The following is a 142,413-nucleotide window of genomic DNA, read 5'->3' as shown; positions in this document are numbered from 1 at the left end:
CGCCTGTTGTAACCACCATTAGGACACACCTACACCCGCTGGGAGCCTTCATTCCTTCATTTATTTGCTTGTTTGGAGACCTAGTCTCATTCCACAGCCCAAGCTGGCCTTGAGTTCACAGCCATCCTCCTGCCGCTGCTTCTTGACTTGTGGGAGGATTTCCCGGCAGCACCACGCCTGACTCCGTTTTTCTTTAAAACCTGCTGCGGACAGGCGTGGACAGTGCCCAGCAAGTGCAGTGGACACAGACTGCATGCATCTTCTGCCTCCATCCCACCATGACAGCCAGAGGTTAGGCCAGCTGTACCCTTTCAGGCCTGAGGTCACCAGACCCCAGCAGGGCCCTGAGTTCCCGTTTTGGACATAGTAGTTGTCCTAGTCTGCTTACAGCTCCTGTGGAACCTGGCTTCTGTTTGCCTTTAACTGGATCCAACGGACACCGTGGGGATGTGCCTGAGGACCATGGGACAGCCCCCCCGACATGGCACTCTCTGTGGAGAGTGAAGGAAGACCAGAACTCTGGCCTAGGGTCAATGCCATGCAGAGACCCCTCCCCCCAGCCTGTCGTCTCTGGTGGCCTTGGATTCGAGCATGACAAGTGAACAGAGACTGGGGAAGGTATAGCAAATCCAACATGTAGGACAGGAGAGGCGGCTCAGCATCTAAAGATACTTGCTGCCCAGCCTAATGACGACCCAAGTTCGATCCCAGAGTCCCGCATGGTAGAAGAGAGCCACTTCTCACAGATTGTCCTATGATTCCCATACGTTATGGAACGAGCCCCTCAGACACCAGACACGTACGATAAACAAGCAAACACAAAATGAAGGTTGAAGTTAACGTGAAGAAAGCTAGTTGCCAGAGAAAGACTGGAAACACTCCCCCCGCCCCCGCCAGGTTAATCTAACACAGCATGACTGAAAAAAGTCCTCTCTATATGTAATAATGAATAAAAATGGTGGACACACTATAAGGGTCCTACCAAGGATCACACATGCACCTGGGGACTCAGCATTTGGGGGGCTTTTTGCTCAGCACAGTAGCCTACTCTTGTTCTCAGAAGTTCTCTTCTCTCTCTCTCTCTCTCTCTCTCTCTCTCTCTCTCTCTCTGTTGTTGTTGTTTCTGTTTTTTGTTTTGCTTTTCCCTCTTCCCTTCTCCCTCTTGCTCTGGCCCCGCTCACTCTGGCCCAAAGTCCACTGCCTTCAGACACCCATATGAGGGCACCAGATCTCATTACGGATGGTTGTGAGGCACCATGTGGTTGCTGGGATTTGAACTCACGATCCCCTGAAAAGCAGTCTGTGCTCTTAACTGCTGAGCCATCTCACCAGCCCCTGGTTTTGTTTTGTTTTGTTTTGTTTTGTTTTGTTTTGTTTTGTTTTGTTTTGTTTTGAGACAGGATCTCACTATGTAGCGATGGCTGTTCTGGAACTCACTACACAGACCAGGCTAGCTTCAAACTCACAGAGATCTACCTGCCTCTGCCTCCTAAGTGCCGGGATTAAAAGTATGCACCACCACCACTTTTTTTCTTAATAAATTCTTTATTTTTATTTCTGACCATGTGTCCTTGGTGCAATTCATTGCCTTTAGTCACAAGAATCTGTATATCTCCTTTTGTCTTCTACTTATTTGTTTATTTAGTAGTGAGGTGGGACAGGATGCATGCATGGTGCCAGTATGGAGGTCAGAGGACATCTTGTAGGAGTGGTTCCCTGCCTCCATTCTGTGGGTGGCAGGGACATATCTCTCCGGCCATCAAGTTTGGCTGCAATCATCTTCACCTGCTGAGCCATCTCACCTGCCCAAAAACTGTATATTTCAGCAAATGGCCCTTGAACATTCGTCCCAGGACTCTTACCTGTGCCAATCACACCAGGTCTAGTCAATAAGTAGGGAACAAAACCACCTTTAAGCATCTAGAGCCTGAGAGGACAGAGTCTACCCAATGGGCACAGTCTACGATGTCGAGGGTGCACACTGAGGCAAAAGTGATTACCTAAGATCCAGTGTGGCCCCTAGGGCATTGACAACTTCTTCCATCTAATTTGCAGAATCTGAGCCGAGATGATGACCGACCAGACTTTACCTTGACCAAGGCTGCTTAGGCATGTATGCCTCTCACCCCCTGCCCCAAATGTTTCTCTATTCAAGTGCCTTCGTCAGTGCCTTGAGGATGGACCCAGAGTCACATGACCCTTTTATCTTCTCCTTTTCCCAACCCACCAATTTTACCATGTGTCTATTAGTTTGAGAAACTTGGGCAGAGGAAATGTGTGCTGAGAAATTGCCTCCATCGGATTGGCCTGTTTGGCATATCAATGGGGCGTTTTCTTCACTGAATGGCTAATGAGGGAGGGCTCAGCCCATTATGGGTGGTGCCAACCCTAGGAAGGTGATCCCGGGAGGCATGAAGAAAGGTAGTGAGAAGCAAGCTAGTCAGCAGCGTTTCTCCGTGGTCTCTGATTTAGTCCCTGCCTCCAGGCAGCTCCTATCCTGGCTTCCCTCAGTGACACACAGATGTGGTCAAGATATGTAAACCAAATGAACCCCTTCCTCCCCCAAGTTGCTTTTGATTGGTGTTTATTAGAGCAATGGACAGCACGCTAATACATAATTCTTCTCCAGTTACCTAATATGCATGAAGCACTGTGTTAGTCCCAGCAGAGCATAGTCCAGATGTCACCTCACCTGTAATCCCAGCACTTCCAAGGTAGAAGGAAGAGGGCCAGCAGTTAAAGGCCATCCTCAGCTACACAAGGAATCGAAGCCCAGTCTGGGTTACATAAGACCCTATTTACAAAACAAAACAAAACAAAACAAAACAAAACAAAACAAAACAAAACAGCTGGGCATGGTGGTGAAAGCCTTTAATCCCAACACTAGGGAGGCAGAGTGTGTGAATCTCTGAGTTCAAGCCCAGCCTGGTCTGCAGAGTGAGTTCCAGGAATACACAGAGAAACCTTGTCTCAAACAAAACAAATCAAAACAAAAACAAAGTAACATTTTAGGACTATGGATCACCATAGCCTATTAGGGCTTCTGGACCTGGGGCTGAAGGCTACAAGAGCAGAAGGTCTCTTCTGGGAAACTCAACACTGCGGTAAACTCCAAGCATAGCGTCTGTTGTGGGAGGGGTGTGATTCTGGACCAGTCCGCAGAACCTGTAGGGGTGTTCAGAAGTCCCACACATGGAGTGTCCTGCAGAAGGGACAAAGAAGCTGGCAAGCACAGCCTGAAATAACCTGGATACCCATGAAAGGGGGATCTAATAAATAGGCTACCTCTGTGTGGTGGGGCTCAGTGGTAGAGCACCTGCCTAGAATCCCCCAGTGAGGAGCTGGGGGTGTGGCTCAGTGGTAGAGCCCCTGCCTAGAATCTCCCAGTGAGGGGCTGGGGGCGTGGCTCAGTGGTAGAATCCCTGCCTAGAATCCTCCAGTGAGGGGCTGGGGTGTGGCTCAGTCATAGAGCTCCTGCCTAGAATCCCCCAGTGAGGGGCTGGGGTGTGGCTCAGTGGTAGAGTACCTGCCTAGAATCCTCCAGTGAGGGGTTGGGGTGTGGCTCAGTGGTAGAGCCCCTGCCTAGAATCCACTAACAAAGGGACATGGTACAGCCTGTAATCTGCATACAGTTCAAAATGACACTTGGCTACACACAGGGAGTCAAAGGCCAGCTCCAACTACTTAAAACGGTCCCCCCCCCCCCAAAAAAAAAAAGAGAAAATAAAATAGATACACTCATTAAGACAACAGCTGCCAGGGTTCCTGGAGGGAACACCAGTGGGTGACAAGGACCCTCCTCTGCAGCTCTGAGGCCGGAAGCAGTGCTCCTGACAGTTGCCAAAACCATTGAACTCCACAGTACAAAGAGGCACCTTCACTGTATGCAAATTTTTAAAAACATTAGCCAGGAAGCCAGGGGAGCGGGGAATGGAATGCGGCCTGCACAAGGGATACTAATTGAATTACAAACATGTGACATCATTCTTGAACAGGGATGGAGAAAGGGGCTGATCTAAGCAATTTGGGACACTATTCCGTCCAAAGACTGTAAGACTGGGGAGGGAACTAACCGTGTACACGCCGGGCTTGGGTGGGTGTGGGTTTTTTTCTCACAGGGGAATGTGGCTTAGAAGTTCTAAAACCCACAGCCAAGGATGGAACGAAGAGAAAATAGATTGGAGGTGGGGGTAGGGGCTGCTCCACTTCCCATGCCAGAGAAAGAAACAAGGCTCAGACAGATTAACAAGGAATGCTGGGACAACAGGAGAGCCGCAGGCAGAGGCTGGACTCCTGCCTTACTTTGTAGGCAGAAATTAATGCAAGCGCCGTCAGAACACTGAATAGGAGTGGCTAAAACTATTAAATTCTTGGGGGAAAAAATGTAGGGTAGAGGGCAAGCTTCCTGGGTTTGGATTAGACAATGACTTGATGAATAGAATCCCAAAAGGCCGGGCAACACAGGAAACAGGAGAAGGTGGACCTGGTCGAAGCTTAAATGGGTGGGTCAAGAATTCTAGCAGGAGCATGACAAGGGGAGTCCACATGATGGGGAAAATGTTAGGAAGTCAGATGCATAGGGGGTGTCAGGGTGACGGCACACGGCATTAGTGCTAGCTCTGCGGAGGCTGAGGCACGAGGATTTTTGTTGCTGTTTTGTTTTTTGATATAGAGTTTCTTTGTAATAATAGCCCTGGATGTCTTAGGACTGGCTCTGTAGACCAGGCTGGCCTCAAACTCACAGAGATTCCTCGGCCGATTCTGCCTCTCCAGTGCTGGGGTTAAAGTGTGTGCCATGCCCAGGTGAGGCAGGAGTTTTATGAGTTCCAGGCCAGTTTGGGCTAATGTATAGTGAGATCCTGTTTCACAAATAAAACAAAAGAGTGGAGAGAGAGAGAGAGAGAGAGAGAGAGAGAGAGAGAGAGAGAGAGACTCACTATCTTGGCTGCCCTAAAACTTGATCTGTAGAATAAGCTGTCTTGAATCACTCTGCATCCGAGTGCTGGGATTGAAGTCTTGTACCACTATGCCTGTCCTTTCTGCTCTTTCTTACCTCCACGGACATACTCAGCAGGGTTGGAGTGATAGCTCTGCACTTAAGAACACTTGCTGCTCTTGCAGAAGACCTGAGTTCAGTTCCCAAGCCCAACATCCAGAGGTTCACTACTGCCTGCAACTCCAACTCCAAGGGATCTGACACCTTCTTCTGGCTTCTGCAGGTCCCTGAACACACATGGCAGATGTGTGCACATGCATGCATATGTACACATACCCATAATTTTAAAAAAGAAGTTTTAAAAGCACACAGTCGATTGGGATGACGATTTTATACACTGGGATCTGAGGTTGAACGTTGAAATCCAGAGCTCACGGACATCGATGAATCTCTGGGGACACTGGAACAGTTTGTGACATTAAGAGAACAGAATTATTTTTTTAAATATTGTATTTAGCCGGGCGGTGGTAACATACCCCTTTAATCCCAGCACTGGGAAGACAGAGAGAGGTGGATCTCTGTGAGGTCAAGGCTAGCCTGGTCTGCAGAGTGAGTTCCAGGACAGCCAGGGCTACACAGAGAAACCCTGTCTTGAAAAATTTAAAAACAATTAATATTTATTTATTTTATGTATATGAATACACTGTTGCTGTTTTCAGACACACCAGAAGAGGGCATCGGATCCCATTACAGATGGTTGTCAGCCACCATGTGGTTGCTGAGAATTGAACTCAGAACCTCTGGAAGAGCAGTCAGTGCTCTTAACCACTGAGCCATTTCTCCAGCCTCCCAAGAAGAAACTTTATTTATTGCAGGTATTGCCACCTCCAACCCTGATTAGTTTGAACCCCAGAACCCACATGGTGGAAGGAACCCACATGGTGGGTTCTACAAGTTGCCCTCTGAGTTCTACACACGTCACAGCATGTGGATAAAACACATATCTTCATGATTATGTGTGCACACCTGCACACATATGTCCACCCGTACACACATGGAGAGGCAGAGATGCCGAGGTCCACATATGAGTATGCATTTTCTTGCTCGTGGATACAGATGGGTCCCCAGAAGCCAAGAAGCAAGCATCCCTATACAGGAGAGATAGGATAACCACCCCTGGTGTCTGTCCCTTCTGGGAAGTGGGGTGATAAGTATCTTTATAAGTCTGGAGTTTGTGGGGAGACCTGGGGCTGTGTAAGAGAGGACACTCCCTGTGGGACATGCTGCAGCATAGCCAGATGGGGTGCTGTCCCTGTGCGCCTGGATGCTGAACCCAGTTTCCTCTTCTGCTGAGTCTCATGGTCCCTCGTCCATCGGATCAGACCTGTCAAGTCCTAGAAACCATCCTCCAGGGGCAGACACCTGCTGGCCGGAGCTGTCTTTTCAGCACCAATGTGGCCTCCATTTTACCAGGGCATCCAAAGTATGACAGGACCTGAGTTCAACCTGGCCCATTTGGCTATCCATAGAGGTCCCCAGGACCCTGAAGGACAGGAGCCAGGATGCTGGGGGACCATGAGTGCTCATAGACAAGAGGGATCTGCCGGAAATAGGAAGCCGGGTGTGCCTGGAACAGAGAGATGCTGCAGCAGGGGCAAGAACACCATGAATTGGCGCCTAGGGGGTGACTCATGGCACCTAGGGGAACTATCCTTGTGTTGGTTATACTCAGAGGATGATGGTGGTCTTCCCAGGACCCTCTTTCCTTTGGTATTACCCTGCTTGGTGAGACTCTAAGCCTTCCGTCTTCTCCCTCACCTCCATGACTGATAGGCAGAGGTAAGGGGTGGGGGGCAGAAAGTCCAGCACCCCAGATCTCCACAGAAAGCGTTAGAACACCATAGCTACTTGTGATGGTTTGTATATGCTCGGCCCAGGTCTCTGGGTATGGCTGGTCCATGAAGGGATGGAAGCTCCTTTAGGGAGGTGACATCAATGTGGCCTCTCTGAGTCACTGTGGGAAGGGGATTGTGTTTGCAGGTAATGGGGGAGGGACTGCTCCAGCTGCCTACCTACTGTGTTTTAGTCCCAATATCCTTAGACTCTCATCTCTGGAAGACACCCAGGAACCATCAGCTTACTGGAAAAAGAATCTGTTTGGGCTTATGGTTCTCCAACTTCCATGCCATATTAAGCTGCTTCTGTGGGGGGGGGGGTCATGGTGGGGTGGGGAGCATCATGGTGGATGGACACAGTGAGGAGGGGCAGTTGGAAGAAGAAGGGGGAGAAAGAGTAAGAGTAGTAGGGGCCAGTGAGATGGCTCAGTAGGAAAAAGAGCTTGCCACCAATCCTGAACATCTGAGTTCGATCCCTGGGGGCCCACATAGTGGAAGGAGAGACCTGGCTTCCAAAAGTTATCCTTTCCGATTCAACCCACAACAAGCCCCATGCACGTGTGGACCTCCTCAGACAGGGAGGCTCACAGCTTGCTCGGCCCTGGCAGGGCCTGCTGGTTTGTCAGAACCATGACAGCCTGTTTGCAGTATGTTCTCAGGTATTTGAGTGTCTTTAATTGGAAAAATATGTATTTTAGAGAAATAGTTTTTCTTTTTAAAGTGTGTGTGTGTGCGTGTGTGTGGAGAGAGAGAGAGAGAGAGAGAGAGAGAGAGAGAGAGAGGAACAATTTTTTGCATATGAGCACAGGAACACAAGCATCATGGCACACGTGAAGGTCAGAAGACAACCTTGGGTGTCTGCACTGGCCCATCACCTTGCTTGTGACAGGATCTCAGCTTTTCTGCTCCACACACAGAGGAACAGGTGGCTTCTAAACATCTGAGGATTTTCCTGTCTCCATCTCTCGTGTCCCTCTGCCCCCACCCACTGGGAGTGTTGGCTTATACATGGTACCACAGCCAGTTTTTGGTGGGGGGGTGATACTGGGGATTTGAACTTGGTTCCTCATGCTTGTGCAGCCGGCAGTTTCTCACTGAGTCATCTCATTGGCCCCCCTTTCTTTCCTTTCTGAGACAGGACCTCATTTAGACTTTGCTGACATCAACAGTCGCAGGTAGACACGGACTGGCCTTGTATTTCTAACTCTTGTCTCTGCTGCCTGAGAGCTGAAATTACGGGCATGTGCCGCCGCACCTGGTTTATGTGGTGTTGGGCGTGGGCCTTCTACCAACTGAGCCACATCCCAAGCCCCTATTTTAAAAAACATTTATTCATTTTAATTTTATGTGTATGAGTGCTCTGTTTACACCTACGTCTGTGTATTCCTTGTGTGTCTGGTGCCCAAAGAGACCAGAGACCAGTGTCACATCCCCTGGAACTGGAGTTAGGCATGGTTGTGAGTCACCATGTGGATTCTGGGAGCTAAACTCCAGTCCCTGTAAGAGCTAAGAGAGGCTCTTAGCCACCGAGCCTCTCTTCAGCTCCCTCTTAACCTGTCCTCTTATAAATGTGTTATAAAGAAGGTTTACAAATATTTTGGGGGAGGACACTGAGACCCATCGCTGGTGACAGATGGGTTGCTCACTCTGGTCTTTAGCTGAGTTCCTGCCAGTCTTGGGGAAAGGCAGGGAGTGGGAAGTGGGCACAGACAGTGAGCGGATGGAGCAGCATCCAGACCTTGAGAGTCCAGAGGAGGCCGGAGGGGACCCATTGTGCTCTGGCCAAATGCCTAGAACATCCCGGAACTTGGAGATGGGGGCCACGTCCTCCTGAGAGCACACCAAGCTCTGTCTTTACAGAGGGACAGGACCAGAGGTGGGGGTGGGGAGTCAGGAGGCAGAACCACCAATGTGTCAAGAGGTGGAGGGTACCACCAACAGTCAGTGACCCTGTCTGATGCCCCTGTCTGTGCTTGTGCCTTGAGGACCCCAGAAACCGTCCAATTGATCTCCCTCTGCCTAGCATCTCTCCAGCCAAGATCTCTTTCCTTCGGCATGCACTCTACCATCCTGACAGCCAGCCATTCAGAGCCTGTCAGCACAGGCTCAGATCCAGCTTAGGAGACAAAGCTGTCCCCAGGGCCACAGCCTGGCTGACCCTGGATGGGTAGTTGGCACTGCTGCTTGGGCAGCCCCTCACCATGGATACTACCACCCACATTCAGCTCAGAGGTGGCCATTGTCTCCCTGCCAGTGTGTGGCAAGCACCCAAGAGCCCAGGCTGGCACTGCCACAGTGGTGTCTCAGGCCACGGGATGGAATAGAGTATTTTCCCACGCACTAGCATCCAGTGGTACTGCAACAGTGACCTGGTAGATGAGTGTCTTAGTCAGGGTCTGTATCTCTGCATGAAACGTCATGACCAAGAAGCAAGTTGGGGAGGAAAGGGTTTATTCAGCTTACACTTCCACATTGCTGTTCATCACCAAAGGAAGTCAGGACTGGAACTCAAGCAGGTCAGGAAGCAGGAGCTGATGCAGAGGCCATGGAGGGATGTTACTTACTGGCTTGCTTCCCCTGGCTTGCTCAGCCTGCTTTCTTATAGAACCCAAGACTACCAGTCCAGGGATGGAGCCACCCACAGGCCCCACCCCCTTCTTGATCACTAATTGAGAAAATGCCTTACAGCTGGATCTCATGGAGGCATTTCCTCAAGGGAGGCTCCTTTCTCTGTGATAACTCCACCTTGTGTCAAGTTGACACACAAAACCAGCCAGTACAAATGAGGAAACTGAGGCTTGGGGAAAAAGGGCATCTGCCCTCAGCGCCAGCAGAAACTGGACAGTGGCCACCATACATGAAAAGCCATATATCCTTTCTTTCAAGGCCCACATGTGGCTTCCCCATTCCTTATCACTTGACTGACACCCTTCCCAGTCCCTACCCATCCATCCAGAAAGGCCACTAATCCCATTGCTCTTGTCTCCCTCTAACTCACCCCAGTTTCTCTTGGGAGACCTTCCTGGGCCATGTGGTCTCATGCATAGAACACTATGGGGTCTGGCCTCCTGTGGCTCAGACTGAACGGTCCCTGAGGAATCCTCCAGGCCCTCTGTCTCCTTACTGGCTGAATCTCAGCCAGGCTGCTTGGCTGCATCGGTTGGGACCTGGGCCTCAGATAAAGGATGCTGGGGTAGTCCATGGCCTGTCTCTGCTGACTCACATAATTTAAACTGTACATAAACTGTAACTGAGTTAGAGGGAGACAAGAGCAATGGGATTCGTAGCCTTTCTGGATGGATGGGGAGGTAGATATCCAGCCCCCTTGAAGGCCTGAGAGAGATCAAGCCAGAGGATCTTTGGGGTCCTTAAGACGGGCCCTGCTTAGTGACCCCAATAGCAAGGGAGAGAAATGGTGGGGGCTTAGATCCATTCCTGCTAGGGCTTCTGGAGCCTCTCTTGATGAAGGAATACATTCAGACCAGTGGCAAAGGTCACCCTGGCCTCAGGTGCCAGGATGAAAGGATCCCAGTTTGGCTGCAGGAGAGTTATCTGTTGAGACAATGCTCTTGGCCTAGGAATCCAGCAGTGTGAGGTGCCACTTCCCGTGCCAGTGATGGCTTGTTTAGACCCCACACCTCACCAGACACTGCCTCATATAGCATGAGAGAGAGGGTGGTTTCAGAACTGCCTAGTCCTGGCTGATTTGCCCAGCTTCAGCGTGACAAGGCTTGTTTCTGAGTCGAGGCTACCCCCTACTGGACAGTATTGGCTATACAGTCCTGAATTGAAGGCTTCTCCCTGGTATGGATGGAGCCCAGTCAGCAGGGCCCCTTCCAGGAATCCACTAACCTGCATTTAAAAAGGTTGGATCTGTCCCACGAGGACCCGGTCCTGAGAGGGCTCAGTTACATTCTTCGAATATATCTGACAGCTGAGGCCACAGGCTCAGCAGGAAAGGGGTCTTAGTAGTGACATGTTCCTTTTCTGTGATAGGGAGGTTCTGGGGGGTGGTTCCCAGGGCATCAGGGAGAGACCACATATCCCTAAGGGCTCTTTCCCTGAAGCAGGCATTTAGCCATGGCTTCTGTGAGACCTTGGACAGTCCATAGCTTCTCTCTGAGACTCAGTTTTCCCATCTGTACTGGGTTAAGATAATTTCAGTATAGTGGTCACAAATATGCCATGGAGATAAAAATAGATTGGCTTTTGAGGGCCTAGTATTCTTCTCTAAAAATCAGAAAGGAAAGGAAAGAAGGAGAGGAGAAGAGAGGAGGGGGAGAGGAGGGAAGAGAAGGGAAGGGAAAGGCAGCAAAGGGAGGGGAGGAGAAGACAGGAGAGGAAAGGGGAGGGGAGGGACAGGGCAGGGTTGGGAGGAAACAGAAAGAGGAGAGGAAGGGGGTCAGTAGGTCAGTAGGTGAAGCCCACATGATGGGAGGAGGAAATGGACTCCATTGAGTTGTCATAGGATCTTCACAAGTGCACTAAAGCAAGTGTGCCTACCTCTGTGCACTAAATAAATGAGGGGGGAAGGGAGGAGAGAAGGAGGAAGAGGGGGAGAGGAGGGGGTATGGGGGAGAGGGAGAGAGAGAGGTGGTAAATGCTTTCATCCCAGCAATCAGCGGTTGTGGCAGGAGGATAGCCCTGAGTTCCAGGCTGAAGTGAGCTATAGAAAGAGACTATTTAATAAGGAGAAATTAAAAACATTTAAAATCCTAATATAAAAACTTTGGGTTTTGTTGTTGTTGTTGTTGTTGTTTTGCTTTGTTTTAGTTTGATTTTGGGTTTTTCAAGACAGGGTTTCTCTGTGTAGCCCTGGCTGGCTGTCCTGGGACTCACTCTGCAGACCAGAGTGAATTCAGAGATCCATCTGCCTCGGCCTCCTGAGTACTGGGATTAAAGGTGGACACCACCACTTGGCTCTTTTTATTTTTCAACATTTGCTTGTGGCTACCAGAACATTTTGGATTGACATGTAGCTCGGGCAGGCTTCATGATACAGGTCTGCCATCCTACTAACTCAGGAGAACCACAAATTCAAGGGCAGAAGGGACAAATGACTGAGACCCTCTTTCAAAAGAAAAAGTAAGAAGAGAGCTGGAAAGAGAGCTCAGGGGTAGAGCCCCTGCCTAGAATCCCCCAGTGAGGGGCTGGGGTGTGGCTCAGTGGTAGAGCCCCTGCCTAGAATCCCCCAGTGAGCGCTGTTTGGCATGGTGATAAAGGTCCTATCTAGCATGCAGAAGGCCCTGGGCTTTGACATCACACCACCAAACAAGAAGCAAAACAAAACAAACAGAAAATGCGTGACTCAAAGAGCTATTGGGAAGATTGGACAAAACTCCTTGTCTAGGCTGGAGAGACGGCTCAGTGGTTAAGAGCACTGACTGCTCTTCCAGAGGTCCTGAGTTCAATTCCCAGCAACCACATGGTGGCTCACAACCATCTGTAATGAGATCCAATGCTCTCTTCTGGTGTGTATGAAGACAGCTACCCCATACTCATAAAAATAAATAAATCTTTAAAAAACAAACAAACAAAAACAACTCCTTGTCCATCCATAAACCCTGACTGGGAAGTGCTGCTCCTGACTTTACTAACGCTAAGTGACGCTAAAGGAATTTCTTGAAACTGTGTTTTTTCAGAAGACTTCATATTCTGTATTGTGTCCACCTGTGCTGAGATGACCCCACCCCACCCTTAAATCAAGGTCATTGGTTGGGAAGATCTGTCACCTTTTAACCTGAGTATCAGTAGAGACAGGTAAGAATGTGCCTGGTGTCTGCCTTCCCCGAGCCACAGCAAGGTGGGAGAGCTCACTTAGTCTAAAAGATCCTTCACTGTCACCTCCAGGTCTGTGTGACAACAGAAAAGATGGAGCCATGTGTGGCTGCATTCCTCGGAGTGCAGAGGCAGGGCCGTCAATCCCGGAATCTTCTAGAGCAGTGGTTCTCAACCTTTCTAGGCTGCACTATTTTAGGGGCTCCCCAGGCACGAGGGGCTTTTGCTACCCCAATAAGGAAAGCAGACCAGCATGAACTTCTGCTTAGGGTCTAGAACTGTCCAGTGCTGGGTTGGGGGTGGGGAACATCAGAAGAACAGAAGAACAGACCTCTGAGTTGAATGACGTGTCTTTGGGGGTCTTGCACCTAGGGACTGTTACAAACAGGATGGGAGCCCAGTTCGGGGGATGTCATGACTTGGATGGATTCATGCAAGACACAGTATAATTTGGGCTGTTGCATGCAGCTGGAACACATTATGCTCTGCCCGTGCTTTAAAGAGAGGGGGTGGGGCAAGTGGGTGAGGGATGCTCACAGCCCTTCTAGGGCCCCTGACTCCACATTCCTGAAAGCCAGCACTCAGGAAGATCAGGAGTCCGGGGTTCTCCTCAGCTCTGTAGTGAGTGTGTGGCAAGCCTCGGCTATGTCAGACCTTATATAAACAAACAAACAAGCATATCGATACGTTTAAAACATTAGAAAAGCCAAGAAAACCACACCTGTGGCTCAGATCTCTTCAAGGGACCGCACTGAAGGCGCCCAGGCTCACACATGTTCAGCAATGAAGCCCGGCCAAGAGTATCGAGGGGACAGAGACTCAATCACACGCATCTGGATGCTTCCTCAGACAAGGCAAGGTGACATGGGATATTTGGAGTCACTCTTTCGACTGAGTGACCATCATGAATAATGAGACCCCTCTTGAGAAAAAAAAGGCAAGCCTGGCAACAAAGCCATGAGAGCAGAGAGTGTGAAGAGGGGAGAGAGAAGTGGGGATCTGAGGCCCACGTCTGCTGTGGACCTGACACTGTGAAGTGCATGTCTGAGGTCTCAGGTTCCTTGTGACAAGAGGTCCCAAGATCCATGTCCTGCTTAGGGGCAACAGTGGGAACTTGCTTCATGTCTTCCTCTTGGGGCAGGAACTCCAGATTATATGGGGCACCCCAAAGTGTCAGAGGGCCAAGTGGACGATCCCCACCCACACCCATGTGTCTGGGGGAGATGGCCCAGAGGATAAGAGCACTTGTTCTGTGTGCTGGCTAATCTCACGTCAACATTTTTTTTTTTTAGATTTATTTATTTATTTCATGTATGTGAGTACACTGTCTCTGTCTTCAGAAGAGGGCATCAGATCTCCATTACAGATGGTTGTGAGCCACCACGTGCTTGCTGGGAATTGAACTCAGGACCTTTGGAAGAGTAGTCAGTGCTCTTCACCACTGAGCCATCTCTCCAACCCCCAGGGAATTTTCTTAATTAGTGACTGATAGGAAGGGCTCAACCCATTGTGGACAGTGCCATCCCTGGGCTGGTGGTCCTGGGTTCTATAAGAAGGCAGGCTGAGCAAGCCATGGGGAGCAAGCCAGTAAGTAACATCCCTTCATGGCCTCTGCATCAGCTCCTGTCTCCAGGTTCCTGCCCCGCCTGAGCTCCTGACCTGACTTCCTTCAATGATGAACAGTGCAGTAGAGGTGTGAACCAAATAAACCCTTTTCTGTCCAACTTGCTTTTTGATCATGGTGTGTCATCACTGCAACAGAAACCCTGACTAAGACATTCTACAAGCACAAGGATGTACGTTTAAATCCCCAGCACCCATATAAGAAGCCAAGGTCTTGGTGGGGTTGAGGATGCACAGGAAGGCAAGGGTTCCAACTGAGGCTGCACAAAGAGATAGGTGAGAGCAGAGACTCTGTGACCAGAGGAAGGTGGGAGAGGTGCTTATGTCTCAACGCTTATATCCAGGGCCATCACAGCCCTTGAGACTGGACCCACATTAGGGTCCAATGTGGACTGGAAGACACTGGCAGGCACATCATCATCCCCATCATCTTTGGGAGGCACCAGGAGGCAGAAGCCCAGGACATTTCCTAGAAGAGATGGGGTCTACCAAGAAAGAGCTGGGCTAGAAATGGCAGTGATTATATCTATGCATGTGAACTAAGGTTTCCTTCCAGTCTTTAGGGGAAGCTTGGTGAGCCGCTGGTGCAGAAGCAACTGTGGCTCACTGCATATCTGGATCACACCACATCTGGAGCCCATGTGTCCATCTGGCTATATTTCTCATCCTGAAGGGCACCACATCCTGACCATAGCCCAGCAAAGGACTCATCCCTGCCTGCCTGGAAGTCATGACATCCAAGACAAATGCACCCCGTGGTCCATCAGAGGACATCCCTTTTCTCTAGACCTCCCTCCCCAGACAGGCACAGGAGTCCAGCTCAAGCCAAAGCTCAAGGGGTGCAGGCACAAAGCCCTAGGATCCAGCCCCATCACTACATAGACTGCATGGTGGTGCATGCTTACAATCAGGAGATCAAGTCCATCCTCTGCTACACAGTGAGTTTGAGGCCAACCTAGGCTACATGAGACTTTGTCTCCAAAACAGAGGGGGAAGGTGGCTCAGGTGATAGCTCAGTGGGTAAAAGTTCTTACTGTGCCAGCTTGAGGACCTGAGTTCAAGTCCCAGAACCCTCATAAAAAGCTAGGCATGGTGCAGCTGTAACTCCAGCTCCAGGGATCCGATGCTTCTGGCCTCTTCCAGCATTGGCGGCCACTGGTACATGCAGACATTCTCACACATAATTCAAAATAAAAAAGAAGAGTCTTGGATCAGTCATCATTCTGGAAAGTTCTGTCCCCCAAAGTGAGGGGCCTGGGCTGTTAAGGTGGCCAGCTTAGACAGCTGGGGGGGGGAGGGGCTGGTAGACAACAGGAGGGAGGGAGGGAGGCTGGCTGGCTCCAGGGACAGCAATTTGAAGCCTAGTGGGTGTGCACCCACCTTCACCTTCAGAGATCCACATCTACCTCCATGGGAAAGTCCATCCTCCTTCATGTCATACATGTCGCGCGCGCGCGTGTGTGTGTGTGTGTGTGTGTGTGTGTGTGTGTGTGCATATGTGTTTGTGTCCATGTGCCCATGAGCAGTTGCCTATGTGACTATGTCCCAGGTTGTCAGGCTTGGCAGCAAGCATTTTTACGCACTGAGCAATCTCACTGACAGGGTTTCACTGTGTAACCCTGGCTGGCCTGGAACTCACTATGGAGACCAGGCTGCCCTCAGACTCATAGAACTCCATCTGTCTCTGCCTCTCGAGTGCTGGGATTGAAGGCATGCAACACCATGCCTGGATCCTTGCCTCGTTTTTAATGCAGGGTCTCTTACTGAACCTGGAGCTTACTAGCTGACCAGCAAGTCTCAGGGATCTGCTGGGGTTACAGAAGCATGCGCTCCATGTCCGACCTTTACATGGGTGCTGGGGATCTGAACTCAGGTCCTCAAGCTTACATAGCAAGTACCTTACCCACTCCTAGGCATCTTCCCGCCTAGTTCATAGCTTTCTATCTTAACCTTTTCCCAGTACTAACACAGCCATTTCCTGATTCCCACAGCTGAGTTATTGTGAAGGGCGGCTCAGTCCTGCAGTACCTAAGTGTGACCAGCAGGGGGCGATGGAGACTCCAGCTCCAGAGCTGCTCTGTAGACTCCTGGGCTTCGGCCAACTTCTCATATCCATAAGGTGAGAAAATGAGCTATTATGTTCCCCACCACCTCACCGATCAACATTGTCCCAAGACTTTCTTTTGGTTGTGCCTTAGAGGTCTGTCCCTGGGAAGTGCATTAGAAACTTTGTCCTCAGGGGACAGCAGGACCCGAGGCATCTTAGCAGATGGGGGCTGGCAACCCAGATCTTTTTTACTGTTGCCTACACACCCTTGAAGTCCCCACTCCAGTGTGTGGGAGGTGTATCTTCCACACTTTCAAAAGCCCTGCTCGTTGCCCAGGGTGGGGCTGTGCCCTGTACTGGGCTGGGGTCAAAGCCAGAGACACTCCCTGGGCTGGGGATGTTTTTCCTAAGTGGCTAGTGTTTTCCTGTCTCCTCCCTCTGGCTCTCCACCAAGCTGGCCAACACCATGGGGCCCATTACTTCCTCCCAAGCACGAGGCCACTTTCAACTACTTGGCCTTTCTACCAGCTCCTGACTTTGCCATCAGCCACCCCGGTGGCCTGAGGCTGAGCCTGTGTGCAGCCTCTTTGCCCTGCCTGGTCCTATCCTGGCTCTTCTAAAGGTGGGGCTGGAACATGGAGCCCAGGGCCTGCTGGGAACAAGCTGGCCAGTACAGTCTAGTTGGATGCCTGGTGGTGAGTGGGGCTCCTGGTGCTATGTCTTCAGAACTTCTTGGTTCAGAGCAACAGTGGGGACTCTGTAGGTCATCCCAGCCAGAACTTGATTTCCCCACCTGGAACACAAGGCAGAAATCCACAGGATTCCTTCTGGCTTGTCCAGAATTTTCAAACAAACTTTAGTAGGCACAGGTATCTCCATCCAACACCTGTCGTCCGTTCTTGTGTCATCCTGCATAGGATCAGCTTCCTTTTGGGAGAACAATGTCCACTGATGAGGTCACATGAAAGAGGCATCCTTCTGCGGGATGGGGGACAGTGAGCACACAAATGTTTTATAGTCTCTCTCTCTCTCTCTCTCTCTCTCTCTCTCTCTCTCTCTCTCTCTCTCTTTCTGTGTGTGTGTCTGTAAGTCAGGGGACAATTTTCAGAAATGATTTTCTCTTTCTACTATGTTGGTTCCAGGGCCTGAACTCAGGTAATCTGCCTTAGCCACAAATGGCTTCGATTACTGAATCTCTTTGTGAACAGATGCTTGCCTGCCTGCCTGCCTGCCTTTCTGTCTTCCTTCCTTCTTTCCTTCCTTCCTTCCTTCCTTCCTTCCTTCCTTCCTTCCTTCCTTCCTTCCTTCCTTCCTCTTTCTTTCAAGACAGGGTTTCTCTGTGTAGCCCTGGCTGTCCTTGAACTCACTCTGTAGACCAGGCTAGGCTCAAACTCACAGAGCTCTGCCTGCCTCTGCTTCCCAAGTGCTGGACCATTGGAAGGGAATATGTTTCTAGAGATACACCAAGCAGGGCAAACGAAGCCTCTCGTCACTGAACACACCCTACGGAGCCACCTCAAGTCCACCTGCCAGCCTCTCTCCCTAAATCAGTGTTGGAGCTCTGGGCTCTGGAAGAAGTTTCTGGAACATGTTAGAAGCGAAACATAGTTTGGCCTCCAAACAAACCTTTTGAGGACACAGGTTGTTTTCAAAGGTGGCCTAGAGGAGAACCTGACACTTTAAAAGTCAAACTTTGCAATTTAAAAGTCAAACCTTGTAACTCCAAGTTTCAAACCCTTGATTTTTTTTCAGCCAATCAACTGCAGGCAAGGTGCCATGGAAGGAAAGCAACAGGAGATGCAAAGTGCTTTAATCATCAGGATGGTTTCTCAAGCTCCACCCCCACCCCCACCAGGCATTTGCCATTTGCACACCACTCTGAAAAGGGCGTGTTTTTTTTGTTTGTTTGTTTGTTTTTTGTTTTGTTTTGTTTGTTTTTTTTTCTCGAGACAGGGTTTCTCTTGAATAGCCCTGGCTGTCCTGGAACTCACTCTGTAGACCAGGCTGGCCTCAAACACAGAAATCCGCCTGCCTCTGCCTCCCAAGTGCTGGGATTAAAGGCGCGAGGCACCACCGCCTGGTGAAAACAGTGTGCTTTAATCCAAGCCAAGTCCCCATGGCTGAAACAGGCTTGACCAAGTTCTTGCATCATGGGGACACTCACAGTGCTATCAGAATCTGGAAACCCTGACACCCTGACATTCTTGCCACACATATGTCCCTTCAACCATCTCTCCCCAGGCCATGGAAAGCAGAAGAGTTCATTCTAAAACCAGACATGACAGAGCCGGAGAGATAGCCTGGGAATATGAGGACTCATATCTAATCCCCAAAACACTGTAAGAAAACTGGAGCTAACTGGCCAGCCAGCCTCATCAGAGAGTCAACTTCTAGGTCATTAAACAAGGTGGGGCTGCAGAGATGGCTCAGTAGATAAGTGTTCATCGCACAAGCAGAGGACTGGAATCTGGATTCTATGTAAATGCCTGTGATTCCAACCTTGCAAAGTGGAGGCTCAGAGAGAGCTGGCTAGTGAGATGGACTAACCAGAGCTGCCAGATTGGGGTTTAACTGAGAGACCCTGCGGCAATGAATACATGAAAGAGTGATGCAGGGTGATTCTCCACATCAACCTAGGACATCCAAATGCACACACACATTCACATGCACACATGTGCATGCACACACAAGTGTGCAAAAATTTGCACGCATACATACATGCCACAGCACATACACAAGTATGTGTGCAGGAGACTCCTCTTTTTCAATAGAGCCTTGTGTATTTCAGGGTAGCCTCAAGCCCAATAGAAGCTAAGGGTGACCTTGAACTCCTGATCCTCCTGCCCCCACCACTGGAGTTCTAGGATTACAGACATGCATTGCTATGTTGGTTTATGCAGTGCTGGGAGTGGAGCCTGGGCTTCGTGTTATGTCAATCAAGAGCTGTATTTACTGAGCCACGCCCGGTCCAGATGCTGCTTTGCAGTGGTGCCCTTTCATGTGAGAAACAAACACATGTTCCTCTTGGCCGGTACTTTCCTTCTCCAAGCAGAGGGATGCCCCGTGTTTCAGGAGAAGGCTGAGGTGCTCGGTGCCCTGACCCAGAACTGCCAATACCCACAATACCCACGATGAGACACCATGCAGAGGACTTTTCAGGGGTGGTATCTCTCCAACCAGGAACAAAAGTATCATTTCCTGTGGAGGAGACCCACAGCCAGTGACTAACAGAACAGGTGCCCTCTCTGGTGAGCCTTGCAGGTGAGAGCCAAGTCTTGGGTAAGGTGATGCACCCATTCACCCATCTCCCCACCACTCAGTGACACATGGTGTGAGGTCCAGGCCAGCAGGAGACATGAGAGCAGCCATTCAGCTGGGAAGCTGCGGACACACTTCATCTCAGGTGTCTGTGTTAATGAAGAGTCAACCGGTCAGAGCAGAGCCTTGAATATAGTGTTTGCTGTGACCTTAGATCGCCAGTGCCATGTAAACAAACAACAGGTTTGGCAGTGCACGCCTGTCACCCCAGCACTAGGGGGTAGAGACCCCAGAGAGCACCAGCTCCATGTTCCTATGAATTCCATGTCTACTTTGCTGCAATGGACTGATAAGTCTCAGCCATGAGTAAAATAAATCCTCCCCTCTGGGCTGACAAGATTGCTCAGCAGGTGAGGTGCTTGCTGCCAAGTCTAACATGAGTCCACTCCCATGGAAGAAGCAGAGAATCAACCCCTGTAAGTTGGCCTCTGAATCCACATATGGGTATGCATCCGTGTGCACATACACACACAAATAAGTAAATGTAATTTAAAGCTAAATCCTTCCTTCAGATGTTTGGCCACAACAACAGGTAACTGGTCATCTCCCTGGTGGTTTGAATTAGACTCTCCAGGAAAAAATCCTTGATCTCAATGACAGTGTTTTTGGCAGAGGAAGTGGTCATGAATATTCATTACTCTTCATGAATATTAATATTACTGTTAATATTTTATAATGTTGATAATATCCAGTGCCTGCCTACACAAACACCACCTCGGAGGGTCCTATGGCATCTCTTTTTCTTAATGGGACATCTTCAATTATAGTTTGTCAAATACCAACATATTCATTCAATAGCATAGTCAGGACCCTGTGTGTTACATTAAACACCACATATCCAATTTTTTCATGGAGGGACTTTATACAGGTGCTTTACCACTGAGCCACACCCCAGCCCCTCACTGGGGGATTCTAGGCAGGGGCTCTACCACTGAGCCACACCCCAGCCCCTCACTGGGGGATTCTAGATAGGGGCTCTACCACTGAGCCATACCCCAGCCCCTCACTGGGGGATTCTAGGCAGGGGCTCTACCACTGAGCCATGCCCCCAGCCCCTCACTGGGGGATTCTAGGTAGGGGCTCTACCACTGAGCCACACCCCAGCCCCTCACTGGGGGATTCTAGGTAGGGGCTCTACCACTGAGCCACACCCCAGCCCCTCACTGGGGGATTCTAGGCAGGGGCTCTACCACTGAGCCACACCCCAGGCCCTCACTGGGGGATTCTAGGCAGGTGCTCTACCACTGAGCCACACCCCAGCTCCTCACTGGGGGATTCTAGGCAGGGGCTCTACCACTGAGCCACACCCCAGCCCCTCACTGGGGGATTCTAGGCAGGGGCTCTACCACTGAGCCACACCCCAGCCCCTCACTGGGGGATTCTAGGCAGGGGCTCTACCACTGAACCACACCCCAGCCCCTCATTGGAGGGTAGTACTCTATCACTAAGCCCTTTTTCAAGTTTTGAGATAAGATTTCACTGAGTTGCCTTGAACTCACACTGCAGCCCAAGCAGGCCTTAAACTTTGATTCCAAGTAACAGGGATACCAGGCTTAAGTCACTAGGCTTGAACACCTGGCTTAAAGGAAGAGCTGGGGTGGAGACTTGGCTTTGCTCTGAGGTTCTGACCTGAAAACAATTTGTTTTCAATGCCATTTCAGTAGGGATCCCTGAAGATTTATCTCCGCTTCCCCTTTTCAAATGCATCACTTCGTAATAGGGCTCTGGGGCTGAAGAGATGGCTCAGTGGTTAGGAGTACCAGCTGTTCTTCCAGAGGATCTGGGTTCAATTCCTAGCACCCCCATCAGGCAGCTCACAAGAGTTTCAACACTCTCTTCTGGTCTCCTCAGACACCTATGCTGACATTAGGGTTTTCACACTCAAAGGGTGCACCTGCTTCTCCTAAGAATAAAGGCCAAGGAGCTGGAGTGACATCTCAGTGGTAAAGAACACTGCCTACTCTCCCAGAGGACAGGACACTCACAACCCTCTCAAACTGAATCCTTGGGGATCCAACACCCCCTTTTAGCCTCTATGGGTATTCCATACATGTGGTACACAGTCATACATAGAGGCAAAACACACCCGTACATATAAATAATTTAAAAAAAAATAATTATTTAAAAATAAGTAAATATTGAAAATAATTAGTTATTTAAAAATAATTCTTTAAAAGCCTGTGATGGCTGGGCTGGATAGTCCGGGTATGTCCCCTAGGGGGTCTAGGTGTTGGAACTTGTTCTCAGGGGATTAGGGGAGTCTGAAGCTGAAGGAGCCCAGGCTCTCAGGAGGTGAGACTCAGCCACACTGCTTCCTGTATGGTGAGATCACTCCTTGCACACATCCCAGCCTCCTGTCCGACGGTCTTACAGAAGCTGGTGCTAGTGCCAGGCCCTTAACAATTACTGAACCTCAGGGACTTTGTTACAGTCACCCCACCCCACCCCCATCTAAAACAGCCAGCTTCACATTTAGGCTCTTCTCCAGTGAAGAGGCTTTTGAGGTGGTCCACCTCCAGGGGAGGAGTGAGACTCGTCTATCCCATGAGCCCCCGGCCTAACCCAAAGAACCACAGGAAAGCCAGGGTGCGGGCGCTACACTTTACTCCAGCTTCCTCCCACTTTCGTATTAAATATATCTGAAATATATTAATCTTAGAAAACAGTATTAACACAGTGTTCCATGAATACGGGCCGTGGAGTAAACAAATCCAGATTGCAAAAGGGTGGGGGTGGGGATGGTGCAAAACTCTGGAGAGTGAGGTGCTTGGGTCTCGGTTGTACCATGGTCTCCAGAGGGGAAAGACGTGGCATCCTCTGCCTGTCACACCAGGAAGAAGGAAAGGAAGCCAGGAGAGAACCCAGGAGGCCACAAGGTCCCATCCTCAAAGGACCGCCTCATGGGACAGTCATTCAGTTTACTGGGGCAGCCTGAGGGATTATGGGAGCTCAATCCCTGAGCAGGTTTTCTGGCTTGGGGTAGCCAAAGAGAACAAAGTCGGCCTCGTAGAGTTTATAGAGCTGTTGCCTCCAAGCCAGGGGGATGTTGGCGAACCAGTCTTCCTCCCAGCTGCTGGCCGTCCTGTTCCGGTAACTGGGAGGGAAGTGGAGCTGGGAGTCTACCTTGAGGGACCTCAGGAGCTGGGCTGCATCCTCGTCTAGGGTCTCCAGCTTCCCCACGAAGTCATAGTCTATCTGGCACGGGTGGCAGAGGCGGTACACCTGTCGCCAGTGCTCGTTGAAAGGCGCCAGCTTCTCCGTGTGTGGGTCCAGGAGGTACTGGATGAAGTTGGCGAAGGAGACCTTGAGGCCGGCGCTGAAAGCCTCGCTCACCGAGGCGGGCAGGCTGGTGTGGTTGCCGTACAGCCGGAGCATGGGCACCGCGAACTTGCGGTAAAACTCCTCGTTCTCCAGCTCGAACTTGCTGCGGAAGGCCGAGATGAGGCGCACGAAGGGGTCGCGCACGAACAGGAACTTGGTGTACTTCTTCAGCTTGACCTTCATGAGGTGACGGGAGAACTTCCCGTAGCGGCGCCAGAACTTGTTGAAGGTGAGGTGCGTGCTGGTGTTGTGCACGTGCTCCCGGGGGATGTCCAGGGGGTCTCGGTAGGGGCTGCCCCGGTCCAGCAGGCTCTCGCTTAGCACGATCATCACACGCTTCCAGTTGGTGCAGGCCACCTTGGGCACGTAGCAGTAGATGATGCCGTGGCGGTCGTCCACGATCAGGTGGTTCAGTTCATAGTTGGGGATGTCGTCAAAAGAGCGGTCCTTGGTGGGGAATGCCAGGCTGGCGTTGGCACAGAAGTCTCTCAACAGGCTCCTCCTCTCGGCCTGCTGCCTGTCCCGGTCTGGGTTCTGCTGGGCATCATGGGTGGACCAGTCGTAGCCTCTCACGTTCTCCTCCATGTGGCTCAAGACTGGCTTGCTGGGGGTGAGCGCCTGGGGTTGCTCACTTTTTCTCCTAGAAAGGTCGTTGTGCTTCGTGTCAGAACTAAGGAGTGTATCCAAAAACTCGCCCACATCGGAAGTGAACAAGTCCTCCTCGACCAGCCCCTGGGTGGGAAGGGGTTCTAGGATGTGTGGCCTGGACAGGGACGTGTGCAGATAGAAGTGGGCAGTGCCTACGTTGTCCCAATATACAATGATCAAAAGGATCATGAGGACCGACCCTAGTACCAGCCACAGCCGGAAGAGCCGCGGCTTGGTCATGCTGCCCTGGGCAGGGCCCACACCTGGCCCTTTACTTCAGCCTTGTGTTCAGCTGGGACATGGTGCTGGGAGATGGACCTGCAGAGGCCAGAACACACGAGGTTAGAGGTTCAGAAGAACACGGACTGTTCTCCCACATGCAGGGCTTTCGGTGGTGGGATTTCTCCCCCCACCCCCAATCAACCAGCCCACTTGCATGTCCTGCCTCTAGCCTAACTGTGTAAATTCTGGTTGGGGCTTCAGTTACTCCATCTTGGGGTGTCACCAAAGTAAGTAGAGACCTTTTTGTCCCTGCGATGAAAAAGCTTAAAGGGATAGCCAGATGTCCCAGTGGATAGAGAGTTTATAGTGAAAACATGAGAGCCCAAGTTAGAGCCTCAGAATCCGATTCATCCAGGTGTGGCCAGGCACATTGGTGACACCCTTGATCCTAACACCAGGGAGGCAGAGGTAGGCAGATCTCTATGAGTTGGAGGCCAGCCTGGTCTACACAGTAAATTACAAGACAGCCAGGACTGTGTAGAGAGTCTCAGTCTCTCTAAGTCTCTCTCTCTCTCTCTCTCTCTCTCTCGCTCTCGCTCTCGCTCTCGCTCTCTGTTTTGTTTTTCGAGACAGGGTTTCTCTGTGTAGCCCTGGCTATCCTGGAACTCACTCTGTAGACCAGGCTGGCCTCAAACTCAGAAATCGGCCTGCCTCTGCCTCTCAAGTGCTGGGATTAAAGGTGTGCGCCACCACTGCCCAGCTTCTTTTTTGTTTTTGTTTGTTTGTTTGTTTGTTTTTGACCCTGTCTCAAAAAACAAAACAAAACAAAACAAAACAAAAAAAACAGAAAATAAATGTAGTGTGGTGGCACTTAGGAGGCAGAAGCAGGTGGGTCTCTGAATTTGAGGCCAGCCTGGTCCCTACAATGAGTTTTAGGACAGCCAGGGCTATACAGAGACACCCTATCTACAAACCACTCCCATCCCACCCCAACCCAATCAAACAAATGAAAGCCAGTGTGGAGGTGTGTGCTTGTAATCTCAGCCCTGGAGATGCAGAGACAGTCAGGAGGATTCCTGGGCTACGCTGGCTAGCCTGGCTAGCCTAGTGGGCAAGTCTCATGCCCCAGAGAGAGACATGTTTCAAAAGAGAAGGTACATAGCCCCAAGGGAATGATGCCTGCGGTTGACCTCTGACCTGCACACACATCCTACACACACGTGCACCTGCACAAATACACACTCACATACACCCACATACAAACCCAAGACGATGGTTCTGAGGATGATGCCTGCGGTTGATCTATGGCTGCCAGCCTTTGTATACCTCTGCCCGCACACAGCTTCTCTCACATATACACACAGACACATAAAATACATCTTATAATAAAATAATTAAAAAAAAAAAAAAAAAAAACAGAAAGGAAAGAAAAGGGTTTCCCAGAAACTAACCACTCAAGGAGATGCCAAGGAGGAAGGAAAGGAGGTTGCCATGAACTTCCATCACCAGGAGGCTAAAGCTGCCCAAACCACTCTTCTCCTAAAACCCTTCCACACTGCATTCTCAGACAGAGTAAGCACAGCTAAGCCAGGCCCTGTGCAGCATGCAGTGGGACATCAGTAAAGTGACTTGCCGCTAGCACAGACTGGCCACATGTGGGTAATCAGAGTGCCCAGATGAGCCTAAAGCCATACCAGGGGTGAGCAATCTGGTTCCTAGGTTCCAAAGCGTGATCAGTGGTCCCCAAGGAAGTGCATCTGTCCCATGAGAGACCACGGTCATGCTCACAGTAGCTTGGTGACAGGTCCAGTAACATCCATCCCACTTAAGCTCAGCACCAAAGGGAGAGCGCAGCAGGGTCTCCTGGGAGACCGCCCCTCACAGCGGCAAAGCAGATACTCCATTCCCACTCACATCCAAGTTCCAGGTGGCAACCATGGGGCCCAAGCAGGAAGTTGATCTCTAACATCTATCCACAGGGACAAGAGGTACTGCGACTGTCAGCATGCTGGCCTGGTACTGGGCTTTGACCCAACCTGGAGTCAACTGCTAGGAGGAGCTGGTTAGATGGTGTGAAGTGGGATTAGCCAAACTGACTCCATGCCTATCTCAAAGCAAGACCCAGAGGGGGCCTGAGTTCCACCTTTACTCTCACCTCCACGGCACCGAGTAGGCTGGACAGAGGAGATGAAGGCAGAGCTGGTTGTCACTCCACTTTCTTCATTCCTTTCCAATGGGACAGAAAATATTAGTCATACAAACACTAACCAAAAGCAAGCAGAAGCAGTTATATTACTAGCAGATGAAGAAGAAAACTTCAGAACTCAAGAAAAGGAAAGATGTTACATCATCACAGAAAATTCAACCCACAAAGGAGACATAATAACCGCGAACACGTATGTATCACACAGTATAGCTTCAAAATACATAAAGCAAAAATTCAGACTGGGGATGTAGTTCAGCTAGCAGATACTGAGACCTGGATTCTATTCCCAGAACTGCATAAAACTAGTTGTGGTGGCACATGCCTATGATCTGAGTACTCAGGAGGTGGAGGCAGGAGGATCAGAAATTTGGGGTCATCCTGGTCTACATAGTAAGTCTGAGGATAACCTGAGCTACATAAGACCCTCTCTTCCCACCCCTCTCCCCCAATATATATATATAGTTTGTTTGTTTGTTTTTCGAGACAGGGTTTCTCTGTGTAGCCCTGGCTGTCCTGGAACTCACTCTGTAGACCAGGCTAGCCTCGAACTCAGAAATCCGCCTGCCTCTGCCTCCCAAGTGCTGGGACTAAAGGCGTGCGCCACCACTGCCCGGCTTAAACTGTATTTTTAAGGTATGTTTGGGAGTGAGGATCCACAATTATACTTGGAGACTTGAACATCCCATTCTTGTCTTTACATTTGATTTTGTTTGATTACACGTATTTGTGTGTCTGTCTGTCTGTGTGGGTATCTGCATTCAAATGCAGATGTCTTCTGAGCCCCTAAAGCTGGAGTCACAGGTAGATATGAGAACTGATGTGGTTGCTGGGAACCAAACTAGGGTCCTCTGTGAGAGCAGCACACCCTGACTGCTGGGCCATCTCTCCAGTCCTCACTAGGGTCCTCTGTGAGAGGAGCACACCCTGACTGCTGGGCCATCTCTCCAGTCCTCACTAGGGTCTTCTGTGAGAGCAGCACACCCTGACTGCTGGGCCATCTCTCCAGTCCTCACTAGGGTCCTCTGTGAGAGCAGCACACCCTGACTGCTGGGCCATCTCTCCAGTCCTCACTAGGGTCCTCTGTGAGAGCAGCACACCCCGACTACTGGGCCATCTCTCCAGCCCTGACATTCCAGTCTTGATAACTAAGAGAATCACAGGCCAGGATGAAGCTGACAGATGAATGCTTCCTGATACAGTGGAATTCACTTTTTCCCTTCAGAGCAACAAAGCATTCGACACAGTAGGCCAAGCGTAGACACAGTTAAGAGAACTAAAGTCGTTCAGAATTCTTTGGTTATAATAGAGTAAAAACTAGATCTCAATATCAGAAAGGGAAATCTTCCAATACTTGGGAATCAAATGGCCCTCTTTTAAACCTCTGGGCTAGAGAATTTTTGTTATTGATTGTTCTTTGAGATAGTGCCTCACTACATGGGCTAGACTAGTTTCAATTTGCCAGCCATCTTGGCCTCAAAAGAATTTTTTCCTATGTTTTCTATCTCCAGGGTAGTCTCCATTTGTGATTTCTTTATTGTTTCTACTTCCATTTTTAGATCCTGGGTGGTTCTGTTCAATTCCTTCACCTGTTTGGTTGTGTTATCTTGTAATTCTTTAAGGGATTTTTGTGTTTCCTCTTTAAGGGCTTCTACCTGTTTACCTGTGTTCTCCTCAAATTCTTTGAGAGTGTTATTTATATCTTTCTTAAAGTCCTCTATCATCATCATTAGAAGGGATTTTAAATCTGAATCTTGCTTTCCTAGTGATACAGGGAATTCAGGACTTTCTTGTGTGGGAAAACTAGATTCTAATGATGCCAAGTACCCTGGGTTGCTGATGCTTATGTTCTTGTGCTTGCCTTTTGCCATCTGGATCTCCTTAGTGCTACCTGCCCTGTCTCTGACTGGATCCTGTCTTTCCTATTATCTTGGTTGTGTCAGAACTGTTTGGGGTGGGTATTGCTGCTGGGGTTAGAACTGAGGCTCAAGATCTGGTCAGTCCTCGGGCGCAGACTGGAATGAACCTGTGCTCCCGGCCAGGAGTGAATTCCTAGGTCCCAGTTACTCCCTGTTTGGGGCGGGTGTTGCTGTCTCCTTACCTAAAATACTGCCGGGATTAGAGCTCCTGGGAGCCCCGCTTCCTCTGGGTTCTGTGAGATTGAGTGCAGAGGTGTAGCCCGGGATCTGCTCAGTGCTTGGGGGAAGATGGGAAGCCTCGAAAGAATTTTTTAAGCCCATGCATGGTAGCATACATGGGGCGGGGGCATGCACCATCAGAACACACAGGTAGAAGTCAAAGGACAACTTCTCTGCAGTCGGTCTTCCCCTCCCTCCATCTCTTAGTCCAGCCGTTATGTTTATTACCAATGCTTCAGGCCAGCTCTTCCCTCTCTGCCTCCTGGTCTGCCTTAGGAATGCTGTATTAGATACACAGCGCGGCATCCGGCTTTCTATGTGGGTTCTGGGGAGTCAAACGCATCACACCTACACAGCTAACACTACCCACAGAGGAGCCACCTCAGCCTCTTAAAGGAAAGACTTAAAAGGACATCGGACTGAATGAAAAGTGAGAATACAACACACTGAAACCCACGGACCCTAAGCTAGCAGGGCTCGAGGCACTGGAAAGGGGAGACCACAGATCAATGGTCTAAACTCTGCCAGGTGTGGTGGCACATGCCTGCAATTCCAGCAGAGGTGAGAGGACCTCCATGAGTTCAAGTCCAGGCTGATGCACATCGTGAAACCCTGTCTAACAAGCAAGCGAACAAAAACAAGTAGTTATCTATTTATATAGATAAATTGATAATAACTTATAATATCTATTATCTACTTATATAATTTATATAAATAATAGATAATAATATTTATAAACAGTAAATATCTATTTATATAGATTAAAAGCTCCCAACTCTCACAACCTCTGCAGGGAAAGACAATAAGGGCTAGAACAGAAATCGGTAAACCAGGAGACAGGTAAAATAAAGAAATCAATGAGACAAAAACCTAGTTTTTAGGCAAGGATGGTGATGCCCCATGTACTGAGATAAAGGACTGTGAGCTCAGGCTAGACTGGACTCCATGTCACACCCTGTCCATAAATACTTCAAGTATTAAGCCTGCTACAGAGCCAAGTGGACTGTGGAAGCCACTCCTCACTCATGCACTAGGATGCATAACGATGTTCCAACGTCTCAGTGCTCACAGACCTGCTTATTTAAAACGTGGGACGGCGGGCTGGAGAGACGGTAGCGGTTAAGAGCATTAGCTGCTCTTGCACAGGACCAGAGTTTGTTTTCCAGCACCTACAGGACACAACTGCCTTGGAACTACAGTTCTAGGGGACCTGACACCATCTTCTGGCCTCCGTGGACACCAGGCACATATATGGTACCCAGACATACATGCATGCAAATTTCTCATCTGTAAAATAAGTAAGTCTTTCAAACAAACAAAATTTGGAATGAAGATATGCATGAAATTAGGTTTGGAGGACTAGAGAGATGGCTCAGCAGTTAAGAGCACTGGCTGCTCTTCCAGAGGTCCTGAGTTCAATTCCCAGCAACCACATGGTGGCTCACAACCATCTGTAATGGGATCTGATACTCTCTTCTGTTGTGTCTGAAGAGAGTGACAGTGTACTCATATAAATTAAATAAATAAATCTTAAAAAAAAAAAAAAAAAAGAAAAGAAAAGAAAATAGGTCTGTTAATAAGTCCCATCTGGATTCTTAGAGGAAGTAAGACATGGTACTAAATCTCAGAGTTACCCTCTAATGCCACACTGAGGCTGAAACTAGGGGTTTCGCATACAACAGGCAAGCATTCTCTAGCTGAGCCAAACCTCCAGTAGCACATTGGGGGATTCTAGGCAGGTGTTCTACCACTGAGCCACACCCCAGCCCCTCACTGGGGGATTCTAGGCAGGGGCTCTACCACTGATCCACACCCCAGCCCCTCACTGGGGGATTCTAGGCAGGGGCTCTACCACTGAGTCACACCCCAGCCCCTCACTGGGGGATTCTAGGCAGGGGCTCTACCACTGAGCCACACCCCAGCCCCTCACTGGGGGATTCTAGGCAGGGGCTCTACCACTGAGCCACACCCCAGCCCCTCACTGGGGGATTCTAGGCAGAGGCTCTACCACTGAGACACACCCCAGCCCCTCACTGGGGGATTCTAGGCAGAGGCTCTACCACTGATCCACGCCCCAGCCCCTCACTGGGGGATTCTAGGCAGGGGCTCTACCACTGATCCACACCCCAGCCCCTCACTGGGGGATTCTAGGCAAAGGCTCTACCACTGAGCCACACCCCAGCCTCTCACTGGGGGATTCTAGGCAGGGGCTCTACCACTGAGCTATATCCCTATCCAAAGATTCCCTTTGGATAGCCAAACCCCATTGTTCCCTCATCCAGCTTTGAAGTTGTCCTGGTAGAACAATGAGTCCACACACAGCCAGACCTGGGCCAGCTACAGTCCCTCTCAAAGGTGACAAACCTGTGGGCTCTGTCCACTAAGACACACTCACCTTCCAGTCCGAGAGGCCCGGGTTCATTTTCAACATCAAGGAGGCCTCTCTTAGCCTGTCTGACCTCAGACAAACCACTAAACAGCAGTTCCAGAACTGAGTCACTGCACACAGGAAAGCGTTCTGTGTCAGCAGCTCTTTGAAGGGGCCCGCACTGCCACTTTAAAGTCACAACTCCCAGGACTGCAGGAACAGCAGCAAAGGAGAGGAAAAGGCCTGCCAGGTCAGAACCACCACCAACCGGCTTTGTTTTGTTTCGTTTTCAAGTAGTTTGTGATCTAGGAATGTCTAGCCTTGTTTCCAGACACATGGGGGGGATGCTATGCTGCCTTCTGTGAGAGTTGGGGAGTCAGCGGAGAGTGGTGAGGCAGAGAACCACAGCCATGGTCCCTGCTGGCCTCAAAAACAGTCAGGGACCACAAATGACCTCAGAGAGTAATTTTCCATTTAAAAAATAAGGGTGTTATTTTCAAATCCAAAATCTCCAACTCTTTCAAAACAGCAGTCAACACAGGGCCCCGTATGCTCTGAAGCAGGGGGAGCAGGCCGCAGGGTGGGATGGGATGGCAAAAGGACCTGCCATCAGGTAGACTTGCAACAGCTGTGGGACCAGGGCTCAGCTGTCAGCAGGACACCTCAGACACTGGGTCTCACCCAGATGCTCAGCCTGGAGACTTTCACAGGTCTGGGTCCCATGTGCTCCTAAGTGTTCGGATAACCGGGTCAGGTTCAACACCAAACACAACAGTCAGGGAGGTGCAGTTGCCTGCAACATGGCTACCAGATACTTCTCTCACCCACCACATAAATAACACAATGGAACAGTCAAGCCAGCCAGCCAGCAGGCGGGCGCCATGTTGGTGCTCGACTGTTTCAAATCACACTTCACGCGAACATGAAGAGCCAGGTGGCCAGGGCACATTAGTCACCATAGCTGGGAGTGAGGGCGCAAGCACAGTCATACTCCCATAAAGGGTGGGCTCTGTTTTTCAGACTCAGGACCATCAGGCAAGAAAGTTAAATGACAGGGGAGGTTCCTTTTGTCTGTCAACAGGACCAGACCACTGGAAGCCCAGATATTTAGCCAAAGGCTATTCTGCGACTGTGGAGATGGCTCAGTGGGTGAAGTGTATCAACCAGAAAAACACAACTCTCATCTCACAGGGGACAAAATAGTTTATTCTGAGCCTAAAGGAGTGACCAGGCCCTGGCATGGATGTAGGTTACCCCAGATTCCATGTTCCAATGTGGTAACAGTTTGAAGTCATTAATAGTAAGAGAGCAAAGACAGTCACAGAGTAAGATGCCTTTCAAACACTGGCGGAAACATCATGTAGGCGGTCACAGCAAATTAAAGAGATCTCTGCCGCAGGCCTCAGATGCTGACGACACTGTCAGCTCTCTGGCTGGGGGAGCTAAGGTGTCTGTCTGTCCATGTGAAAGGTTTGCCTGCTAGTCAAGAGGCTTTCGGGTCAGACAGAGGTGGGCAACAAATGACTACTAAGGCAGTCAAAGACTGTTCAAGATAAACTGGAATTAGGCTCCGGACCTGCAACATCCCAACCTCCCCCATCACTAACAAACACTTAACACACATAGACACAGACACAACACACATGGTCATTCTGAGTGTGTGCATGAAGGTGGACGAGATGAACGTTCAAATGGGGAAACTAAGACTACAGCTGGGACTGGTGGACACACCTGTCATCCTAGCAGTGCCATGATGATGAGGCAGGAGGATTACAGGTTGGAGGTGTGGCTTGGGTGACATAGAGAGATCCTGTCTCAGAAAGAAAGAAAGAAAGAAAGAAAGAGAGAGAGAGAGAGAGAGAGAGAGAGAGAAGGAAGGAAGGAAGACAGACAGACAGACAGACAGAAAGAAAGAGAAGGAATGAAGGAAGGAAAAGAAAGGGAAGGGAAAATAAAAGAGCTGAGAATGTAGTCCAATGGCAGGGTGCTCACCTACCACACAAAATACCCTAGGTTCAATTTCATTACATGTGTTTGCATGTGCGCGTGCGCGTGTGTGTATACGTGTACAAGCACACATGTATAAGCACACTTATGTGTGCATACTAGATTGGCAGGACATGGCAGTGCACACCTTTAAACCCAGTACTCAAGAGGCAGGTGGATCTCAGTGAGTCCTGGGCTAGCCTGGTCTACATAGAGAAAACCTGTCCTTAAAAAAAAAAAAAAGCAGATTGCCCTGACCAATGCAGTGGACCTCCTCTATCCAGCTCATACCAGAATAGAACAATAATATCAACCAAAATCCCAACAGGCTTGTTATAAAAATTGACATATTTGTAAAACAAAGTTCATTATGAAATGCAAAGAACTTACAAAGGTCAAAGCAAGGTGACTTGTTCTCCATGTGGCTGTCTTTAACTGGGACTCTGCTATCTGAGCCTATACTTCTTGGCCTTATCACTGAGACAATCTCAATCTCCCTTACCCCAGCTCTCTCATTCTCTTTCCTTTTCTCTTTGTTCCAGCTTCTTTGTAGCGCTGGGGACAGAACCCAGAGATTCATGGATGCTAGAAATGTACCCTATCGTCCCAGCCCCTCACTGGGGGATTCTAGGCAGTTGCTCTACCACTGAGCCACACCCCAGCCCCTCACTGGGGGATTCTAGGCAGGGGCTCTACCACTGAGCCACACCCCAGCCCCTCACTGGGGGATTCTAGGCAGGGGCTCTACCACTGAGCCACACCCCAGCCCCTCACTGGAGGATTCTAGGTAGGGGCTCTACTACTGAACTTTTCTCTCTCTCTCTCTTTTTTTTTTTTCATTTTCATTTTTGATACAAAGTCTCCTAAATTGCCAATATTGGCTTTGGACTCCCAAAGTAGCCAGACAGTCCTGGAATGTGCCATCCCCTGGTCTCAGTCTCTCAAGTAGCTGAGATAATTGGCATGAGTTGCCTGCTGGGCTTACATTAGCCGAGTCCATACAGTCATCCTCCTTGTGCACGCACACTCCCTGCATTGGCTGTTTCTCTGCAGAAAGCTACCTAACTAGCAACATTCACTTTGCTACTTGGACTCGGGGTTTGTCCCTTTGTCTAATCATACAGTCAGAAACTTCACTGCAAGTCAGTGGGAAATGCATGGGAAAGTGAAGGGACAGACAGCAATGTGCTTTGGTGGGAGGGAGGGAGGGAGGGACAGAGGCCAAGCCAGGCACTGTCTGACACAGGTATGTCAGGGGACAGCCCCAGCTCCCAGCTCCCCTGGGGCTCCAGAAGCCCTGTGGGAAGGCATTCCTTCCCAACTGAGTCACTGGGACTCCTCTGAGCTTTCTTAACAGGCTTATTGAGAAATGATTGACATGCAATAAAACACGGTCTTCTTGTTTAATGTGTAGCTCAATGTGTAATTGAATGGGATTTGGCATATATATACTACAATTAATATTTCCAGCTGGGTATGGTGCTGCATGTCTGTCCTCCCAGCGCTAGGAGGCTCGGGGCAGCAGGGAGAGGAGCGTGCGTTACATGAGACCCTGCCTTAAAAATAGTAAGATGCTTCCAACACTCACCCTCTCATGCTCAACCCGGTGATCTGCCCTGTTTACTGCATCTAGACAGTAGATGGAGTCATATGGTACAGAGGCCTTGTTTGTAGGCTTTCTCGGTGTAATGGCTCTGAGGTTGGTTTGTTTTATGTGCGTTGATGTTCTGCCTGAATGAATGTCATATGTGTCTGTGTAAGAGCATCAGATCCTGGAGTTACAGACGGTTGTGAGCTACCATGTGGGTGCTGGGAATTGAACCCAGGTCCTCTGGAATAGCAGTCAGTGCCTTTTTTTTTTTTTTTTTTTTTTTTTTTTTTTGGTTTTTCGAGACAGGGTTTCTCTGTGTAGCCCTGGCTGTCCTGGAACTCACTCTGTAGACCAGGCTGGCCAGAACTCAGAAATCCGCCTGCCTTTGCCTCCCAAGTGCTGGGATTAAAGGCATGCGCCACCACTGCCCAGTTCAGTCAGTGCTCTTAACCACTGAACCACCTCTTCAGCATCTTGGGGGGGGCAGCAAGCTGTTCAGTTCTGCCGTTAATACCATGGCTTCACTAAAAGTCCCACCATGAGGTCAGTCGCCTGGAACCAGCAGGGCTCGGGCTCACTGGCTTATCAAAACCCTTCATTTAGGATGATGGGGAGACAGCTCAGTGGATCAAGGACTTGCCACACAGGCATGAGGACCTGACGAGAAGAGAACCTATTAACACCAGACACACTAGGGTGTAACCCCAGCACTCCTTGGACAAATGGTAGGTGAGAACAGGAGTCAAAGGTCAGCTACCTTGTGGACCGCAACCATGTTGACACCCTGTTTAAAACTGACGGCTGGGTCTAGAGAGATGCTCAGTGGAGCACTGGCTGCCCCTTCAGAAGACCCAGGTTCAGTACTCAGAGCCCACAAGGCAACTCAGGACCATTTCTAACTCCAGTATCAGGGGGTTCCACACTTCCTTCTGGTCTCCTGGGCACTACGCACATATGGTGTCTAAACATGCATGCAGGCAAATCACCCATACACATCATTTTTTTTTAAGGTATAAGGAAAGGCACGACATCCAACATTACCTTCTAATCCTGACACCACGCTCACATGAATCCACACGAACACATACACAGATCCTTCCTTTTCCGTTAATCCCACACCCTAAGTCAGAAAGCGCGGGTGAATAAAATTATGCAACAAACATCCACACTGATATAATAATTTATGCCAAATGAAAATCGAGAGCAAACTGGGTGTGGTGGTGACGCCGGCTCACAGCACTAAGGCTGAGGCAGAGAGGCAGGAGGAATTCAAAGGCAGCCTGGGTTACAGAGTCGGGTGGGGTGGTCTAAGGAAAAGCTTTAATGGACCTCGTGCAGACCCCAGTTTGAGCCTTATATCCACGTCAAAGGCTAGGAGCTGTGCGGGTGAGGTTCTGTAATCCCTGCAGAGAGAGCTGAGCCAGGAGCTCCTGGAGCTCTTTGGCAGCCAGCCTATCTGAATCTATGACCGCAGGCTAGTGATAAAGAAAATGACCCAGAACGAAAGCAAGGTGGACAACACCTGAGGACTGTTATCTGAGACTGTTATCTGGTTGCAGGCATGCACTCACACAAGGGGGAGTGTGAACATCAAGTTCAAATCTAGTCTTTGACCTCAAATGGCTTCTGCAGAGCTGGGCCTCAGGCACAGGGGCTATGAATCCTCATTTCTCTCTCTCTTTCTCTATCCCTCTCCCTCCCCCACCCCTCTCCTGATCTCTGAGTCTTTAGTCTGCAGCTTTCAAATACACAGGACATCAGTAAGGCTTAACAGGCCAAGAGCTCCAAACCAAATTGGGAGTTCTCCAAAGACAGGAATCATAGCTAATACATCTTCAATATTCCGTATACTACTCAAGGTTGTGTTGCCTGATCTAAAGAGAATTCACTTACAAGAGCTCAGTCAATTCAAATACACAGAAAAGGTACTTCGAATTACTACTGGATATGTTCCCAGATCAGTTTAGGATCTGTTTAGGGCCAGGCCTGACACAAGCCCCAGCTACTTAGGAGGCTGATGCAACACAATTTAAGTATAAAGCTTCCTGGGGGCTGGAGAGATGGATCAGTGGTTAAGAGCACTGTCTGTTCTTCCAGGGGTCCTGAGTTCAATTCCCAGCAACCGCATGGTGACTCATATCCATCAGTAATGGAATCCGATGCCCTCTTCTGGCGTGTCTGAAGACAGCTACAGTGTACTCATATATATAAAATAAAGAAATCTTTAAAAAAAAAAAAAATGTCTTCCTGGGAAACAGTGAGTTCAAAAACAGCCTGAGTAACCTAGCCAAGTTTTTATTTTGTCTCAAAATAAAAAGTTAAAAGGGGGCTGGTAGCTAGGGTATAGTGGTGCATAACTTTAATCTCAGCAGAGGCAGAATGTGATGTCTACATAACCAGTTCCAGGCCAACCAAGGTTACATAGTAAGTCCATGTCTCTAAAAAAGGAGAGCTTGAAATATAGCTTAGTAGAGAGAGTCTCTGCCTAGAATCCCCCAGTGAGGGACTGGGGCGTGGCTCAGTGGTAGAGCCCCTGCCTAGAATCCCCCAGTGAGGGGCTGGGGTGTGGATCAGTGGTAGAGCCCCTGCCTAGAATCCCCCAGTGAGGGGCTGGGGTGTGGCTCAGTGGTAGAGCCCCTGCCTAGAATCCCCCAGTGAGGGGCTGGGGTGTGGCTCAGTGGTAGAGCCCCTGCCTAGAGTCCCCCAGTGAAGGGCTGGGATGTGGCTCAGTGGTAGAGCCCCTGCCTAGAATCCCCCAGTGAGGGGCTGGGGTGTGGCTCAGTGGTAGAGCCCCTGCCTAGACTACCCCAGTGAGGGGCTGGGGGCGTGGCTCAGTGGTAGAGCACCTGCCTAGAATCCCCCAGTGAGGGGCTGGGGTGTGGCTCAGTGGTAGAGCCCCTGCCTAGAATCCCCCAGTGAGGTGCTGGGGTGTGGCTCAGTGGTAGAGTACCTGCCTAGAATCCCCCAGTGAGGGGCTGGGGTGTGGCTCAGTGGTAGAGTACCTGCCTAGAATCACCCAGTGAGGGGCTGGGGTGTGGCTCAGTGGTAGAGCCCCTGCCTAGAATCCCCCAGTGAGGGGCTGGGGTGTTGCTCGGTGGTAGAATATGTGTGTGAGCCAAGGTTCTATCTCCAGAACACAGCAGTAGACCATGTTGACTTTATTTGCAGTCTCTCCATATCCCGGGCCCCAGGTTCCTCTACCTACCCAGGTCTTTCTTGGTTCTCACTGTATTGCTCAATGACCCAACCCCTCCCCCTGCTTCTACCCTTTTCCCTTCCTGCCAAGATGCTGTGGTGAAAGCCAAGTAGGACACATCTCTGTAGCTAGTCCTCTGATCCATGGTGTCCCCTGGCTTCTAATTCTAACTTTGTCTGTGGTGGTGACCAGGCCGGTTCATCTCTCCTCTTGGTCACTCCAGTATAGCCAGAGGTTCCCTGTCATCAGCAGTGGCTCAGTGGGGCAGGCTATTGATGCACTGATGTCCCTCTGCTCGGCTACTCTCGGGGGCACTCCACAGCTCACTCTGTGCTAAGGCCTTCCTGATCATGCCTCAGAAAGTTAGGTCCCAGGACCCACAATCCCACAGCTGCGTGGCCAACTCTGTCGCTGCTCACCACGTAGTCACTGGCCATATTCCATCTTGTCTCTACAGGACCTGTTGCATCTCAGACCCATCGCACCGTGGAGACTGTCAGAACTTGCACTAAGTAACTCTGGGAGGGAGGACCCATCTTATTTGCCACAGCACGTCCTCAAGGCACCAAGCCCACGTGAGGTAGGCATCAGGAAGACTGACGACATTCTCCGCCATCCTAATTCTGAAGCTGGGGAAGGATCACTGATCTTCTCTCCACTTGTAAATAGGTTTTTAAGTCCCTTTGCAGGAACTGAGATGTCTCTGCGGGAAGCCTTTGCTGCCTAAGATGAGGGTGTGAATTTGAATCCTCTCACCCATATAAAAAGCTGGGCGTGTCTACACACATACCTGTAACCTCAGTTCTGGGGGTGAGTAGGAGACAGGAGGGTCCTGAGGCCACGCTGGCCAGCCAAGCCAAAACAGCAAGCTCCAGCAAGACTGCCTCAGAAAAAAAGGTTGGTGAGGGCTGAGGAGATGGCTCAGCAGTTAAGGGGAAGGGGTGGGGGTGGGGACTCTTCCAGAGGACCTGGGTTCAATACCAAGCACCCACAGGAAGCAGCTCATGACCGCCTGTAGCTCAAGGCCCAGGCCATTTAACATCCCCTTCTGACTTCTGTGAGCACTTGGACACAAGTGGGTACACAGACACACACACACACACAGACACACACACACATGAATAAAAATACATGTTAAAAAAACAGAAAAAGAAACAAAGACGGCACTAAGGGGCAGCACGGAGTCTTTGACAAACGACCAAGCGACTTAGCTGAGACAGGATACGGAGAACAATGGGAATAATAAGGGAAAATGCACTCAGGAAAGCCAAAGAGCTGCACACAAGCCAGCCAAGCACAGGAAGTTTCTTGCCCAAGACATCAATACCAGCGGAGACGGCTTCTGTCTATAATGAGAACGGAGCCCACCAAGTACCTTAGCAACCAGTATCCCTTCCTCCTCCCATCCTCACAGCTGCTTCCACCTCAGTCCCCCCCCCCGGCCCCCACGCTCAAGATATAGTCTCACTATGTAGTAGCCCAGGCTGGCCTCAAACTCAGAAATCCATTCACCTCCTGAGTGTTGGCACATATGTGGCTTTGACTGCCGGTTCCTTCTGTTGCACCTGCTAGCACTCAGTAGCTACCACTGGGTCCTGAGCTTTATAGCTCTGACTTCCATCTCAGCAGGTGACATCACAGTGTGTCCCCTCCCCTGCCACCCCTCAGGCATGTCACGATTCCAATTAGAGCAGCAGCCCGGTGTTTACATACACTGCCACGCAATGGAGAGACTATTCGCAGCTGGGACTACCAGGACACCGTAATTATTTTTCCTCTTCCCTCCCGCACAACAGTTTATTTTCCCGGGAACTAATAACAGTCTCGTGTTTTCCTTTGCTTTGTTTTCTATGTTCTTAGGACTAATCCAGCCTAAACTCTGCCAACTGTGTCAAGTCCCCTGCAGCTGTTCCAGTGCGAGAGATTCTGTCTCCTTGAAGCCCTTCCCCGTCCCCTCCCGTGCGCTGCTGGGGTCAGCAGCACCTGTGGCCATGGTGCCCTGCCGGTCCCTTGGTCCCCTCTCCCTACACAGCTCTTCTTGATCATCCAGGGCACACCCTGTCCTGCCCCCTCCCCCACCAACTCTCTCTTTTCAGGCTCAATACCTTATATAGGGATACAAGCTGGCCAGTCACCCTCAAGTCCAGGAGAAATTTGGACAGTATATGAAGTGTCTAGCCTATGCCCTCTTGCCTGAGGACAGAGTTCAAGGGAGACAAGGTTTTCCCCTCAGGAATTTTCTATTTACATATTTATTTTTGTTCTGGAGCGTGGCGGCCAGCAGTGACGGGCAGTAGCTGACGGAGGTGTCTTCCTCAATCACTCCCTGCTTAATTTTTTTAAGACAGAATTCTCACTGAATCCCAGAATTCACTGATTTAGTCAGAATGGTTAGCCAGTGAGCCTCAGGATCCTCCTGTCTCTACACCCTCTTTTCTGTCAGCATTGACCTGTAGGTATGTGTGGCCATACTTGGCTTCATGTGGGTGCAGGGGATCCAAACTCAGGTCCCAGTGCTGGCACAGTCTCTTATACATTGAGCTATCTACTAAATTTTCTGTTACGTATTTCTTTTTGAGACAGGTTCTCATGTAGCTCAGGCTAACCCCAAACTACTTGGTATGCTGCAGATGGCCCTGAACTTCCTATATCATTTTCCCCCCCCCCCCCCCATCAGCCGCCCCAGTGCTGCGATCACGTGAGCCACCAGGCCCTTTCTCACTGGCGTTTGAGATAGGGTCTCACTATGTAACAGAGGCTGGCTCTCACCTCCTACCTCAACCTCCCAAGCCCTCAGAAGACAGAGAGCACGTGCCACCATGCCCCCACCTCATCCTGTAAAGGATTATTAATTATTTATGACCTTTGGTTTTTGTTTGTTTTTTCAAGACAGGGTTTCTCTGTGTAGCCCTGGCTGTCCTAAAACTTAGTCTGTAGACCAGGCTGGTCTCAAACTCAGAGCTCCACCTGCCTCTGCCTCCTGAGTGCCACCACTGCCTGGCTCATTTATGAGTTTCTTTGGAAACTAGGCAATTGAGTGTTCCAACTGGGGACTGGCCAGTGTGACACGTGGGTCTTTTCTCCCAGGCTACTCTAGTTCTGAGAAGATCCTGCGTCCTCTTGGCCAAAGGGAAAGGCCAGTGGTATGGGTGGGCTGGTCAGGCTTGGGAGCTCAATGCTCGAGGGCAGCCCTTCCCCCACTGGCAACTGGGTCTGCTGTTTCCCATTTGGAAAGTTTCAGAGTTTCTAAATAGTTTTTGCAACCTCACTGGCTAAAAGCAGGAAGTATTATGTGAGAGGGCAGGCTATTTCCAGCCACATCTGTGGGCCAGCAACAGCCATCAGCAGGGGCACACACTAAACGGGTGTGAAACTCACAGCTAGCCCTTCGGCTCCAGGTCCTCCTCATCCAGCTCCTCCATCTCTCCCTCTTCCTCCTCTATCTCTCCCTCTTCTTCCTCCTCCATCTCTCCCTCCTCCTCCTCCTCCATCTCTCCCTCTTCCTCCTCCATCTCTCCCTCTTCCTCCTCCTCCATCTCTCCCTCCTCCTCCTCCATCTCTCCCTTCTCCTCCTCCTTCCTCCTCCATCTCTCCCTCCTCTTCCTTCCTCCTCCTCCTCTTTCTCCTTCAGCTCCTCCATCTCTCCCTCCTCCTTCAGCTCCTCTTGCCTCCACTTCTCCAGTACAGGGATTACAGGCACACACCACATTCTAGACACTTTTAATAACTGGACAGTGAAGATATAAGCTGTTTTAAATGGTGGTCCAGGGCCAGGGGTGTGGCTCAGCTGGTAAGGTGCTCACCTCATCGGTATAAAGCTCTGGGTTCTATCTCTAGCACACATAAACCAGGTATGGCAGCTCATGCCAATAACCCCAGGACTTGGGAGGCTGAAGCAGTAGGATCAGGAAGGAGTGCAGGGTCAACCTCGGCTACAGAGGTAAATGAGGCCAACCTGGGTTACATGAAACCCTGTTTTAAAAACTATATAGTGAGCCACACATGGTGGCACACACCTTTAATCCCAGCACTTGGGAAGCAGAGACAGGCTGATCTCTGAGTTCAAAGCTAGCCTGGACTACAGAGCAAGCTACTAGACAGCCAAACAAAAATTTGTGTGTGTATGTGAATATGTGTGAGTGTGTGTGTGAGTATATGTGTATGTATGTATGTGAGTGTGTATCTGAGTGTGTGAGTGTGTGTATGTATGTGTGTGTGGTGTTTCCCCACCTGATTTCTTTCAGTCTTATGAGTAACCAGACTGTTTTCCCTCACAGTACTTTCTGGCCTGGCCTTCCTAGAACAGAATCACTGCCCCACCCAGCCCTGGTGATCATGTGGTAATGACCATGAACTGACAGTCGATAGTCAGCTAAGTGTGAGCAGCCCTTCTGCCTGCCCCTCTTCTCTCGGCCCCTCTTCTCTCGGCTTCTCCCTGAAGCTAAGCCTGAATGCCGGAGGTCCCCAATGTTGCAGATTCTCCTCCCCCAGCACCCAGCACGGTGGGGACCAGACTTGCATCACTTCTTTCTTCTGCTCAGTTCTTACTGAATCCTATAGAGAGCCTCACTGCCCAGAGAAGCCCTGGGGAACCTCTGACTCTGCACCCCCTCCCTAACCACTGTGCCACACCCTCAATGACATGCACTGCATCTCCGTAAACCCCACACTTACCTGCCCTTCCTCTCCTCTAGGATCATGGGTTTACCTCTAACAGATCTGGTTCACGTCAAACCTCAACTGCAATTTTCAGCCATGGAACCTGGGCTCCAGCAGGGCATCGGGCTCTTCTCAAGCAGAAATGCACCCTCCCAGAGTTAGTACAGTGCTCGCCACGCAGGCACAAGGACCTGAGTCCAGATCCCCAGAACCCGCAGTGTAAAAATGTCAGATACAGTACTGTGCGCCTCAAACCTCAGGCCAGCCAGCCTTACCAAATTGGTGAGCTCTAGAGCAGTCTGTCTCACAGGAAGGATATGGCATTCCTGAGGATGACACCCAGTGTTATCCTTTGGCCTTCAATGCACCTGCACACACACATGGACATGCACGAAACCCCCTACCTGCCTCTCCAGAAACCAGTCTTTCCCCCACAGGCCCCAACCCTCAGGAGCACATCAGCTCAATGTCTCCTGACTCAGCTGCTTCCAGTCTTCATGCTTAGGGTTCCTTATGTTTGGTTAGTTTCTTTGAAGCCAGGCTAGCCTTCAACTGTAGACCCTCCTGCCTTCACCTCTTGGGTGCCAGGATTACAGGTTATGTGACACCTTTCCTGGCGTTCTCTTTGCATACTGCAAACATCTCTCATATACTTGGCACTCAAGTGGACCTGAACCAGGACGACCTGAGCTACTATGGTTCCCAGCATGTCACCCAATATGGTGGTTTGCCCATACAACAGGAAACTGAGGATGCAGACCCACGAACACGAGATGACAATAAACAGTGACCACCAGTGTACAAGCTCAGTCGCAAATCCCAGCAACTCATCTGCAAGGAAATTAAACATGAAGGCGCAGGCAGGCCCTTTTGTGATTTTTGTTTTAAGTCAGAGTCTTACCCTGTAGCCCAGGCTGCCCTCAAACTGACAGCAGTCCTTTTGCCTCAGCTCACAAGAACTGGCACCACACTCTGCCTTAGGCGACTCCAGAACTTGCAGTATCATACCCTGCACACAGCAGTTTCCCAACAATCTTTTTCCTCTCCTTCACACTCGGAAACGGGGACCTAACTCATGTCACCAAGCCTGTAGCCACACTATGGGGTCCCAGCAATCGAAGACTCACATTCTCATTCAACTCCGGGGCTCCCAGCGCAGCGTGGGTTTATAAAATAAATAATTTAAGAAGGGTGCAAACATTACAGCTCTGTGTGCGACAGCCAGGCGGATGTGCGGAGCCCAGGGTCTGCCAGCGATGTCTTCGTGGCCAGAAGCCCAAAGAGAAGATAGGTCCTACTGTTAGCCACTAATGCTCGGCTTCCTGTGTGGCCCACCAGGCATGAGGCTGCTGCTGGGGGCACCCGCAGCAAAGCACAGGGCAGGAGGATGCTCAGTAGACTGGGGTGAGATGTGAGGCCAGTGCTTGCTCGGTGCAAAAGCTGGCTTCAGAGACAGCCTCCTGCAAGGTCTCGCCGGAACACTGCAGCAATTGTCTCTGAACAATTGCTTTCTCGCCTGGACTCGTAAATAACTAGAGGCAGAACTGAGAAGGTGTCCCCTTCAGAGCCAGCCCCTGCTACTGCAAAGGAGATCCGCTAAGGGGCCACACCTTCTTCCACGCATTCTGCAGGGCTGCACAAGAAGACGGCTCAGAGAAGATGCGCGCTTGGCTAAGGTCACACAGCCAGCTGGACAGAACTGGGATCCGAACCTGGGACCACGTGGGAGCTGCCTAAGCCAGGCAGAATGAGATACGAATCTGCATCCCCAAACCGTGGACCATCGCCCCACCCTAGGACCCGGGACTCCCACGCACCCCTCACTCCGCTCGAGCCTGCGCTCCTCACCTAGCGCCCACTAGTCACCGCCGCCGCTGCTGATGTTGCTGCTGATTCTGCAGCCGATATCGCCTCCTCTCGCTAGCAACTCCGCCTGAGGCGCGGCCCCGCCCCCAGCCAGACCCCCCCCTCCATCCTCTCGCGAGAGCTAAAGAGCGGGACTACGCCCGTCCTTGATGCGCCTGCGCCACTTCTCCCCGTTCCTGCCCTCGCCAGCCAGTGCCATGTGGCACCTTATTTACGGCCAGAGATTGGTCCCACCCACCATCCCTGAGTGTCCCGCCCCTTCCGCAGCAACCAATCCGAGGTGGGGGCGTGGCTGATGTCAAGGGGCGTTGCCTGTCTCGCAGTTTGAACTTGCAGCGTGGGCCATGCAAGCTGACAATCCTGTCAGAGTTTATGGGGCTTAAGAGAGACCATGCAGGTAAAGCTCTTAGTGAGAGCCAGGCATGGTGCAGGCCTGTCACCCTAGCTACTTGGCGGGGTGGGGGAGGGGAGGGAAGAAGAGGAGGGGCTGAGGCAGTAGGATGGGAAGTTCCAGGTTAGCCTTACTTAATTAGATCCTGTCTCAAAAACAAAACAACAACAAAAAAGCAAACAAGGTGTGGGGAGAGGATTCAGTGGGCGAATAGAGGTGCTTGCCTCACAAATGTGAGAACCTGTGATCAGATCCCTACAGCCCACGCTCATGAGCCAGGCTCCGTGGTGCCTGCCTGTACGGCAAGATGGGAGGCAGAGACAGAGCTATCCTTGGAGCTTGCTGGCTCCCTAGCCCTCTCTATATGGTGAAGTTTCAGACCAATGAGAGGCTCTGTCTCAAACAGAAGTTGCAAGGTGCCTGAGCTGTCCACTGAGCTCATGACACGTGAGGTGCACACACTTAGAATCCCAGCACTGAGCTGCCACTTCAAGCAGAGGACTCGTTCCTACCAATGGGCTCTCCCAGAACCTAGGGTTAAAGCCTCTTTCTATAGCAATATGATACAGGATGGCAGAGGGCAGAACCGAGGAAGATTTATTATATTTCTGTGGCAGATGATCCCGTCTTACTACTAGGGATTCAGCTGAATCCCTTGGGTTGACATGTGTGCCCATGACCTTAAGGAGGTCAACTGTAACACGGACCCAGCCTCTACTATGGACAGTTCTTTTCCTAGGGTTCCGCAGGCCAGATGCCAGTAATTGAGGAAGCAAGCAGGCTGGTTCTTGCAGAGAGCTCTGCAGGAGCCTCTTCTAGCCCTTCTCTTCGTCTCCCTTCTGTGTCCTTCAGTCTAGATTTCCATTGTCATAAGGGCACAGCCAGACAGGATCAGGACTATCCCATGACCTCATTTCATTACCACTCTCCTGGCTCAGTCTCCAAATATGGTCACTCTAAGGCACTGGGAGCTAGAGCACCAACATCTTTTTCCTTTTGGGGTTGGAAGATAGGACACAATTCAACCTATAACTAAGTTCCAGGGCTCGAGTGTGACTCAGTGGTTAGAATGCTTGCTCAGCCCTGGGTTCTATCTCTATCAATCCATAAACAAGGTGTGATGGCACACATCTGTAACCCCAGCATTCAGGAATCGGAGGCAGGAGGATCAGAAGTTCAAAGTCATCTGTAGATATACAGTGAGCTTGAAGGTAGCCTGGGCTACAAAAAACAGTGTCTCCAACAAAACAAACAAGGCATAAATATCATATACTGGTTTTTAAGACAAGTTGTCTCTATAGAGCTGGGACTGTCCTGGAACCAGGCTGGCCTATAATTTATAGAGATCTACCTGCCTCTCTGCTTCTCTGCCTCTGCCTCTCTGCCTCTGCCTCTCTGTCTCTCTGCCTCTCTGTCTCTGCCTCTCTGTCTTTCTGCCTCTCTATCTCTGCCTCTCTGTCTCTGTCTCTCTGTCTCTGCTTCTCTGTCTCTCTCTGTCTCTGTCTCTCTGTCTCTCTGCCTCTCTATCTCTGCCTGTCTCTTTGTCTCTCTGTCTTTCAGCCTCTGCCCCTGCCCCTGCCCCTGCCCCTGGCCCTGCCCCTGCCCCTGCCCCTGCCCCTGCCCCTGCCCCTGCCCCTGCCCCTGCCCCTGCCCCTGCCCCTGCCCCTGCCCCTGCCCCTGCCCCTGCCCCTGCCCCTGCCCCTGCCTCTGCCTCACAAGTGTTGGGGTTAAAGGCATGCATCACTCTGTCTGGCTAATAAACCCTACTGTATTTTATTTAGGCAGGTATTGTGGTACTCACCTGTAACACCAACACTTGGGCAATGGAGGCAGGATGGCAAGTCTGAGGTCAGCCTGAGCTACCTAGATGTTATTTTCTATTACCTATCTGCTGGAATGGCTCAGGCCAATGTAAACACTGACAACTCCAAATTCAACTGAAGCTTCAGAGCAACCGGTTGGTCTCCATTGCAGGTGTAACTGCAGCAGCGTTGTGCTTCCTCTTTAAGAAGGCACTTGACATGCCCTTTCCTGGGCTGGGCAGATGTCCCAGTGGGGAAGAATGCTTGCCGAGAAAACATCAGGACCTGAGATTGAACCCCCAGCAACCATGTAAAAGGCTGGGCCTAGCCCCATGCATGCCTATGTCATCAGCGCTGAGGTGGGGGGAGGAGCCTAATGCAGCTCGCTGGCCAACAGCCTGATTCCAGGTTAAGATGGAGACCCCTTTCTCAAGGGACTAAGACAGAGTGTGACAGAGCAGGACACCCCAGGCCGTTGCCTGTGTAGGCATGGCCACATGCCCTTAAACACACACAGGTCCTGTTTTAGCTTGCCTTCTGTTGCTGGGATAAACAGTGACCAAAAGTGACCTGGCAGCAGAGGAGGAGTGTTTCAGCGTAGAGGGGACAGTCCATCATCCAGGGAGATCAAGGCAGTAGCTTGAAGGCAGGAACTGAAGCAGAACAAGAGAGGCCCTAACAGGCTGGGCCAGTGGTGACATGCCCACATCAGGCTGGGCCCTCCCAAGCCTGTCAGTCAAGACAGTGCTGCCCGTCCCCAGATATCCTCGAAGGCCAGTCTGATGGAAGTAATCTCTCAATTGAGTTTCCCTCTTCCCAAGTGTGTCTAGGGGTGTGTCAATTGACAGTAACTATAACAGGCACACACACACACACACACACACACACACACACACACACACACACATTCCCGATGATCCTACAGCCTTCTCCTGCCTAAGGAGAGTGTAAATTAGCATCCTCATGCCTTTGTTCCTGGGATACCCAAAGCCAATCTCCATAGTCCAGTGACCATACTTGTCTAACACATAGGTGACTCAAACGGAAACCAACCAGAATGATCTGTCCCTCTGAAGTCGGTCATTGCACGTATTTGTGTGTGAGTGTGCATGTGTTATGCATATGGAGGTCAGAGAACACTTTGCTGGAATTGGTTTCTCCACAATGTGAGTTCTGGGCATTGAGCTGAACTGAGGTCCTCAGGCTTGGCAACAAGTGCCTTTCGCCATCTCTGTGGCCCCTGAAATAGTTAACTTATACTCTGCTCATCTTTCCTCTACTTCCAAAGCCACCTCCTATAGTAACAACATGCAGAAACGTTCTTACTGTGGAAACAGCCACATGGTGCCCACTGTTTACAGACAAAGCAGCAGCAGTAGAACTTGAGTAGCTAATGGAAGGGGCGCTGTCCTGCAGTGACAGACTTTTATCTCGGTCAAATTCTGGGCTCCAGAGCATGAGCTACACAACTGTCTAATGGTTTCTGGATAGAGAATGCACCTGCCAGGAGAGGTTAATAGGGGCTGGCAGTGCCCTGGATCGGGAACCAGCCCTCACTGGGGGATTCTAGGCAGGGGCTCTACCACTGAGCCACACCCCAGCCCCTCACTGGGGGATTCTAGGCAGGGGCTCTACCACTGAGCCACACCCCAGCCCCTCACTGGGGGATTCTAGGCAGGGGCTCTACCACTGAGCCACACCCCAGCCCCTCACTGGGGGATTCTAGGCAGGGGCTCTATCACCAGGTCATGCCCCCTAGCCCCATATCGTGTTATTTTCCTAGACTCCAAGCTTCTTCACATAAGTGGGCCTCCCAGCCTATTCTTCTGCTGGCCTTATCCAAGGGTTTTGCGTTCCCTAGAACCCAGAGTGTGTCTTAGACAGAGGACATGTGCCCTACTGGTTTCATAATCAGGGTTGCAACAGAGGATAGACAGAAGTTACTGTGGGTCTTGCAAAAATGAACCAGATAATGTCAGTTGGGAGCAAAGAGGCCACTGGGAGGTTCTGACATACCTGGGTACTATGAGGATCTGGAGAATAAAAAATAAACCATCAGGCCACTCAGTGGTGGCACACACTTTTAATCCCAGCACTTGGAAGGCAAAGGCAGGCAGATTGTTGTAAGTTCAAGGGCAGCCTGGTCTACAGAGTGAGTTCTGTCAAGGCTACACAGATAAACCCTGTCTTGATTTAAAAAATAAAGATAAATAAATCAATAAGTAATAAAAAGAAAGGAAACTGTTTATTGTCTTGCTTGTTCCTTTAGTATTTGCATCTATTGTATTGCTAGTTCCTCAACCTAGAACTGACCTTAATACTTGCTTGTAATTAAAATGGTATAAAAGCAAAAAGGAGGAGGGAGGATGGGATAGGGGGTTTCTAGGGTCGGGGGGAATGGGGTAAGGGGATGACATCTGAAATGTAAATAAATAAAATATCCAATAAAAAAACAAAAAAAGAAAAGAAAGGATAGAAAAGGAATTATCAATAGATGGGACCATGTGACAATAAAGTTTCTTCACAGCTAAAGAAACAGCAGAACATCCAAAGACCCATAGGCTGGGGGGTCTGCAGCTAGACCTCACACAGGGGACTAACAGCTACAAGTTACACAGAACTGCAGAGATTGAGTGCTAAGGAAAGGCGACTGCATTTAGGACATGGGCTAACAAATAGGAAGTGTTCAAGAGAAAAACATAAATAATTAGTAACTATTTTTAACTATTTTTAAAATAGTTACTCAACCTGCCCAGCCATCATGGAACTGCTAATTAACACGACTCTGAGATACAGACTCACTCTAGTCAGAATGGCTGTCATTAAGAAATCCGAACTGAGGTCAGGTATGGTGGCACAAAGCTTTAATCCCAGCACCTGGGAGGCAGAGGCAGGCGGATTTCTGAGCTTCAGGCCAGCCTGGTTTACAGAGCAAGTTTCAGGACAGCCAGGGCTACACAGAACCTTCCCCCATCTGAAAAAGGAGGAGAAGGAGGAAGAAGAGGTAAAATCTGATAACATGGGCCTAGAAAGAGCCTCAGCAGTTAAGAGCTCTGGCTGCTCTTGCAGAAGACCCAGGCTTGGTTCCAGGAACCCATAAATCAGCATACACCCTCTGTTCCAGGGGATCTGAAACCTTCATCTGGTCTCCATGGGCACCACAGACTCACATGGTACACAGGCACATGGGTACACATGCAGGCAAAACACTCATACATTTGTCTTGGAAATTTTATTTTTTTTAAATTGTATGTGTACATGTGTTTGGCTGCATGTATGTCTGTGTACCAGGTACATGCAGAACCTTTGGAGGCCAGAAGAGGACACTGGATCCCCTAGGACTGGAGTTACAGATGGCTGTGAACCACCATGGGGTTGCTAGGAATTGAACTCAGGTCCTCTGGAAGAACAGCCAGTGCTCTTAACCTCTGAGCCGTCTCTTCAGCTCCAATGCCCACAAATTAAATATAAAAGGAAAGAACTGGCAACAAATGCTGAGGAGAATTGGGGAAACGGGGACTGGCGAGGTTTGGTCTGTCACTCTTGGTAACGCTAAGTCCTGCACCCAAAGGTCTAAGTCTATGAGTGGATTCTCACAGCTACACACTTTTGTTGTGCAAACCTTGTTCCTTGATTTAAAACTAATGGCTAAGGGCTGGAGAGATGGCTCAGTGGTTAAGAGCAGATCTGTCCTTCCTCCCTTTGTCCTCCTCCTCTATTAATAAGTACCATTATCACTCATCATCATTATGTTTTTTTATTAATATTTATTTTATTGTATGTGCATTGGTGTTTTGCCTGCATGCCTGTTGGTGTGAGGGTGCCAGATACTGGAGTTACAGGCAGTTGTGAGCTACCGTGTCTGAAGTAGAAACTTTTCTTTGGAGAGTCGGTTATGCCAAAGGATGTCTACAGAGTGAATTCCAGGACACTTAGGGATACACAGAGAAATCCTGTCTCAAAACAAACAAACAAAAAATAGTTTTCCCATGACCTTAAAGTTATAAAGTCATCTTACACCCATGTAAAGGGTTCTTAGTGTGGCACTTGGGGCCCATGGGCCTGAGGAGCCTGAGATTCTAGCTGGCTTCAAAGTCAAAGACTGTATCCCTCCAACCGTCTCACCACAGGGGAGGTAGACATCAACAGGGCTCACAAACGTCACAGCAAGCCCCCAGATGTAGAAGTCACCACCCAAGCCCCAAATGGGCAATGGCTTCAAGGAAGCCGTGAGCTGGTTTCCCTGGCAGCATGTGTCACAGCGCGGGTCAGGGACCCCAGCATCTGACTGCAGCTTCTGCCTATCATTTCTGAGCTGGGTACACACCAGTCCAAGACCTACTTCCGCATCAGTGATGGGGCTGCCACCCACCTCCCCCTCTCAACCCCACGGAGGCAAAGCCACAGTCCACCCAGCCCATCTCCCTGAAAGTTCCGAATCCAACACACAAAGGGAGAGATGCCCTATTCTGCTTTCCAGTGCTGGGATAAACAGCATGGCAAAAGCAACTTGGAGAGGAGAGGGTTTACTTCAGCTTCCCAGTCCATCACTGAGGGACATCAGGGCAGGAGCTCAAGCAGGAGCAGAGGCAGGAAAGCTACTTCCTGCCTTGCTCAGCTTGATCACCCTGCCTCCAGCCCCTTACCCCTCATACCCACATCTCAGAAATCAAACACAAAAACCAGACAAGGCAATGTCTTGTCAAACATGGAACTCAATTTTGTGTCCTCTTCCCAAGTGATAGCGGCAAGTTTGAGGCCAGCCTGGTCTACAGAGTGAGTTTCAGGATAGCCAGAGCTACATGGAGAAACTCTGTCTTGAGAAAACAGGGAGGGGAAAGGGGACAGAAGGCCTTGGGAATGTGGCAGGCGTTAGGGTGCTGGCCTAGCACACCCCAGGTCCTGGGTTCTATCCCCAGCACCACATAACAGGTGTGGTGGTGGCCCATGCCTCTAATCTCAGAAGTTAATAGAGGAAGGCAGTAGGATCAAATGTTTAAGGTCATCCTCTGCTCCTTTGCAAGTTCAAGGCCAGCCTGAGCTACATGAGACCCTGTGTCAAATAAATAAATAAATAAACAAACAAACAAAGCCAAATTCCTAAGCCCCTAAAGTCCTCCCCATTCAGGTCCCAGTAAAAGCCAAGCACACGTTCCTACTGGTGCCTCTGGGCTCTCAGCAGCAGCTCCCTCATCAGCATGGCTGAGGGCTTGGGAAGCTTGTAGGGGCTTGTATGGGAGACGGTATCAGGAAAAAAGCAATCTTGCCTTCCCCAGTGCTGGCTTCCCCGGATGACCACTTGCAGACTGTTCAGAGGTTAGTGGCAACGAGGACACATCCTTCCATCCTTTCTGACTCTGCTCAGACCTCCCCCGGGGACCTCTTCAGCCTGAGCGTGAGCCATGGGCTGTCATCAGAACCCAGGCATGTGGAGCTGTTCTAGGAGGATCCTCAGCAACTGTAATGACCCAGGAAGCCCAAAGTCAACACAGGGTCTTGGACAGGTCCTTAGCCATGAGAGGTGACCCCTGAGTCCTGTACGGCTTCTCGAGCTCTAGTCGGGTATTGGGGTCCACTGGATTCTTGGCCTTCCAGGTGGCTGTCTCCTGCTGCCATCTACTTAGGACGCCTTGGCCTCTTGGCACTGCCAACCTGGAGCTTGGAGGGATTGTTGGGGGGCAGTGGGCTTTGACGTCGGCCTCTGCTGTCTGTAGACCCTGGGGTGGATGGGAGATTTTAGTTTGTGGCCAGGTAAACTCAAGAAGAGCCAGCACTCACCAGACATTGTGACTTTAGCTCCATCCATGGCTGCATGCAGCTCAACACTCACACAGAACCTGAACTCTCCCTACACACACACACACACACACACACACACACCCCACACACACATACACACATGCACGAATGCACGTGCACACACCACACACACATGCATCACACATACACGCACACACACATGCACACACACAGACACATACATAAACACACACAGACATACACACCACACATACACACTCACAGACATACACACACACAGACACATACACAGACACACACACCACACACACACACACACACACACACACACGTGCGCGCATGCACGGGCACACACACACACAGACACACGCCACACACACACATGCACTCGCACACATTTGGGACAGACAGCTGATTTCAGCAACTTCCTCCTCCATCTATCGTGTGCGACCAGGCACGCTTGACTTCATCCAGTGGCTTTCCTCCCCAACCTTCAGGTTCATTTGGCCTCCCGTACTTTCAGATCTCTCAGGACCCTCTGTTTGATAACATGCCCAGCAGCTCTGGCCAAATGCAACAAAGACGGGCACCTGTTTGGACCCTTCCCTTGGACACTTCCCTATTCCTCACACTCAATAGTATTAAATAAGCTGTCGTGTCATTCAGCATGCTTGGCTGACCAATCAGCAACTGGAAGACCCCTTCACCCAGAGTGCCTTAATCTTTTTCCCCCAAAAAGCAGCAGCATGTGGGAGGGTAAGATGCAGCAGCAGGAACTGAGGTCAGACAGCAGGAAGGACCTCCCACTTGCTCCCTACTCCTCAAAATCCCAGTAGTCAATAGCCCAGGGCTGCCTGACTTCAGTGGCTTGGTTGTCAGGTGGTTCCGTGGGTGACAAGATCATTCTAAAGACACCAGAGGAAGCTTGTTGTCCCCAGAAGGGGCTTGGGGGAGGTCTGGTTTCTCTATGTGAGATGACGATGACACAAGCATGCTCACTAACATGGCCGACCTCATAGCCTGCGTTTAGTAACGCACAGGACACCACACTGGGCATCTCTTTATGGATTTCAGGAATCTATGTCAGGTGCAGGGCAAGCACGTACTGAGCTAACTATACACCCAGTTCTGTAAGAGTGCATTTTTAAAAAGACTTTGGGAGATCCATAAGCAGAGGGTAGAGAATGGACTCACCTCGGTGCCCACCTGTCGACCAGACACCTAATTCCTGTCATTAGACCCCTGTGCCACCTCCCCAGGACAGAGCCCCGAGACCCCATTCTCCTCATCCTGACCCACCCTGTTCCTCCCCCCCCCCCACTGACTCCACTGAGCAGGGTTCTATCAGTGTCCCCTTCCCAGCTACAGCTGGGAACCTTGAAGCCTGCTGACCCCCTCCTCCCAGCCTCATCCAGCCCTCTCCTGCCCACCTTGACCCTTGGCCCCCAGCTTCCAGTCAGCCACTCTGGAGCAGACCTCTCATTCAAAGTTAAGGGATCTTAAAATGTTTGAGAGGGAAGTGGAGTGTTCCATCGGGAATGTCAGGGAGCTTCTGTTGGGACAAGGACAGCTTGGAAAAGCCACCTGATCCCTAATGTCTCCTCCTAACCAGCAGAACAAGCTGGGTGAGGAAGAAAGGGAACTCCAGGTCATGTCCTAGCTGTCCACTCACTGCCCAGGTCATCCCCCAACCCCCTGACTTCTGAGCGCATCACTGTCTTCTAAACCGACTAAGTAAGCAGTAAGCGGCAGAGCCCTGGAGAGTGGGAAGCTGCTGGCCCTCCATGGAGTCTCTCACAGAGAGAGGATGCCAGTGTCCAAGATGACAGTGGGGTGGGGACAGGAGGACACGAGGTCAGACACTGACCTCGGATGTCACGGGGCAGGAGGGGAGGCCGGCTTGGGGCTGCGTTGCTCTGCCACATGGCACTGGGGAAGGTGAAGCTGACCTCTGGCACCTGAAGCATGATTTCATCTGAGGGAGACACCGGCAATGGGAAATGTTATTTGTGGGAGCTAGCTACCAGGCTGAGAGATCAAAGGTGTGAGGAAGAGATGAGGCTTCTTCCTCAGTGCCTCCCTGTGACTCCACAGGAGGCTGAGAGGGAATGGGGGGTGAAGGGGAGGGGGAGAGGGAAGGGGGAGGGAAGAGGAGAAGGGAGGAGGGAGAAGGACGAGATAGATTTAGAGTAAGTATTTTGCTAAGTAATCTGGGTTGGCTTCAAACTCTCAGTTCTCCTACCTCAGCCTTCCAAGAGTTGGCAGTACAGGCATGCAGTGATTGCTTGCTGTGGAGACAGGGTCTCTGTATGTAGCCCAGGCTGGCCTGCTACTCCTGATCCTAATGTGTGAGCCTCCTGAGTGCTGGGATCACAGGCAAGGAGTTTAATCCTTGACCACCTGGTGCCAATGTGCTTTGTCCCGTGTGTGCATGCAGCTTTGCATGAGTGCAGAGGTCAGAGGTTGATATTAGGTGTCACTTTCAGGTCTCTCACCAAACCTAGAGGTGTCATGCCTTTGGCTATAAAGCTTTGTGACTCTGCCCCCATTACTGGGGCAGCAGATGCACATTACAGTGCTAGGCTTTTCCGTGGTTGCTCAAGGTTATGTGGCACTTTACAGACTAATTGTGATTGTAGAAACCCATATCTGTAAACAGAACAGTGCTGCCTGTGATTCCAGACCTCAGGAAGCTGAGGCAGGAGGATGACAATCTAAAGAACAGTCTCAGCTACATACCAAAATGTTTGTCAAAACAAATTAGAAGAAGAAGGAGGAGGAGGAAAAGGGGAAGAGGATGAGGAGGAGGAGGAAGAGGATGAGGAGGAGGAGGAAGAGGGGAAGAGGAGGAGGAGGAAGAGGAAGAGAAGAAGGGGAGGAAGAAGAAAAAGAGGAGAAGGAGAGGAAGGGGAAAGGGAAGAGGAAGAAAAGTGTTTCAGGTTGAGCATGGTAGTACATGCCTTTAGTCTCAGCACTTGGGAGGCAGAGGCTAGTGGATCTCTGTGAGTTCAAGTACAGTCTGATCTACAAAGTGAGTTCCAGCCAACTAAGGTTACTCAGTATCTCACAACTAGGTTAGACCTGTCTCAAAAAAAAAAAAAAAAAAAAAAAAAAAAAAAAAAAAAAAAAAGAGTTTCTCTGTTTTACTTAAGTCAGGGTCTCACACAGCCCAGGCTAGCCTCAAATCTATTATATAGCTGAAGATAACCTTGAATCTCTGATCAGCTTCCACTTCCTAAGTGCTGGGATCACAGGCGTGCACCACCACACACCTCTGTGGTGCTGGGAATGGAACCTAGGCCTCCAGGCATGCTAGGCAGCCACTCTACCAGCTCAGATTCATCCCAACTGGCTTATATAGACACAAACTCTGCATCCAGATATGAGGAGATGGTCAGAGGGACCTTGACTTTCCAGTTCACTGCTCCATCCACCCAACAATCAATTAAGGAAAAACAAAAACCAAAACTCAACCCAAAACCATAGACAGCAGGTGGTTACCGTCCCCAGCTTTTGGCTTGTATGGCTTGAGATAAAGAAAATATTATTTCTCTTTCTTTGACCCTTTACCCGTGTGAAAACTGAGGCTGGGTTTCATCTTGGAGGCCACAGGGACAGCGGGGAAAAAGCTCTTCCCTGTCGGCCTTGGTGGCTGGAGGTTTGCCGGGGACAGCTGGCTCTCGGATGGATGCTCCATAGAGGGTTGATGTTTCTCCAGCGTCTGCAATTGGGAAAAGGCACACAGAAGAGCAGAGTGTGAAGATGTCGAGGTCATTCTCATTAAACACTACTATGTGCCAAAATAACAAATGGCTGGAGTCTTCTTACTCCTCCCCGTTTCCCTAATGGAGGGCGTGATAGCTTGAACAGGTGGGGCTCCCGTAGATGCATGTGTTTGAATGCTTGGCTCATGGGGAGTGGCCTTGTTGGAGTAGGTGTGGCCTTATTGGAGTAAGTGTGTCACTGTGGAAGAGGGCTTTAAAGTCTGCTATGCTCCAGCCAGGCCTAGTGTGGCACGATCTTCTGCTGCCTGCAGATCAGGATGTAAAGCTCTCAGCAGTTTCTGCTGCACCATGTCTGCCTGCATGCCGCCATGTTTCCCACCACGTTGAAAATGGCCTAAACCTCTGACCTGTAAGCCAGCCCAACTACATGCTTTTCTTTATAAGAGTTGTCATATTCATGGTGTCTCTTTACAGCAATAAAACCCTAAGACAGAGAGCTTTCAAGGGTGTGTGATACATACGTTAGTGTATGGGATATAGCCCTCCCTTGCATGGGTAGGGCTTCAACCAATCAGGGAAACCCTGAGTGGGAGAGTAAAGCAAACATTCCCCAAGCAAGAGAACCCTCTTGTCTTCTAACTGGGACACTACGCTTTTCCTGCCTTCATAACTAAAAGGAGGAGCTTGCCACTGCCGCTGCCACCGCTGCTGCTGCTTCTTCCCCACCCTTCTCCCCTTGCCAATGACTTCAGCTTCTTCTCTTCCTTTATATTGAACAAATCAGCTTATCACTTGCTTTTCTCTTTCTTGATTTTTAGTTTTAGTGTTTGGGATACAGGATTCCAATATGCAACCCAGGCTGGCCTTGAACTCATGATCCTCCAGCCACAGCTTGGTAAAATGCTGGTGGCATTAGAAGCCTGCATTGCAATATCCAGCCTTCATATTATTCTCAAGCCAGTAAATACCCTGTGTTCAGCAGAGGTTGGGGCTTTGGCCACCAGAGGCAGAATAGAGGCTGGCCAGGCCCTCAGTTACTAGCTAACACCAAACACTGGAAGCACAAAAACAGATGGTAGTGTAGACACAGGGAATTAACTCTCACATGCTACTTAGGGAACTTGCTCTGAAGCCAACCAATGACCCATTCCTTAAGTTAAAATATAAGTACTGACTGGGGACATGGCTTAGTAGTAGATCATCTGCCTTGAATCCCTCAGTGATAGGCTGGGGGTGTGGATCAGTGGTAGAGCCCCTGCCTAGAATCCCCCAGGGAGAGGCTGGGGTGTGGCTCAGTAGTAGAGCCCCTGCCTAGAATCCCCCAGTGAGGGGCTGGGGTGTGGATCAGTGGTAGAGCCCCTGCCTAGAATCCCCCAATGAGGGGCTGGGGTGTGGCTCAGTGGTAGAGCCCCTGCCTAGAATCCCCCAGGGAGAGGCTGGGGTGTGGCTCAGTAGTAGAGCCCCTGCCTAGAATCCCCCAGTGAGGGGCTGGGGTGTGGCTCAGTGGTAGAGCCCCTGCCTAGAATCCCCCAGTAAGGGGTTGGGGGCGTGGCTCAGAAGTAGAGTTCTTGCCTAATTCCTGCAAGTTCCTGGGTTCTATCACTAGTACCACAAAAGGAAGAAAGGGAAAAGGAAGGGAGATATGATTGGCACATGAAAGCTCTCATGTCACAGAGCTGCATTCCTAGCGTTATAACTGCACAAAACACAGAAGGACACTGTGGGTTTGGGTCAGCACCGGGAAGGATTGGTTTGGAATGGACATACTTCTATCTCAACTGCGGGGATCCCAACCACACGTGGCAGTGTGAGTGGTCATCTGCCCTCCCTGCCTTCTTCTGCTGCTGTCCCAGCCATTCCCTGGCACCCAGACAGACAGATACATACTTGGTGTAGGCTCCAGGTGAATGAGGGTGACCGCTTCCTTCCTGCCTTCCTATCCAGAGAGCGGTCCCTGCTGGGGCTGGCATGGGGCCACCTCCAGTCTGCAGGACTGGGGTCCCTGGAGTCCAGGCAGCTACCCTCCTTGTCGTACACCTTGCAGCGCCGGCTGGCTGCTATGAGAGCAATGCTCTTGGTACCCAGGGCCATCTCCTTGAGGGCCTGGGCACTCAGAGGTGGGCTGCTCATTTCTCCTGCTGGCTGCGGGGTCTTCCGCTCCAAGCCGGCCGTGGGCTGCAGCCTGGAGAGCAGGCTCTTGGAGCCTAGAGCGTTCAGCTTCTGTGAAAGAAAGCAGAGGCCACCCTCAGACACTATGGGACCCCAGAAGCAGTCCCTCCCCGTGCAATCTAGCTGGAAAGAGGACTCCCATGTAGCTAGCACCCTGAATACCAACCTCAAGCATAGGGGGTGTCAGCAAGATGCGGAGGGCCGGCGGAGGGAGAAGAGAGTCTTGTTTTCCAAGCCTCCGCAAGGGAGTGCTTTTTGAGGACCTGTTCCCATCACTGTGGATGAAACAGGAGACATTCTAGAACCCCTGGCGCCTTTGACATAGACTAGGCAGCTAGGATCAGCTTCAGCTGCTGCTTCAGCCCAGAGCACTGTGGTCCACACACTACTGGGCAAAATGCTATGTTGCTGTGGCTGGGGCCACGCTGGCTCACCCATGCCGGTCACCTACTATGGGTAACCAGGGGCACAGCACAGGCTCTGCCCTCTATTTAAGATGGATACATGCTAAGCTGTTCAGTCTTGGATGTCAAGACAATGGGATGCAGAATGACCATATAAATGAATGTCTAGGCATGTCTGTAAAGGGTCATCTAGACTGAATTAATTGAGGAACAAAGACCTCTCCTAAATCTGAGTGATACCATTCCATGGGGGTCCTGGGCTAAATAAAGAGGAGGAGGTGAGCTGACTATCAGCATCCATCTTTCTCTGCTTCTTAATGGCAGAAGTCATGTCTTCTTCATCATAAGGGAGTGTACCCTCAGACTGTGGCTCAGCAGGAACACCTGCCTAGAATCCCCCAAGGAGGGACTAGGGCCATCACTCAGTGGAATGGCACATGTTTGTGCACACACATGGGGCAGAGACATGTATGTGCTCTGGCATGCGAAGGTCAGGACAAGCTCAACTGTCCTTCTCCATGCACTGTGCACCTTGCTTTTTTTTGAAATGGAGCCCAGAACTCACCCAAGCAGGTGAGGCTGTCTGGGCCAGTGAGCCCCAAGGTGTCTGCCTGCCTCCACCTCCTCAGCAGTGGGATGATAATGCATGCATGCCATCCTGCCTACTACCTAGTTTGTGCAGGTTCTATGGATAAAACTCAGGCCACTGGACTTGCAAGGCAGTCCCCTTTGAGTTATCTCCTCAGTACCTCATTTTCCCCTTTGAGTTATCTCCTCAGTACCTCATTTATCTAAGACAAGCTCAGGAGGAGAATATGAGTCAGGGCCCCGGAGGAGGAAGCTGGGCTCTGAGGTGAGCCCCTGGCTGTGGGGCAGCATCAGCAGGTTACCTGAAAACTACAGGAGCTACAGCCTCAGCCCCGCCTGGGACCTGTTCCCATTGCTCGAGCATAGGCGCCATGCCCACCTGTCTCTCTCTAGGAGCGTCTGAGGCAGCTCAAATGTGGCACCCCACGGGAGATCCCTCCTGTCACCCAGGGGCTCTCCACTGCTCTCCTCAGTCGGTGGGGGTGACACGTTTATAATGGGGCCATCCTGGAAGGAAAGAAGCATAGTCAGGACCTGGGAGCACCAGAGACTGTCACCAAGCTGAAGGTCTCTGAGGGACCATGGGAAAACTGGTGCACTGAAGCTCAGGGGAAGCCATGAGCCAGGGAGCACCAGCTGGAGCTATTTAACCTGTTTTCATCACGGGAACAGGGGAAACTCCCTTCTCATTTGTGGGAGGTTTCTGGAACTGGCAAGCTGCAGAGCACGGTATTACAATGTCCCAGGGGCTGGGGAGGGAAGAGGAGCTAGTGGTCGGTAAGCGGAGGGTTCTGATTCAGGAGGAAGAGAAGTTTCTAGAAGATGGAAATGCCCTCACAGTGCTGTGATCTGTTTGGTGGCATGGAAGTCCTAGTGACGCACACCTTTGCACCCAGCACTCGGGAGGCAGAGGTGGCAGATCTCTGTAAGTTTGAGGGCAGCCTGGTTTATATAGTGAGTTCCAGGATAGCCAGGGCCACATAGTGACACCCTGGCTCAAAACAGACAGAAATACATAAAATAAGAATTGTCAGAAGGATGGTGGAACACGTGCCTAGAATATGCAAGGCCTTGAATTCACCCCCTAGTACTACCCTGTCCAGAAAACAATGATAAAATTTATGCATGGTTTCCCACGCAAAAAGAGAAGAGCGAGAAGAGATTGTGGTGGTTGTTTTGAATTGTCACAATTCAATTTGTGACACAATTTAGAATCACCTGGGCAGAGAGTATGAATGAGGGATCGTCCAGATGAGGGGGGCCTGTGGGCATGTCTGTGGGGTTTTCACGATTACAATTCATTGATGTGGGAAGACCCGGCCTCAAAGTGGGCAGCACTGTTTCTTGGGTTTGGGTCCTGGACTGTAAAAAGGGACACGTACTGAGTACCCGGAAGCATGCATGCGCTCTCTCCACCTGAGACTATATTTATGGTAGTCAGCACCTGAGGAATCATGCCCATGGTGGGGTTGTCCTCTGGTGTTCACATTCCACAACCAAACAAGGAAGAGAACTCTGCATGTACAGCTGGTGGCTTAGCAAGGCTTGCCCATGAGCCTTGAGCAAGCCAGGAGATATGACACTGACACCCCCAGACACTGAGAAGTCTTTAACACACCTGTCAAAGTGTGTGGTGTCATCAGAGAAAGGAGGATGAAAGGCTCACTCTGTTTATTAACTTTTTTTTTTTTTTTTGGTTTTTCGAGACAGGGTTTCTCTGTGTATTCCTGGCTGTCCTGGAACTCACTCTGTAGACCAGGCTGACCTCGAACTCAGAAATCCACCTGCTTCTGCCTCCCAAGTGCTGGGATTAAAGGCGTGCACCACCACTGCCCGGCCTAAAGGCTCACTCTGATAAGTGAAACAAACAGTCTCCTGCCCACGGGCCCACTTAGCCATACTGGGGAGAACTCTAGAGGTGCCTGTGAGCTGGGCATCTAACTGAAGAAGTTGACACTAGAGGTGTCCAGGGGTGTGTGAGGGGACCCTGTGCTGAGAACCAGAGCCCAGACCCCAATGTGCTGGGCAAAGATTTTCACAGAAGCCAAATGCTTGTGTTGTCACTATGTGCCAAAGATGGTTCTTTGAAAGGAACAGTGAGGCTCAGGGCAGGGATCAATGGTAGGGCTACCTACAAGTCTCTGAGTTTCATCCTTGGCATCCTGAGTCACGCATGCATGCACGTACAGACTTATGTACAGACAGGATTACTTATGTGTAATCATGACAACCAGCGCATTGAGCTCATCACGAGGAGATGCCAGTCTAGCCCGACCAAGTCAGGGCCATTCTGCAGACCAGCCCAGTAGCACCCTCAAGTGTCAGCCTGGGGGACAGAGAAGTTACGGACCCTTCCAGATTGAAAAGATTAAGGACATGTGGTGAATAAAGAAGCACAGATCCCACGCCAGACTACAAACTGCAAAGAGACATGGGTACAAAAACCAGGTATGTGGGCCCAGAGGATTGGGGGATGGAAGTTGGCTCATAGGTTGAGAGCACTTGTTATTCTGACAGAGGACCAAGTCTGGTTCACAGCAGCCATGTCTGGGCAGGTCACAGTCCCATGCAACTCCAATGCCAGGGGTACACACACACACACACACAAATCTAAATAACAACAAGAAGAACCACTAGACATTAGGTTCATGACAAAGTACTTGCCTAGAATCCCCCCAGTGAGAGGCTGGAGTGTGGCTCAGTGGTAGAGCCTCTGCCTAGAATCCCCCAGTGAGGGGCTGGGGGTGTGGCTCAGTGGTAGAGCCCCTGCCTAGAATCCCCCAGTGAGGGGCTGGGGCATGGTTCAGGAGCCCCTGCCTAGAATCCCCCAGTGAGGGGCTGGGGCGTGGCTCAGTGGTAGGATACTTATCTATCATTCACAAGGCCTTGCGTTTCATGTCCAGCATCACAAAGGAACCTAACCAACAAATAATCCCTGGGTGCTAGGGACCAGTGGAGCAGGAAGGAAAACCAGGAGAGCATCGGATGTTTTGGGCCGATACGCAGCCGAGTGTGGTCCTACAACGGTGAATACCTGCAAACCCACAGAATTAGGAATGGAGGTGAAGTGAGATGTAAACTGTGTCCTGAGGGGGCACGATGGGCTGATGCGGGCTCTCTGACGGCAGCAAACAGACCCTCTCTGGAGAGGGATGTTGGCAACAGAGGAGTTGCAGACTGGGATACGTGGTCACAGGGAACTCTGGTATGACATGAGTTCAAAACTGCTGTAAAACATCAGAGCCAGGCACGGCTCACACATGCAAACCCCAGCACCTTGGAGACTGAGACAGGAGGGTTTCAAGTTCCAGGCCAGTCTGGGCTATGTAATAAGACCCTGCCTCAATGTTCTCTCCCAAAAATATTCTACTTTAAAAAAAAAAAAAAGTGAAAAAAAAGTGAAATCATTCTTCCCAACAGGAGCCGCCAGACTCTAGAGGAGGGGCCAGAAATTCAAGTATTTCTCTGAGTTCCCCAGAGGGTGCATCCCAGAGTCTCTGAGACAGTAAGGCCTCTCCACCTGCCAATGCGCAGGATTCCCTTTCCTCCTCCCCAGCTTTGAACCACCTCAGATTCTTCAAGGACTAGAGGCGTGACAGGAGAGAGAGCAGAGGTGGCCTCACCTCAGGGAGCAGCACCCACACCTGCCTAGTGCTCCAGTGGACCCTGCTCCATTAGCTCACTAGACAGGCTGTGCTCTTCAGACCTGCCAGATTCACCTAGTTTGTGTGTGTGTGTGTGTGTGTGTGCATGTGTGTGCACATGTGTGCACTGTGAATTTTGTTCATGTATACATGCACATGTAGGAGAACAGTCCATGTGGATAGCAGAAGTAGACTTCAGGTGTTTTGTTTTGAGACAGGGTCTCTCGCTGAACCCAGATCTCATCAATTCAGCACAGATGGCTGCTCACCAAGCCCCAGGGATCCGCCTAGTTCTGCCTCTCCAGCACTGGAATGACAAACACATCCTGCCTTGCTCAGCTTTTTTCAGTGCATCCAGCTGCTGGGTCCTTATGTTTGCACAGTGAGCACTTACCGACCAAGCCATCTCCCCAGCTCATCCCCTGGTCCTGGACCTGCTCTGTCTGCAGCCTGGGGCTCGGCACACACTCCACATGCAACTGACCCAGGGTACCTGGTACATGGATGTCTTAGTTTCCTTCTCCATTCCTTTGGTGCCCAGAACAGCCCAGCACAGGCTAGCCTAGAGCAGAGCATGATGGGATGTCGTTGACCATGGCATTAGCCAGAGGTGGGGAATTGAGACTCACTTGGAGCGAGCTGGACATTACTGAGAGCTGCAGCAGCAGTCGGTCCAACGTGCCCTCGCCCAGCTCCCGGGAGTAGAGTCGGTACTGTTGCTCCAGAGGCTCCGGGGCTGAGATGCCATTATCTGAGGAAGCAAAGAGAGCAGCCATCAGAATTCACTAGAACACACCACCCCAGGCACATGAAAACCCCTACCGTGTACCAAAAAGGCAACACCCTTCCTAAAGTGTTCAAAGGGGGAGGCTTCCTAGGTAGACCATTTCTTCTCCAGTAAACTGTCTTTAAATCTCCACCCATTTTAACTTATTTTTTGAGTCAGGGTCTCAGGTTGTTCAGGCTGGCCTTGAACTCACTAGGTAGCTGAGGATAACCTTGAACCTCTGATCTTCCTATGTGTACCTGCCAAGTGCTGGGATCACAGATGTGAGCCATCAGGTTTATACAGTGCTGGGAATGGAACCCAGAGTCTCATGAATGCCAGCCAAGCAATGTGCCAACTAACTTGCATCCCCAGCCCTATGATAAATATGTATATGTATGTGTATATGTGAATGTATGTATATGTGAATTTACGTATATATGTATATGTTTTCTTGAGACAGGGTTTCTCTGTGTAGCCCTGGCTGTCCTGGAACTCCCAAGCCCTATTTTAATTTACTGTGATATTTTTGTGTATGTGATATTAAAGATAGAGTTTAGGGTCCTCTGAGGAATTAGTGGGTAGAGGCTTGCTGTGCAGTCCTGGCTGGCTCAGAACTCACTATGTAGATCAGGGTGGCCTTGATCCATCGGCCTCTCCTTCCTGACTCCTGGGATTAAATGCATACACCATTACACTTGGCAAGTCCAGAATGTTGAGCATGCTAAGCAAACACTACTATCGAGCAAGCCACACCTCAGCTGAAGCTTAAAATCGTTTTTCTATTTGTGCTGAAATACCACTTTCAGTCATAACACAATAGTATTGGGCTGGACATGGCAAGCGCTCGCCTGGCACAGGTGATGCCCTGGCACAGGTGATGATGCCCTAGCACAGGTGATGCCCTGGTTTCTATCTCCAGCATTGCTAAAACAGGAAAGGAAGAGAAGGGGGATGGGAAGAAAGGACTGCTAATGATTCTAAAGTGAAAATAAAAATTTAACTAAAAGTAAAAGGCCAACTTTTGGAACGTATCCCCAAAAGAACTGAAAAAATCTATCTATCTATCTATCTATCTATCTATCTATCTATCTATATATCTATATATCATCTAGCTATCTCCAGGTGGTGGTGGTGTAGAGCTTTAGTCCCAGGACTCAGGACACAGAGGCAGACAGATCTTTGAGTTTGAGGCCTGCCTGGTCTACAGAGCAAGTTCCAGAACAGCCAGGACAATATAGAGAAACCAAAAGAAAGAAGAAAAAAAAGAAAAAAGAAGGAAAGAAAGAAAGGAAGAAAGAAAGGAAGGAAGGAAGGAAGAAGAAAGAAGGAAGGAAGAAGAGAAAAAAATTAAACATGAATGTCCTCCAAAGCATTGTTGCTAACAGCCCCAGGTGGGAGCATCACCAACAGATGAGTCTGTGGACACAGGCTGTCCGCGTGACGGACTATGACTCAGCTACAAAAACAAATGACATTGTGGTGTCTGCTGTAACATGAATGAGCCTAAAACGTGTTGTGCTAAGTGAAGGAAGTCAGACACCAAAGGTCATATAGTGTATGATTGTGTTCACAGGAACCATCCCACCCGGGTAAAACCACAGTCAGGAAGATGACTGGGCTCCCCTGTTCTTAAGAGGAACCTGAGGCCAGGGGACTGTGTATCAGAGGACAGCCTGAGTTACACAATGAGACCCAGTCTCAGAGAGAAAGAGAAGAACATGGTGGCAGTGTGTGACTTTAAATCTAGACAGAGACAGGGACAGGAGGGTCCCTGGGGCTTGCTTCACCGACTCAGTGAGCTCCATGTTCAGTGCGAGATTGTGTCTCAAAAACAAGGTGGTACGAGGTACGAGAAGGCACTTGGATGTAGACCTCTCATCTTCACACATGCACCCACATGCACATGTCACACATACAAACACACACATATGCATACACACACATGCAAAATAAATAAAATATTTTTAAGAACTGAAGACAGGGCTGGGAAAGGTGGCCTTTAATTCCAGCATTCAGAAGAAAAGAGACAGGCAACTCTCTGTGTCTTTAAAGCCAGCCTCAGGGCTGGAGAGATGACTCAGAGACTAAGAGCACTGACTGCTCTTCCAGAGGGCCTGAGTTCAATTTCCAGCAACCACATGGTGACTCATAACCATCTGTAATGGGATCTGATGCCCTCTTCTGGTGTGTCTGAAGATAGCTACAGTGTACTCATATACATAAAATAAATAAATAAATATTAAGAAAAAAAAAAAAAAAAAAAAAAAGAGCCAGCCCGGTCTACATGAGTCCCAGGCCAGCCTGGTCTACACAGTGAGACTCTGTCTCAAAACACCTAAAGAAACACACAAAAAGTCCAGGCCTAGACCCTGAGGAGGCTGAAGTAGGAGAGTTTGAAGACAGCCTGAGTTAAACAATGCATCCTGGGAAAGAAGGGAAGATTAAAGAGATGGAGGGTGGGAGGGATGAATGGGTACAGGGAGCCAGCCACAATAAGCAGGCTGGTGTTTGTGCTTGGGGAGTTAGGGACTGTCCTATGTTTTCAGACAAAGTTTTGGTTTATCTATTGTGCTGGGAATTGAACCCTGGGCTTTAAGTTCACTAGGTATGTTCTCTAACAATGAGCTGTGTCCCTAAGCCCTTCCATCTCCTGTTTTTGTGTGTGTGCATGCCTACATGTGGGTAGCAGTCAGAGGACAACCTCGGGCATCCTTCCTCAGGCACCATCTACCTTTTGTAGAACTTAGCCTGGAACTTCCCACCTGGCCATCCACAAGGACAAGCATGTACCACCATGCTCAATTTTTTAATGAGTTTATAGGCTCGAACTTGGATCCCCACACTTGTATAACAAACACTTTGCTGTCTGAACCATTTCCCCAGCCCTTGCCCTGAGGTTTCTCTTCCTAGACTGCAGAATCACTTGACCCTACACGTCAAGCTGGCCTCACCCTGCATCAGCTGTCGCTGCCCCTGGATGAGCTGTTCACACAGCAGCCGGTGCTGGTGGTAGCGCTGGATCACGAAGTCCTTCTGGCAAAGCAGGCTCTTGCGGCATAGGTTGTCAGCCTGGAGCTCCGTGTTCTCCACCTCCAGCTCGTGAGCCCTGCACAGCAGCTGCAGGACCTCCCGCTGGTCCTCACTGGTCACCTGCCTGGGCAGCAACTTCTCCATCTGTGAGGCCTTCTGCTTGGCATGGGCCAGGCGCTGCTCTAGCCCAGCCTGGGAAAGACAAGGAGAGTCAGGGCCATCACTGACACCAGTCAGTCATCCTCACGATACGTGGAGCAATCAGCCCTAGCAATAAGCCTAACACTGATGAAGTCCATTTGACAGGACCTAGAATTACCTAGAAGACACAAGTGAGCAATAATGCAAACTAGGTAGCCTCTGGCCATGCTCATGAGAGATTATGTTGATTAGGTTATTTGAAGTGGGAAAAGCCACCTTACACATGGGCCACCCCCCCAGCCCCACTGGGGTTCTGTACTGTATGAAATAGAGAAAGCTGAGCCCCAGCATGCATCTCTCTCTGCTTCCTGACTGTGGATACAATGTAACAAGCTGTCTCATGCTCCCATTGCCAGGCCTCTGTGGATACAATGTAACCAGCTGCCTCATGGCCCCATTGCCAGGCCTTTCCCACGGTGATGGACTGTGCATCCTTAGACTGTGAGCAAAAATAAACCTTTAAGTTGCTTTGTCAGGCATTTTATCCCAGCAACAAGAAGAGTAACTTAGTTCCATCCCCAGGTCTAACCAAAATCTTCTGCCTTCAAAATCCTGCTGCTTTAACCTATCTATGTATAGAGCCTTGGTGACCCTGGAGGGACCAAGCCAGCTTCTGGATACAGCAAGCAACTCACCAGAGAGTTTGTTTTTCAAGTGCAAACCCAACTGTGCAGAGCCCACTCCTCAGGGGTAGATCCCACAGCCCATAGCTACCACTCAGTGCCCTAATCACCCTGAGCTAGTGCCAGGCACCCAGGGACAGGGCTGGGGCACCAGAACTCGCAGTGCCAAACAGAACAATGAATGTACTCTGAATCCTAGTCTGAGTGGCCTCATCCCGCAACAAGCAGATGTCTAGCTGCTCTGTGTGCCAACCTACAGCAAACAAGCCACTCTTCCTGTTTATGGTCAGTGTTTCCCTTAGACCAGCAGAATCCCTGGTAAGGGCAAGGGTAGAGTACATATAAACACAGGACCTTCCTAGAGCTGGCTCTGTTTGTGCAGTGTGTTGTGTGAACCTATGGTCCCTCTGCTGCTTTGACACGCTGCTTTGGTTCAAAACCCAAGTGTGCAGGAATTCTGCCATAATCTCAGAGCCATATAATACAGGAGATTTGGGGCTGGAGAGATGGGCCAGCAGTTGAGAGCACATACTGCCCTTACAGAGGATGATGTGAGTTCTGTCCTCTGTAGTCATCTACAGTCTGCTGATTCACAACTACCTGGAACTCTAGCTCTAGGGGATCTGATGCCCTCTTCTGGTCTTCTCAGAAACTGGCACTTACATGCATATGTACCTCCCCCCTGCCACACACACACACATATACATATAGACATATAAATAAAAAATTTTAAAAATAATTATTTTCTAAAGAAAATAAGAGCTTGGTAGGCAGGGTGCTAGGAGCTTGGTAGGCAGGGTGCTAGGAGCTTGGTAGACAGGGTGCTGGGAGCTCGGTAGGCAGGGTGCTGGGAGCTAGGTAGGCAGGGTGCTGGGAGCTAGGTAGGCAGGGTGCTGGGAGCTAGGTAGGCAGGGTGCTGGGAGCTCGGTAGGCAGGGTGCTAGGACTTGGTAGGCAAGGTGCTAGGAGCTCGGTAGGCAGGGTGCTGGCAACTTTATGGAAAATGTGGCCATTCGAGTACACACCCTCAGGAACCCTGAATAAACTCTTTTCACTCCTCAACCTGAACTCGGATCAGTCTTTCTCCTCATCTCGCCCTCCTTTTTAGCCAGAGTCTCACATAGCCTAGACTGGCCTTAAACTCACTATGTAGCTGAGGGTGGTTTTGAACCTCCGATTCTCCTGCCTCCAGAGTGCTGGGATTACAGGTGTGCACCACCAGAAGTGTAGTTGATACGCTGCTGGAGATGGAACCTGGAGCCCTACCAGCTGAGCCACATCTGCAGCCTCCGAGTGAGTCAGGAGCTGCTAGGGAAATGCAAGGTCATGATGAGCTTGTCTACAGTACAGCCCATCTGCTCCTTCCTGCAGAAACCACAATGGGGCTCTTAGCCACCTTTTCTCCTCGCTTCTCCTCGCTTCTCCTCACTCCTGACCCGCCCCAGTACTCCTGCGTGGGGCTGTGTGTGGTGTGGAATGGCAGATTCCTCCCACTGGGACCTGTAAGTGGCAAACTGCCTTTTCAATTCCAGGAAACAGAGCCACCCACCTCATACTGTGACATGCCTCCAGGGTGCCCCTTACCACAAAGCTGTGGGCCACACTCTGGGTCCTGACTCTCTCGCAGCATGTGAGGGGAATCAGGGAGAGCTCAGGCCCAGCTTGTCCCACAGACTTCCAGACCTGATCACCCTGGATGAAATGAACGGAGAGCCCTCAAGACCTGCCTATAGCCTGTAGCCTGCTTCTGTACTCCCACCAGGCAAGGCCCCAGCTCTCTGTACATAACTGTGGATACATACTTGTTTGTATGTACACACAAGGGTGCGTGCACACACACACATGTGTCTGAGTGTGTGTGCACTTGAGGGAGATGCTGACCCTGCCAATAAAACAACCTTCACAGCAACTTGTAGCCTTTCATCCTGAAGTCTGCTCAGATGACTCAGCAAAGAAACTATCATACCATTCAACTAACTCCACAGAGCCCCCAGAGAGCCAGAGCATAGGGCTCTGGGCTGCCTTGCAGGCTCAGAGTCTTGGTCCCCAAGGAATGGGCAGATAACAGCTGAGAAAGTTGTGTTCTGCCACCGTTCTTATGCTCTGGGATTGACTCCACTGCCTTCCTCCCAACTGCTCTCCAAGCATCCTCCTTGAAGTCCTCTCCAACTCCCCTCCATCCAGCCTCCCCTCCATCCTCCCCAACTATCTGGACTCCCCTGAAGCCCTCTTCCATTCCCCTCCCCACGGCATCCTGAGTTGGCCCCTCCTCTGCCCACTCACACCTGTTCTGGTGACTTGCTCCTCTCACCTGTCTCTCCTCAGATCAGGGCTCAGGGCCCAGGACATAGCAGCTCTCACTGAAGCCCCAGTACATGGACTCAAGCTCACACTTCAAGCCTTGCTTTACTCAGCTGATCACTTGCTTTGTTGAATGACAGGCTCACTCTGCGGGCTCCTGAGTGGCAGGCTTGGCACTGCAGGCTCCTTCACGGGTTGATATCTGAATTTCCCCCTTGAGATTCATGCCATCTACTTGATACTCTTCAGACTCAGACAAGAGGCATCTATCTTATTTTTAAAAGTTGTTGAGCTGGGTGTGGTAGCACTTGGGAGGCAGAGGCAGATGGATCTCTGAGTTCAAAGCCAGCCTGGTCTACAGAGTGAGTCCCAGGACAGCCAGGGCTACACAGAGAAACCCTGTCTCAGAAAACAAAATAAAAACAAAGTTGTACAAAAGCTAATCACTCATTTGAAGTGAGGTGACAGGAGCTCCGACTGCTGAGGGCAGATGAGACAACACGAAGGGCTACTTGCTTTGGTTACATAGCCTTTAAGAGAACTAAAAGCCTCCTGCTTTTAACAACCTGACATTGCTGGATGCTTCTCCCACTTCCTGCAGACACACCCGGCAGCTTTTAGCTAAGGAGCTGCTCCGTTCCTGCCATCACTGACCCTTCCTTCCCCAAAGCTTCCTCAAGCAAGCCTTTTGTTAGTTTCCTAAACTGAGTTTACTAGCTAGCCAGCTATTGTACAAACAGCTCACACAAAGTCAGCTCTTCCCCGCCCAAAGACAGTGCCTCTCGAATCCAGGCTGACCAAGGATGACCTTGAACTTCTGATCTTCCCCGCCTCTACTTCCCTAGTGCAGATGTCTGGCACCACACCTGTAGCGGCGGATGGAACCCTGGACCTCATGCTTGTAAGCAAACCTCTATCCACCGAGCTTCATCTCAGCCCTGGACAATGTCTCAGAGAGTTGCCTGGCTCAGATAATAAACTGTTCCTATGACTGAGGGCTGCATCCCTCTCCCTCACCTTGAGGGCTGCTGTTTTCTGCTGTTCAGTCAAGAGCAGGTTCACCTCCTCTCTGGCCAGAGCCACCTCTGAGGGCTCCGAAGCCTCGACTTCCTCTCCGTCAGCATCCACTGGCTCCTTGTCCTTCTCAGCACTGTCCATGTTCGCGTGGTGGTGGGTCTTCTCCCGCTCCCAGCTGTAACCAGGACACGGGTTTCAGGGGTCAATTGTGCCTGAGCTCAGAGCCTCACACACCCAGGGTGCTCTAGGCCTACAAGCCTCCTCACAGGCACAAAATAAGGAAAGGGAGGAATCGGTTCTCCTTCATGTTCTTCCTACATATATTCCCTGCCAGAGTCAGCCATAGCTACCTCTTGAGAAAACATGCCTCTCCGGTCCTTGCTGTCCTTGGGGGACAGCTGTGTGACCAGGGACACTAGGAGGAGTAGCTGGGCTTGACCAGCAAGGGGACCACATTGAGCCTAAACAGGATGCATGGAAACTGGGCCAGAAAGGAAGACTGAGGAAGACATCTCAGCGAGCAGACGCCTGGCCAGAAAGGGCAAGACACTGTGAGTGTACTGTTAGTGTTTACAATAGCTCTGGTGTGAGGACTATGCTCTTTGTGTAGTTGAAGGGAGAGAAGAAAGATGAGGATGACGATGACAAAGTGTGCTGATAAACACTTGTCATCCCAGCGCTCGGGAGGCTGAAGCAGGAGGATCACAAGTTTGAGGCTAGCTAGCTTAAGTTATATAGCAAGACATTGTTCTAAGCAAAGAGGGTCAAGAGAAGGAGAAAGGAAGAGGAAGTGAAGAGGGGCGGAGAAGAGGGGAGGGGAAGAAGGGAATTGTGGGAGAAGCAAGAGAAAGGGTGAATGAAAGCCAGGTTTTGAGTGACAATGCTGCCTGAAGTCACCCCTAAGTGAATGACCTGTATCCAGGTTTTTCCAGGACTTCAGAGGGACACCTGCTGTCCCAGTATGATAATTACCAGTGTCCCTTTCACCTCCAGGTGCACCCCAGCTATTCCCTGCACAGGATCACTCTGCCTTCAGAGCAGGGACACATATGGGTAAGTGGACAGTGGGAAAAAGATTGTGTTAATATTTACTGAGCCCCTGGGCTAGCTCTGGACTTCAGACATAAGAGGTCCCAGGGATCTAGAAGTGTCTCACGCTTGGCCCAGCTTACCAATAGTGTCATGACAGGAGAGGAATAAAGACAGGGCACCTGCCTTCTTGGGGACAGGCAGATGGTAGCAACCAGTGGCCTACTTAGTTCCTTGACTTCCCTTCCCTTTCGGGATATGCTGTGCCCAGCAGCAGGATACTCACTCTGCAATGGTCAGTAGGTGGCGAGACATGTCTATGTGCAGCTCAATGTTGGTATTCTCCAGCTCCACCAGGCTGCGCCGCATCTCCATCTGCTCCTTGAAAGCCCCAATAAGCTGTGCCCGGATCTTGTTCATCTGTAGGCGACTGTCCTCCTCTGCATCATGGGGGGTTGTGACTGCAGGTGGGGAAGGGGACGGCTCAGCCAGGAGCATTGGCAGTCACATAGGCATGAACTCTATGCTCACCCAGCAAGATGGCCATGGGGCCATGGGCATGTGTGGATGGATAGGGGTTGGGGGGTATGGGAAGGGCTGGTGTCTGGGGGGGATGTAGAGATGGGCGGATGGATAGATGGGTAAGTAATTGTTGGTGTATAGGTTGATAAGTGGATAGACTTTATCCATCTACACATCCATCCATCCATCCTCACAAAAGTCTATCCATGGATGGATGGATGTGTAGATGGATAGATGGATGGATGCATGCATGGATGGATGAATAAGTGGGAAGAGGGATGAATGAATGGCTCCCCAGTTGGTGGGAAGATGAGTGTGTGTTTAGGCAGATGGATGGATGGGGGATAGGTGGGTGGATAAATGGATGTGTGAGTGGATGAATAGCTGATGGATGCATATGAAGGTGAATGGATGGATGGTAGGTATGGGTAGGTGGGTGGAGAGATGGATGGAGGAAGGACACGTGGCTGAGTAGCTGGATGGGTGGCGCGTACATAATGGTCTCACTTCTCTCTGAAAAGCCTTGGCTTTGTCCAATTGATATATTACCCACTTAATACGTATCCCAAATCCCCAGCATTATCCTTTTAATTAGTCTGAGAAGTGATTTCTGCTTACACTCATGTTTCCTAAAGCATTAGAGATTTCTCATCTGTCAATTAAATTCTGCATGACTGACAAGATGGCTCAGTGGGTAAAGGTGCCTACAGCCAAGCCTCACAACCTGAGTTCAATCCCCAAAACCCACGTGGTGGAAGGAGTGAACTGATTCCTGCAACTTGTCCTATGACCTACACACACACACACACACACACACACACACACACACACCACAAATAAATAATAAATAAAATGAAAATAGAATTAATTTTTCTGTAAATTGTCTATTAAGCATCTTGCCCACTTCTAATCATTGGGCTACTTGCTTATATTTTTATTGATTTTTAGAAGTCTTTTGTAAATTATGGCAAAACTTATCTTCATAAACCAAAGAATGTGTGCACATGCCTAATGGACTTGACTTTGGTACTTTTGTCCTTTGGTGGTGGAGGGTTATGGGTATATAGTCTGTGTACATGTTAATGTGGTCTGTGGGTTCCTCTGTTTAGCCCTGGTTGTCCTGGAACTCACTCTATAGACAAGGCTGGCCTCAAACACACAGAGATCTGTCTGTCTCTGCCTCCTGAGTGTTGGAATTAAAGGTGTGAGCCACCACAAATGGCCTGCTGTTTTGTTGAGAATCCTAAGAGGTCCTCATGCCTTCGCAGTGACTGGGTCATCTCCCAGCTCCACACAGATGTCTCTAGAGTCTATTTTTGCAAGTTTTCTTTTTGTTGTTGTTGTTGTTCTTAGAGAGAGGCAGGGGTAGAGAGGAAGAGGGAGAGGGGGAGAGGGAGAGAGGGAAAGCGAAAGGGAAGGAGACAGGGAGAGGGAGAGAGAGAAAGAAGGAGAGAGGGAAAGAGGGAGAGAGAGAGAGGGAAAGGGAGCTCCCTGGCTGGCCTCAAGCTCTCTGTAACCTGAATTCAGTCCCTAGGACCCACATAAAGGCAGGTATGGTAGCACCTATCTACAATCCTAGCCCTGGAACATGGATAGGCAAAGACAGGTGGATCCCTAGGGCACGCTGGCCAGCCAGCATAGTCTAAGTGCTAAATTACAAGTCTAGAATGAGACTCCATCTCAAAGAAGACTGGAGATGGGAGAGAGGTCTTAATATTTCAGATCTCTGGCTTTTCTTCAAGGGACCCAGGTTTAACTTCCAGCACTCACACAGTGGCTCACAACGATCTATCACTCCAGTCCTGGGGATCTGTCACCCTCTTCTGGCCTCCTCAGGTATTGCATACATATTGGGTACAGACATACATGCAGACAGAATATCCATATACATAAAATAAAATTTAAAAAGTTAAAGTTGGGCTGGAGAGATGGCTCAGTGGTTAAGAGCAATGATTGCTCTTCCAGAGGTCCTGAGTTCAATTCCCACCAACCACATGGTGGCTCACAACCATCTGTAATGGGATCGGATGCCCTCTTCTGGTATGTCTAAAGACAGCGACAGTGTACTCATATAAATAAAATAAATAAATATTTTTTTTTTAAAAAATCAAAGTCAATTAAAAAATAAGAGCCAGATGTGGGGGCCACACACCTTTAACTCCAGTACTCAGGAAGCAGAAGCAGGAGGGTTTCTGTGGGTTCAAAGCCAGTCTGGTCTACACTGTGAATTTGGACCATCCAAGATTACACAGTGAACCACTGTCTCAAAAACAACAACAACATTAAATAGTTTAGTTTCCATATCTTGAAGCCAAGTCACGGGAGCCAGCTCGAGACCCCTATGGAGACAAGAACAAAACCCTTGGCAGGGCCATGAGCTCACTGTGAATGCAGATAATCAGAGTCGTCAAGGCCACATCCTTGGGCCAGGAGAAGCAATGGGCCCTTGGAACCTGGATGTTGCGCAGGTGCTCTGGGGAGGAGAGGGCACTGAGCCATCGGGGCCTGCACTCAGCACTACCTTGGATATCCAGAACGCTGGGGTCACTTTTCTTCTCCTTATCCTGCTTCTCAATCTTTGACTTGAGGTGCTCAATTTCCCCGCGCAGGTCAGAAATGACATCAGTGTACTGTGCGATGCGGTAGGAGACATTCAGCAGGTTGCGCTTGACCTGATGGTGAGGACAAGTGCCCAAGGTCAGGCGTGGCAAGAAGGGACAGACTTGAGAGATGACAGGTACTTCAAGACTATCAGGGGTCATTAGGTTTGTCAACTGGACACAATTTATAATCACCCTGGGAGGAGAGCCTCAAAGAGGGATTATGTACACTGAACTGGGCTATGGGCATGTCTGTGGGGAATTGTCTTAATTTAGTTAATTAATGGTGCCTGGAATGGGTGGCACTATTCCCTAGGTTGGGGGTGGTGGTGGTCCTGAACTTATAAGAATGGAGAAACTGAGATGAGCATAGCAAGCAAGCAAGCAAGCAAGCATGCATGCATGCATTTATTTATTTCTCCCTTTGCCTTGATTTTCCCACAACAATGGACTATAACATGGAATTGTGAGTCAAAATGAGACCCCCCCACCTTGCTCTAAATTGCTTGTGTCAGGGTATTTTATCCCAGCAACAGAAACGAAATAACAACACAAGGATGGGGCATCCAGTGTTGTTGCTGTCTCCGAATGTGTTGGGCCACATCCTGGGATGTGTGTGGCCCGTGGTAGGGGCAGGAGGCAGGTTAGACACATGTCAGCACTATTCATCTTCAAAAAGGACACCCACTGTAGCACAGGGGAGCTTTGAGAACATGAGGCTCAGTGCATCCAACCAGACACAGAAGAAATATCCTGTGTGGGTGGGCTCTATGCAGCCTCCAGAGGAGTCAGATTCTTAGAAGGAGAAAAAAAAAATACTGGTAGAGGCAGGGCCTGGTGAGAGGTGGGAGTCCGTATTTAATGGAGACAGAGTTTGGGTTTGTCGAGGCATGTAAGTTCTGCCGCTGAGCAATGGCTCTGAGAACCACACACTATGGCTATACCAAGGCTGCTATGCCATGGACTCAAGATGATTAGAATGGAATTTGGGTGGTCAGACAGGTGGCTCGGTGGGAAAAGGTGATTGCCACCAAACCTGCTGACCCAGAGCTGCTGGTGGAAGAAGAGCTGACTCCCACGTGTTGTACATGTTGTTCTCTGACCGCCACGTGCTTGCCCTGGCATGCATCTATGCACACATATGTATACACTAAATGAAGATGGAATAAAGGAATTTCTAAATGAAAATCTTCCTTTCATGTATAGCTTTTTAAAGATGTCTTTATTTATGTAAATGAGCACCCTATTTGCATGTGTGTGTGTGTGACACAAGAAAGCATCAGACAGAAGATGACATCAGAACCCATCACAGATGGTTGTGAGTCGCCATGTGGGTGCTGGGAATTGAACTCAAGACTTCTGGATGAGCAGCCAGTGCTCTTAGCCACCAAGTCATCTCTCCAGCCCCATTCCATGTATATCTTACTATAATAAAAGATTTCAAAATAATTTATCAGGTTTTTTTTTTTTTTTGTAAAGAAATCTTCCCACCAGTAACTTGCTACCATTGATTGTGTGTGCTGGGGAGATCCATGTTCATGTGGGTATACATATATGTTCTCGTGCATGTAGAAATCAGAAATCAACTTCTGGTGCCATTCTTTCAGGCACCATCTATCTTGTTTTTACATTTTAATAATTAACTAATTAGTTTTGAGGCAGGGTTTTACCATGTATCCCTGGCTGGCCTGACTCTTCTTAACGCAGATCAGTCTAACCTTGAACTCACAGTGATCCACTTGCCTTTGCCTCCAGCATGTGGCCTGTACCATGAGGCCCAGCTCACCCTGTTCTGAGGTAGGGTCTCTCAATGCCTCGGTTGGCTGACCAGCACAAGTGTCACAGATATATGTCGCCACACCTGGCTATTTTAAGGGATGCGGGTCTAGGGACTGCTCGGACCACCTTCCTACTCACTCACCCTTGTCTTGATGTTCTTCGCCCTGTAGGCGTACAGCAGTGTGGTTCTTGACTCCTCGAAGCTGGTACTGGCCGGGCTGATGTGGGCGATCATCACTGTGCGGCTGTTGCCTCCCAGGGCATCCTGCTCGGTGAGGATCACAGAACTGGGTTGATGGGAGCCACATGTTACCCACCCAACCAGTGGCCCCAGCCCTCCCCCAGCACCACCAGAGATCCAGGAAGGGTAGTTGATACTGGGAACCAGTGCGAAGTTACTGCCTGGGAAGGAGACCCTCAGGATAGAGTGGAATCTACTCCGGCTTCCCGCTAACTGTTGCTTTGATGAGAACAGGTTAGACCAAGAGAACAGATGTAGAGACATTTGCTTACTGCTTGGTTATTTGTTTACTTCAGCAGCATCCAGATCAGCTTAAGGAAACGTTTTCCCAGGTTATATATCGCTACCCATGACGGGATTGGCAGCCTTGGGAAGTAGCGAGCTCCTTGTTACTAGGGGCATGAGCGTAAGGACGGACTGTACCCAGAAGGGTGACAGGGAGTCAGGCAGTGACCACATACAGCTTCTACAGACTAATGCCCTGAGCCTCTGTCTGTGCTGACAGTTAATTTCCGGAAGATACTGCCAGCTGTGGTAACCCTTCCCAACTCCAGCTTGGGTCCTACCTTCAGCAGGCGTGTGAGCTTGCTGTCACGGAAGTTCACGTACTGAGCGCGGCTTCCACCCTTCTCACTGAGGGCGTTGATGCAGTTGCCCAGGGCCAGCAGCGAGCGGTTGATGTGTGCCCCCTCCTTCATCCTCTTGCCCCGGTTCTGAGTCTGAGCAGGGAGAGGCCAGGCTGAGCAAGCACTCCTTCTTATTGATACCCTCCCTTCCCCATTCCCAAGGAGAGGACTGAAGTCCAGTGTGGTGGGGAATGGCCCTGCCTGCCCTGATACTGAGATCCTAAGTCCTAAGAACTGAAGGAAAACCCTTTGACAGAACATCACTAGTTGAGTATTAAGTGACCATTCTCAGGGGATACAGAGCTGATTGACATGGGAACAGATAACTGAAATAAACAGATCACACTGCGTATAACAAAATGTAAGTGAGTGGGCTTTGTCTAGGAAGTACCGGGCCTCCACCCTGAGACTTACCGTACACCTATAGGTCCCCCAACGGCTCTTTCAGAGTCCACAGCCTGGTACCTGCTCTCCCCAATGCCGCCCCAAGTATTTCCTCTAACTCACAGACTCTCGAGCAGTCACCTGCCTCGACCCATGACCAGGCTTGTTTGGTTGCTACCCCATGGGATGGATGTAAGCTCTGGAAAGTCACATCTGTCACCGCATGTGTCTGGACACCTGCAGGCAGCTGGCCATGGTGGCTGCTCAATGACAGGAGCTAAAGAAACTAGTGAAAAGGTGTGCAGAAGCCAACAGACACATCTGAGCCCAGCGTCCATGTGGTGGCTCACAACCATCTGAAATTCTAGTTCCAGAGCATTGGACAGCCTCTTCTGGCCTCCACCGCACCAGGCACACAACTGGTACACAGACACAGATGCAGGTAAAACACCTATATACCTAAAACAAAACAGGACGCTCTGGCTGAACAGGCTCTGCTGGCTTTAACAGTTGGTGCTCTGAGGGCAGGGCCAGGCCCAGAAGGATAAGCAAATGAACAAGAGAAATAAGAACACTAGGCAAACCAGAAGACAGACCACAAGGCAGGGAAAACTGTTTAGAGCCAGACCTCCCCGGGTTTAAAGTTCAAATTGGATCTAACATTGCTGGCTCACTATGTAGCTGAGGATGGCCTCGAACTTCTGATTCTCCTACCTCCACCTCCGGAGTGTTTTATATACATGTACTACCATTCTTGTTCTATACAGTGGAACCCAAGGCTTCCTGTGTGTTAAATGAGTGCTCTACCAATGAGTGACATCCCTAGTTCCTGTTTTTGTTTTTAAATGGAGTCCTGCTATGTCACTTATGCCAGCTGGAAACTCACCCCCCCCCCACCACCACCACCTCTCAAGCGCTAAGATGACAGGCGTGCACCACTACACTGGGCTCCAAGTCTGTATTGTAAAGCAGACACTTTACCAAGCTTGAATGGGCCATGGAGAGCTACGGGCTATGGAGACTACACACTTCATTGCCTGGAGTGTGTACTATCGGGCCAGGGCAATGCTACTCACTGGTAACACTGGGTCTGACAAGGTTTAAATCAATTCCATCTGTAGCCCAGCCCTGAGCTGGGTCCCTGGTCTGAAGGAATACCTGGGCCCCAAGGGAGCATCCCAGAAGCACAGGAGCAAAAGCAAAGGACCCACAAGTGGGAAGGGGGCCTAGCAATGTCACTTTTCTGCTATGGTCCCGGGTCACCTACTTACCTGCCCACAGTAGGTTGACTGCCCACAGTCTTGGCTGAGCCCCAAGACTCCTTCCTACCACAGCTTCTGTAGACTCTGAAAGCACCAGTCTCTGTGTACTGCTATCTGATGACATATGTCATCTCAACATGTGGGGCCACCCAAGACCCATGATAAGCCCATGCAGCAAGCAGGACACCTTCAGTAGGTACAGAACTAGCCTCCAGGCACAAGGGGACACCTCTGAAAGTGTTGGCTCCCTGCCCTCCTTACTAAATGCTTGGAGGATTAACTCAACACTCAACCACCTCTTCCGGGTGCTGAAGCACAGCTGAACAAGGCCAGACGAGGCCCCACTCAGACTGAAAATGACAGACCAACCCCAAGTGAAAGGTAGTAGTGACATCTGAAAGTGGATGCACTTCAGAGGGGCTATACCTGGGCCGCACGCTCCGAGCCCGCCAGGTCCACCATGAAGAGCCTCCCCAGGCGCACCTCCTCTGGTAGGTCTCCTCCTCGGCTTCTCTGGTGCACAGTGACCTGCAGCACCGCGTGGGAGCGGGATGAAGTCTTGTTGGTAGCTGTGGGCTCCTGTGTGCGCTGCCGGTTGCCTTTGGTGAGCAGCTGCATGATCTGAGGACAGAGCGAGATGAAGGCAAGTGAGTGGCCACACATCCATTCCAGAAAGACCCAAGGAAAAGGGGGAGGGAGGCTCTGGGGCTGGGACTCGTAGCAACAATTTCCAATTTCTGGTTTGGGACATAAAGTAATTAGTTAATCAACTAATGGACCTGAAGATTCTTGGTGTGTACCCCATCTGCCCCTTCCCTACCTATGACAGACATTACTAACAAATCACCTATCTCTTTGTTTCCTTTTCTTTTTTTCTTTTTTTCGGACAAGGTTTGCTCTTGTAGTCATGTCTGTCCTAGAACTCACTTTGTAGACCAGGCAGGCTGCCCTTGAACTCGCAGAGATTGGCCTGCCTCTTCCTCCTGAGTGCTAGAATTAAAGGTGTGCACCACAGCTGCCCTCACCCCTTTTTCAAAGACAAAATCTGACAACATCCAGGCTAACTCAAACTCACTATGTAACCAGGGACGACCTTGAATTTCTGATCCTCCTGCCTCCAGCTCCGGAATGCTGGGATTTTAAACGTGTGCCACCATGTCCAGTTTATGTAGTACTGAGGACTGGAACCTACGGACTCATGCATACTAGGCAAGGACCAACTGAGCTACATTCCTCACCAGGCCAGCTCACCCCTTTTCCACTGAGCCTAGAGCAGCCCCTGACCTTTTCCAGGTCACAGCTCCAGGCAGCTGTAGATATGTTGGGGTTGGCAGTGAACCCCGCTGCCGTGGGGGCAGCCACAGATCTGCAGCTGCAGACCTCTGCTGAGCGCCTGCTGTGTAGGGCCCCAGGCTGGGACACACAGTTGTATGAGGCAGGAGACGGGAAGGGAGGCTCACTGTCATTCAGGCCATGGCAGCACTTACCTGTTATCCTAACCCTTGAGAGGCTGAGGCAGGAGGATTGCTCTAAGTGTAGGCATATGTTTGTAATCCCAGTGCTGGGAACCCAGACAGTTCACAACTATCTACAACTCCAGGCCTCTGTAGGCAGGTCATGCACGTGGCACATAGACACACATGCAGGTAAAACACCCATCCACATAAAATAAAAATACATCTTTTTAAAGAAATTGTCCTCTGACCTCCATGTGTGTGTGCAGACGCATATGCATGAACACACACACACACACACACACACACACACACTATAAATAAAAATTTTAAAAGAGAAAGCTAGGCATATTGGTGCACACCTTAAATCCCAGCATTTGAGAGGCATGGGCAGGCAAAACCCAGCCTGGTCTACATATTGATTTCTAGGCCAGCTAGGGCTACACAATGAGACCCTGTCATTAAAAGGGAGAAAGGTGGGGTGGCACACACCTTTAATCCTAACACTCAGGAGGCAGAGGCAGGTAGATTTATGAATTCTGAGGCCAGCCTTGTCTACAGAGTGAGTTCCAGGACAGAGAAACCCTGTCTCAAAGCAAAACTATATGATGGTAAACTCCATTAATTCCTGGGAGGCAGAGGTTGTGAGTTCAAAGCCAGCCTGTTCTAATAGCAAGTTCCAAGCCAGCCAGGACTACATAAAGAGACCCTGTCTCAAAAAATACAGAGAAGGGCAGAGAAAGGGGAAGGGAGGGGAGGGGGAAGGGAGAGGAGACAGTGCAGGGACGTTTGCTGCCTACCCTTGTAAAAGAGCACTCATCAGGTTGGCCAGTGGATGTAAAGTCGAGCCAGCACAGGTGGGCTATGCTCAGCTAGTGGACTGTGCTGAGAAGGGCCCCAATCTGCACGTGGAGGCTGAGGGCAGCGTGTAGGATCGATAGGTGATGTCTGCCCAGAGCACTGGCAAGGAGGCATAGCTGACCGCAGAGACCTGAGATCTCAGATCAAGTCCGGATGCTGATAAACAGCTCAGGTTGGACCCACCCACTGCTCTCTGTTCTGCAAACTTGAACAATAAGGGCTTTGTGGGCAGGGCTGGGACCCTCACCTCTTGAGCATTTGAGGTGGACACTTCCGTGATGCCTGCGATCTGGATGCTGCCTCTAGAATCTTCTCTCAGCTCCAGAAACCCAGAGGATGGGTTCAGGAGGTCACGGATCATTTCATTATAAATCTGAGCAGAACGGAAAGGTTGGGACAAAGCAGCAAAGAATCACAAAGAAAGAACCAGAGAGATGGCTCGGGGGTTAAGAGCACTGGCCACTCTTGCAAAAGATGGGGGTTTAATTCCCAGCACCCACATAGTAGATTATTAACAATTTGTAACTCCATTTCAGAGGCTCCAACACCCTCTTCTGGCCTCTGTGGCTACCCACCAGCCCTGCACATGTTACACAGACACAAATGCAGGGCAAAGCGCACCTATACACGTGAAAGAATTTTTTTCTTGGTTTTTTTGAGACATGGTTTTTCTGTATAGCCCCGGCTGTCCTGGAACTCAGAGATCCTCCTGCCTCTGCCTCCTGAGTGCTGGGTTTAAAGGTGAGTAGTACTATGCCTAGCTTAAATAATTTTTAAATTATTTTATTAGTATGGGTGTTTTGTCAGCATCTACGCCCCTAGAACTGGAGTTATAGTTGTGAGCTGCCATGTGGGTACTGGGAATTGAACCAAGGTCCTCTGGGAAAGCAGCTCCTAACTCCTGAGCTACCTTTCCACTCCTCTAAAATATAGTTAAAAGAACCAATTGGAAACCTGAGCTGCTGGAGAGCTCACACCCTGAGGATAATTTCTACACAGGCGATTGGTGTTGTACCCATTCTGCAGTTGATGCAACTGAGGCAGGAGAGCTGGCTCACCTCCAGGTAAGACATAGACACACTATATTCCATGTTGTCCTGGGTTTCCTCGATGGCCTGGAAGAGGTCAGTGAGGGTCTGCAGGTAGATACCAGGCTCCGCATCCATGCCTAGCATAGTGTGAGTCTTCCCAGCACCTGCGAGAAGGTGAGGCTCCAATATGTTATGCAAGAAGAGGCAGGGCACTCTGCATGGTTGGGGGGGTCGCTCTCTCTAAGGGGACATCATGGGTCCCATCCCTGTTTGCCCCCAAGAAGGGAGAGCCTAGGCTCATCCTTTCCCTTAAGCCTGGCACATCACTGATGGATGTGCAGCCGCGTTCCCCCGTACACAGACAGGCTCCAGTCCCCACCCAAGAAGAAGAGAACTGGCTTCACTATGTAGACCTGGGACAAGGCAAGCATTTATTTCTCAGCTAGATTCTTGCCCACCCCCCCCACTTTCCTTTCCTTTTCTTATTTATTTTGAGATAAAGTCTCATTATACAGCCTAGGCTGGCAGGGAACTTGTAAGCTTCCTGCTTTACTTTCTCAGATAATTAAGGTGACAGACAAGCCTGTGCCATGCCACCTGTTTGCAAACACTGATTGAGTTTTACAACCTCCAAGAAGGAATTCGTGCCCACCCCCACCCCCTGTGCGGGAGAACACAGGCGAGGTCGAATCACCCCTGATGGCTATGTGGTCTGGGGCAGCTATCTCATTTCTGGGTATCTCTTCTGTGTCTGGGGATCACTCTCAACTTTCAGGCTGCGGATGAAAAAGCCCAGTGAATAGGTCCCTGGTGCTTCTAAGGAAGCTGGGGTAGCTCAGTGCTAGAGTGCATGAGGCCCTGGGTTTGATCCCTGGTGCTACCAAAAATATATAAATATATAAATGTACGTGTGTATGGGTGGGGGGTGCAAATGAGTTGGGAGCATGCTCACCTAACACACACAAATCCCTGGGTTCCATCTCTCGCATGGCATAAACCAGGCATGACGGCACACACTTATAATAATCCTGGCACTTGGGACATGGAGGCAGAAGGACCAGGAGTTCAAGATCATCCTTGACTACATAGTGAGTTTAACGGCAGCCTGGGGTACCTGAGACCTTATCTCTAAGGGGGCAGGGGACCTCTGCTGGCACCTTGCACATACCGTCCTGGAGACAATGCCCAACCCAGTACCTGAGGGGCCATAGGCAAAAACCGTCGTGTTGTATCCAGAGATGACACCTTCCAGTAAATGCTGGATGGTGGCACGGTATACAGTTTCCTGCAGACAGACAGGAGGACAGATAGTTAGGAAACAGCCCAGCCTGAGTTAGAGAACCTACTGCTTGGAAATGACAGCATTCGGGAGACAGAGGCAGGTGGATCTCTGTGAGTCCAAGGCCAGCTTGGATTACATAGTGAGCTCCTGGTCAGCCAGAGCTACATTAGAGGAACCCTTTCTTGAAAAAAACGAAATGAACCAGCAAAAACAGAGAAGACACAGCACAGCCCTTGGGAGGCAGAGGCAGGTGGATCTCTGTGAGTTTGTGGCCAGCCTGGTCTACATAGCGAGTTCCAGGACAGCCAGGGCTATAAAGTGAGGGTACACATCATAATTAAACAAACAAACAAAAATTTGGGGGTTTTCCCGATGGAGGCCTGACACATGCTAAGACCTAGCCATTCCCGGTGCTTCTGCAGGAACTGAAAGATTGAGGATGGGGTTTAGATTCCCACAACATCATCAGGACCACTTTTCACGGAATGAAGGAGCGGAGCCTTGTGAAAGAAAGGCAGCAATGTCCAGCAAGGGGAGTGCAGGCCATGAACTCCACCCACAGGAGAGCCCAAGGAGACCTGGGGCTGGTGAGGAGGCACAGGCTCGTCTGTCTGGACCACCAGCAGCTCCTTCTGGGTGTCCACTCTGGTGCAGCCCTGACTGCTCATGGCTTTCCCAAGCTGGATTGAAAACCACAAATCCAACCTGTCTTTTCTCTGTGGCTTCAGACAGACACAGGCTAGTCTGAATTTGGGCTCTTCCGTATGTTGTGTGACCTCAGACAAATGCCTCACATGTAGAACAAGGAAGGGGTGTGTGTGTGTGTGTGTGTGTGTGTGTGTGTGTGTGTCTGTCTGTCTGTCTGTCTGTCTGTCTCTATGTGTGTATGTCTATGTCTGTGTGTCTCTGTGTGTATATAAACAGGGTCCCATGTAGTCCAGGCTAGCCACAACTTGCTATATAGCTGAGAATGACCTTAAACTCCTTATCTCTTGCCTCTACCTCCTGATGGCTGGGGTCACAGGTACCTGTCTCCATATCCAGCTAGGGAGAGGAAATATTTCTGAGCATTCTGTAAGGATGCCACGAGGCTTGGGAGGAACGCTGAAGCCTTGAGTGTAGCACTCAGCATGAAGTGACTTGCTGATGACCGTCAGTAACCAGGTCCCTCTGTGGAATGCCATTATGACCTTTGCTCAAGGTAGCTAGCTGGGAAGCCACTCTGCTTTACAATGATGGCTTAGTCCTGAACTGAGGGTGACAGTGGTACTGGCTAAATGTGGCCAGATGGTCCTGGTAGCATAGGCCTTTAATCCCAGCCTTTGGGAGGCAGGCAGATCTCTGTGAGTTCAAGGCCAGCTGGGCCTACATATAAAGTTCCAGGACAGCCAAGAATACATAATAAGACCCTGTCTACAAAAATAAAAATAAAGAAATAATAATTGACCAGTGTCCCCAGCAGGCTATTCTGTGTTAAGCAGCCTTACTGAGATGCTGTCCCCGTCCCTTTGTCCCCGGTGGCAGACATAGGAAGCAGCCTAGCATGAGTATAGCTTTTGGAGAATGGCCCTGGACACTTAGCTACTTAACTGAGGTGCTGGATCTATGCCCTATCCCTAACGTGAATCACCCTTGGGGTCTAGACAGACAGCAGAGAAACATGAGGCTGTGCCCCTGTTTGCCAGGGGCTCCCACTGAGCATGCCAAAGCTCTGAGGATTGCATACTGACTGAAGCCAGTGTCCTAGGGAGAAGGCCCAGCTGGCAGGTCCAGTAGAGCCTCAGGCCAATGTCAGAACCCAGTGAGGACCAGGCAGGGACCAGGGGACACAACCAGGGATGTGTAGCTCAACAGAACCTCTGAAGACCACAGCCCCTTGAATGTCCAGTCTTAATACGAGTGCCCCTCACAGGGCCATGGACAGTGGCAGTGTAGCCACTTGGTGCAGGAGTGGCATGTCCTGTAGCAGCCAATAGTAGGAAGATAGTTCTAGGGGACAGACCTCTTAGAAGCAAAAGGACTTCTATGCAGGGCAGTGCACATCTGTAATCAGCCTCTGGGATGTTAAAGCAGAGAGAGTGGGAATTAAAGACCATTCTAAGTTATAAAGTGAGTTTGTGCCAACCTGGTCTACAGAGTGAATTCAAAGCCAGCCTGAGCTACATAATGAGATTCTGTTGGGGAGAAAGGAAGGAAGGAAGGAAGGAAGGAAGGAGGGAGGGAACAGGGTGGGTGGCTCAATGGTTAAGAGCAATGGCTGTTCTTACAGAGGACCTGAGTTCAGTACTCAGCACCTATATGGTGACTCACAACTGTCTGTAACTCCAGTTCCAGGAAAGCTGACGCCCTCTTTTAGCCTCTGTAAGTACCAGGGCATGCACATAGTACATATGTGTATACGTACAGGCAAACACTCATACGCATAAAACATTTTTTTAATCTAAAAAAAAAAAAAAGGCAGGTACATCTCTGAGTTTGAGGCCAGTCAGGTCTACAGAGTGAGTTCCAGGACAGCCAGTTCTCAGCTACACAGAGAAACCCTGTCTCAATCAATCAATCAATCAATCAATCAATCAATCAATCAAGCACTTAGAAAAAATCTTGTGGCATGTTGGTGCATGCCTTTAATCCCAGCACTTGGGAGGCAGAGGCAGGTGGATCTCTAAGTTTGAGGCCAGCCTGGTCTACAGAGTGAGTTCCAGGAAAGCCAGGGCTACACAGAGAAAACCTGTCTTGAAAAACCTAAACAAATATAAACAACCAAACGAATGAATGAATACATACATACATACATACATTTTTAAATCTTAAAAAAACAAAGACACAAGAGACTGGAGGCCCCAGGGAGTTTAGAGGTCTGGTTGGGTGGGGGTTGGGGAGTGGGGACATCCTCGTGGAGATGGGGGTGGGTATGCAGAGGAAGGGAGAATAAAATCTGGAGTGTAAAAAAAAGAGAGACAAAACAAAAACAAACAAACAAAAAAAACCCCAACACCACCAACAAAAAACCCAAAGACACAAGAACTCTGGTATTCAATGCAGAGCAGCTGCCCTCCCCCTCACAGGAGGACAGGCATGCAGGGCACCCCAGCTTGAACTTGGGTCCAACATCTCCCCCAGATGCCGCTAGCCTGGTGCTGTGACGTTCCATTTCTAGGTCCTTTCTTCAAGTCCTACCTTCACTGCTACCCCTGATGAACCCCAGCTCCCCTCTGTGAGGTTAGGTTGCATGTGGTAGGTCCCTCCTTCTGTTCTTACAGACAGCGGCAGTGACAACGTGATATATGAGAAAGAGACCAACGCCTGGTCCGGACACAGCGCTGGGCCTTGCTGGGTGAGCTCCTTGGCACTCCTTGTCTGTGAGATGCACATGCTCCAGGCTCCTCTTGCTAGACCCTGCCTATCTTCATGACACCTCTCAGCCTCCATGTCCCTCCTTGGAGAGGGCCTTGCTGGCCACCCGTGTTACAATGTACACGTGTGCTCAGTTTCCCCTGCCCTACAGCCCTTGTGTCCCTATAGCATGTGACGTGAAGGAACAGGTGAACAAACTCAAGAGAAGGCCCCCAGAGCAGGCAGTGGAACCTGTTGACCGGTGTCCACAGGAGGACCACATTCGCTTGATTCCCGGGGTGGGTTTTCTCCCTACAACCTCCTCTGCTTCTCAGGGAGAGCCTAAGGAGGATAGACATGAGACATCAAGCGCCTGGGCCCAGGGTGTTCCTGGAATTAGAGGCAGAGGGGGTGCTATGCACCTGAGATGCATGCTGGTCGAACACAGTGTCAAATATAAAGGTCCGCTCCCGGGACCGGTGTGCACGCAGAGTGTCCTCTGGGTCTTCGCCTGGGTCCATGAGCACAACCACCTGGACACAGTAAAATAGAGGGGTTAGAGGAGGGCTAGTCAGACCCTGGTAAGCATCCCAGACCTGTGGGATCTAGAAGCAAGGGCCAGGGCCAGGAATGGTTTTAAGTTTGTATGTTCTTTTTTTCTCCCTCCCTCTCTCCCCTTTTCTGCCTCTCTTTCTTTGTGTATGTTCATATGCAGAAGCTAAGGTCAGAATGTTTTTGTGTTTTTTTTCAGATGGGGTCTTACTCTGTAGTTCTGGGTAACCTGAAGCTCACTGTAGACCAGGCTGGCCTCAAACTCAGAGATCTGCCTGCCTCTGCCTCCCAAGTGCTGGGATTAAAGGCATGCACCATCACTGTAGACCTCGGGATGTCTTTCTCATCTACAGCTCCATTTCTTGAGACGGGGTCTCTCCTTGAGCCTGGAGCTCACCATTTCAGCTAGACTGGCTGGCCTGTGAGCTCCTGGCATCTTCCTGTCTCTGTTCTCTAGTTCTAGAGCTAAAGGCTCACAAGGCTGCATCTGGCTTTTGAGTGGGTTCTGGGGGTCTAACCTCAGGTTCTTGTTTGTTTGTTGTTTTTTCGAGACAGGGTTTCTCTGTGCAGCCCTGGCTGTCCTGGAACTCACTCTGTATGTAGACCAGGCTGGCCTCAAACTCAGAAATCCACCTGCCTCTGCCTCCCAAGTGCTGGGATTAAAGGTATGTGCCACCACTGCCCAGCTGACCTCAGGTTCTTATGCTTCTTTAGTGAGAAGCATAAGCATTTTCTTACCCTGTCTCACTCCTTCACTGGGAGACAGTGTCACTTGATGTCACTCATCCAAGGCATGACCATACAATCCTCCCCACAAGCCAGTGGGCTCCACACTCACATAAATGGCGCCAGAGAACCCCAAGGCAAAGGGCAGCAGCCTGGTGTACTTCAACAACCCTCTCAACATGCCACACCACAACCGCTCTGGCCATCTTATGAACTAATGCCTCAGAGAAGAGTCTGTGGAAACTGTAGAGTGCTGGACAGGCCACTTTAACTGCGTTCACCTCACAGGACAGGGGAGGTAAAGAGTCTGTCCCAAAGCCTCCACCCACATGCTCCATTTCTCTGAGAGCCTGGCTGTCCCCAGGGTCCCTCCGTCCCCATATACATTATTATCAGGTAAGCCAGTTATGATCCTTGGGGGCAAAGGGATTAAAGGAGTCTGCCCCAGGGACAACAGGGGGCAGGGAAATGGGTAGAGGCCAATTGTAGCCTGGCTGCTGGAGACATGGGGCTGGGCACAAGAGAGGAACCGAGGAAGTGGAGATGAAGCTGGGTGTTGCTAAGGGTCCGGTCACATGTCCACTACTTGCCCCTCCTGTGTTCGTAGTTTTGGAAACTGCAGTTCTGGGAGGCCAGGCTCTGCCAGGGCTTCTCCTGGCTTCTGGCCAGCACTTGCTTGGTGACATAAGCTGATTCTCTTTGCTTTCTCTCCTCCTGGGGATGCATTGTGTCACAGTGGCCAGGGCAGGGCTGCAGGAGGACTTAGATAAGTCTCTAGCTAGGATCCTCTGAACAACGGGGTCCAGGAGGGGACTTTAGAGTTGTGAGTCACTGATATGTGAGGGTAGGGGTGTGCATGCCACTTTTGGGAGTTAGGTCCCTCCTGCACTCCTATGGGAGCTAAGGATTTGAACTCAGATTGTCAGGCTTGCATGCAAGCACCTTTCCTTGCAGAGCTATCATGTTGGCCTCAAGAGATTTTTTGTTTTTATAATGAACATTAATGAACATTATCCTTATTTGCAGATTCTATACAAAAGAGATCTTAGCCACCGAGAAGACTCTTAGAATGGAGAGACACTTTTCAGCATTTCAACTGGGGCCACTGAAAGGCTCAGCAGGTAAAGGCACTTACCATACAAGTTTGCTGGCCTGAGTGATATCCCCAGGACCCATGGGTGGTAGTTTGAATGAATTGTCCTGCATAGGCTCAGATATTTGAATACATGGTCCCCCCCCCCATTGGTACTGCTGTTTGGGAAGGATTAGGAGGTGTGGCCTTGCTGGAGGAAGTATGTCCCTGGGATCTGAGTGGAGATCTCAAAGCCATGCACCATTGCCAACATTCTCTCTCTACTTCCTGTTTGCAGTTTGTGATCTCTCAGCTTCCAGCTCCATTGCTGTGATTCTGTCACATGGACTCTGTCCTGGCTGGTTTTATGTCAACTTGACTCAAGCTAAAGTCATCTAAGAGGAGGGAACCTCAATTGAAGAAAAAAAAAAAAAAAAAGATGGGATGTAGGCAAGCCAGTAGGGCATTCTCTTAACTAATGATTGAGTGAGGAGGGCCCAGCCCATTGTGGGAAGTGCCAGCTCCTGGGTGACGTAAGAAAGCAGGCTGGGCAAGCCATGAAGAGCAAGCCAGTAAGCAGCACCCTCCACGGTCTCTGCATCAGCTCCTGCCTCCAGGTTCCTGGCCGATTTGAGTTCCTGTCCCGACAGCAGCTGTGGACCTGTGAGCCGCATTAACCCTTTCCTCCCCAGCTCGCTTTGGATCATGTTTCATCACATGATCAAAATAGAAACCCTGACCCGGACAGACTCTTATCTCTTTGGGATCATAAGCCCAAGTAAGCTTTTCAAGTTGCCTTGGTCATGGTGTCTTATCAGAGCAGCAGACAAGAACGTAACGCTACTTGTCAAGATGGAAGGAGAGGACTAAGTCCACAGAATTGTTCATGTTATGCTATGGCATGCAAGCCTATACACATCACACACACATACCTCCACCACCAATAATAATAATAATAATAATAATAATAATAATAATAATAGTCTTTCTACCATCTTGGTGCCTGTGGAGGCTTGCTGGGAACAGAACTTTGAAAAAAAGCAAGTATCTCTAGAGGGGTGTGTAAGGGGCAGCCTTGCTTATACACTGAAGGCCTAAAATCAGCAATAGGCCTGACACACATGCCTGCCAACACAAAGTCTTGTTCTCTGTGGAAAAACACTGAGCAGATGGCTATAAGATCTTGTAAACAGGCAGCTTTGGTGGAAATTTACTAGCCTGGATAGGAACAAGTAGTCATGGGTCTTGTGGATAGTCATAGACCTTGGGCAGCTTTGGTGGACAGTACCAACTTAGATAAGGACAAGTGAATCATAGGCAGGGTCATAGTGACCTGTCCCCTGAACCTTCACCCAGCTGACACTGTTCTGGAAGATATCTGTACTCCCCCTGAACATCTACGCTCCTGTATCATCCCCTTCCCCACATCCTGCCTCTATGTGCATATAACCCTTGTGTGAAAAAAGTAAAATCAGCAGTTTGATCAGACTCTAGACAAGCCACTCATTCTTTGTGTTCCCTGTCCTCCAGTTCTCCCTTACAGGTCTTCTGATCCCAGTTCACTGCCCCGTGGGACTGGGGCAGCTGTGGTGCAAAGCTAGTTTTGCTGGCTACAAGCAAGATCTCCAGAAACAAAGAGAGCATACAGCTCTTCTTAAAATTGTAGGTATTTGGGGCTGGAGAGATGGCTCAATGGTTAAGAGCACTAGCTGCTCTTCCAGAGGTCCCGAGTTCAATTCCCAGCAACCACATGGTGGCTCACAACCATCTGTAATGGGATCCAATGCCCTCTTCTGGTGTGTCTGAAGACAGCTGCGGTGTACTCATATATACATTATATATATATATATATATATATATATATTTTAAAGATATATTAATTATATATAATTAATATATTTTAAAGATATATTAATTATATATAATTAATATATCTTTAAATTTTTTTTGAAGGTGTTTATGTCTGAGATGAAACTGAATTCTAGTTAGGCAAGAGATGTGCTTATGTGTATATAGCAAAAAACAATAAAGTAATTCCTGGAGGCAAACCAAACAAAACCAGAGTGATCTGGGGTAAAGTAACTCAGACCCATGGAAACAGCGGCATGGTTCATGACAAATTCCAAGGCAACTTTCCTGCAGAGGCCATTGGACACAGAATCCGTGTGATGCTGTCCTTGTCCTGGACTTAAACTAATGGAAAGTAAATAAATAAAAGTGGATTTATACTCTTGTAAAAAAAAATAATAACATAACAATAATAAATAAGTAGTCTTTTTAAATTTTATTTATTATATGAGTGCCCTGCTGCATATACATCCACATGTCAGAAGAGGGCATCAGATCCCTTATAGATGGTTGTGAGCCACCATGTGGTTGCTGGGAATTGAACTCAGACCTCTAGAAGAGCAACCAGGGCTCATAACTGCCGAGACATCTCAACAGCCTTTTTTATATAGCAGTGTTTCTCAACCTGTGGGTCACAACCCCTCTGGGTTGAATAAACCTTCATAGGGGATTGGGGTTGCCTAAGACCATCAGAAGTATCAGATGCTTGCATTACTATTAATAGCAGTAGCAAAGCTATAATTATGAAGTAGCAACAAAAATAATTTTATGGTTGAAGGTCACCACCTGTATTAAAGGGTCGTAGCATTAGGAAGACTGAGAACCACTGTTATATACCAATAACAAACGTCTAAGGCAGAAATTACATGTGCTCCCATTCACGACTACTTCAGGAAAAAAAAATTGGAATAGAACTAACCAAAGAAACGAATGGTCTCTATAACAAGAATGTTAAAACCCTTGAGAGAAACTGAAGACTCTAGAAGATGGACCAATCTCCCACACTCTCAGACCACATCCATGAAGACTGAAAACAGCCCTCCTACGGAAAGCAGTCTACAGTGCAGTCCCCATCAAAATACTAACACATCTTCACAAAGAGGAAACAATCTGAAAATTCATTTAGAAACAAAAAGGCCCTGGATAGCCAAATACACTATGAGCACAGAGAGCACCCTGGAGGACGGCCATGTACCACAGAGACGTCGTAAGACCAATGAGTCTACACTGGCATAAAAAAAAAAAAAAAAAGACACATAGGTCACCAGAAGGGAAGAAGCAGGTATATGTTCGTGCAATTAGCTCTACCCCTGAGTCACAGGGTTTCTCTGTGTAGCCCTGGCTGTCCTGGAACTCACTCTGTACACCAGGCTGGCCTCGAACTCAGAGATCTGCCTGCCTCTGCCTCTCAAGTGCTGGGACTAAAGGTGTGCGCCACCACTGACGTTCACCTGATCTTTTAAAAAAGATAGAGAAAAGACAGCCTTGTGGCTGGAGAAATGGCTCGGCCACTAAGAACACAAGTTGCCCTTGCAAAGGACCTGAATTTGGTCCCCATCATCTATGTTGGGTAGTTCAAAACCCCTTGTGACTCCAGTTCCAGGGAATCCAATGCCATCTCCCGGCCCCTGTGGGTAGCTGGCATGAATGTGGTGCACAGACACACATGCAGGCAAAACACTCATACATGTTTTTAAAAGTGTTCAACATCCTTAGCCATGGTAGGAATGCAAAGATCCTATCTTGACACTGTCAAATGGCTACCATGAGTTAATGTTTATTCACTGTTGGTGGGGACACATAGGGACATTCCGGAAACCAGTGTTGAGGTTTCTCAAGAAGCTAAAAACAGAGCCGGTCTTCCAGATGCCAGAATGTGTCAGGAGCAAGTGAAGTCCTGAGTGAATGTGTCTTGTTGCCTTGGTCACAAGTCCTTGGGAGTGGCAAAATCTTCCCTGGTGAGGCTCAGAGAGATTATAAAACCTTCCTCTGGTGCAAATGCAAAGGCCGGCAGTGTGTGCAGACGATGCCCATCATGCAAAAGCCAAAGGCCAGCAGTGTGTGCAGACGATGACTGTCACAGGTTTCTCCCCCTGGATACTTACAGCCTGAAGACCTCTCCCTACAGAGACTGTTCCTCCTGCTTCCCTGTTTGCTGGTACACAGTAATCTCACCTCCATGTTCAACTGCATAAAATAAGCACACTGAGCTCTGGGGCCTGTAAGTTTCTGGATCCAAGAGGTTTTCTGTGTTTGTCTTTTCTTCATCCCCTCAATATCTTAGTCAGGTCAATTTCTGGAGCACCCATGGACGTGGCAAGAATGTTGTTTGTTTTGTTTCTCGAGACAGGGCTTCTCTGTGCAGCCCTAGCTGTCTTGGAACTCTGTACATCAGATTAGCCTGAACTCACAGACCTGTCTCTGCTTCCTAGTACTTCCCAGGCGGGATTAAAGGCGTGCCTTTTTTTTTTTTTTTTTTTTTTTTTTTTTTTTTTTTTTCCCAAATGTGTAGTGGTGTATGGTATATGGGCACACAGATAAGGACCTTGGGTGTCCTGCTCTGTCTTGACCCTTGAGACAGGGTCTCTCATTAACCCTGGAGTTACTGACAAGCCACACAAACCTGTCCCCTAAAGCACTTGGGTTACAGATGTGCCAGCACAGCCATTCCCAGCTTTTTACGTGGGTGCTGGGCGTTCGAACCAAGACCCTCTGATCGTCTCCCTAGCCCTTGCTTTTTGTTTGAGAGAGGACCTAGCTGTGCACCCCAGGCTGGCTGGCCTTGAATCCATGACCCCCTCCCTGCCTTGACCAGCCAGTGACAGAATTACAGGCATGAGCTGCCACACCCAGATGGGAAGGTCTTTAGTTTTAAAGAGGCGTTTGATGGAATGTTTGGGTGAGGAGGGGCCTTGTGTCCGAATGACTCCAAGTGCTCCAGAGAGAAGGAGCCAGAGCTCAGGGAGAAGACAGAGTGAGGCACAAGTGAGGGAACCCGGGCTCCCGGCATCCCTGCAACCTCTCTGTTGGTTTAGAACTATTTCAAAATAATAAAAAGAATAGTAACTGGTGGTGGAACGCGTGTATCTCTGAGTCTGAGGACAGCCTGGTCTATACAGTCAGACTGAAGCAGAAGGTGGGGAGGAGAAGGAAGAAGAGAACTGAACTTATCACAGCACAGATGAACCTCAAAAACACTGAGTCACACATCGAAGGTCACACATGAAATGTCCAGAAACCAGAGTAGAAAGTGGGGTAGCAGCTGACAGGTATGGGGTGTCTTCCATGGGGAGAAAAGAGTCTGGATAGATGTGCTGATTGTATAACTGTGAAAGGACTAAATGCCCTAATTGTTTGCTTGAAAAGGAGGGGTTGGGGGGACATGACAGGAGTTTGAGAGAAGAAATGGGAAGGGGAAATGATGTGATTATATTTTAATTCTTTAGGAGGTGGTCTCTTCGGGTTCCATATCCCTGATGCTGTGTGTCACACATGGTTAAGGACACCCCCATTGATTCTGGTCTCTGTCTCTTCATGGCGATGTCCCCCACCTCCCCACCCCATCAGTTGCAGATTTCCATTCGTTCTCATGACTATCCCATGGGCAAGCACCAATCGATGATACATTAATGATATGCTATGCTTGCAGACAGGAGACTAGCATGGCTGTTCTCTGAGAGGTTTCATCTAGCTGCTGACTCATACGGATACAGACACCCACACCCAAACAGTGGATGGAGCTTGGAGACTCTAGTGGAAGAATGAGAGGAAGGATTGTGGCACCTAAGGGGATAGGAACTCCACAGGAAGACCAACAGAGTCGACTAACCTGCACCCTTGGGCCTCTCAGAGACCGAACCACCAACTAAAGAACATACACAGACTGGACCTAGGCCTCCCTGATCATAAGTAGCAGATGTGCAGCTTGGTCTTGGTGAGGGTCCCGAACAACTGGAGAAGGGGCTAGCCTCAAAGCTTTTGCCTGTCCATGGGATATGTTCTTCTAGCTGGGCTACCTTGTCTGGTCTCAGTGGGAGAAAATGAACCTAGCCTCACAGACTTGATGTGCCAGGATAGGGGGATACCCAAGGGAGCCCCCACCTGCTCAGAAGAGAAGGGGGCGGGGGGGGGAAGAATTGTAGGAGGGGGTGACTGGGAGGGGGCAGTGAGTGGGATGTAAAGTAAATAAGTAAAATAATAATAAAACTCACACACAGAAAAAGGTGAAATTTGAACCAGGTGCACCTCTGTCATCAGAAGCATTCAGGAGCAGAGGCAGGAGGAGTTAAAGGCTAGCCTCAATCACATGGGGAGTCACTGTGTCAAGAAGAAAAAAAATTTCTGTGGTATTAATTTCACCTTAATTTTTTGTGCGTGCATGGTTGTGTATGCACTCACAGGTGTGTGTGCGCACATGTGCTTACGAAGGCCAGAGGTTGGCACCTTCTCAACTGTTTTCCATCTTTTGTCATTTAGTTTTTTTTTTGAGCCAGGGCTTCCCTGTGTAGCCCTGGCTGTCCTGGAGCCCCCTCTGTAGATCCAGGCTGGCCTCAAACTCTCAAACAGAAACTGCCTGCCTCTGGCTCCCAAGTGCTGAGATTAAAGATTTGTGCAGGCATACCCAGATCCCACCTTATTTTTAAAACAAAAAACAAAAAACAAAAAAAAAAACATGGTCTTTCACAGATTCTTGGACTCATAAGAATTTGACCAGATTAGCTAACCATGGAACCACAAGGATGCTCCTGACTCCAGTGCCCCAGTGCTAAGATTATCAACACTTGCCACCACACCCAGCTCTTCCTGTGAGCTGAGTTTACAACTCAGGTCTTCACTGCATGCACAGGAAACACTTAATGGAGCTGTCCCTAGAGCCCCTTGCCTTGGCTTTTCAACATGGGCTGTCTTTTGGAGATTTGTTTTTGTGTGTATTTTGCGTGTGCACTACATGCATGCCTAGCGCCTACAGAAGCTATAAGAGGGTGTCCAATCACCTGGTACTGAAGTTTACAGATGGCTATCAGCCACCACATGGGTGCTTCTCCGGAAGAGCAGCCGGAGCTGTCTCTCCAGCTCCATACAGTGTCTTCTCTACTGCTCAGTCACACAGCCACACAAAGGAGGCACCAGCCCTTTCTTCCCTACTCAGCCCTTGTTCTCAGCTGACTTAATGTCTTTACTGTTGTGCCTGAACCCTGGGACCAGATGTGCACTGTTAGCAGTCCATGGCCTCAGTGCTGACTCACTCCAATGGTAGCTTTGCCAATGGGCCTGTCCCCAGGGTGCTCTGAGCCCCAGGGGGCAGCCTTTAACAGGGATCTTTACCTATCCACCATTTGGGTTGTTGGCCCAAGCATCCTCTCACGAAGCACCTCACTAGCCCCCCTAGTGACCAACAGGGACATTCTGCATGTCTCACAGAGCCTGGCTTGAGAGTCTGTCTGACAGCCAAAGACAGAAGCTTCTGAGGTGTGAGCAGCTGAGTACTGAGTCCTTCTTTGAAAGAGAGTCCTTGGCAATGGCGGCATGCTCCCCACCCTGCAGCCAGCAATCACCTCAAGGTTCTGAAATCAGACCTGGCATGCTAAGTTTAACTGCCAAGTCTCCTGCCACTGCCCTGTGTCCTCACTTTGGTCTCAGCAGAGCAGACAGCTCCCAAAAAAAAAACTCCCACTAATACATTTTCCAGTAAAAAGTTGGGAGGCTGAAGCAGGAGGATTGCTGTAAGTGTAAGACTAGCTAGCCTGGGACACATAGTAAAGTACTAGGTGAACTTGGGCTATATATATAGTGAGATTCAAAAGAAAAAGAGAGAGGCAGAGTTAGTAAAGTGCTTGCCACATAAGCTTGAGGACATGGGTTTGAACCCACGCAAAGAGCTGGGCATGGCGGCACACACTTGTAGTCCCACTGCTTGGGAAGCAGAAGCAAGAAAGTCTCTGGGATTCACTGCCTATCCGGCCTAACCTCACCAATGAGCCCCAGGGAAAGTCTTTCAAAAACCAAACAGGACTGGTGAGAAGGCTCAGCAGTGGGTAAAATTAACTGTTGTCAAACCCAAGGAATACACACACAGAGAGACAGGGACACACACATTCAGTCACTCACATACTTGCACACACGCACGCACGCACACACGCACAAATGAAGCTGTATGGAATGCACTTGCCAGCTCAGCTCTGCCCCAGAACAGAGCCCGGCCACCAGGAGCCCCTAATGCCCTCTAGCCTCACCTGGTCCCCCACTTTGTGGGCGATGACAGTGGCTCCTTCCTCCAGTTCTGTACTGTTGAGTGGGCGGATCCGAAGCGCCACCTGTGGACAGGGCATGGGCAGCACCACGGCCCTCAGCTAGATGCCCACTTGCCATCTGACTGTGCTGAGTGAGGCAGTGAGCCCCTCCCCTCCAGTCACCCCAGACTCTGCACAGAGGTGTTCCTGCCTCCTAGAGAGGCTCTGAGGACTCAGTGGTGACATCACTCCCATGGAACACAGAGGAACAACTTGCCCAAGGTCACTTGATGCCTGTGTTAGCTGTGATCAGAAAGGAGACACACCTGCCCTCTATGAGCATTCAGAGAAGGGGGCCTGTGTTGTGCATGTCCCTCAGTTCTGCCAGGCTATGTGTAACGGTATCCTCTTTAATGGTACCACAGGAGACACGAGGCCAGTTCGCTCTTAACTAGTCACAGGTGGACAATGGGGTTCTAAGTGCAGTTCACCCCAAGGCCAAATGAGCTGAGGGTCCAAGTAGCCTGAATGAGGCCTGCCCCATGGCTAGGGTTGTAGTCAAGACGCTGGGCTGAAGACAGAGGTTCAGAAAAGGGGGTACAGGTGTCTAGAGACCTACAGTGAGCAAGTATGGAAATATCACTGGGTCCCAGGAAAGGGAACCAGAAGTAGAACACTATTCCTTAAAGGCTAAGAAAACCTGATCTGAGCATGGGGTTTGGGGTTTCTCCTCAAGGGATAGAGGATGTGAGAGGCTGGAGTTAGCAGGGGCCATGAGAGAAGGGACTCACCATGAGCTGCTGGTCCTTAGGTTCCATCTCTCTTAGGGTTGGGCTGCCCCGGGCGGGAGAGGGGTCTGTGGCCTGTTGGGAGGGCATCCTGCAAGTCAGAACTTGAGGGCCCCCAGCTAACCAAGCTGAATCCGGAGGCAAGGAGATCCTCCCAGCTCAGCCCCGCCTTGCTCCCTAGGCTCACTCTGATGACATCAGCTGGGTCCCCAGAGGTGGGGCTGGGCCAGCATTCAGCTCATCTACTCACCTGGTGTCACCCCTGTTTCTTTGGTCAGGGCAGCCCTTGTGGTTTGAGTACTCTGAAAGCAGCCAGCAGACCTGAGATGCCATCATGATGGGGACCCAACAAGACAAGTCCAGCCTGTCTCTAAGTTCCCCTTTATGGCACAGGAGCCTCTGGTCTAGAGCTGAACCCACCCTACAGAACCCTGCAGTGTGGAGCCCAAGGTCAACAGTCACTCACACAGTGGCTACCTCAGAACAGCAGATCAGCATGTTTGTGGCTTCTCACTCCAGGGGACTAAACAGCAAGGGCTGAAGCCAAACGAGACGACTTCAGCTGTCAGTGACCTTGCCAGGGTCTTTCATAGAGAGTTTCTGTTGGCATTTCCAACCTTCGGTGTCCATTTGTACACCATGGGATTTAGGATGGATCTGGTGGATTTACTGCTTTACTTCCTCCACAGGCTCTTGGAGGGACAGTCCTGCTCTGTCAATGTGCCAGGCCAGCCAAGAAGACTGCACAAGCAATGCCTGCCATACAGGTAACCTGGGGTGGCAGGAGCTATTAAGAGCCAGGCTTGGGGGCTGGAGAGATGGCTCTGCAGGTAAAAAAGGTACTGACTGCTCTTCCACAGGACCCAGGTTCAATTTCCAGCACCCACAGAACAGGTAACGAGTGTCTGTTAACTCCAGTTCCAGGGAATTCTGGCCTACAGAGCACTATACCCATGGTACACAGACATACAAGTAAAAGACACACTCATTAGGGGGAAAAAAAGTCACTGGGTAGTAGAGACTACACCTTGTTTTTCTGAAACAATTTCTGTGTAGTCCTGGCTGTCCTGGAACTCTCATTTTATAGAGCAGGCTGGCCTGGAACTTAGAAACCCACTTGCTTCTGCCCTGAGTACTGAGATAAAGGCCTGTACCACCAATGCCTGGCTCTCTGAGTTCAAGGCCTGGTCTACAAAGCAAGTTCCAGGCCAGCCACGGCCAGCCAGAGAAGCCTTGTCTTGGAAATCAAAAGAAACTAGGAGATGAGATGGTGTTACAACCCAGTACTTAGGAGGCAGATGCAGGCAAATCTGAGTTCTGGGCCATCCTGGCCTACAGAGCAAGTTCCAGGACAGTCAAGACTACGTAAGAGAAATTCAGACTTGAACAAACAAAAGCAAGCCACATAGATTGATGCTATGAAACCCAAACTTGGGCTGTGGCCTGTGCCTAGAACTCAGGCTAATGACACTTGGGCTATGGGAAACTTCCAGGCTACCCTGAAGCAAACCCCACCCTCTCTCCAATCAAACTAATTCAGCTCAGTGAGGCCAGAGTGACCACTCCCTAGGAGGCCAGGAAAATGCCTGAGGACACAGGTTAAGAAAGATCAGTTGGGATGAGGGCCCAAGGGAACCCCCCTCACCCTTCCTGCAGCCAAGGATGAAGCCTGTAGCACTGCCCTAAACCCTCCATAAGCCCACCCAAGCTGAGCCCTGAACACAGCCGTCCTGAGGCAAGGGTTCTCCCTAAATCTCAGCTGTACCACACAAATGCTTTTACTTAAAAATCACAGAAACAAGTCACAATCAAGTTTCAAAGTGAAGAGTTTAGAGCTATTAAAACCCTGCAGATGTGCTGAAGCTGTGCCTCTTCTCACTGCTGTGAAACTAAGGCGTGCTTAAACACGGGAGTGGCCATTGCTGTGGGGTAAACTGCAGAGAGGTCAAAGGAATAAAAACCCAAGACACAGGAGAACGGGGAGCATGAATGAATGAAGCATGTAGTCTTCGGCTCCACATACTGTCAGTCTCCTCCTAGAGGTACATGCTCTACAGACATAGCATGGCTGCAGGCCCTGCTGGGTGGCTATCTGGTCACGAGAGATGCCGAGGCAGGTGGGAGCCTGTGAAAAGCAGGGTGAGCAACACATGCCACAGCTTCATCCTGGCCTTGGGTGAAGCTCATGTGTGCCTGTTTGCTGTCTTCTCTACTGGGTGCCAGGTAACTAGAGAGGTGCATGTCAAGTGGCTAACCCCGTGTACCTGCTTTCTAACCTGTCCAATGTATCCAGAGAGGTTCCAGACAGGCAGGTTCTCAACAATGACCCAGGAGCAGTGTGCAAGTATCCTCACCCTAGAGAGAGGGATTGGGCAGGCCTCGAGGCCACTTTGAGCTACAAAGAGGATCACGAAAGGAATTTGACACAGGGTTGCTTTTATTTCCACATCCAACCTGCGCAGAGGCCGTGCCACAACCTGAAGAGGTGTGAGGGACTGGGGCGCCTCCAGAGTTTCTGGCACAAGTAAGTGGTGAGTGTGCAGACTCCCCGATGGTCCCTAGGCCACACGGCACTGGCCCACACAGGAACAGCAAGTCCATGAATGGAAACCCACTGAGCTGCAGGAGGCGGCTCTGGAACCCCATGGGCAGCAGCAGCAGTTAGAGGAACCACCAGGACACTGCAGTGAGGCCCCAATGCAGACACTGATTGGCTGATAAAAACCCAAACAGGGCAAGGTGAGAGCAGAGGCTCGAGTGTCCCTGCTGTGGACCCAGGGATGAAGGCACAGAGCTGTGTCAGGATGGAAGAACCCTGGGTGCACTCACAGTCCAGAAAGAAAGCACAGGTGAGAGCCCAGCCCGAGGCTCTGAAGAGTGGCCTCGGATCCTGGCACGACACAGTGACACTGCAACAGATGAACCACCATTTAGTCAGACACAGAGCAAGGGAGCACACTCCATGACAGGCGTAGCTCATGCCCTCACCGTTCCTGAAGGAGCCCAGCACCAAGTACCACATGCAGGTGGGCAGGCACTCTGCTCCTGTACCAACATTATCCTGTGCCAACATTATCAACATGGCTGACAGTGCTGGGGCCGATCCTCCTGCAGCACAGCCCTCTGGAGATGGCCATGCCCGCCTCTACTTCTTCCCAAGCTCCCTGTCACCCACTAGCGGCAGCACTGCCATCTTCCTGGGGGTCTTCTATGTGGTGGTCTAACAAGCCGCTCATCAGCAGACCCCCATTCCCGTCTTCATGCTCACAGGTCTTACCACAGTGCTGAGGTCACTCCTGACTTCCCAGGGGAATGACCTCTTCAGTGACAAAAAACTCGATGGTCTCTTCCTCCCAGTCATCCACGTTGCTGTCCAGCTCATCCGTGTCCACCCCTGAGAGGACAGACAGCACACTGAACCCTGGGACGTGGCTGCAGAGCCAGCTGCAGGGTTCTTGGAGGGACCACTCCACTAGCAGACAAGCCCAGAAGCTTGGTTACCTCCTCGCAGCTCTAGACGCTCGTTCTTCTGCTTCATGTAGAGTTCCTGGGCCATTTTTCGGTATTGCCGGAAGTCCTCCATCATGGTCCGCCTTCTTTCCACCAGTTCCTGTCAGGTACAGAAGGTTGTAGGGCTAACTAGGACATTCCTGCTCGACGACAATGATTCCGCCATACCTAGCAACCACTGGCGACACTGGAAGGTGTTAGTGCTTGTGCACTGGGCAAGCCTTCCACAGAACCTCCCGTACGTGGGACCCTTGTTTTTCTTCCTCATCATACTCCCCCTGCTTCTAGCACAGAGAACAAGCCCGGTCAGGCTCCTGACACACTCTGCTCACTAGTGTCCAGGGAAGACAGGGATGAGCTCCCATGAGCAACCCCTTAGGCTCACCTTTGAAGCTTTGGACTGGCTCAAGCGATCCTTCTGCTCAAAGATCTTGGAGTATTTCTTCAGATCCTTTTTAATTTGCTGAAACCAAGACAAGTCTCTTAGGATTGAACCTTCAAAGCAAGATCCACAACTGCTGCTTTCACAGATGCCAGTGTGTAGTGACAGCCTCCAGAACTAAGAGGATTCAGCCCCAGGGCATCAGCATGGCCGGCCAGCGAGGAGTCTTACTTCATGGAGATGGTTCCCCGGGTGAGTCACTCCCAGCTCTGACCTATCCCATTACGTAACCCCTTCTTAGCTCCTCCAATCCCACTGGAACTTGTTTATAGCCCGTCTGGCTTAGGCAGACTATCATGGGTTTTCTGAAGTGGGGAGGGGGAAAAGGGAAGAAGGGCAGAGGACATGGATAGTCATCTTGTTGCTATACATCAGAGTCTGGAAAGAACTCAGCACTCCCCTGCCTCAGCCTACTGGGATTACAGCACTGCCTAGGCTGACATGGCTTCAGGCCACATCACACTGACCCTACATCTCTTCAGAACCCGCTCCATGTCCTACCTCCACTCCCCACTGACTGGCCCTGTCCAGTCACAGGACAAATGCCTGGTTTCCTTCAGTGCCACAACTGTTCCTTTACCGCAACCGGACAGGGACCACAGACCTTTATCTGATCCTGGCTGAGGAGTGTTGGGGGCCTTGGTCTCCAGAGCAGCTGGCAGAAGCGGTCCTTGTTGTTCTTCTGGAGAAGGCGACCTTGGAAGGTCCACAGCCAGTAAGCATTGTCGACCTAGAGGGCAGTGGGTGGGCCATCATGCTAATGTGCAAGGCCACCCTGAGACCTTTACGCTTAGCAGCCAGAGTATACTAGAGACAAAACACCTGCACTTGGCTGTTTGCACTCCAGCAGGAAAGATGACTAGGAAACAATGATGTCAGGGTCCTGGGCCTGCTTACCACTGGTCTACACAAGAAACTTCACAGCAGTGCCAATCAGAACAGCCACAACCACAGCTTAGCTTTCCCCATAGACTCTTAACTGAGCTCTGCCTCAACTCAAATGCTGGGCTCCTGGACGCCATCCAGCTCTCGAGGAGCTCTGTGAACTGAATGGAACAGAGGCTTTAAGACTGGTGCCTCCTTCCCCTCCCCTTTTTTGGGGGGGTGGGAGATGCCCAGTCCTACAGTGTGCTAACAAGTGTGGGTAGGCTGTGCTGCACCGGTGTCTGGGACGGGTCCTAAACAGCACGTCCTGTAATGAACACAGAGAGTGCTGTTCCAGACACCACCCAAAGGCATCTCATCAGCTGCAGCCCTCTGAGCTTGCAGGTTTTATATGCATGGACTGGCTCAACTGTCTACCTACTGTAAACAGAGGAAGCAGTCTGCCCTCAGGACACACAGTGGCCCATGTTCCAGCAGGCCCTGCCAAGCAGACATGCCCAATGCTCTGGGGCAGCTGACCTCTCAGCAGTGAGTCTCTGGAGAAACTCGGGTTTCGGCTTCCTAAGCCACAAAGATTTGTGAATAATGCCCTCACCCTGGGATCCCTGGATACAACAATCCCACAGAAAACAGTTTCTGTCACCACCCTTGAGAGATGTCCTTCCCTGGGGGCCCAGCACCTGCCATCTTGTACCTTATGGCTCCACCACGACACAGAGGTGACCACATAGCGGCCAGTCGGGTCCCATTCCACGTCGGAGGCCATGTAGTGCTCTGCAATGTTCATGACGGTGCAGTCTGAGGTGTCCACAAACGCCAAGGCACCGTTCATGCTGTGGGTGACAAGGCAGCTGCATCCCACAATCCCCTGCACCCCCACTGAGAGTCCAATGCCCCTCACTGCAACTGAGTCACAGGGTGAGAGAGGATGGAGGACTCTGCTGGGCTGTAGTTAGTTCCCCAGGCCTTGGCCCTATCGCCCTCACAGTGACAGATTTCCTAAGGACATCCCGAGGCTAGGATCAGGACATGGATGGTATACGCGGTGCTCTGTGGCATCTGGAGAAGATGTTGCCTGTGGAAGCTTCCACAGTGGGAGCAAGCTACAGCAGTCCTTCCCAGAGGACAAGGCTGGATTTGTTCACTACTCCTATGTGCTCAGATTGAATACAGGGGAACAAGAGAAAGGCACCCCAACCACAGAGGGCAGGACAGCCTCCAGCTAAGCATCTGCCCCACTGGAAGATGCGGGATTCACAGGAGGGGTACAACCATGATCACAAGGATATGTCATCTGCAAGTCACTACTTCAGTCAGTCTGGTGTGGCCGGAGGCTCAGCTGTGATAACTAGTGAGATGGTAACGCTCTATCTCAACACAAACCCCCAGGAGCAGGGCATTGCCATAGTGGGCTGGGCTCCACTCACCTCCTAAGTCCAGCCAGCACCACGAACTGCCCCTGGGGACTCCAGAAGATGGTGTTGGCTTGCTGCTTGTCAAACATCTCTGCAAGGAAAACAAGTACCTGTGAGGGACTGTGCCAGTGCCTCTCCAGCTAAGACACAGTACAGTGCCTCTCGTGAGGAGAGCTGGCAGAGACAAAGTCCACATACAACTCCAGCACAATCCCACTGGCCACTTTGGGAGAACTATTTCAAAACAAATCCCCCATTCAGTTATACCTAAAGTCATGACTCATGCTTCTGGGTGGTGCTGCTGGCTATTATGGAAGTCTAGTGGATACTATTTTCAACTTCACATGCAAAGAATGCACTGACAGCAAAGATGGTGACTCATCTCGGGAGTCCTTGGTGTACACCAACACCACCAAGGGCCAAGCTACCAAAGTCACCTTCTTTCAGTGTGCTTACAGAACATCAAGCAAGCCTTCCCAGTCACCCTGACCCTGGGTGAAACTGACAAAACAAATGGGATGACACCCCAGGTCACCCCTAGCCTCCCTCAGGCAGCCATCTGTCTGCATAATAGGCCATTAATAACAGGGTGTATCCTTGGGACTCAGAAGTAAGAGGGGGTAAAGTTTTGGCAAAACAGCCATCTTTCCCTATGGGAAAGGGGAGTGGGGCAGGGGATGAGGTGAGAAAAGTCTCGCATTCAGAGAGCTGCAAGACAAATGTACCATCTGGCTCCAATGCACAGGAGCACCAACTGACCCTGGTAGAGAGCTGATAGCCCAAAACCAGATGACTTACAGACATTCAGGAAATAAATGACCCCTTTCCTGGTGTCTGTTAATAGGACAGAGGCCTGTCTGCAATTGTCTACCTTCTACATATCCAAGACAATCAACAACACGATGATTGTTTACAACATCAACTGATCCTGCCACAAATGGTTGGACACAGGTGATGGGAAAGCACAGTGTTCACAGAAGGTCCCAAGTCTAAGAAACCCACGGTGTGAAGGCTATGGCTGAGGGAAGAGTGGGCTTCCTATAAAGAACTTATAAAATACAGCCCGGGGAACCCTGAAGATCCATCCCAGCTCAGCTTGTCCTGAGCTCTAAACCTGCTATGGGGCTGGCATGACACAAAGTCAAGTGTAAGCAGCAGCCGTTTGGGAGACTAAGCAGGGCCACATACTGTCCCCATGCCAAAGGGGAGTGTCTTTACGGGAGCACTGTTGTATGAATGAGAATGGGAACACACCCCTTCCTGCTGGAGCCATGGAGGACCTGAGGACTAAGCCAGACTGAAAAGGCAGGGGGCAGTAATGGCAGGCTTAAAACTGAGAAGTCTGATTTAGAAAGGGCTCAGTGGACATGAAGTATGGGATCCCTCTGTCCCGAGTCACCCCAACCTCAGCATCCAGCTATCATCTGACGCACAGCTGGAATCCTGGCCTCTGAGCTCTGTAGAGGGAGCCCGAGGGCAGACTACTTACTTATGAGTTCAATTTTCCCATTGCTCTTCACGTGGTAGAAGGAGACAGATATCCGAGGGGCCTCGCCATGAAGCACAGCAAACTTACTGCCATTGGGTTCCCAGGCAAAGGCTATGATGGTTTCTACAATCAACAGCAAAGAGAAGTCAGTTGCTGTTAATATTTCATATCAACATCTCCTTTTTCTAAGATCTTCATTCAACTAGAGAAAAGCACTCCTAACCCACTAGCAGGACCACAGATCAACAGACAGCAAAAACAAAGAGAAGTTAGCAGAGTTCAGAAGCAGCTGGTTTAATCTGGTTGGGATGCTGTGTTAATAACAAGCCCAGGCCAGGCTAGAACTTGGCCTCTTCTGGCCTCCTCAAGCTAAGATCACAGGCAGGTGCCACCACACGGTCTTTCCTTAACTGACTTAAGTACTTAACAACTTAGCTGTGATCTTCTTCTATAGTCAAACAAAATGAAAGGCACTGGGCACTTTACCAGACAAAGGCTGGACGTGACTATTCCAGTAAAGGGGGGAAGTTAGCTCTGTAAAGTTCAGCAACCTTTCTTTATGTTGCTGGGCAGTGGCGGCGCTCACTTGCCTTTAATCCCAGCACTTGGGAGGCAGAGGCAGGCAGATTCCAAACATTCTTTGTTTGGATTCTTTGTATCCAAGAAGGATACAAAGTGAGATCCTGTCTGAAAACATCCCACTTCAAAAACATTTTTTTTCCAAAGAGGAAAAGGAAGGGAAGGCAGGCCAAGACTGGTGGCAAATGCCTATAACTCCAGGATTTGAGAGGCCAAGGCAGAAAGACTGGCATTCAAGAGCAGATGGGCTGTAGAATGAATCTCTATTTCCAGAAACAACAAAGTCAAAAGTGTAACCAGCTAGAAGTTCATCAAGTTAACCCAGGCGTGGCGGTGTGCCCCTGTCGCCCTGTGGTGGACAGGAAGGCAGACAGAGGATCCCTGTGGCTGCTCTTGCCCAGACCCCACTTCAGCACACTGCTCTGAGAAGCTGGACAAGACGAAGGCACGGAAGGCCCTTCCTGCTTACCTTTCATCTCAACAACATCCACAGGTACCTGCTTCTCCCTCATTCGGAAGATTTCAAAATTTGTGACAACTCCCTGTTGACAAAAGTAAAAAAGAAAGGGGTAACATTCTGGAAGATGAAGACATGAAGGGGGTTGGGGCACGTGGGGTGTGTGTGTGTGTGTGTGTGTGTGTGTGTGTAACAACCGACAATCAGACAGAAGACGGCACTCACTCACCAGCACGTCCACAGCCCTGCTGTGTGCTGAGGCTGGCATGACAGCATAGCCCAAACACACTCTGTAGCACATCTACCACAGTTCTCAGGGGCCATGCATCCAGCGGGGACGATGACGGCCTTCCAAGAGCAGACTCAGTAACTAACTACTCCCCCACCAGTTAATGTGTGCCCATTAACATGTGGATGCATGTGTGTTGGAATACTAGTCAACCATGAAAAAGAATAGAATGAAAGGATTGACACATGCTGCAATATAGATGGGGGTTGTTAAAAAAAAAACCAAACTGATGTCAGAGAGGCTGGACACAAAGGGCCACAAACTGCAGGGAAATGTTCCTAACAGAAACATAGAGAGAGAAAGCAGACTGAGAGACCGAGGCTGTCAGGAGTGAGGAAAGGGCTGAGGGCATAGTTCATCAGAACATTTGACCAGCATTTAGAGGGTTGCCTGAATATGACACTGGCACAGGGACAAAAAGTAAAAAGGCAGACCAAAGAGCAGTGTAAAACCAGGGAAATGGGGAGTGTTAACTGGTGTGCAGCTCAGCATGCACAGTGGCATGCCTGTGACCTGGTGAACATACCAAAGTCACAGAGACAGCTCTCCACCTAAAAGTGGTTTTGGTGTATGAATACCATCTCAAGAAAAATTAGTTGGGACAGGCTTGGTAGTTCATGCCTATATAATACAGCACTCAAGGGGCTAAAGCAAGAGCTTCACCAAGTTCACAGATACCCAGAACCAAAGACTGAGACCCTGTCTCCAAAAAAATGGAGAGATGACTGCGGTTAACAGCACTGACTGCTCTTCCAGAGGCCCTGAGTTCAATTCCCAGCAACCACATGGAGGGATGGCTAACAACCATCTGTAACAGGATCCAATGCCCTCTCCTGGTGTGTGTCTGAAGCCAGCTACAGTGTACTCATATAAAATAAATAAATAAAAAAGCAAAGCAAAGCTTGGGTCTCACTGTGTGGTCCTGGATCGTCTAGAATTTGCTATATAGACCAGATTGGTCTCAAATTCGGAGATCTGACTGCCCCGGCCTCCTGAGTGCTAGGGTTTAAAGGCGTGCACACTATGCCTAGACACATCATTTGTTTGGATGAGGAAAACATTAAATTACATAAACAGAAACATCTGTGTGCAGAAACATCTGTGTGAAGTCCACCTGACTACCAGAAAAACAATAAGTCCCTTTTAGCTTCTAGTAAGAGTGGCTGAGTGATAAGTGACACTATCATATTATTCTGTGAGCTCGAAGCTACATGAGGTGATCAACCCTAAAGGGGGTAAGAAGACAGGATCAAATGGCCTCCGAGTTCTGGTAGTGTGCTATGTCCAGATTGAGTCTCACATCACTAGTTACATACAGCTTCTCCAATTAGAATTACACGTGAGTCACTGAGTCACACACAGACACACAGACACACAGACACACACTCCAGATTGAGTCTCACATCACTAATTAGATACAGCTTCTCAAACACTGAATTAGAACTCCATGTGAGTCACTGAGTCACACAGTCTCACACACACACACACAGCCCCAAAAGCACATGTGTTTGCAGCACTCGCCCATGCTGAGGCATAGAGTGCATCATGCTGAAGCTGCCTCAGACTCACACTGTTACAAGTTACAAACTATGTTGTCTCTACTGTACTTAAAATGTATTTTTTACAAACACTTACTGGTTTAACTATAGACAACAAAGGACTGCTACTTTCCATCATTCTCTGGCAAGTGTTGAGTTAGTAGGATCTCTGAACTATATTGTTAGAATACTTGTTTTGAAAAAAAAATCCTGGCTGGGCGGTGGTGGCGCACGCCTTTAATCCCAGCACTTGGGAGGCAGAGGCAGGCGGATTTCTGAGTTCGAGGCCAGCCTGGTCTGCAGAGTGAATTCCAGGACAGCCAGGGCTACACAGAGAAACCCTGTCTCGAAAAAACAAAACAAACAAACAAAAAATAACGGACCTGAGATTTGTTTAAAAAAAAAATGTTCAATGAATTCTAAAAATTTCTAAAAGTTTGGAAACTGTCCTAAACACACTATGTCTGCTTATGTATACTGGTTTATGAGAAACATTCTCAGCACTGACAAACAATCAAAAATATCCATCAACTCTAAAAATACTGCACAGTCCCAAAACTCAGGCCAAGGCCTAACTCTGTGTTAAAACAAGCACAGAGGCCCCTGGGGACGAAGCACTTGTTGCTCTTGAAGAAGACTTGGGTCAATTCCCAGCACTCAAATGGCAGCCCACCATTGTCTGTAACTCCAGGTCCAGGGGATTGAATGCTCTTTTCTGACCTCCAAGAGCACTGTACACACAGACATACATGCATTTATAATCATCAGTTTATGCTGGGTTTGTAAACCTATTCTGTGCTTACAAATCTGGGGACTAAGGTTTCTCAAGTGAAAAGCAATTATGAAAGTCACAGTTTAAGAAGCCTTCAACACAGCCTGGTGGTAATCCCAGCACTCAGGAGGCAGAGGCAGGCAGATCTCTAGTGTGAGGCCAGCCTGGTCTACAGCATGGGTTCCAGGATAGGCAGGGCTACCAAGAGAAACCCTGTCTTGAAAAAAACCAAAACAAAAAAGAAGCTTTCAGGCAGAATATCTTGAGACTCCTTCACCATGGCCAGACAGTCAACAGTTTTAGCCAGGCAAAGAGGGTGCCTACCTTGCAGTCTACACGTAAATAAGCCACCCATTAACATCCCCTGACAGCAGGGCTGACAGACAAACTGCACAGGTGGGAGACGCTGCAGAGATCTGAATTAGGTCGCTAGCACTCCACCAAGCAACTCTAGGAAATCTGAAGCTTTGCACACATGTGGCCCTTGTGCACACACACAACCGAAGTAAGAAACAAATCCTCGGTAGCAGCAGTTCATTCAGAAGCGGCTCCCACACAAACAACACTCACCTGGGTGCCTTTCGGAGTCCTGTCCACTTTTACACACAGGTAATCTCCATTTTTCTGCCAGTGCAGCTTGCAATCAACCACATTGAACAAGTTTCTCACTCGGATCTCCTGTCTGGTGGGGAGCTGCATCAGGGTCACCCTGGCTGGGATGTCTTTGTCTTCAGGCACCCAAAAGGCAATGATGTTACCACCCGGAGACCAAGAAAAGTCTCTGCAGGACAAAGGAATAAAAGCTTATGAAACAACAGATGGTTATAGGACCAAGCAACAGAGAGAAGACCGAATTTACTCTTAAAAGCTCTATCTGGCATCCTGCCCAGTACCTGCTAGGCTCTGAGCCTGCTGCACACCAGCCATGTGCTAGCCTCTGTACAGCACAGCCTGCAGACCTCACAACCCTGGGGCATGATCGCACTGCTGTGACAGCAAGGGAACAAAGGAATGCTGCTGCTCACTGCACCCACCTCCCCACGCAGTCAGCCTTGTTCTTTACAAATGTACTTAAGCTGATGGCTCAGCTGCAGGGTGTCTAAAGGTCAACCAAGGTGCCAAAGGGGAGGACTGCAAGTCAGAAGGTGGAAGACAGGACAGGTGAACAATCTCTATTAACTGCTCTGCAGGGCAGACAGTGTGGCAGGTGACTGTGGAACTGGGGAGAAAGCCTCTAGACCCAGCACATTCCTGTCTTCTATTGTTGCTGTTGAGATGGCCTGTTGCCTAGACGGGTCTCAAACCTACCCCCCTCCTTACCCTCCTGACCAGCTGAAGTGCAGAAGCCCACCACCACCACATCCAAGTCTTGTTTTGAATCTGTTGCAGATCAGTGCATGCCCTGGTTTTAGTTTTTGTTTAAAGTCCAAATGATATCCAGGAGTGAAAACCACAAAAGGAAGATGCGCCAATGTCCTCTGGACCAAAAGCATTTGCCACGCCAGGACTAACCAGCTCCAAATGACCTCAGATAAACAAGCATGTGTCCACTAATCTAAGAGAGGATGAGCTGCAGTACCTCACCACACACCTAAGCCTCATCCCATAGAACACCTTCCACCAGGCAGCTTCCTCAAGAGGATAAGCCACTGTTAAGTCTCCACACAGCACCTACTCTAGCTGGACAAGACTCTGACCTTAGCAACTACTTCTGTGGTCTGTGAGCAGGAGCCACTGCAGCACCCCAATGTTTGCAGAAACAAGAAGCAAGTGCTTTTTCTAACTGCATAAGAACTGAGTGCTATGAGCTGGAGAGATGGCTCAGTGGTTAAGAGCACTGACTGCTCTTCCAGAGGTCCTGAGTTCAATTCCCAGCAACCACATGGTGGCTCCCAACCATCTGTAATGGGATCCAGTACACTCTTCTGGTGTGTCTGAAGACAATAACAGTGAACTCACATACATGAAGTAAATCTTAAAAAAACAAAAAACAAAAACCTGACTTTAGCAGGATGTGGTAGTACATGCCTGCAATAGCAGCCTGTGGGAGAATAGGGAGTTCAAGGCTGTACTCTGCTACTGAGAAAACTCCAAGCGACATTTGAGACTCTTTTCTTTAAACAAACAAACAAACAAACAAACAAAAAAAAAAAATCAAAACCCTGGCCAGGCGGTTGTGGCACACACTTTTAATCCTAGCACTCAGGAGACAAGAGGCAGGTGGGGCTCTCTATACGTTTGGAGGCCAGCCTGGTCTACAGAGTGAGTTCCAGGGCAGCCAAGGCTACACAGAAAAGCCCTATGTCTAAATGCATACCCTGCTGCAGTGACCTGAAGGTCTGTTCATGTGCTCCTCAAATGCACTGTGAGGTGGTGGCCATAGATGAGGCCCTTGTGATATACTGGTCTTAAGGAAAGTGGGGACCCAGTAAATGCTTTAAAAAAAAAAAAAAAAAAAAAGACAGGGCTTCTCTGTGTACAGCCTGGGCTATCCTGGAACCTGCTCTGTAGACCATACTGGCCTTGGACTCAGAGATTGCCTGTCTCTGCCTACCAGTGCTAGGATTAAAGGCCTGTGCGACCACACCCTGCAAACAAATGACTTTTAAAGTACTTAGACAGCTGTTCCTTCTAACGAGAGAGAGAGAGAGAGAGAGAGAGAGAGAGAGAGAGAGAGAGACACAGACGACAGAGACAGAGACAGAGACAGAGACAGATAGACAGACACCATCCACTCAAGAGAAAGCTCCTGCCAGACAGAATCCACCAGCTCACCTTGGACTTCTAGTTTTAAAAGGGAAAGACTGACATTTCTGCTGTTTGAAGGTAATCATCCTGTGTTGCTATAGTAACCAGAGCACAATGATGCTGACTTTACAGCAACATTCACTTACTTTATTCCAGAGATCTTCAAACTCTTCTTATCCAAAAGGCCCATGGACTGCCCGTGAGGGAAAGAAAGGAAGATGGGGGAAAAAACATAAAAATAAAAATCACAGCTCAGAAAGGTCAGGGCAGCATCAACTCTAGGTACCTCTTTTTAAAATTTATCTTGGAGAGGTGAGGGCATGCCACAGTATACATGTACAAGTCAGAAGACTGTGGACAAGCGAGTTCTTGCTTTCCATGGTGCAGAAGGGACTGAATTCTGGTTGTCAGGGCTGGCAACAAGTGCCTTCACCCACTGAGTCATCTCGCCAGCTCCCCTTCTTTTTCACAGTGCAAGACTCTGCTCTATTTGGGGCATTACAAGCACAGAGGATAGGTGAGACTCTGCTATATCTGGGGCATTACAAGCACGGAGGACAGGTGAGTAGCAGTTGAATGCCAGAAGCAACACACAATTTCCAATATGACTTTAGCCAGAGCCTGGGCAGGGAGTCGTGGCCTCCACCGCGCACAGCAAGGGATGGATGGCCTTTATTACCAGTCTACAAAGCCCCACCTGCCTTACAGCACAGATTAAGAGAAGCACTGATTATATCCACACTAGTATCTCCACACTGTGTAGCTGCCATGCATGTACCCAACAGTCTGGTTAGCCTTCTGGAACACTAAAATAACCACGGGAGCTAGGCCACAGCTCAGTGACAGAGCAACTGCCTAGCATGCAGGATTCCAGCTCAATGCCCAGACTTCCAGAAAGATGAAAAAACAGAACTCACAGGTGTCTCATAGATGCTAAGAGTATCCAGGGTCATTCTTGCAAAGAATTTGCCATCATGGCTCCACCTGAGGAAAGAGGAAGTGTCGGGCTGCACTGATGGTACAGGAAAGAAGGCAGGCAGGCAGGCAGGCAGGCAGGCAGGCAGGCAGGCAGGCAGGCAGGCCGGGGCTTGGGTCTACTCACTTGAAGATGGGCCAGTGGGCTGAGCTTTCACAGTGAAACCCTCTCTTCTTATGCCCCGTGAGGATGTCCCAGATGATGATGGCCTGAGGGTCATCCTGAGTGTCCATCAGCGGGCTGAAAGTCACCAAGTATCTGCAAGACAGGGTCACCTAGTCCAGCACTTCCTTGGTGTGAGAATCACATTTCCAGCACACATTGCTATGGGTCACAGAAATGATACACAGAATGCCACCAAGATGTGAAGCAGTCTTCTCACACTTACCAGGATCTAAGAACAGTGGCTCATCTCTCCCAAGTTGAGGGTAGGATGAGCTTAACCAGGTACAAAGTATATCACAGGATACTACAATAGTCGCCTAGAATGCTGTTCCCACCACAAGTGGGAAGCAAATCAAACAGCCCAACAAGTCTGCTGGGGTGGGCTGGTCTAGAGGGAGGAGGGATTGGGACTCTCTCAGGATGTACTGATGTAATTAAGACTAATGAGATAAAGAGGACAAATGGTATCATACAGTTCTAAAGGGAGTGTGCTTCAGGGACACTGGAAATTGGCTATCTGACTGCGCTCATCTCTCAGTGTAGAAGCAATCTGTATTTGTTCCCACAAAGCAGATGTGTCCTAACGATACAGCCCTCACAGCAAGGGGCAGTGGAGAGGCCCAGCAAGCCAGAGAACACCAGCAAAAAGCCCTCCTGCTGCAGCATCAGGGCTGGCAAGATGAAATCCTGATCAGCAACATTACACCACACAAACTGCTCCAGCCTGTAATGAGTGAGTCCCAACACTGCAATCTACAGAACCAAAGCACAGAGTGCCCAACAGACGACAGGATAGCCTTGTTTGTTTAAGAGGACAGATGCGTGAACAAACAGATCATAGCGGGGGTGCTGGTGCACTGTCCGAATCCCAGCATTTGGGGAACGAAGGCAGGAGGATCATGAGTTTAATGCCAGCTTCAGCTGTAGTGATTTGGTGCCAAGCCATGTATCAAAACAGAGAAAGCCACATCCTAGCCATGTTGCAACTGTGCTCCCAGAACAGATGGACTGACCACTGTGGGAACTGCATAGGCTTCCCAAGAGGTGAAGGGACACCAAGCCACCCAGGCACAGGCAAAAGGCAGTTATCTCACCACCCACTTCTTTTTTAAAAGGCTTATTTATTTCATATGCATGAGTGTTTTGTTTGCATGCATGGCTGGTGCCCTCAGAGGTTAGAAGAGGGAGTTATGCATGGTTGTGAGCCACTATGTGGATGCTGGGAATCAAACCTGTGCTCTTACCACTGAGCCATCTCTCCAGCCCCACACACTCACTTTTCACACCACTGCTAGAGTAGACTCTGGCACTCTGAGAGCAGCACACAGGGAGTGAAGGACGTGCCACGTAAAGGAACAAGGGCTAAGGAAACAAGGACTGGGGCCAAGCGTGCACCCATGGGGTAACAACCTTTGTCTACAGGTAAGCAGTATATATTTTTGTTGTTTTTTGGCAGCAGGGTCTCATACAGACCAAGCTGGCCTTTAACTCCTGACCGTCTTGCTTCTACTTCCCAAATGCTGGGGATCCTAGTGTGCCTCACCAAGTGTGGTGTGTGTGTGTGTGTGTGTGTGTGTGTGTGTGTGTGTCTTCCTCCAGCTTTCCTCAGGCTCCACTTTTTACAAGTCTCTGCACCAAGATTAACTCAGACATGGGACAGAAACCCTGCTAAAAACAACTGTCTCGTCCCTGAATTAGAACAAGAAGCGATCTGTGTGACATTATGGCACCAAGTATCAGTGCTGGCATAAAGTAGTATCACACGAATACACGGTGGTTGCTAGGCAATGCACTCTCAGAGGTGAGCAACACGTGCAGTCCACTTTATCAAGGGATATGTTCCAGAACCTCACAGTACCCTGCCCAATGCAGAACATGTTTTTTCCTACACGTACATATAGACATCCACCCATGAAAACTAGACATTAAGCACAGGTAAAGCTGGGCGGTGGTGGCGCACGCCTTTAATCCCAGCACTTGGAAGGCAGAGGCAGGCAGATTTCTGAGTTCGAGGCCAGCCTGGTCTACAGAGTGAGTTCCAGGACAGCCAGGGCTACACACAGAAACCCTGTCTCGAAAAACAAAACAAGCAAAGCACAGGTAAGAGACCAAAGACAACAGAACACAACCATATGAACACACACTATAGTGAGTTCTGTCCATGTGGTCTCTCTCCTGAAAGAGCCAAGACACAAATTATCCTCCTGCTTTGAGACTTATGTCACTGCAGCCCAAGAAGGTGAAGCCACAGTAAGGGAGTTATTGCTCCTCCAGCTGCTCAAGTTTGGGGCTAGAATGCAACTCAGTGGCAGAGACCCTGCTGGGTCACTGCAAAAAGAAATCATCAAAGAAAAAGTTGAATGCTCCCCACCCCACGGCTCCGGCAGCTGACACTGTTCGAGGAGGGGTAAAGGAACAGGGCCGAGTGCTGGCAGGAGAATCTTGGTCAACACATCTCTTTTCTTTCTCCATTTGTTTTGAGGTTTTTTTGAGACCATGTCTCATGTAGCTAACCTGGCCTCACCCTCACTATGAGGTCCAGGCTGGCTGTCACACCTCCTGGGGTTTAAAGCAGCACACACCTCCTGAGGAGGCAGCTGCAGCCGCTCACCTTTCACATGGGGAGAAGTCGATGAGCTGCACGCCCTGGTGGCTGAACCTCTGGATCTGCTTGAACTTGTCCCCTCCCCAGAGGGCAATGCCCCGCTGATGGAAAGTGGCCAGGTAGGTGCCTTTAGGGGACCAGCGCACATATGTCTCTGTCCATCTCTGTAAGAAGGCAGGAGCAATGGGAAAATAACAAAACGTCACACATGGCGGCCCCTCCTTCTACACTGCATCTTCTCATCTCTCAGAACCGTTTCCAAGCAGGTCAAGGAATGACAGTTGTTCTCAGAGAGTGCCTCAGAGAACAAGAGCCTTCACCTGCTCCTGGGGCAGAAACCAGCCCTGCCGTAAGGAGATGGGAGGTCATGGCCAGGGCCAGCTGCTGGTACACACCGCTCTTTCTTCAATTGAGACTGGGTCCTTGACGTCGTTCCAGAAGATGGATGTCCGGTCTCCACTCTCAAAAATCACACTATACTGATCTCTACACTCTGCCTCTTCCAGCCAGTAACGTAAATTGCCCTACAAACAGTCAAAAATCGAGGGACTTAGTACACTGCATTCATTTTGATCAAAGAAAGAAAGCTTATCGATAACTATCATACTTAATGACAAATGACAAGTTCAACAAATACAGATGTTCAACAGATACAGACACCTTTTTACCTCAGTTACAAAATGTCTTCTGACTACAAAGGCAGACATTTTGTGAAACATACCAGGTCCTTGAAAGGCTGCTTCTCTGGAATGTCCCACTCATCACTGATGGTCATGTACCTGAAGAGAATGGGCGCTGCTGAGCCACAGCTGCACGGGATGAGGAGGTGCAGAGCCAGGCAGCTCCGTACCCTCGCCACCCACCCCCACCCCGACAAAAGGCCAGAGGGTTTTTGCTCAAAGCAAAAAACATGAAATGCTCTTGCCTGGCCAACAGAAATCAATCACCTGCAAGGCCAGCAGCACCCACTGAGGAACTCCCCATCTCCCACAGGCACCAAACAGATCCCAGGCTCCAACTCACTTATCAAAATCAGTAAAGAGGTTGACCCGGAACGTGTGCTGCTTGTCCAACTTATATCCATCTGCGTTTTTCACAGCATCCACAGCATGGGCGGGAGAAGCATACTCCAGAAAGATGTACCTGAGTGAGAAGGCGAGCAGCTTGCACACATGCATCCTTCAGACTTACTGTACACTGAGACCTTTCTACACGAACAGAGGCATCTAACTGTCCTGCGGCGTCTCCAAGGCAGTCACACCAAGGACCAAAGAACAGCAATGTAGGCCACGCAGTTTCCTAAGGAATCTTAACAGTCCTCAAGACTGTGACTTCATGGGTATAAATGGCAGAAAAGTTAACAGAAACGGTCATTTCCTTATGACAGTCCAGTGATGCATACGTCAAAACCTAGGAAAGTGTCCACTTTACATAGGAAGCATTTCTAGTTAGCAATGACCTCATTAAGAGTCACCATTACCCAGCCTGGTCTACAGAGCTAGTTCCAGTACAGTCAGGGCTACACAGAGAAACCCTGTCACAAAAGAAACAAATAAATAACAACAAAAATAGTCACCAATACACATTTCCACATCATAGGAAATTTGCACAGGGTTTCTGGGGAAGCTTCATTATAGACAAATACCTAACAAAGCACGCAACTGTCCCTTCAACCACATGGCTAGCAGCAGTTGAGAACACTGGCTATTCTGAACCAGCTGCCAACCCCTTTAATCCCAGAGCTAGAAAACAGGCTGTAGAACACTAAGTTCCAGGCCAGCCGAGGCTGCACAGGGACTCTGTCCCAACACAACAATACAGAACACCAGTTGCTCTTGTAGAGGACCCAGGTTCAATTCCCAGCACCCACCCACGAGGTGGTTCACAACTGTCTTTAACTACAGTTCCAAGGGATCACATCCCTCCTGGCTTCTGAGAGGACCAGGCACACGTGTGGTGGGCATTTATACATGTAGGTAAAACATGCATACACATAAAACAATTAAAAACAAAACAACAACATATAAAACAGGGTAGTACTACCTAGAGTCAATGATTCTTCCAAAAGTAACTTCGTAGATTGTTGTTAAAACTCTTAAGACAAGGTGGCATTTAAAGGAGGTCTGTCAACAACCGCAAGAGGCAAACAAACTCTACAAATCTGACAGCAGCCGCTGTGCGCCACTCTGCCTTGTTCAGTTCACTGAGGACAGTCTGTCCACTGTTCAAGAACCTCAGCCCTGGGAGACAACGAAGCCCCAGGCCTCACAGTGGGTCTACACCTACAGCTGCACTCAGCCCTGGGAGACAACGAAGCCCCAGGCCTCACAGTGGGTCTACACCTACAGCTGCACTCAGCCCTGGGAGACAGCAAAGCCCCAGGCCTCACAGTGGGTCTACACCTACAGCTGCACTCAGCACCACCAACACAATGGAGGCCTAGACTCGAGCATGGAAGACCTAATTTTGAACAGAAAAAGCAAAACTGCAGGTCACCCCTTAGGCTGCACCCATGATTCAGGTGACAGTAAGTAGGAAGGAAGTCTCTAACTTCTAAGCAGTGCTATGAGGTTTCACCTCTACTTCAGAAGTTAAAATGTTTTCAAAAGCACTTCCAGAGAAATCCCACAGCAGATGCCCTTGGTGTCTGCCCACTTTCAGGTCAGTGGTATCTTTATCTAGGACCTATCTTGGATAGTCTGCTGCGTCTGTGGGGATCAGCTCTGGTGACCTGAGAACCAAAACTTCACTGGAGTGCTTCCCTCTGGGGCGGCCTGAACACCCCCAAGTCCTCAGCGGCTGCTTCAGTGACCAGCGAGCTCACCCTTTCGTCTTTCCATCCTCCTCAGGGTAATAGTCATTTATGATTTTTCCAAACTTGGAGAAGATCTTGTGGATGACATTTTTGAGTTTCTCAAGCCGGTCGGGTCCCACCTGAGGAACGTTGTCGACAACAATCACAGAGTCAATCCCATCCGCTTCCTGAGGCCGATCTTTGAGTACATCACCAAGTAGTTCTGAAGGAATAAAAGAAATGTCAAGTGGTTTCTATTTCCGACAAGAAACACTCATTCATTAGCCAGCAGGCTGCTCGTTTCTAAGAGGCATCTACTCCAAGTGCTTTCATCATGAACAAAGACACCAGGACTTGGCTTCTACAGGAAGGCTGATCCTCACACTGCTTTTGATGAGAAGTAATCTCTAAATGTACCCAATTGTTGCCAGGGTGGTGTAAGCATGCAATCCCATCACTTTGAAGGTGGAAGAAGGTGCATGTGGATCTGAGTTCAAAACCAGCTTACCCTGCCTTAACCAGGTGGGAAGAACCCATTCCTGAAAATTACCCTCCATACTCCACACAAAAATAACCTTAAAAATTAAAAAATACAAAGGGCCACAGATATAACAATGCTAGTACCCCAACCTAACACAGAAGTAGCCCTGGGTTCAATTTCCAATACTGCTCTAAAAACAAACTTAATGAATGGCTCAATGCATGAATTTCTAGCTACTATCACTGTCCTTCTTTATTTAATCTTTGCAGGTGTGGCTGCACACGCCTGAAACCTCAGCAAGATGCTGGAAGAACTAGAGTTTAAGGTCATCTAAAGGCAAGGCCAGCCTCCTACCAGACTACAGAAGATCTTAGCTAGGAAACTGAAGAGATGGCTCAGATTAACAGCAGGTACTCAGTTGGTGGTGGTGCCTTTAATCCAGCACTTGGGAGGCAGAGGCAGGTGAATATGAGTTCAAGGCCACAGCCTGGTCTATACAGAAAAACCATGTTTGGAAAAACCAACTGTTCTGTTCTCTGCAAAGAACCTGAGTTCTGTTCTCAGTACCCACGTTGGCAGCTCACTCAACAGTCTGTCATTCCAGTTCAAGGGGACCGAACACCTCTGGCCTCCAAGGGCTCCTGTGCATACATACACACTTAAAAATAAAAAAAATCCTTTTAAAAAAGGAAAGAAACTTAGCATACTAAGTACCCTAAATGTCAACACACCTCCTTTGGGCTGTTTCATTCTCAGAAGTGAAAGGTGGGGCTGGACAGAGGCTAAATGGGGAAAGTGTTTGCTGCCCATAAACCTACATGCATGGTGGCCATGCCTCCAACCCTCGTCTACAAAGCAAATTCTAGGGCAGCCACGGCTACATAGTAAGACTCTATCTCAAAAAAGTCACATCTGTAATCCCAGTGCTGTGAGGACAGAGACAGGAAGATGTCAGGAGCTTGCTGCCCTAGAGCAACTGGTAAGTCTAGCTGAAATGGTGAGCTCCAGGTTCAATTAGAAACCTTATGTTAGTGGCTGAAGAGATGCCTCAGTGGTTAAGTGCACTGACTGCTCTTCTAGAGGACCAGGGTTCAAGTTCCAGCATCCACATGGCAGCTCACAAGGGTCTGTAACTCTGACAATGTCACACAAATATATTTACAGATAAAACACCAATACACATTAAAAACATTTTTTAAAGGGAGAAGGTAGGGGAAGCTGGGAAGTCATGGTATACACCTTTAATCCCTGCACTCAAGGCACAAGCAGGTAAGTTGGAGGCTGGCCTGAAGATCAACAGAAGAACACACCTGACACAAACCTCAAATCTTCATGTGCACAAATATAGCACATGTACACAAAGAGAAAAGCAAGCTAATGTAAGAATGCTCCCATGCTCCCAGAACCTAAGAAACTAGGACAGAAAGAACAGCCATTTCTAAGGCCATCCAGGTCTACACAAGAAGTTCAAGGCAAGAAACCCTGTCTCGAAAAACCAAAAAAAAAAACCAAAAAAAAAAAAAAAAAAAAAAAAAAAAAAAAAAAAAAAAAAAAAAAAAAAAAAGAAAAAAAAGAAAAAAACCAAAAAAAAAAAAGAAAAAAAGAAAAAGAAGTTCAAGGCCAGCCTAGTGAGTTCCAGAACAGCCAGAAAATCATAGTAAGACCTTGTCTCAAAAAGAAAAGATGGAATGGGGGTTGGGGGGGGGGGGAGGATGGGGAGATGGTTCAGCAGTTAACATCACTTGTGATCCTTCCAGGACCAGAGTTCAGTTCCTAGCACCTACATGGTGGTTCACAACCAGCTGCAACCCCAGTTCCAGAGAATCCAATACCCTCTTCTGGCCTCCAAAGGCAAATGCACACCTGTGGTACACAGACATACATGCAGGCAAAACACCCATACATATAAAATAAAAAATAAGAGCTGGAGAGATGGTTCAGCCACTTTAAAATACTTGTTGCTCTTGCAGGGGACTGAGGCTCAATTCCCAGCCACTGGTAACTCTAGTTTCAAGGAATCTGATGCCCTCTTTTGGCCTCCATAAATACAAGTCACACATGTGGTGCTTATATAAACACGATCGCAGGCAAACATACATACAAAATAAAATATATAAAAAAAAACGGGGGGAATACAAATAAATAAATAATATATGTTTAAGTATAAATGGCAATTCTGGGCAAAAGGAAGGCTCAGTGTGTAAGCACTTGTCACACAAGCCTGATGACTTGAGTGCAATCCCTGAAACTCACTGTGGAAGGAGAAAACCAACTCCTGAACACTGTGACTGCTACACCACCCTTTTTTAAAGGTCACTGTTGGAAGGCTGGGAGTATGGCTTAGTGGGACACTTGCTTGACATGCACCAGGTTCTGGGGTCTACTACAGGGGGAAAGCAATGCAACAGTCCTTTGCATTCCGTGATGGCTAATAGAAAATGCCCCCACCAGACACCCCTGTAGACATGTTTGTGGGTTAATTTCTTGATTGGTATGAAAGAACACAATTCACTGTGGGCAGTGCCATCCCAGGCTGGTGTCTCTGGATAGTATAAGAAAGCAAGCTGAGCAAGCCATAAGGAGCAAGCCAGTAGCAGCACACCTCCATCAGCTGCTGCCCTGACTTCCTTGAATGATGGACTGACTGTAAATTGCTTCAGTCACAACAAAAGAAACCTAATTAAGACACATTTCAAAGATGGCGGAATCAAGAGCAGGCAAAGGGTGAGGAGGTAAGAGGCAGATTTTCAGCATGACAATGCCACACACCTTCCCTACAGAAACTCTGGGTTTCTATAAAATCCTGCTCACCATACAATTAAAACAGCCTGCTAAGCTGGATCTGAACTTAACAAGATGTAATTAAAAAAAAAAAAAAAAAAAAAAAAAGCCCAGCTTCCATACAAACAAGACTCCTTCCCAGGAGCTTCAAGCGTCTGTCTAGCCTGTAACAATCTGCTTCTCCTGAGAAGGGCAGGGCAAAGTATCCTCATAAGGCAACACCTGTTGCTTTTCACTAGTTTGGGTTTTTTACATTTTATTGTAAGATGCATAAATGTTTTGCCTTTGTGCATGTATGTGCACCACATGCATGCCTGGTACATGATCATCAGGTCCCTGAACTGGAGCAGTTAGAGACTTGTGAGCCATCATGTGGGACCTGGGAATCAAACCCAGGTTCTCTGGAAGAACAGCAAGTGCTGAGCAATCTCTTCAGCCCCTTCTATTTGGTTTTTGATATGTACTTCATGTACCTCAGGCTAGCTTTGCACTCCCTACGTAGCAGGGACTAACTTCAAACCTCTACCTGCCAATGAAATGACTGGCATGCACACACACTAGAGGAAACAACTTGTCCACATCAGTAACAGACTAGGAGACATATACTAACATGAAAAAGGACAAGGAGGCAAGACGGATTCCACACTGCTCCTCCTGGTAAAAACCTAAAGACTGTTTCTCTTCCCACCCTTGTGACATCCAGATGGCCTTAGAGGTCCACCTCTTAAGGACAGATCCTCCTCATCACTCTCCCCTCCCTGCATGCACTGGACTGGCCCACTGGGCTCCTAGCAAACTTGATGAAGGCAGGCTGGCCTTGTAGTCACATAGCCAGCATCCCCTGACTCCTACAATCCCTAATTCTGGAAATAATTTACATACCGGAATCTGTGAATTAAATGGGTTCAAATAATTCTTTAAATACTCATCTTGCAGTAAACAGACCCATTGTTTCCCAGTACTTACAACCAATTTTAACCTAACTCCACTTCTAGGAGTTAGTTCTAGGTCTCCATGGGCAATAGACACACACATGATACGGACAGATGTGGGCCAAATGATCCTGTGCATGTACATAACTTTAATTAAAAACAAACAGAACAGATCTTTGAAAAAGGGAAAAGATGGTGGTAAGCATATGGGGTTTAGTTCGAAAGATGCTTGCTGGGCAGGCGGCAGGACCTGAGTTAAGATCAGTCCTGTGAGTCAGCACCCACCTCAGAGAGCTGGCAGTGGCGCACAGCTGCATCCCCAGTGCAAGCAAGGACCTAAACGGCCGGCTAGTCTAGCCAACTGGTGAGGACAGGAAGCTTACCATGAGTTCTGGGCCAGCATAGGATACAGTGTGAGGTCTTGTCTAAAACCATGAAGTGACAGGGACAGTCCAGACCCAAAATAAATAACCAAAGGGACCAAGGGTTCAAAAGGAGCTTCAAAGTCAAAACTTAGGCCTTCACATGGGGGAAACAGGTACATTATCCATCACCAGAGTCAGGTGAGGGTGGGAACCCAGAAACACACTTTATCCAGAGAACCTTCCTCAAGGCTGAGTGAAGCCTATGGAATCTTCCCAGGAGTTTATCTGCTTCTCATTTGAAGACATCTTTTACCTTAAGAAATACAACAAAACAAGCCAGGCATGGTGGCTAACACCTCAAATACTGGCAACCTTAAAGTGGAGGCAGGAGGATCAGTTCCAGCTTCAGAAAGAGCTGACCAGCCTGAACTAGGCCAGACCCTGTCTTACAACAAAAAACCACCTCCACAAACATAAAAAAAGGATTAAGTCAAACAAACGGTGACATCAAACGGCAACCCCTTGAAACATTTTAAGTTCTAAGTTGACAACTATATTGAAGGAGCTGTATTTTCATGGTGTATCACTGGTAGTTCAAAAGCAATTGTCTGTATTGCAAGCACCATGGAAACTACGGCCGATGAATCAAGAGTTCAATTTCAGCCTGATCTATATAGAGAGGCCCTTATTTTAAAAAAAGAAAAAGTGGTGTTTTTAGGTCCTTTGCCCTTGGTATTTGCCACACCAACACATGAATGAACTGGCTCGTGTGCTTTCAGCCTGAAGTTGAAACGGCAGAGGACACATGCTATCAACTGTCAGAAGAGATTCCTGTGCAGGTAGGCAGAAACAATGCCTTTAAAAAGCCAGTCACATAGAAGAAATCATGAAGTAAGCTGCCAAACGAACAATGTGAAAAAGCAATGTACTATACAAGAATGGTGCAGGGTGCCGACCTAGGAAAAAGAGATAAGCGGGTGGTAATGTGGCTGGGTCCGATGGCAAAGTCATACCATGGAAACCATTGGGAACACACTTCTACAAGACACTACACGACCCGTCTTTCCCTTTCGGCCCTCTGAGGGGTCCAGCTGAACAACACTGGAAACCTTGGCCGGGAAACTAAAATGCCCCCAGATATTTCAGGTCGTCCTGCCTTCCACCAACCCCCAGAGGCCCGATCTTCCCGCAGAAACGAACTCTCCAAATGGACCCCTACTATAGAGGAAACAGGATCGTTACAGCCAGGAGACCTCGCGCCCTCGACGACTTAAGTGGACACTCACACCGTGGGCACAATCACGACTACAGCCCTTACCTTCCTCGCTCACGTCGTCTACGAAATCCTCGGGGTCGCTGAAGGAGGGCTCGTCTGCCTCTCCGTTCTCCAGAGCCCGCGGCGGCTCCGCCTCAGCCGCGCTCCCATCGGACCCGCCCTCCTCCTCCGCTCCAGCCGAGGGGTGCCCCCGGGCCTGCTCTCCGCCGGCCTCCGCCTTCCCGGGAGCAGAGGGCTCCTGCGCCGAGGGCCGCTCCCCCGACTGCGGCGTGGGCGAGACGGCCGGACTCGTCGCCGTTTCTTCCTCCGATTGGGCCGCCGGCTTGGCCCTCACCTCGGGCTCCGGTCCGGCCTCGGCGTCTTCCTCGGCGTCTTCCGTCCGCCCCACTTCGGACCCGCCAGATCCTGCCGCCTCGTCCGTCGGCGGCGACTCGGAGGCCGGCTGCTGCCTCGCGGGCTCGGCCCGCTCCTCGGCCGCCTCGGGCACCGCCACGTTCTCAGCGTCCTGCATGGGCCCGCGCTGCTTCTCACCCGGCTCGGCCGCCCTGCTTCCGACTCCCAGAAATCACCGCGCGCCGCTAGCGCGGAGCCATGTGCGTGCAGCGAGTGGGTCGTACCAAGATCTAGCTCGGGGGAGACACCCACGCCCTCATTGCTCATGATCAGCCCGAGAAAACTCACATACACATAAAAAGCATCTAGAAACAATTAAAACAATCACTATCAAGACATATGAGTTTATATATAGCCAAAAAAGTTTTTTTAAGGTAGTAAATAAAGTTACAAGGATATGTGGTTCCCCCATTCATAGTATGACAAAGTTGCGTCCAAGATGGCAGACTTTCCTCTGCCTCTCCCGGCGGGCGCTACGGGGAAAGACTGAACTATCTGGGGAGCACCAAGTAAATTCTCAAATCATTTTTAACCCACGAAACTGTATGAAGACAAAATATGTGATCATAAAATAATGCCAAAATGACTTAAAGTTCCACATATGATTCTTTATAAGCCTTGCTTTTAACCAGACAGACTGCTTGAGTGACATGACTGGCTTCCCTCCCCCGTAAGAGCTTGTATTTTAGACCCGTCCACTGACGGGGCCAAAGAACGAAGGGTTCCAAAATTACGCGAGGAGCTCGCCGACAATCAGAGGCCGCCAACACACACGAAAACGACTGCCTCCACGGTGCAGAATCGTGTGATGAGTGGCTTTAGTCTCAATGGCTATCCTCACCGCAGCGGCTCGCAGTCTAGCGTTGGCCGGCGAGATGAGAGTCACTGCGGTTCAGACCGCCGGTGACTGCGGTCTTCACTCGCGGGAGAATGCGATCACGTGGGCTAGCTTGGAGTAGACGGGGCAGAACCTTAGTGGAGTGACTAGGGGGACCCTGGGAATGGTTGCCGTGAAAGATAACTCAAGATTTTTGATGCCTCCAGCCCAAAGCTGTCCCTTATGGGACGTTTCTCTTAAGAGCTTAACACTTTCGCTGAAGACCAAGTTTGGCTCTCAGTACCCATATGGTGGCTTACAACCATCTCTTAACTGGAAAATGTCTTGTTTGTATGCGTTAAGAGTGTTCTGCCTGCAAGTCTGTCTGGCTTCCTTCCCTGTAAGAGCTTGTATTTTAAACCCGTCCACTAACGGGGCAAAAGAACGAAGGGTTCCAAAAGTACGGGAGGAGCTGGGCGACAACTAGAGGCCGCCAACACACACAAATGACTGCCTGCCTGCACAATGCAGAACCATGTGTGCAGGCGGAGGCCGAAAGAGAGCATCGTATCCCCGGTATAACTCCAGGAGTGGAGTTATAGACAGTTATAAACCATCATATGGATGCCGGAAATTGAACCCAGGCCCTCTAGAAGAGCGGGCAGTGCTCTTAACAGTTGAGCCACCTCTCCAGTCTCAGATCATTTCTTAAGAAAAAAAAAATTTTTTTTAAAGTTAGTTGGCCATAAAAGCATGGACTTGGAATCCCAGCACTGAGGAAATGAGGCAAAAAGATGAGTTCATGCTAGCATGTATGATATAAAGACTAAATGAACAGATCAGGTGCCCGGAGGCTGGTAGATAAGTTAGTAATGGGCTGGATGAGTATTTATGGTCTACTCAGAAATGAGTTATACAGCTGGCCCTTGCTGTTAATTCTGACAATTGAGTTCCATCTTGCAAACGCATATTGTGGTGGGAGAAAACTAAGTGGGAGGTGGGGTGACCTCTGATGTGAGAGGCACACACTAAGTAAATGTGGTTATTCAGTTTAATTAGCGTGTCTTCCAGCGCTTTGAGAGCCCAAAGCCCCAGTGTCTGGATTCATAATCCAAATTTTAAGAAAGGCCCCATGTTCCAGAAGCCGGAGACGTATGGATGTAGGTGCTTGGGAAACAGGCTTTCTTCTCTGGGGTTAGGTTGCCAGGAGCCCCACACAAAGCATTTACTGTAACCTTCCACCAAGTGTTGAGATCCATAGTTCCTGGGCTGGAGAGATGACTCAGTGGTTAAGAGCACTGACTGCTCTTCCAGAGGTCCTGAGTTCAATTCCCGGCAACCAGGTGACTCATAACCATCTGTCATGAGAACTGATGCACTCTTCTGGTGTGTCTGAAGACAGCTACAGTGTACTCATATAAGTAAAATAAATAAATCTTAAAAAAAAAAAAAAGAGAGATCCATAGTTCCTAAAAGACAGTCTCTCTCTCTCTCTCTCTCTCTCTCTCTCTCTCTCTCTCTCTCTCTCTCTTTCTCTCTCTCTCTCCAGAGTCTCTCTGTGTAGCTGTGGCTGTCCTAGGACTCATTCTGTAGACATGGCTGACCTCAGATGCTCCTCCCTCTACCCTAGAGCTCCGTCTACCCTTTACCCAATATGTCAGCATTGCCTGTCAGGTATTACTCTGTAGCTTCAGGTAGGCCTCTGCTTAAGAGTCACAGCCCTGCAAGCTGTCCAGGCCCAAGGATAGTTATGAGTCTAGCCCAGCCCAAACTCATGAACTTACTCAAAACATATTTTTGCAATTTTTTTTTAAAAACTCAATTGCACAGTTCTCAACTGTGAACTCTGGATGACAGCTTTGCATGGCAATGTCGTCGCATGGCAATGTCGAAGGGTTGGACACACCTCTTCTCAGAGCTTGGCAGCTCCTTCAAACTCTTCCAGTAACCAAACCATGGCGTTTGTCCTCAGCGCCTCAAAGCCTTGTCTATAAGGTCTTCATGGTTTTTCCTCTATACCTCTGCTTCCTGAGAACTGTCTCTGCCAGCTCTTCGCCTGCACTCAAGTGGCCACTGTCCTGTCAGAGCTCCACTCTGTCCTCTTGTATGACCAGCTGGGCCACTGAGGGAGGTTTCCCTGCTCTGTACTGGATAAAAATGGCCTCCCGATCACATAGAATGCAAAATGCTCTGACAGTGGGGAGGGAGGTAAAGACAGGCTGCTTGAGGCAGCTGAACAAACGGTACATTCTGAAGCCAGAGCTGTGCTTGGGCAGCAAGTAGAACCTGCTTCTACCTAGATCACTAGCAGCCTGTGAAGCCCCACTAAAATCTATTACAGTTCATATAGAGAACTCAACAGTAAAGAACCCTTGACGCTCAATCATGAGAACCAGAATTCAGATCCCAGTAGCCACACAGGCTGACAAACACCTGTAACTTTATCTCCAAAGGACCCCTCTTCTGGCTCCTGAGACCACTCACAGATAGATACCATACCCATATAAATAAATCTTTTTTTATCTTTTTTGTTTGTTTTTTTTTTTTAAATATTTTTTGTCTGGTTCTGTTTTGCTTTTGTGTTTATTTGTTTATTTGCTTTTGGGTTGGGTTGGGTTGGTTTTGTAGCCCTTGCTGTCCTGTAGCTTGATCTGTAAACGAGGCTGGCCTTGAACTCACAGAGATCCACCTTCTTCTGCCTCCCAAGAGTTGGAATCAAAGGCCTGCACTGCCACTGTCCAGCCTATAAATAAATATTTTGCAAATTTACATTAAAATTACTGCTAAAGTTAGCAGTCAGCTTGGGGGAGGTGTGAAGGGGTGTGAGGGCGTTCATGAATGAGGGCTCAGGTTGGACACATGCACCTGTATGCACATGTATGTAGAGGTCAGAGGACAACCTCAGGTGTTGTTCCTTGGCTAACTTCAACTTTTTTTTTCCTTGAGACAGTCTCCCCTGGTCTGGAGACTTGTAAGTTAGACTAGCTGTGAAATGAGCTTCCAGGGACTGATTTCCCATCTTCTCTCCTCAGGCACCACAGGCTCACACCATGGTGTCTGGCTCTCGGAGTGAATGCTGGGAGATGAATTCATGCTCTCCCATGCAAGGTTTCACTGTTTGACCAACTGAGCCACACTCCACCCCTTACTTGATGTTGGTTTTGGGGGTTGGTTGGTTTTTGTTGTTTTGAGAAAGGGTCTCCTGTAGCCCAGGCTGGATTTGAATTTACAGTATAACTGAGGATAACCTTAAACTCTTGATCCTCCTGCCTCCACCTCTTAGGTGCTAGGATTATAGGATTATAGCTGGTGGTAAGTTCTTTGGCCTTGTGTCCTAGGGGTTCCTGTTCGTTCTCCTGTGAATAAACAAAAAGATTGGGATACAGGGCAACCTGCCTTCCTAATTGGCAGTAGTCGGGCTCTCCTTTGCTGCTCTGCCCACTTAAGCAAATAGACTGTCAGTCACAAAGAGCCAGCCAGACTTAAACCAACACAGGCCATTTTGAACACATTTTGAACACACATGACTACAGCTGATCACACCCCCAACCCCTTTCTGAAGACCCAGCAGCTGTAGCTGAAACTGTTTCAAACATTCTGCTTTAAATTTTTTTTTTTTTTTTTTTTTTTTTTTTTTTTTGCTGTCACCAGATTCAGGGAACTAGAAAGACCCTGCAACAGTTTCCACCAAGGCCAGAGGAGGCTCTCTTCCCCTGACAATCTAGCAAAGGGATTGCTGATACCTGTGCTAAAGAGGCAAGGCTGTGATTGGTGAATACACAGCCCTCATTTGCATAGTTATGATTAATGCAAATGACTCCTCTCTGCTTATATGAGCAGGCTGTTAGGTTCACTTGGGGAGTCAGCAATGCAGCTTTAGTCCCAGTGAAAGTCTTGAGTGGTGTTATATGACTTAAAGATGATATGGGTTTTGCATGGTGGTTCATCCTTCCTATGAACTTGTAACTTCTTTCATTGTGAAGAACTGTTTCCTTCCTCTTTCCTTGCACAATGAGCTGGTAACAGGGATGGTAGAATAAGGGGATGGAGCGATGGCTCAGTGGTTAAGGGGTCTCTGCTCTCACAGAAGGACCACCCTCTTCTGACTTCCCTGACACCAGGCACACACATGGTACACCCATGCATGCAGGCTAAACCTTCAACAATCGTAAAATAAAATAAATCTAAAAATTTTTTTAAATTATGTATGTCAGCCAGGTGTGGTGGCACACACCTCTAATCCCCAGCAGTCGGGAGACAGAGGTAGGTGGATCTTTGTGAGTTTGAGGCCAGCCTGGTCTACAAACAAAGCAAGGCAAGTTCCAGAACTACCAAGGCTACTATACAAGAAAAACCCTGTCTCAAATCCCCCCCCTCAAAACAAATAATTATGTGGATATGAATGCACGTGACTTCAGGTGCCCAGTAATCTAGAGGGGCAGATGCCCAGAGCTGGAGTCACAGGTGGTTGTGAGCCACTCAACATAGGTACTGAGAATCAAACTTGGGTCCTCTAAGAAAGTAATATATGCTCTTAACCATTGAAATACCCTTTTTGTGTGTATGTCCCTAGGTCTCTATGTGTGTGTATGTCACATGTGTGCAGATGCCCATGGAGATGCCAGGAGAAGGCATTGGATCCCCTGGTGCTGGGGTAACAGGTGGCCATGAGTCACATGACATGGGTGCTGAGAACTGAGTCAGATTTGCTAGAAGAGCAAGTAGTGTTCTTAACTGCTGAGCCATCTCTCCAGCCCCTTATTTATTTAGTTATACTCATTTTAATTGTATGTATGTGTACATGTATGGACAAGGGATCATCAGAGTCCATTTATTTAGATTCATTTCAGTTGTCTATGTGTTGGCACAGCTCTGAGTCCAGGACTCCAGAGTGCATTAGATCCTCTGCAGCTGGGATTAGAGGAATTTGTGAGCCATCCAATGTGAGTGCTGGGAACCAAGCCTAGATCCTCCAAGAGAGCGGTGTGCTCTCTCAACTACTGAGCTAGCCTTAGCCCCAAGAAGAAACTTTTTAAAAAATCTTATTTTTGTATCTTGTTTAAGTGTAGGAGTGCTCTGTCTTCATGTACACCAACTGCCAGAAGAGGGCATCAGATCCCTTTATAGATGTGGCTTCTGGGAATTGAACTCGGGACCTCTGGAGGGACAGCCAGTCACCTCATCAGTTCTAAGGAGAAACACTTTAAAGAGTGACCCTTGTAGCTATCCTTTGCATATCAGTCTGTTGAAATGATGGACAGCAAAAGACAAACTTCTCAGCCATGCCAATGTGGGAGAAGGGACAGGCTGCAGCCTGGTGCCAGAAAGCCAGAGGAACCTGGACACAGTTCTAGCAGCTTACTGGAGTTGCAATGATAACGTCTGTTTTACTGGTCCCTCTTGTGTCTCTCGGGAGACAGCATACCATTAGAGCAAGATGTAACTAAGTAGTAGGTGTATATGACACAAAGTGTTTCGTTTTGTTTTTGGTTTTTGAGAGAAGGTTTCTCTGTGTAACCCTGACTGTCCTAGAACTCAGCATGTAGACCCCCCTGGAGCTGGAGCTGGCTCACAAAATGTTTTAAATGCTGCTGAGTTCTGACTTGTAGGGGACATGTATGTCCAACAGGCTGTTACATCATGTCCAGAAGGTACTGGCACACCTTTGAGAACCTTGGAAATTATACTTCATTCCTCAAATAGACAAGCCCCCTGGCCTTTCCCATGTTTATAACTGGGAATCAAAGGGACAGAAGAGAGAATGTTCACCATAAAACTGGAACATTTCATTGTCATTGTGAGCCATTCCTTTAAGCCCAGCACTAGGATGGCAGAGGCAGGAGGATCTCTGTGAATCCAAGGCCAACCTGGTGTACAGCAAGAGTTCCAGGCTCGCCAGAGCTGCACCTTGAGACCCTATCTCAAAACAAACAAATAAATAAACAAAACAGCAAGGAGACGGAGGCTGGGGGTGTGGCTCCATTGGTAAAATACTTTCCTAGCACACGGAAAGCCAGAGGTCCATTCCCCAGACACCACACACAGAGCACTCAAGAAGTAACAGCAGTAGGATCAGAAATCCAAGGCCAGCCTTGGCTACAGAGTGAGTTTAAGGCCAGCCTAGGCTACATGAGACCCTATCTCAAAACAGCAACAACAAAGACCTTCAGTTCCCGTGTGTGCTCATTCTTTGAAGTGATAGACATCACAACATTCTGAGCACATGAGCACTAGAGGGTGCCACATACGATGCTCCTCCTGCTTCCCTACTGCTGGGTGGTGCTGCCAATCACTGCGGGCTGGCTAGCTCAGTGGGTAAAGGTCTAGCTGCTCAAACTTGAGGATCTGAGTTCAGATCCCCAGAGACCACTTAAAATCCAGGTGCGGGGCAGAGCACTGCGTCACACTTTAACATGGTCCTTAATCCCAGCACTTGGTGAGGCAGAGACAGGCAGATTTCTGAGTTCGAGGTCAGCCTGGTCTACAGATTGAGACAGACAGAGCCACACAAAGAAACCCTATCTCAAATAAACAAACAAAAACAAAACATAAAAAAGGCTGCTGTTGCAGTGTAGTGCAAGGAGCCCAGGTTCACTTGACCCTGTCTCAAAAAATGAGGTGAAAGGCAGTGAAGGGGACACCTGATAGCAACCTGTCAGCATACACACACACACACCATGCACAATTAAAAGCCACCAAGGAATTCAAAAGCTGCCAAAAGGCCAGTATTGGAGGAGCTTTTTCAGATTTGCTCTGAAAAATCTGATCTTAGCCAGGTAATAGGTAATTTCAGGAAGGCAGTGTAGCCAACAGCTAAAGAAGAATCACATAACTGACAGACTTGGCACTCATAGCACCCAGCACCAGAGGTGATAAAAGTTAGGAAATGACAGCAGTATCCCAGCACTTGGGAGGCAGAGACAGGCAGATTTCTGAGTTCGAGGCTAGCCTGGTCTACAGAGTGAGTTCCAGGACAGCAAGGGCTACACAGAGAAACCCTGTCTCAAAAAAACAAAAAAACAAAAAACAACAACAACAACAAAAAAAGGAAATGACAACAGTGACTTGCCTCAGTGGGCAAAGGAGCTTGCCACCAAGCCTAATGGCTTGAGTTTAACATCCAGATCTGATTATAGAAACAGACTCCTGTAAGTTGTCCTCTGACCTCCACAACTGCACCGTGACATCCAAAATGTAATGGAAAAAAAAAAGTTTAAAGAATTAGTATTTGGGGCTGGAGAGATGGCTCAGCAGTTAAGAGCACTGACTCCTCTTCCAGAGGTCCTGAGTTCAATTCCCAGCAACCACATGGAGGCTCACAACCATCTGCAATGGGGTCTGGTGCCCTCTTCTGGTGTTTCTGAAGAGAGCAATGGTGGTGTATTCATATGCATAAAATAAATAAATAAATAAATCTTAAAAAAAAAAAAGAATTAGTATTTGAAATATGTAGGGGCTGGGGGGCCGTGTGGCTCAGCAGTTTGGGTGCTGTTTTGTAGGACCCAAGTTCAATTCCCAGCACCTACGTGGCAGCTCACCCCTGTCTGTGGCTCCAGTTTCAATGTATCCAGTGCCCTCACACAAACAATGCACATGTAACAAAAATTAATATGAAAAAATTAAGGAGAAAGAAAGAATTATGTGGTCAAGTATAGAGACAAGTTACAACCAACATCTTAGTGTTTTTAAATTTTATTATTAGTGTATGTGTGTGAGAGAGAGAAAGAGAGAGAGAGACAGAGAGAGAGAGAGAGACAGAGAGAGAGACAGAAACAGAAAGAGAATGAGTGTTTTGCTTACATATGTATGCATGTGCACCATTTAAGTGCTATACCCCTAGGAGCCAGAAGAGGGCACTAGCCTTGTTGGAACTGGAGTTAACATAGTTTGTTAGGAATTGTAACTGGGTCCTCTGAGAGAGAGCAGCCAGTGCTTTTAACCATTGAGCCATATCTCCAGCCCCTCCATTATTAGCTTATTTAAAGGCAAGAATAAACAATAAAAGAGGTCCTTATCATAAAGACCTATTGTTGACAGTGTTGTAACAGTATTGTGATGAGAATAAACTGTTGCCCCAGGACCCTGGGAACGGTAAGTCGCTCTGGTCTGCCTCTGGTAAAGTCAGTAACTATAGGGTGCACAGTTGCTGCCTGGGGAATGCAAAATTCTGGAGGTAGTCCTCCAGAACACAGTGGCTGTGACTTATGGTACCGTTTGCTTAAAAGTGGTTAAAATGTGGTCATGGTTCAGTGGTAGAGCAGCTATCTGGAATCCTTCAGGGAGGGGCTGGGATCATTACTTAGTCTCAGTAAAGGATTATCTACATTGGGTTGGCCCATAGTGTGCTGCCTTAATTAAATTCATTGATGTGAGAAGACTCAGTCCACTGTGGGTGGCACCATTCCTAGGCAGGGCCTGGTCATGAGCTATGGCGAAATCTAGTGGAGCACAAACAAGCAAATGGACATGCAGTCATTCATTTATCGTCTCCTGACTGGGGATGCGGTAAGAACGGCTGTTTAAATTTTCGGTTGCTTTGACTTTCCTGCTGTAACTTGCTGGAGCTTGGAACTGTGAGCTAAACCAAACCCTTTCTTCCCTGAGCTGCTGTGGTGGTTTGAATGAGATGTCCCTCAATAGGCTCAAATGTTTGAATACTTGGTCCCCAGTTAGAAAAAATTATTTGGGAAGGTTTAGGAGGTGTGGCTTTGGTACTGGAGATGGGCTTTAAGGTTACAAAAGCCTACACCAATCCGAGTTGGCTCTGTCGGCCTCATACTTGCAAATCCTTGAGATGTAAGCTGAGCTTATATCCACTGCTCCATTGCCGTGTGTCCCAACCATGATGGCCACAGACTCTAACCCTCTAAAACTGTAAGCCAAAAATAAACTTCCTTCTAGACGTTGCCTGGGTCGTGGTGTCTCATCCCAGCAATAGAAAAATAACTAAGGCAGTTGCTTTTTGTTGGGGGTATTTTATTGGAAGAACAAAAATGAAACTAAAACAGACCAGTTGTTTTGTTTTTGTTTGATTTGTTTGTTTTGTTGTTGAGACAGAGTTTCCTCTGTGTAACCCCAGCTGAGCTGATCTCTCTACTTAGCCCAGGCTAGCTTCAAATTCAGAGATCCACCTGTCTTTTCCTCTGGAGCACTGGGATTAAAGGCCAGCACAACCATGCCTGGCTTCTCATATCAATTTTTAAAAATTAATTTATTTGAATATTCTCTTATATCTATGGGTGTTCTGCCTGCATCTTTGTCTGCCCACTATGTCTGTGCAGTGCCCACAGAGGCCAGCAGAGGGTGGCGGATCACCTGGAACTGGAGTTCCAGACAGTCCTGAGGCATCGTTTAGATGCCAGGAATCAAGTTCAGAGCCTCTTGGAAGATCAGCCAGCACCCTTTCTTGCTGAGCCATCCCTCCAGCCCCATGTACCAATCAGTATTCACTGGGAGTCAGATCTGTCCATGTGGCTGGTGTGGTGGAGGGAAAAACCTCTCTACTCTCAGGGTTTATAGCTGAGTCTCTGAAACAAATTGACAGCTGGTAAGATAAAAAGTAGGAATTCTTTTTTTTTTTTTTTTTTCCCTCGAGACAGGGTTTCTCTGTGTAGTCCTGGCTGTCCTGGACTCACTCTGTAGACCAGGCTGGCCTCGAACTCAGAAATCCACCTGCCTCTGCCTCCCAAGTGCTGGGATTAAAGGCGTGCGCCACCACTGCCCGGCAAAAGTAGGTATTCTTACCATGTGGCATCCGTGTGTGTGACCCAAGAAGGCAGAGGAAATTATGCAAACAGTCAACGAACTCCAGCAGCCCCTTCCACAGATGGGGCCAATGCAGTCAGTTTGTCTTAGGAGGAGTGGGCCATGGAGACCAGTGTGCCTGCTATGGGGCTGTCCCCTGCCTTCATTTCCAGTCAGTCAGCTGATTTTCCTGGAGCCAATGGGGAGGCATAATAATCCTAGGTCCTTTGGCCAGTAATGGAAATTCACAGAAGATTTTTTTTTCTTGAATTTCCTCTTTTTCAGGTATGGGTGGGGGCAGTAGCTTCCCACCCCCACCTAGGGAAGGCCATTGAAGTAAAGTTGGACCCTTGACCTGGCTGCAGGAAATCAGAGTAAGGAGACAGAGAAGGAATGGTTTCCAGCTAAGATCAGGCTTGTAGCAGGAGGGAGATGGCTCAAGAAAGGAGAGTACATACCCAAGAAAGGAGTGCAACCATCCCCACAAAGCAGCTCCTCGATTCTCTTTACCATGATTGCATAGGGTCTGTGGCTTTCTAAGTTGCCTTGCTCCAAGGATGCTTGTGGTTTACAAGGCTTAAAGATAAAGTTGAGAGGCTGGGGACAGAGCTCAGGTGGTAGACCAGCTCGCCTAGTATGCAGTAAGGGTCTGGGGTTCATCTTCAGAGCCCCCAGAAACTGTGTGGTGACACACACCTGTAATTCCAGCACTCAGGAGATAGGAGCAGGAAAAGCAGAAGTTCAAGGTTATCCCTGGTGTGGGGTATTCACCAGAGAAGACTGTTTAGACATGGTTTAAGTCAACAGAAAGTCTTTATTAGCTGGCTGGTGACTACACTGGGAGTTCAGGATCCCACTGTAGCCTGGTGCCTTTCTCAGGGTGATCTTTAAGCACAAAAACCATGTTCTGGGGTGACATACTTCAGTTAACAAGAACAGTTAGCCAGAAACGAAATTACAGAAGCCAAAAAGCAAGGTTAGTGCATTTAGAGTCTTTCCCAGAGCTATGGACTTAGATGGATCAGGTCTTTGTTTTGGCTGCTGGTTCTGTCTATGTGCTGAGTTTTACAGCATGAATGGTACTTCCATCATGGAGTCAGTTGTGCTAAGGTCTAAGGCCTACTAAGGACTGGAGCCCTGTAACAATCCCAAGCTAAGTAGGAAGTATGCAGGTAGCTTGGGATACATGAAACCTTGTGTTAAGAAAATAGAGGGGCTGGGGTATAATTTAATTTTTCAATCCTTATTTTTAATGAAGGTTTTTAAATGCTTTAACCTCCTGTTTAGCTCACCACCCACGAGAGGTAGTGGAAAAGAAAGGATAGGGCTTGGGGCAGGAGAAGTGGATCTGTTTAGAAAGGTTCTTTGGAGCAACTCCCATCTGTGTTGTCTGGAAACCAGCAGTTCAGTTCATAGGTTAACAGTGGCAGCTAGATCCACTTGCAAACACTTCACAGATACACCAGCAGTTCAGTTTGGTGGAGTCTCAGCTTAGCAAACACAAATCAGCAGCAGGCCTCCACCTCAGCTTTTGTCAGCAGAAGGGACCAGGGCCCGCAGGAACACAAGGAGAAGTCTTGGCTGTGCCTCTCTCAGCAAAGCAAAGATCAGTGAAGATGCAAGATCACCAATCATTGCACAGCTAGCTCTGTAAGCAAGCTTAGCTCAGCCTTCCTCCCTGTCCATCCGAGTCTTTTTTATGTTCCCTCTAAACATCATGTGCTCTTCATGTGCCTTGCCTCAGCATGTGTCTCTGTCTCAGCTGACATCATCACTCTGCCAATCAGCCAGAGTTCAAGGAAGCGGCAAGAAACCACAGCACACCACCAGAAGTTTTTTGGTGCATTTCTTTCTATGGAGTCCCAACAAATGGAGCTCAACTACACAATGTAAGGTAGACCAAGACATGCGTGTTGTTAGCAAAGAATCCTTCATCACGTGTCCTTTCACGTGCTTGCTTTGGCAGAACATCCTCTCTCCTGTGTCTGCTTCAGCTAAAGGTTCCTTCACGAGTTTGTCTTAGTCTTTTGCCTCGGTCCACTTCAGGAAAACTCTCCTTCACATGTTTGCAAAACACCACCCAATTGACTTTCCAAAAAACCCTTAAGTTTCCACTTCACTGGAGCAGTGTCTCAGTGGTTAAGAACACTGTTATTCTTATAGAGGACCCAGGTTCAATTCCCAGCATCTTTATGGTGTCTGTCTCACAACTGTCTGTAACTCCAGTTCTAGTAGATCTGACATTCTCTTTTGGTCTCCTGAACAGGAAAATGGACTGGACATATATCCATGCAGGCAAAAACACTCATACACATAAAAATAAATGAGTCTAAAATTTTTTTTTCTGAGACAGGGTTTCTCTGTGTAGCCCTGGCTGTCCTGGAACTCACTTTGTAGACCAGGCTGGCCTCGAACTCAGAAATTCACCTGTAGAACACAGAGTCTTAAGGAGCTGTTTCCTCTCAGAGGAAATTGCTGTACGGTGATGGCTGTAACCTTTCCGTGTGTTGGTGCTTCCCGACTCTCAGCAGGAATCCTAAGCTTGATTTCAGGGTAAGGGGCTCCTTTCTCATCCCATGTCCCCCTGATTTTTACTGTCTTTTACCACCCTGCTCTGTATGCTCTTGCTGGAGGAAATGGAGGGGTGAACTATTATAAAGGATTTACCAATAAACTTGCTCAGGAAATATAAAGTTACCCCAAGGTGGTATTTAGCTAAGGAGCGTGTCTCTGACGAACATTCCAAAGGAGAGACCCTGGCTTACAGTGGCTCATTCTACTCTCTGTCACTTATCAAAAACAGCATAATTCAGCCAGCCAGGCAGAGTGACCTCGGGTAACAAAAATACCAGTTCACAGTAACTGGGACAATAGCTTTGCTATGTAAATCTCTCATTTGTCCAGAGTTGGCCAACCTCACAGTTTCTGTCTTGGTGAAACATGTTCTACTGCTCATCAAGTGTGACTTGACTCTGGGGCCTAAAGGAAATTTACAAGTGACAGTGTATGTGGAATGTTCTAGCTCACCATTTATATAAGCTGTAAAAGCTTTCTGTGCAGGGCTGGCTGCTCTTTGGGTGTGAACCAGAACCGGATGAGTGCTACTAGGAAAGGGTTTCTCTCCTTTTTGTGACCCTCAGAGTGAATTCTCACTGGGGAGGGTGGGGCTTAACCTGCCTCTCCATTCTTGCCAGTTGCCACTCAGGCAGAAGGGACACAGGAAGCAGATGAAACAAACACTCTCTAGCGCTGAGATACTGAATCTGGTAGAACACTAAGTGTGCTGGGTAGGTTTTTGTCAACTTGACAAGTACCTGTGAAGGAGTCTCCATTGATTGGCATGGGGGCATTCGTTTGATTGGTAATGTAGGAGGGCCCTGACCCACTGTAGACAGTGCCATCCCTGAGCAGATGGACCTGGGCTCCATTTGAAAGATAGCTGAGCAAGCCAATAGGCATGGTTCCTCCATGGTCTCTGCTTTAGTTCCAGCTTCTGGGTTGCTGGGCCGGCTTCTTTCCCTGAAGAACTGAAATCTGTAAGTGAAATCAAAGCCTTTCCTTCCTGAATTGCTTTTGGTCCTGGTCTTTGTAGAAGAAAAAGAACTGGGGCAGGGGCAGCCAAGGAGTCAGGCGTGTTAGTTTGGAGAGAAGGCTCAGCTCTCACAGAAGACGGACACAAGTTCAGTTCCCAGCATCCAAACGAAGACAGTTCACACCTGCCTGTGGCTTCCAGCTGCAGGGGACCCTGATAACTCTGACCTCTGTGGTCACCTGCACGCATGTGAATAAATCCAGACCCGGGTGCATAAGGAAAAACAAAATAAATCTTTAAGAAATCGTTTCAAAAAGCAAAGGAACTGATCCTGTATGTGATGACTGAATGAAAAAAAAAGAAAAGAAAAGAAAAAAAAAAAAAAAGAAAGGGACTGAGATTAGCATAAGAATACAAACATAAAATCCTGGAGTTGTCCATGTTAAGGAGGCATCTAGAAAGGCCCCCAGTGTTCAGCCACTGAGCTTCCCTTCCTGGGCATTACTTCCCACAAAAGGTATTTAATCCTTGGTTCACCCTGAATAAAGTGTATGCGTTCACATCCACCATCAAATAAAACAGTTTGGATAAGCAAGGACCCTCCATCTTCATTGAGCATTGTGCTGGGGGCAGGCCTTTGTAGTGGACAGAAGAGCCTAACTCTCCCGGAGAACTCATGCAGGAGCTGGTGCAGAGGCCATGGAGGCCGTGCTGCTTACTGGCTTGCTCCTCAGAGCTTGTTTAGCCTGCTTTCTTGTAGATCCCATGACCACCAGCCCAGGGGATGGAAACACCTACAATGGGCTTGGCCTTATCATATCATACCAGTCACTAAGAGAATTGCCTGTCGGTTTATCTGCAGTGGATCTTATGGAGGCATTTTCTCAGAAGAGGTTCCCTCCTTTCCAGTGACTGTAGCTTGTGTCAAGTTAACCTAAAACTCGACAGCATGGTTCCCAAATGAGGTCCACGGAAGGAAGCAGTGGGAGGCTTCACTTACCTCAGACCAGGACCTCAACACCTGAGGCTGTGGACCTGGTAAGGTTGACTTTCAGTGAAAGAACTAAGAGAAAGTCATGGTTTTCTGCAGCAGCTGTTGGATTTATTTTTTATATCTTTTCTTTTCTTCCTCTTCCTCTTCCTCCTCCTCCTCCTTCTTCTTTTTGACTTTTTGAGACAAGGTTTCTCTGTGTAGCCCTGGCTGTCCTAAAACTCACTCTGCAGATCAGGCTGGCCTTGAACTTGTAGAGATCTGTTTTTAAGTACTGGGATTAAAGACATGTACCACCAATGCCCAGCGGGGTCTCTCTCTCTCTCTCTCTCTCTCTCTCTCTCTCTCTCTCTCTCTCTCTTTCTCTTTTATAAATACTTTATCTTATTTAATGTGGACATATGTCTGTGTGAGCCTGTTAGAGTGTTATATTCCCTGGAACTGGTGTTACAGACAGTTGTGAGCTGCCATGTGAGTGCTGGGAATTGAACCCAGGTCCTATGGAAGAGCAGCCAGTATTCTTAAGGTCTGAGCCATCTCTACAGCATCAAATTATTTTCATGATTAGCAAAAACGATTGAAAAACCCCCCCACAAAATCATATGTCAAAGTCAATGTTTTCAATAGTTCTTCTCTTGACTACTTTCCTATTTCCACTTATTTGTTTGTTTGTTTATTGTGAGTGCTAGGAATGGAACTCATGCTAGGCAGGGGCTCTACCACTGAGCCACACCCCAGCCCCTCACTGGGGGATCCTAGGCAGGGGCTCTACCACTGAGCCACACCCCAGCCCCTCACTGGGGGATTCTAGGCAGGGGCTCTACCACTGAGCCACACCCCAGCCCCTCACTGGGGGATTCTAGGCAGGGGCTCTACCACTGAGCCTCACCCCAGCCCCTCATTGGGGGATTCTAGGCAGGGGCTCTACCACTGAGCCACATCCCAGCCCCTCACTGGGGAATTCTAGGCAGGGGCTCTACCACTGAGCCACACCCCCAGCCCCTCACTGGGGGATTCTAGGCAGGGGCTCTACCACTGAGCCACACCCCAGCCCCTCACTGGGGGATTCTAGGCAGGGGCTCTACCACTGAGCCACACCCCCAGCCCCTCACTGGGGGAGTCTAGGTGGATGCTCTATTTAAATTACATTCCCAGTCTTTTAAAATTTTATAAAAATTTTATCGAGAAAGAGACTTCCAATATTTGTGGGTATTTTGGTTGAATGGGTCCCTAGAGAGAAGGTTCAGGTTCTCGTGTCCTAGAACAAAAAACTGGGCAGAGAAGGTGGTAGCAAGCAAAGTGAGGGAGTTTATTAAGGATTACACTTCTCCAGGAGGGAGCAAGCCAGAGCAGCTCAAACAGACAACAATGTATGTCACACAGTGTGACAGGCTCTATGACAGGGACAAGCTCTAACATGGAGCTTGCCATTTCCACTGGTTGGCTGGGCATTCTTCATTGTCTGAGACACTCACCATTCTGCCCAGCTTTTAAGCATGGGTGCTGGCAATCCAAATATGGTCATCTGCAGTATAAACTTTCTCCTCCTGCTGCACATGAGCCACGCCCAACTTCCTGCAGCCCAAGTCTCAGTGGCAGTGTTAACTGTCCACCCAGGCTGTGTGTTAATACTGAAACTTATAGACTGGGCATGGCTATTTGTTTGTTTGATATTTCAAGACAGGCTTTTTCTATTTAATTCTGGCTGTCTTGGAACTTGCTCTCAAAACAAGGCTGGCCTCACATTCAGAGATCTGCTTGCCTCTACTTTGAGTGCTGGGATTAAACATGTATGCCATCATACCTGGCTGAGACCCTGAATTTAAAAATAAGTATTTGTATAGGTATAGATATAGGTATAGGTAGGTGTGGTGTAGATGTAGGTGTAGGTGTAGGTGTAGGTGTAGGTATAGGATCATGCTGGCCCTGAATTTACAGACTCACAGAGATCCTCCTGCCTCTACCTCCCCAGTGCTGGGATTAAAGGCAGGCGTGTGCCAGTATGCCCTGCATTTCTTATGTTATTACTATTTTGAACTGAAGCTGTCATCTGAAGTTGGCTTGTCTCTTAGGAAAACCCAACCTTTGATATACTTTGTTTTGTTGGGGTAGGGTCTTACTTTGTAGCCCAGGCTAACTTTTATATATATACATAATTTATTTTAATTTTATGTGCATTGTTGTTTTACCTGCATGCATGTCTATGTGTGGGTGTCTGATCCCCTGGAACAAGAGTCACAGACAGATGTGAGCTGCTCTCTGGGTGGTGGGAATTAGACCAGGGTCCTCTGGAAGAGCAGCCAGTGCTCTTAACAACTGAGCCATGTCTCCAGCCCAGTCTTGACTTTTTGATCTTCCTGCCTCAGTCTCTCCAGTGCTAGGATCACAATTGACCATCATGTCCATCTCGAAGTAAGGTTTTATTTTTTCCTTATTTTCTGGTATAAGGTATTGAAGCCAGGATTTTGCATATGCTAGGTAAGTGGTCTATGTCCAGTCTACATCACCAGCCTCATAATGTATTTTTAAGAAATCATGTCTGCTGGTACTGCTCTTACTAGCTTCACAGAAGGTAGCACTGAGGGCTGGAGAGATGACT

The 142,413-nt window shown here is 49.3% G+C and overlaps 3 protein-coding genes across 11 annotated transcripts; all 3 read right to left on the bottom strand.

Annotated features, from left to right (window-relative positions):
• Window positions 1-22,184: 22,184 nt before the first annotated feature.
• Chst12 (carbohydrate sulfotransferase 12) lies at window positions 22,185-43,893 on the bottom strand. Of its 5 annotated transcripts, none has more exons than XM_076923518.1 (3): window positions 43,778-43,883; window positions 25,944-26,014; window positions 22,185-23,884 (listed from the first exon to the last, which is right to left on the bottom strand). In XM_076923518.1, the coding sequence occupies exon 3, from the start codon at window positions 23,804-23,806 to the stop codon at window positions 22,547-22,549; it is 1,260 nt and encodes a 419-aa protein (XP_076779633.1). In that variant the 5' UTR covers window positions 23,807-23,884; window positions 25,944-26,014; window positions 43,778-43,883; the 3' UTR covers window positions 22,185-22,546. The 5 variants fall into 5 exon arrangements, with proteins under 5 accessions (XP_076779633.1, XP_076779635.1, XP_076779634.1 ...); XM_076923520.1 differs by lacking the exon at window positions 43,778-43,883 and adding an exon at window positions 43,057-43,074; XM_076923519.1 differs by lacking the exon at window positions 43,778-43,883 and adding an exon at window positions 30,525-30,695.
• Window positions 43,894-48,214: 4,321 nt separating this feature from the next.
• LOC143438038 (kinesin-like protein KIF19) lies at window positions 48,215-98,020 on the bottom strand. 5 transcript variants are annotated; one of them, XM_076923510.1, is made up of 20 exons: window positions 97,842-98,020; window positions 97,054-97,134; window positions 87,045-87,155; window positions 83,205-83,292; window positions 82,035-82,171; window positions 81,224-81,349; window positions 79,088-79,282; window positions 76,956-77,108; window positions 76,291-76,413; window positions 74,291-74,441; window positions 71,534-71,708; window positions 70,219-70,393; window positions 65,999-66,269; window positions 62,908-63,029; window positions 59,014-59,141; window positions 57,809-57,917; window positions 57,361-57,693; window positions 55,319-55,469; window positions 53,616-53,723; window positions 48,215-51,705 (listed from the first exon to the last, which is right to left on the bottom strand). In XM_076923510.1, exons 1-20 carry the CDS (start codon window positions 97,926-97,928, stop codon window positions 51,605-51,607), a joined length of 2,925 nt encoding a protein of 974 aa, XP_076779625.1. In that variant the 5' UTR covers window positions 97,929-98,020; the 3' UTR covers window positions 48,215-51,604. The 5 variants fall into 5 exon arrangements, with proteins under 5 accessions (XP_076779625.1, XP_076779628.1, XP_076779626.1 ...); XM_076923513.1 differs by lacking the exon at window positions 87,045-87,155; XM_076923511.1 differs by lacking the exon at window positions 97,054-97,134.
• A 2,237-nt stretch (window positions 98,021-100,257) lies between these two features.
• On the bottom strand, window positions 100,258-124,918 carry Eif3b (eukaryotic translation initiation factor 3 subunit B). The gene is made up of 19 exons (XM_076923516.1): window positions 124,380-124,918; window positions 118,533-118,725; window positions 116,732-116,851; window positions 116,430-116,487; window positions 116,104-116,232; window positions 115,715-115,872; window positions 113,065-113,196; window positions 112,880-112,946; window positions 112,109-112,155; window positions 109,785-109,995; window positions 106,628-106,700; window positions 105,580-105,702; window positions 104,103-104,181; window positions 103,370-103,508; window positions 102,395-102,520; window positions 101,734-101,811; window positions 101,340-101,448; window positions 101,116-101,232; window positions 100,258-100,747 (listed from the first exon to the last, which is right to left on the bottom strand). The coding sequence occupies exons 1-18, from the start codon at window positions 124,846-124,848 to the stop codon at window positions 101,129-101,131; spliced, it is 2,415 nt and encodes an 804-aa protein (XP_076779631.1). The 5' UTR covers window positions 124,849-124,918; the 3' UTR covers window positions 100,258-100,747; window positions 101,116-101,128.
• Window positions 124,919-142,413: the final 17,495 nt, after the last annotated feature.

Source organism: Arvicanthis niloticus, chromosome 24, assembly GCF_011762505.2.
Source record: "Arvicanthis niloticus isolate mArvNil1 chromosome 24, mArvNil1.pat.X, whole genome shotgun sequence".
NCBI classification, from domain to species: Eukaryota; Metazoa; Chordata; class Mammalia; order Rodentia; family Muridae; genus Arvicanthis; species Arvicanthis niloticus.
The sequence above is the reverse complement of the archived record's forward strand: the minus strand, read 5'-3'. Positions and strand labels throughout refer to the sequence as shown.

What these genes read in the sequence shown, in the direction of transcription:
- Chst12 (XM_076923517.1), bottom strand. Translation starts at nt 23,806, where the DNA reads ATGACCAAGCCGCGGCTCTTCCGGCTGTGGCTGGTACTAGGGTCGGTC.
- LOC143438038 (XM_076923510.1), bottom strand. Translation starts at nt 97,928, where the DNA reads ATGCCCTCCCAACAGGCCACAGACCCCTCTCCCGCCCGGGGCAGCCCA. An exon ending in CCCACAAAGTGGGGGACCAG is followed by an intron (nt 87,156 to 97,053) that starts GTGAGGCTAGAG and finishes TACTGTGTCCAG; the next exon opens with GTGGTTGTGCTCATGGACCC. An exon ending in ACGCTCCTAGAGAGAGACAG is followed by an intron (nt 57,918 to 59,013) that starts GTGGGCATGGCG and finishes TTTCATCCACAG; the next exon opens with TGATGGGAACAGGTCCTCAA.
- Eif3b (XM_076923516.1), bottom strand. Translation starts at nt 124,848, where the DNA reads ATGCAGGACGCTGAGAACGTGGCGGTGCCCGAGGCGGCCGAGGAGCGG. An exon ending in CTCTTTACTGATTTTGATAA is followed by an intron (nt 116,488 to 116,731) that starts GTGAGTTGGAGC and finishes CATTCTCTTCAG; the next exon opens with GTACATGACCATCAGTGATG. An exon ending in GTGCTGGCTGGACTTAGGAG is followed by an intron (nt 103,509 to 104,102) that starts GTGAGTGGAGCC and finishes TGTCACCCACAG; the next exon opens with CATGAACGGTGCCTTGGCGT.